Below are 144179 nucleotides of genomic sequence, written 5' to 3'. Positions count from 1 at the left end.
TAAAAATTTGTTTAGAACTACCATTGAGTGTTGAAGTTAAACTTTTAATTGAGGTATTATTAGTTTACGGTTGTGGTCTGTTTTGATTATTTTAGTAGCTGTTTTTTATCATGCTTATATCTTTATTTTCTTTTATTCTGCTTTTATGTTTTGTATATTCTATTGCTTAATTCATATAAACCACTTTGAATTATCTTTGTACTGAAATATGCCATAATAATAAACTTGCCTTGCCTTTATTTAATCTCATATGTAGCCTCACTTATTTTACTTAACTGTTATTATTTTCAGCAGATACTGGAGTTTATTAGCAAGGAACTGTCCTTTTTATAGAAGACAAAACAAATTATATTTTTGACAGGTGGTATCTGTTATTGATTGATTGGTTGACTTATTGATTGATCTCACTGTGGAGAAATGTACATTTGTCACATCAGCTCAAATGGTCAAAGGAGAAGAAGAATGTGCCAGAGGAAGGAAAAGTTGCATTGGATATATACAGTAAATACAGTACGTCCACATATGACAGCTTTTTTTTTTTTTATAGTAGAATTATTATACCGGGTTATTGCACAGGGTGTTTACTAGCGGGGTGGAAAAAAATAGTTTTGGTAATATATCGTGTTTTTTGGCTGCCTGACATAATATCAATTTTTTTTAAAGCAAAGCATTTTTACCTAAAACTGAGGGAAAGTGGGCTACCTCTGCACCCCCACTTGGCAGATAACGCCGTGGAACCCTTTTGCTGTGCGGCGTAGCAATATATGTGTAGTTCAGACACTCACAGTGAAGGACGTGGACTGACTCAAACCCCAAGCAACATGGATACCAAAATATTTGAAAAATCAATATCATCTGATGATTATATACAGAGGTTGCTTTTTTATCTACACAAATAATTTTGATATTAGGAAAAATATGGCAATATATGGTGAGATTGCAATATAGTAATAATATTGCATTGTGACCCAAGTATCGTGACACGTATCATATCGCAACACGCACGCCAATACTCACCCCTAGTGTTTACATGGGTATGTATATAGATGGATATTTATATATATAGTTATTACACTGGGTGTCAAATATAGAGAAACAGGTTATTGCTCAGGGTAGGAAATAGTAATTGCACATAATACATTGCACAAGTTATTGCTGTTGTAGTGTCACATTGTAGAGTCTGGTTGCAGCAGGGATGAATGACCTGCGATAGCGCTTCTTTTTACAGAGTGTAAAAGTCTTTCACTAAGGGAGAAGCTCAGCTCCTCTACAGTCAGGTGCAGGGGTTGGAAGGGGTTGTCCATGATGGATGTAAGCTTGGACAGCACATCTTCTAAGCCACTTCCTCCACTGAGTCCAGCCTAAGACAGAAATTTCTTCTCACAAGTTTTTTCAGTATCTTTCTGTCCCGCTCTGCGCTGCCAGGGGCCCAGCATACAGCAGCATGGAGGAGGGCTTTTGCCACTACAGAGTCATAGGAGGTTTTAATCAGGGGCCTGCTCAATCCAAAGGACCTCAGCCTCCTCAGGAGGTGGAGGTGGCTCTGGCCCTTCTTATACAGGGCGTCAGTATTATGAGTCCAGTCCAGTTTATTATTGATGTGAACACACAGGTATTTAAAACTCTCCACAGTTTCTATGTCCTGCCCCTGGATGTTCACAAGGGAGTGAGGTGGGGGTCTTCTCCTGAAGTTGACCACCATCTCTTTGGTTTTACTGGTGTGAAGACACAGGTGATCCTTCTCACACCAGTCCAGAAAGTTCATGATGACTGATCAATACTCCAGCTCATTCCCCTCAGAAACACAGCCTACAATGGATGAGTCATCGGAAAACTTCTGGAGATGGCAGCAGTCCGTGTTGTACCTCTATCCTGTACATTATTTGTTGTACTCTCCTTACAAATAAAACCAACCTTCTGTTGATAATAAATAAAATCATACAAAGAGCCAATTTTTGAATCATGGATAAAAATAATGGCTTAAAGGAACATGGATGTTATTAGATCTGATTCCATTAATTGATGTAATGTCGCAGGTCTTATTGTGAGAGGCACATAGTATTTGTTATACGTGTGTAATGAATTTTCTGACACACTTTTGTAATTCAGTCTTAACTCACAAATTTAAATCATTGCATATTAACTGAATCTGAAAAACGTGATAGATTGTGTTGATATTACCGTGAAATCCCAAATACTTATTAAAATGAAGAACAAAAGCAGTTTGTGGAATGTTTTACTGGATAAATTAATTGTGAATATTTTAAATGAACAGTGAAACAAGTTCAAAGTCTCAAACTAAAGTAATGAAACCTGTTTTAAAATAGGTTATCGGTGAACTAGATAAATTAAAACAAAAAATTTACATCCAACAAGGTTTGTGTTCCTATATTCTAAATTAAGCATTATTCTGTTGACAGTACTTTCATAACTGTTTGGGCTTTACAACAACACCCCCAAAAAACTTTTAATACTTATGACGAATATGCTGAAGTGCGATAACAACCACAAAAGCGATGGAATAATGCTGGGTTCAACCCAACCTGTGGGACGCACCTGTCATTGTTGTGATTCTACAACTCTCGCGATATTTCCGGATTGCGCAGTGGAGAAGACTATTCACTTCGGCCGCCATCACTGCACACAAGCTAATATATTAGCCGAAACATTCTGTGGAAAGCGACTGACAACAGCGTAAACAACACAGATACCGACGGCATTCCTAGAAGGGGGTGAATTAACGTTAAATTTCCTGTCCTGGCGCAGAAAGCTGACTAGCAGCTGCCTTTCATGTAGTCTTTAAGTCAACTTAGTAACGAAAGTCGCTCAAGTAATCATGTCCAACCTCAAAGGCGGCACCAAGAAGGACACCAAGATGAGGATACGAGCTTTTCCTGTGAGTATTTTTATACGGATATTGGTTCTGAAAGTTGGCGTTTGAATATTGAAGATATCTGTGCTTGTAGCTGTCAGCTAACTAGCATACCCAAGCAAAAAATAGACGTCATTGTCAGGGGTAAACTACAACTGTATAAACGTATCAACTAATTTACCGGAGCTTTTATTGCGTTTTCTAAAAAAAAGCAACAACAACAAAAAAAAAAAAAAAAAAACAGCCGTTATTGCCTTGAAAATATTGCCGTTATTTGTAATGAGCTTTTTTTTTTTTTTTAGCGTATGTAAAGAAACTTCAAATGTAAGCTAGTTGGCAACAGGCCTGTTAGCTGGCATGAACGTTTGCCAAGTTCCTGTCAGACTGTCAACGGGTATCATTACGTAATAATTACTGCTTAGACTTTTTAGGACTCTGTACATATATGCTTTGTTCATGTGAGTCAATTTATTTGAAGCTAGGAGAGTTTTATTAGGACTAAGGCGTGAGTGTTCACGGCTGACCCAAGTTCAGTACTGAGGTGAGGACAAAATGGGATAATCTATGATAATAGATCCGTTGGTATCATTTTTAGAATATCTGTATTTCAAAACAAGCGATTAAGAGCATTAAGATATATTTTACTAATACATAGTTGATATTTGGAGCTTAAAAGACAAAAAACCTGCTCGGATGAGCTTTATTTCTGAGGTAACTTAAATCACCAGACATGTAAATTTCGACGATGTACTCATAAATACAAAGATGAGATCTAAAATTACAAAAGTTGTTTTAAATCTTACCATAACATGTTAAGCAAGCAATGTTAAATGAATGACCCACCTTTTACAGCGATAACAATAAAGATAAGGGTTGCAGATGATGATTTTACTTTTTGTAATCTAGTATTCTTTCAAGTGATATATCAATTATTTTGATGAATAACAGAGTAATTGAATAAAGTAGTGGTACATCTTACATATGTTACTCTACCTTATTAGAGAGCCTAATTAATGAAATAGAAAATAGATAAATAATGACATTCTTTTAATCCACATTTCAATGCTTAAAATGTAATAACATAGCAGGTCTTTAAGGTTGCATTAGTGCAAAAAAAAAGAGTTTTAAAAGCTCAGCCCTTTCTGCTTGACTTGATACCAGAAAAGAGCCAGCTTCATTTGGATGGACAATGGTTGCTTAGAAGATAAATCCTTTCCACTTGCATATTGCATTCTGGAAAAAAAACCATGTTTAGAAGATTTTTCTTCACATCAAAAAAGATTGTTGTTATTCAAATATACACTTGAAGACTACTCTCTTGTATCTGTAGCACAAAACAAATGATAAATAACACAAATTTGCAGAGCAGAGTACTTCTAAAAAGCCAGGTTTGTAGTTAATTGACAGGGGAGTTATGCTCCATAACACCTAACACCTGTTATGGAACAACAACTCAGTTTTACTGTGACACTTTTATTTAGTTTTAATTGTTGCTGGGGAATTAATAGAATTTGCAAAATAATCGCAAAACAGAATGCAATTTTCACGCAATCACAGATGCTCTCAATTTTGGTCAAATTACACTTATTAGGATTAAAACACTTTTTCTCTTTACCCATTTAGGTTATATGCTTAAAGTGACTGTGCTCCGTCAAACGTACAGCAAGATAGAGTTGCAGCTAGCAAGTGGATGCATAAATTTTTTTTAGAATGAAACACTTTTCCACAAAACAGGCAAAGTAAACTCGTTTTATAATGGACTCTGCACATGCAAACTTCAAATTCATGAAAACAATAAAAGCCTGATTGAAACATCGGCATGCTTGTTAGTGTAGAGAAGAATCAAAACAAAATTGACATATATCTGGGAGGGGTTGCAATTTTTATATTTCGCAAAATCGTTCTGTCCTAGCTTAAAGCAGTCCCACACTTATGATGCTTTCTGTCATTTTTCTCAGCATTTCTTTTTGCCCCTTGCCACCTCTTTCAAAATTGATAACTGCATTTATTAATTTTTCAACAGTCTAGGCTACCATTAGCAGACGTGGGGGTGCTTTACAACACAAATAACCACCCAGTCAGAACACTGTTCACTGAATAGTTACGCAGAATTTGATGAAGCCTTGAGGCAGATAATTTGCTTTGAGGAATTTTAGTAATTAAGTTACTTAAATTACTCTAGGAATAGCTTAAAGCTTATAAATATGACACTTAGCTTACAGAAGCAATATCATTAGCTCCTGAAATTAAGCTATTGAAAGCAATTTGCAAGTTCCTTTATTTTTTTAATGACGCTATTAATTTTTACCAGCAGTAGTTGCACATGATTGAAAGAGAGAGAAAGAACACACATCAAAGATCCCGAGATCATGAACTGAATCTATGGCAGATACAATATGGACCATAGTTTCTGTGTATGGGGTGCCGGTACTACTGCTACATTACGTAACACCACTTATTTTTCGAATTTTAATGGAATTTGGATCATGTGTGGGCTTATTAAGCCTATCTTATGTGTTCAAACAGTTGGTTTTTCATCAAATAGTTATTTGATTTATTATTTAAATTTGATTTTAAGAAATGTAATTCTTTAGTTCTAGGCCTTGGTGTGTTGCTTACATGAATACAACTAAAAGAAGGCCTTGTTTCCTTGATATGACTACAGAAGTATTTAAAAAAAGGAAACTGTAATAGCAAATAAAACCCATTTTTTAAGGCAATACTGCAAGTGATTAAAGCACCAAACAGAAGTGACATCTGAAATAATTTGTCTTTCTTTTTGCTTAACTTACAGTTTAAAAGATTTTATCTCCATGCTAAGTTATTAATGGTATTTATGCCCCCCTTTTCACTTCGGTTTAGAGGAATGTACAGCTATCTGCCTGAATAAATTTGGTAGTTGATTTTTGTGATCACAGCATTTTAAAGGTTCACTGTGTACACTGCTATCTCATAACATGTTTACCATTGTTCTGTCATTTGCCTTTTTTTTTTTTTTAAATAAGTAAATTATTCTCTAAAAAGACATTTGTATTTGGAACCTAAAAATCCAGAGTGTGGCTTTGCACACTACCTGAACAAAAATGTTCCCTCTTGTAAATAAAAGCTCAGTGTTTCATAGCTTGAAGTAAACAGATAAGTTCAGCTGCTTTGCTCCTCCTACTGTAGCTGCCTTCCCTGCAAACCTGTTTTTTCTCAGTTGTCTACAGAAACCTCACTTAATAGAAAGAGAAACTGTCAATCTGGAATGAGCTATCAGTTTTGGTAGTCAGGCCGCTATATGTTTTTAGGTGAAAAGGAAAGAGGATAGTTTTGAAAACCAAATTAAAATCAAGGCTAAATGCTTATATTTTTAACATAAAAAGCTGAACTACAACAGTGACCAAGGGAAGTTTATTCATATAGCACTGTACAGTAGCGGTACAATTCAAAGTGCTGTGCATAAGGAGGAAAAGAAATGTGAAGAAAAATAATCATTAAAATAAGATAATTATATATAACAACATTGGTTGAAAAAAATAAAAGAAATGTTACACTTAAAAATAATCTAAGAATGTTTAGAACTCACAGTCAAAGGCCACTCTAAAAAAATATGTTCCTTAAACTTGTCTTAATGCAACTAAGGGTTTCAGCGCTTTTACAGCCTGTTTGTAGTTTATTCCTGGTTAGTAGAGCATAAGAACTAAAAGCTGCTTCTCTATATTTGGTTCTGTGTATATATACACCAACATTAAGTCTGTAAAGTATTTTGGGGCTAAACCATTTAGTAGATTATTGACTAACAGATGTATTTTGAAGTCTATATTCGAATGAACAAGGAGTCAGTGTAGCACCTTTAGAACTGAAGTGATGTGCTCCACTTTGTGTCTTTTAGTGAGGATGCAGGCAGCAGCATTTCAGATTTGCTGCAGCTGTCTGATCTACTTTTTGGGAAGACAAATTAAGACGCCCTGGCACTAATCAATTCAGCTAAAGATGAACTCATGAATTTGTTTTTTAAAGGTCCTGCTGAGACATTAGTAATTAAATCCTGGAAAAGTTTTTTAGGGAATCAAACGCTGACTTTATTACTTTCTTTATGTGCCTGATTGGCTTGAAACCCAGCCTTTGCTTTTACCTTGAAACTCTTCATGTATAAATGAACTGTTTGTCCCATAAAAATCACAGTTTAACTCAGTGGTGTGTCTATCGATAGGCCATAGATCATAATTGGTTGATTTACATGAAAAAGATGGCTGATCACCGTGTTAGATTGTGGAAAAACTCCAGGAAATAAATTACTTTGGCTCTCAAACAGCATGCAGAGGCATTGATAATTCTGTAAAAAGCTGTGTTTTCTAGTTCCTTGGGTAGTGGTGTTGTCAGCTCGCTGTTTGTGCTGAACACAGGGGGATTTTACAGACCATTGATGATCTATCTTTTAGCAACTCCTATATATAACCATCTCACCCTTTTTCAGTCTTTTGAAATGTATAAAAATATAAAACCTCATAATGGTTAACTTGTACAGTTCAGGCATTTTGGTTGACATTTTGTGAGCATTATTCTTTCATTACTTTGTGTCCCACAGATGACGATGGATGAGAAATATGTAAATAACATCTGGGACCTTCTGAAGAATGCCATCCAGGAGATCCAAAGGAAGAACAACAGTGGGCTGAGCTTCGAGGAGCTGTACAGGAATGCCTACACAATGGTGCTCCACAAGCACGGAGAGAAGCTCTATACAGGCCTGAGGGAGGTGGTCACAGAACACCTCATCAATAAAGTAAAGTCATTTCTCTTTTTTTTTTTTTCCAAAACAGCATCAAAGAATTTTAAAAAATTAATTTTTTATCGGCCCCATTGATGTGTATTGATTTAGTTTGTGTTTTCAGGTGCGAGAAGATGTCCTAAACTCCCTAAATAATAACTTTCTGCAAACACTGAACCAAGCCTGGAACGACCATCAAACTGCAATGGTTATGATCAGAGACATCCTGATGTACATGGTAGATATTCTGTTTTTAAATTATTCTTGGACCAAATAATAAGGCTTTGTTTGCTTGTTGGTTTGTTTCTTGAATGGAAAATGGCAGAAGCAATTGTTTTGCAATTGGGTTCCAAGTGATTGATCCTTTGAGATAAGTGCTTAAAAAGTAGACCAGTCAGTATAGAGATCGCAGAGATCTAGTGGGCTCCCTTTGTCTCACATTTCTCTGCTTTCCTGTCCTGCTTTACTCTTGCTCTGTCCGGACTATTATTTAACTCTCTTTTTCCCTGATGTCCTGCTCGGCTAGGTGTAAATCGACGCATATAAAATGTGCATGGTCTTCTAAGATCTGCTAGAACTTGATCAACATGCTGTGCGGATTATTTAGAAATTGTAGGCTCCTTCTGATCTTTCCTCTTGTTTTTCCAATGTGAGAAATTATCAGTTAGGAAAGCGTATCTAAAACGCTAATTGAAATGATACAGTCTAGTATTAATTGACTGAAGCCTGACATGTAGGATACGGATGGAACGGTTTATGAAAACTGTCCGAACCGTTCGGTTCGACTGTCTCGGTTCGATTCGCATGTGTTGCGTTCGGTTCATTCGCTGCTCCTTTTTCTCATAGGCGAAGTGTGTACACTCCAGAGCAGAAGGTGGCGGTACTGCGACCAAAGCCAACCACCAGTAGTAAACAAGAAGAGGAAGAAGCGAAGCAGCGTAGCCGGGTGTAGCAGAAAAAAATCAGTTGTTGTGGAGAATTGTGTGGGTATAGCGAGTGGGAATTGGATGACGCGCCAGCAGCACTTTATAGGTCTGCTGTATGGGACCACTTTGCATTTAAAGTGAACTACGATGACGGCGGAAAGAAAGTTGTGGATAAAAGTGCGCAAGCATTGTGCAACACGTTTTGTTTATGCTAACAGCAACACGACCAACATGTCAGGCTTACAATCAACATATACCGAACTGAACCGAAAACCGTGACCACGAAACCGTGAACCGAACCGAACCGGGAATTTTGTGAACCGTTCCCCCCTAATGTAGGAGCAGTTAACTAACATTTTTGGTTTAGACTTTTTGCTTGATAACAAGTGCAAACTCAGACACAACATTATGGGCAGCATACTTTACCAGGCTGTGAAATTGACTTATTATCACAGATAATGTGTTTATGAATGAGTGTTATAATTTTATAGGTTATCACGATGTGAAAAATCATTGTAGGCATGTTAAATATAGAATTTTTAATTTTATGTGAATGTATTCTTATATAGAGTTAGGAGTTTAGAGTCATGCTGATGCCTGGATTATATTCAATTAATTTAGAAATAATTTTCTTCATACCATTAAAGAATATTCTCAAAAAAAAAAACAAAAAAAAAAAAAACAATAACGCCAGCCCTGGGTATTTACGCTACATTCAGACCTATGGGAGAATTATCCTGCCATAATGCAAGAGCACATAATTTCAATTTGAGAAAAGAATTTCATCTTCTTGCACTCAAAACTTATAATGCTTACTCTCAAAACACGCTCTCTCTCAAATATTTTCTCTTCTCTCTCAAAACTTTGTTTCTTCTCTCAGATTTAATGCTTCTTGCACAGATATTTTCTCCTCTCGCTTGCCTCCTTCTCTTCGCGCACAAACCGCACTCTGCTCAAGTCTTTCTTTTTTTTGCTCTCTCTCAGATTGGATCGGATCATCGCCTAGCAACCTTTTCAGCCAATAGAACGACAGTCTCAGAAAGGGTGCGCTTGTCTAACTCTATTGAGTGTGCCTGTGATAAACCTTACTGACAATAAAATGGCTTTTTGATTTAAAAGCTATCCATTTTCAGACGTGACGTGATGTGAACAGAAAACTCCCGCCTCAGAGTTGCTCGTCAGAAAAAAAAAAGTTTGCTAGTCAGGGCAGATGCTAATTCTGCCTCCAGCAGAAATTAAGTGACTTTTCATTGGTGATTCTTGAATCGCCCTTTATTATTTCCTTTTTTTATTTCCCTGATTGTTGTTGTTTTTCAGCTTCTTATTTTAATAGCTTTTAAATTAAAAAGCCAATTTATTGTCGGTAAGGTTTATCACAGGCACACTCAGTAGAGTTAGACAAGCGCACCCTTTCTGAGGCTGTCGTTCTATTGGCTGGAAAGGTTGCTAGGCGACGATCAGATCCAATCTGAGAGAGAGCAAAAAAAATCTGCAAGCAGAGCCTACGGGTTTGCGAGCGTATCTAAGACTTGAGCAGAGCGCGGTTTGTGCGCGAAGAGAAGAAGGCAAGCGAGAGGAGAAAATATCTGCAAGAAGCATTAAATCTGAGAGAAGAAACAAAGATTTAAGAGAGAAGAGAAAATATTTGAGAGAGAGCATGTTTTGAGTTTGAGCATTATAAGTTTTGAGTGCAAGAAGATGAAATTATTTTCTCAAATTGAAATTATGTGCTCTTGCATTATGGCAGGATAATTCTCCCATACAGACCGCACGCGATAGAAGAGCAGAAGCAGCTAGTTTACATGCAGGGTCTATGGTTGCATCAAGGCGCAGCAGGAGCAGCGATTTGCTGAAACAGCTGAACCAGCACCTCATGAGCCTTTGAGCATCTGAGGTGCAGGACGCGCTGCTCAAGCAGGAAAAATTTAACGTTTGCTGCTCGACGCGCCACCTCAACCAATAAGAAAAGCTAATTTGGGAGCTGGCAGGGAGACAGGCGCAACACTGCTGATACAGATCGCTAGAATCACTCCCCTGTAACAGTTCAACGCCTAAATTAACCTGTAAATTAAATGTCGAAACGTGCCAGCAAAATATGTTTGCTTTTATTGTTACACAAAAAACACCGTCCAGCCACCACAAACGGTAGTGAAAAACCCGAGAGGCGACTGGGCCATGCTTTTGAAAAGGGGGTTTCCAGTGACAGAGCACCGCCGGTGTACGGGGGTTTGAGCGGCTCTGACAGCGAAATTATATTTGAAGGCACTCAAATGAATCTCCTACCAAATATTGCACTCAAACACTCCTTTCTGTTTACACTATTGTATACATTAAGATAACTGATTATCCCGGACTGGGTCGTGGTAGTGCCAGCCTTAGCAGACTCTCAGACTATCTTCTCCAGCTCCTCTAGAGAAAGGCTGATGCTTTCTAGGGCCAGCTGAGAGACCTAGTTCCTCCAACAGATTCTTGGCGCCTCTACCCGTGGGAGGCTGCCAGAACCAAAATTCTGTTCCCCTTGTACAGTGACTAGATGGTCCCTAGTAAATGGCCCCCAACTCTGTATTCCCCCTCATAGAGGACCACGAAGGACACAGTCATATGCCCTCGCCAGGTCCAAAAAATGCATGTTAATCTGTGCATTATGAACCTTCCAACACCCTGCAAGGGGTGTAGCTCTGGTCCACTGTTCCATGGCCGGGTCAAAAACCATATTGCTCCTCCGAAAGCAGAGGTAGACAATCAGCCAGTCTCTCCTTTTCATAGACCTTCCTAGGGATTCTGATCCTCCTATCACTGAAACATACCCTCCACAGCCCATCCTTTTTTGGAGGAGAACCCCTCCTCCAGTCTTCCAGACCAGGGGTACTGTCCCTGACCACATGCTATGTTGAAGAGGCTTGTCATCTATTACAGCTTGACAACATCTGGAGACCTGAGGTAGTTGGGGTGGATCTCATCCATCACCATCGAGTTTTTATTAACAACCTCAGGGCTTCAACCTGTATACTGAACAACTTAGATCCCGAGCACCAAGCTTCTGCTTCCACCAGGGAAGGCATGTCAGCCAGGTCCCCAAAGTATTTCTTTCATGGTGGATGGTTTGCTAGAATGTCATTGAGGTCGTCTGACAGTCTTTCTCCATGGTCTTTCCAAGCTCCTCCCACGCCCAAGTTTTTGCCTCTGCAACTGCCCAGGCAGCAACACACTTGGCCTCATGTTACCTGCTCCCTGCCTCAGGAGTCCCACAAGCCAGCCAGTCTCAAATTGACTCCTTCAGCTTGAAAGCAGGCTTTATGGCCTGTGTCCACCAACATGTGCAGGGATTGACAGCGATAACAGGCAGAGCAGACCTTATGGCCGCAGCACAGGCAGCCACATCGATAATAGAGGCAAAGAACATTGTCCACTTAGACTCCATGTCCTCAGCCTCCCTGGAATCTAGGATACGCTCTCAATGAGTAGGAGTTGAATCTGTCCCTGAATATGAATATGCTCCACCAGATGTTCCCAGCAGACCCTCACTACTAATTGGGTCTGCTTAGTCTGTCTAGTTTCCTCCTTTTCCAGGGAATCCAACTCACCACCAGGCGGTGATCGATGGACAGCCTTGGATGTCGTGCACTGATGGACATCCTTTTGTCTAAACATGGTGTTTATCATGGACAATCCAGAATTCTAGTTGAGAGCTGGGGGTCTGTTCCTCCAATCACTCCTCTCCAGGTGTAACTGTCATTTCCCACTGGAGTGTTGAAGCTATTTAAAATGGATTGAATGATTCCCTTTAAAAATAGACTAAAAACATTTGCCTTAATTATTTTTCAGAAGTAATAAATGTACCTGTATTTCATAATTGTTTGCAACCACAGTTAAGTTGCTTGTGACAGTTTATGCCATAGCCTTTTTATATCTAACAAGTGATTAATGCTTAAAGGTGTTTGTCAAGGAAGTCATTTTCCAAATACCTGACTGCAAAGAGTACAGACCATTAGGTATGCAGAGTAATAACATCCTGCCAACATTTTTCCTTCTAAAACGATCAACGTCTTAAGAACCATCTACTGTAGACTGGTAAATGTCTCATCCCTCATCAGAAACTATAACAGCAAAGTAAGAACAGTGGTGCAAAGAAATGGAATTTATTTGATATCATGTTTAATAGTTTTAAATCACAATTTGGCAAATTTTACTTGTTTAACTTGACAACTTTCAGAATTAGAAATCACAGATAAAAGCACCATTTTCTAAACAACAAGACCTCAAAGCTAAATAGATTATGGGCAACTGGTTTTCTAACATGTTAAAAGATTAATTAAATGTACCTGTAAACCATATTTTAATGTTTTTGGTAATTAGCCCTGAACTGTAGAACATTTTACACATTCGTCATATGTGTATAAAAATATGTTTATACCATGAGTCCTGTTTGAAAATGTTTTGGTTTCACACGTTTATTCTTTTTCTCAGCACAAACAAAAACATAAATGAGTTGAGTGATGAAAACTTATTACAAAAAGATATAAAAGCGTCAAAAGAAATATCACATATCAACATTCTACTCATTCTGAGACGTCTCAACTATTAGAGTAGGAAGACAAACCCTGAATAAACATGGTTTGGGGGAAAAATAGACTTTCCATGAATTAACGTGTTTGACCACTCAACAGTTAGACTGATTGATGGAAAAATCCCTTAAATGTTTCGGAAGATTTAACTCCTAAAGAAAAATACTGAGTTCTTGATAAAGGTCATTCAGTCTGATTAGTGCAGATTAAAGGCCAATTTATGCTTCTGACACATAGCCTCTGCAACTGCCAAATCTGTCTCTGTGCGTGACCACGCCCCCCACGCAGAGGTTCTGCAACCTTTGTTGCGCACCTCAAGAAAATCTTGACTATGCATCGAATGGTCACTAACCCGCGCAGACCTCAAGTGGAAGTGGCAGACAAAAAGCACCTGTGATTGGTCCTTGGTATGCCTTTCCGGCTGTGTGGTCGTCCTTCTCGATTCGGTGCCGGGGTGCGCCATTTTTAATAACCGAGGAACAACTACAATTGACAACTACGACGAAAGGTTAATCTGTCTTTTTGCCAACTCCATTAACAGAACCTGTTCCTCTTTGATGTCTAGCAACTCTAGATCTATCTCCGTGGCTGTGATATCTCGCAGACACGCCATTGTTGTTTTTTCGCAAGATAAATACTCCCGCCGGCGGGGCCCGACTTCTTGTGAGCATCCACCGAAGTTCTTGCGAGTTCTTGAATAGGTTCCCCCTTGCGCTTTGGTTAGGAAACTGCTGCGCGTCCATAGAAATTCCAGACCGACGGTGCAAAAGCATACCAGCAAAACTGGTTTGCGACCAGACCCAAGCGACATTTCATGTGTGCGGTTGTGGAAGTCTAATCTACCCTTAAGCCTGCCCCCCAAGAAAAAGAATATCTTGATAAGAAAATTGATGGATAAAGTGATGAGCCTGTCATGATTTCTGCCTAATAAACAAGTACGTTATGTGAGTCTAATGATTTAGGAATGTTTTTTACAGGACCTTGACCCTTTTAAATCAATCCAGTTGTGTTCAAGGGCTTTAAAATAAGCTTAAAATGGGTAATTAAAATATTTCGGACTTTAAAAAACGTGTATCAACAGCAGCTCTGTTGCTCGTTAAATAAGCAGTGTTGGTTAAATCGGGCCAAATTATTGTCGTCTTTTCAAGAATTAAATCTTTCCCTCCTTCTCTTATAGGATAGGGTTTATGTTCAGCAAAACAACGTGGAGAATGTATACAACCTCGGCCTAATCATATTCAAGGACCAGGTGGTGCGCTACGGCTGCATTCGGGACCACCTGCGGCAAACGCTGTTGGACATGATCGCACGGGAAAGAAAAGGGGAGGTTGTGGACAGGTAAACCCCTGTGTTCCTTCACTGGATGAAGGAGGCAGATAATGTTGATGGTTTACAAAGTCTTGTGTAACTCAAAAAACAGACTCAAGTTTTTCTATTTTATTTTATTCTTGTTTCTTTCCCACTATCACCTGCAGGGGTGCCATAAGAAACGCGTGCCAGATGCTGATGATTTTGGGTCTGGACGGTAGATCTGTATATGAGGAGGACTTTGAAGGCCCCTTTTTAGATATGTCAGCTGAATTCTTCCAGGTAAGTCTGTACTTTATGTCTCAATGCAAGTCTATTTTTCCTATCTGCTGCTAAACAGCTCATTAATCTTTTATCTTCTCAGATGGAGAGCCAAAAGTTCCTGGCAGAGAACAGCGCCAGTGTCTACATAAAGAAGGTGGAGGCTAGAATCAATGAAGAGATTGAGCGAGTTATGCACTGCTTAGATAAGTCAACCGAAGAGCCAATTGTTAAGGTAGTGGAAAGGGAGCTTATTTCCAAACATATGAAAACCATTGTGGAAATGGAGAATTCGGGCTTGGTCCATATGCTCAAGAATAGCAAAACAGAAGGTAAATTAATTTAAAGGCTTCATTTTGATTTAATTCTCATATCGCTCCAAGATTTAAAAAAACAACAAACCTCTTTGTCTTTGTTTATGTATTTATTTATTTTCCCTTATGTTGCTCTCAGACCTGGCCTGCATGTACAAGCTGTTCAGTCGAGTGCCAAATGGCCTGAAAACAATGTGCGAGTGTATGAGCTCCTATTTAAGGGAACAAGGAAAAGCTCTCGTGTCAGAAGAGGGAGAGGGCAAGAACCCAGTTGACTACATCCAGGTATACTGATAGTGTCACAAATCTCAAACGACTATTTAATGACTTCACTTTAACATTTTAAGAGACAGAAGCTGTTTCAGAGATGTCACTTATTCTTTACCTTTTTCTCTAAAGGGTCTGCTAGACTTGAAAACACGATTTGATCATTTTCTCCTCGAGTCCTTCAACAATGACAGACTGTTTAAACAAACCATCGCTGGAGACTTTGAATATTTTCTCAACCTCAACTCCCGCTCCCCTGAGTACCTGTCACTGTTCATAGATGATAAGCTGAAAAAGGGAGTAAAAGGGGTATGTGGCTTTGTAATAAAAACAGTTTTTATTGTTTTCAGACGTGGTTGGTGGAACAATATCTAAATACGCTTGATTTATTTTTAACTAGCTGACAGAACAAGAAGTGGAGTCTATTCTGGACAAGGCAATGGTGTTGTTCAGGTTTATGCAGGAGAAGGACGTCTTTGAAAGATACTACAAGCAGCATCTGGGTCGGCGGCTTCTCAGCAACAAGAGCGTTTCAGACGATTCAGAGAAGAACATGATCTCTAAGCTGAAGGTGAAAGAATCATAAGAGATATACAGGTTCTTTGAAATAAAAACAATTCTAGAGGACTTACACAGATAGGGTTGGAAGATATGGACAAAACTTTTATCACAGTATATTTCTTAATTTCGTCAATAACATATGGTTCAGATTTTGATGCAGACAATTTAAAGCCTGAGAAAAACTACCAAGAAAGTCCACAAAATAACCCAAAACAAACTTCTGAATTTTATCACACAAAGTCCATGAAAGTCCTCAACTATTACATTTTAGAAATTATTGTTTTAATTCATTTTTTTCACAACTATCTTTGGGAGCTACAAGCTAAAGAGATGAAGTGCACATTTAACCAGGTGATCGTCTCTTCTCCTGACATTCCTCAGTCCATGGCCTTTCCCCGCATTTTAGTTTGTAATCCCATCCTTTATTTTCATGCGATTGACTGTCACGTGTATTCACTGTCGTTTTTATTATCTACTAGTATTTTTTCATTTCCAAAGAAAGGGTGTTTGCTATTTATCTGCTCTACACAATGATACATGAGTCTGTAATAAGTATGTATAATTTAACTTTGATGATAACCTAGTTCAGTGGAATGTACCTGTAGCTGTTTTCTTAGGATTAGTGATCTTCTATTTCAAATACATCTCCAACTTTTTATTTATGTATGTTTTGCAGTTTAAGCTATCTGTTCTCCTGGTTTCTCCCTTTCAGACCGAATGTGGCTGTCAGTTCACCTCTAAACTGGAAGGAATGTTTCGAGACATGAGCATCTCAAACACTACCATGGATGAGTTCAGGCAATACATACAGAGCATATCGGTAGGATAATAAAAACGCAGTTTGGTCACATTCCTTAAGTGTTCATTTTACTTTAAAACATTGAGTTATTCTGTGGTTTTGGCTCTTTAATTTAAATAAAAAAGATATATTTTTTTTGTTCTGTGTTGTCTGAAGATGATTGTGAAGGAAACTGAAAGGTTTTATGCATTAATTTCAGGCTTCTTTAAGTGGTGTAGACCTAACAGTAAGAGTCCTGACCACAGGCTACTGGCCAACACAGTCTGCCACACCTAAATGCACCATCCCGCCTGCTCCTAGAGACGCATATGAAGTCTTCAGAAGGTATAACGACCTTTGAAAGATATTACTGTTTATGGTTTGTTTGGACAGCTTCTGAGGAAAATACTGTGTGTCTTTATTGAACAGGTTTTACCTTGCTAAGCACAGTGGAAGGCAGCTCACACTACAACACCACATGGGTGGAGCAGACCTAAATGCAACGTTCTATGGAGCTATTAAAAAGGTACTCTAAATGAATAAGCAGCTAGTTGTATTTTTCAAATATAAAATGGTGGAATTATGAATTATAGATTTAGATTCCTGAGTTTTTATTTCTATTGTGTGTGTCCCTGCTTTCTCTGCAGGAGGATGGTTCTGAGGTGGGTGTCGGTGGAGCACAGGTAACCGGAACTAACACCAGAAAGCACATCCTGCAGGTCTCCACCTTCCAGATGACCATCCTCATGCTCTTCAATAACAGGGAAAAGTGCACTTTTGAGGTGAGAATACCATGCTCCCCCTGTTTTCTAAATGCTTTCTAAATGCCACTAACCACAACAATGTGATCACCTTAAAGCCTGAACAAACTGGAAACTATTTAGTATCAGTCTGATAGAAAATCAGATCTTATGAGGTCATGGCTGACTTTGAAAATGCATCAATAAAGAAAACAAATTCAAATATGACTGAAGGGGAAATTTAAAAATGTATTACAAACGTTAACAGACTTCTTAACCCTGTATACCCTGGTTAGTGTTTGTTTGACATTTTTATCTCATCTCGTTTAGGTCAAATGTTTCCTCAGGGCTTATAGAAACAGGTTTCTCAGCATACATGAGTTGTTGTGTCATAGAAACATATTATTTAGCAGTTATCCAGCAGTTGCCAATGGGTAAACCAACAAAATTAATTTACATTAGCTGTAAAATTTTAAAATACAGAATCTGTTAACCCTTATCTAAATTCTTCACGGTTGTGATGCACCAATGTGCTTTTATTAAAACAAAATATTTGCATTTACGCAGGTTTAGATTGACAAAGTAGTGGTCATATTTAACAATAATGATTTTAAAGACACCAAGCTGCAAAACTTAAAGAATAAACAGATAATATAAAGAATATCTGGATGCAAATGGTGCTCACTGTCGGGGAAATAAGTTCATGGTGATAATTTTAAGGGAAATCATTTGAAAATTTTGCAAGCTCTTTGTTTTTAGGCATCTATGAACACATTAATTGAGTTTATAAATTATAATTTTTCCCTATCCTATTTCAATGTTAGAACTTTTAATTGTATATTTAAGTATGACAAGTCTTAACATACAGGTTTTGGGCTCAGTGCCCACATTTAGATATTTATCTTTACATATGTAAAATATGAAATTACATAAATGAAATTAAGTGTTAATTTCATTGCTTGATTTTACTGGCATAGAAATTTGCCCTGATCAGAATTTAATGCTCCATATTCGTTAAGTAATGTAATTTTTCCTCTGCTCTATAATACTATCTTAAATGTTTGTAGCAACAGTCCCAGAGACGTATAGTTGTTATATCCTGTTACAATATGGATATATGTCTTCTCAATCTAAATATGACTCTCCATGACACGGCGGCTTGTGATATGTGGAGAATTTTAAAACCCAGAATGTATTTTTAGAAAGGAATAGTTTTGAATTCAGTTTATGTAGCTATTATTATTAATGTTTTAAGATTGATGTAGAGGTGTAAATAATAATGGATTTGTTAAGGTCTTCTCAAAGTTTGGTGTCATAACAATATATATTGTAAAATGCTTAGTTATATTTAAAGATGCCAGTTTAGTTTTAATGTAATTGTTGTTCTCTGTTACATATTTGAACATATGTTGCAATGAATAAAAATCATTAGGATTTGGATAACCCAAGGTTGGCATCTCTCAGCCCACAAGCGGCATATTGTGCTCTCCTCTGTATGAATTGAAAAGAAAAAAAAACTTAAGCCAAACTTTACAAAACCTCTGAGCTCAGCTTTCACTGCCTCAACTATTTAAAACCCATTCCACACTCCATGTTATTTTTTCTGTTCTTTTTTTTAAATGTAATTTCCATTAAAATCCTTTACTTACTGCTACTCAGGTAGGCCATTAAAAGGGGTGCTGCTTTATATATAGCAGCTGGCGCCACTCTGCTTACCTTCCATCTAAAATGCTTCTCTAAATTCTCCTTAGGTGTCAGTGTGTGCGTGAATGGTTGTGCGTTTCTGTGTTACCCTACGACAGACTGCCGACCTGTCCAGGTTGTAGCCCGCCTCTCGATTGTGACAGGACTAAGCGGGAGAAAATGTCTGACCCTGTCAAATAAGGGACATTGTTTACATTTTTCTAATTCTAGATCTACTAACACTACTTGTATTAGAAGCCTTTCCATATGCATTGCAGCCACTGTGACAGAAAATCAAAATTGCATCAGAGCTTTTAGAATCTGACACAGGCAGGGAGACCCGGCCTTTTGATGGAGATGGCACACAGCTTACTGCAAGGAACAGTGTTCAGGATTTGCTCTCTAGTTGATCTGTGGGTTGATCTATTTACAACAAATGGCAATCCATTGTGCAATTTTACACTTTCCATCAGGAGCAATAATGGCATTTTCAGGACGTTGACCAATAGAAGCTCTTCGATTAAATCCACCTACAGCCAACATTGACTTCTCGTGAACAAGAAGTTTTTATTGCCCTTTGTTTTTTCTTCATCTGTCTACTTTGATCTGATGATTACCATTTCAGAGGAGCTGCAGCAGGCTGGAAATTTTATGACTCACCTGGTTAGCCATCAGTGTGTCTATTTCCTTATGGGAACCTGTCTCCTTCTCTGTTTTTTAAAAGCTTTAATAATTCACTATGAACTCCTGCTGATATGCATTTAATTAAATGTCTATATTTGAATTTGTTTAGTATTTTTATAGCTTTTCTTTTTACAGGGCGTTTGTATCCTTATAGAAATTCATACATTGTTAAACAAGTTTTTGAATCTGAATTGTATATTTTTTATGATAAAACCTTTTGTCCTGTTTTTATAGGAGATTCAACAGGAGACTGATATACCCGAGAGAGAGCTGGTGCGGGCGCTGCAGTCCTTAGCCTGTGGCAAGCCCACACAGAGAGTTCTAACGAAAGAGCCAAAGTCAAAAGAGATCGAAAATGGCCACGTTTTCACAGTCAATGACCAGTTTACCTCCAAGCTGCACAGAGTCAAAATCCAGACAGGTGAATTCAATTTATTTGTTAACTTTTTTAAATTCAATTTTGACAAACCTTCCACTACCATTAAACTCGGAATATAAACTTCTTTTTTTAAGATAAAAGCTTGTCTTTTATTTATAAATAAAAAACCAATGGGATTAGTATGTTTCATGTTTGTTTGTGTTAACAAGTTTTTTTTGTCTATGATTCAATTTACAGTTGCTGCTAAACAAGGGGAGTCAGATCCTGAAAGAAAAGAGACACGGCAGAAAGTCGATGATGACAGAAAGCATGAGATCGAGGCAGCCATTGTCCGCATCATGAAATCCAGGAAGAAGATGCAGCACAATGTCCTGGTAGCAGAGGTAAACGGAGAGCTTAGAAATTCTCCTTTTAAGCTTTTCATTTAAATTAAATCAAAAACAATGTTATTTCTCCATTTGAGCACTTGGATTTTCCTGGATCCATTTTATTGAGCACATTGATGACAATGAGGGAGAGGAGTCCCCATTGATGGGACTGTTACTGTGGCTAAAAACAGTCTTTTGCTCTCAAAGCAACCCAAATTCAAGTTAATCTCACTAGTTCTGTTCTGACTCATCTCATACAGTTCCTGCTTCTATCTTAGTCATTCTCATATAACTTCCCACTGCGTAAAACCTATTCAGTTCATAGACAATCTCATTGAAAATAACATTTTTAAGAACATTTTTTATTTCTGTCTTCAGGTGACCCAGCAGCTTCGAGCAAGGTTCCTCCCCAGTCCTGTGGTAATCAAAAAGCGCATTGAAGGACTGATAGAAAGAGAATACTTGGCACGGACGCCAGAGGATCGTAAAGTGTACACCTATGTGGCATAGAGAGGAAACCTGAGGAGAAGGGATTGGAACGTTTTCCGTGGACTGTTGTTGCGTATGGACTGTAAGCTTCTTTTACAGAGAATGACTGGAAACCTGATTCATTGACTCCTGCAAAAAAAAAGCAGTAAGCTCCTCTTGTACATGGGATGTAAAAACTTGGGATAGAGAAAAAAAAGAAATCAGATGTTCTAGATTTCTTTTCAAATCGGGCCCGGTCTTCCTATTCCCAGTGAGTTTTTACATGGAGGGATCCAGCTTCAAGATTTTCACTGTTTTACCCTGGTAGAGTTCAAAACTTGTAATGAATCCCGTGGGAAAATGTGAATGCACCACATTATTTTTTTTTTTGTTTTGTTTTGTTTCAGTACTGTATGAAACTAATAAAATTATTCAAACAAAAAAATGTGGACTGTTACAAAATAAATTAATACTGTTGCTTTGTCATAGAATTACATTGCTTATCTTCTATATTTGAATTTCTGGAATTAAGATTCTCCGTCTTGGTCTTGAATTCACAAGATGTAATTTAAGTATTTTGCAAGTATTCAATATTAATTTTTCTCATGTTGTAAAGCTTGTATTTCGATGCCAGAAGTGACGCATAAGAGAATATTCAATTATATGTAAAGGGTTTAATGAGGCAGCCTAATTTACATCTTCATTCAGTGTCAAACAGTGTGGCATTCACTGTCTGATCTCCCTCCACAAGGTACCTTTTTAAAAAAAAAAAACAGCTCATTAGTTTTAATTCCACCAATAAAGGTACTACTAACTGATGCTCCAATAAAATCCCAAAACAAATTATTCCAGGTTGAAATATATCCATTTTCAATATTTGTAATCAAACAGCTATTCTCTCAAAACAGCCTAATTCATTTATACAAAAGGTGGAAGATTTCTTGATTTTTTTTTTTATTATATGAATGTTGCCATCCAATCAAAATGCAGGAAATACTCAAGTTTTACTATTTTGATTTGCTAGTGCTTCCATAAGCATCTGGATTTTTTTTTTGCAGTTTTGTTCTAAGAAACGTAGGCTATAGGACATGATTTAGTTGATCTTACCATTTTGTAATATCAACTTTGTCAAAAAAAGGGAGTGAAATAGGCTGATGGTATAAGGGTTTGCAAAACCATTGTTTTCCATTCTTAAATGTGTTTGGGAATATATGCCAGGGGTTTTAAAATCCCTGTAACTCCTGGATTCTTGGGCCTTATTGCTTTAGTATTCAACTCCATAAGACCTGTTATGCTTTTTAGCCAAAATGTTTTGTCAAAAACATTTCATTGGGAAATGATCACATTCCATCAGAAAACATTTTATATTAGTGCTTTCCTGATTTAACATGGAGGCTGATGGAGGAAGGAGTCCAGACTTGACTTTATTTCAGGGGAAAAAACAAAAGCATTATTTTACTGCACTTTTTTTTTTTAATGAATGGAAATTGTAAACTATTTAAAACAGATGTTGATCTTTCAAGCTTAGACAATTATACTTATATTCATTTGTCAATGACAAATTGTGTAACAGAAGTTAGACAAACTGAGGTATGGAAATATCCACACGGTCTCTCAGACCTTCCCCATGTAACCGAACAGCTCTGGCCAGGGTCTCCAGCTGAGTTATGAAGCTACGGATCTCTTCATCAGAACTGTGAGTCCAAGCCAGGGGGAGGTGCACTGGAACAGGCTTACGGTCTGAAACAAAAACAAATGGTAAGGAGACCTGACAACCAACAATGTCTAACCTCATCAAAGATGGCTGACTGCATCACTTCACTGATCTCACCTTGGAAAAACTGCCCACTGCGTTTTCTAGCAGCAGCTCTGGACAGGGCTAACCACACCACTGTGTCAGCACCTTGGTCCACACTGCGTAATCTGTTCCCCATCATCTGATGGAACTGAGGCATTGATGTAGAAACGGCTGCAAACAACAAACAATGCACTAAATAGAAATATATTAGATTAAAATGAATTATGTGTGTTTGGATGTATGTTTAGTCATTAAGAAGGAAAGTACTGCTAAAATATCTTGGAGGATTAGTAGGGAATATGGAATATGACAGGTACTGTAGAAAACCATGCATCTAAAAAAAAATTAATACTTTTTATTTTTGCATCCACTGTGTTCACTATGGATGTTCCACAAATTATGGATTTTAATTACATAAACAGACTTGATGGATCACACATCCTATGCAATATGGTGAGAACTAAAAAAAAGTACACAAATAGAGAAGGAACTACTCTCTAAGATATTTGTTTGAATTTGGAGACAGTACCTGGTGTATCAACCCAGCCAGGATGCATGGCAGAAAAATGAATGACAGGGTTGGTTTTAGCCCAGTGCTCCGTGAGCACCACCTGCTGTCTCTATAAAGAAACAGCATGTTTTAATCTTAAGTAAAACGCCCATATTACAGTATCATCATTATATCATACCAATCTATTCTTGGAGTAAAAAGCCTTCTGCTAAGGAAAATACAGTGCCTGACAAAAATACTTTAAAGGTTTTTCACCTTTTTCGTACCAGCTGGGAGGGCTGTGGTAACAGAAGAGGCTGCAGCTCAACTTTTGAGAAAACAACTGTTTGCACTGTATTGCACAAATATGGCTCTTATGTCAGAGTCTCCCCCCTTACAAGTTATGTCACCCTGACTTTGCATTGATTTCCATTCATTTCAACAGTCATCTCGTCCCTAACGGAACCTAAAAGTGCCCACAACTAAACATAATTCTGGGGAACTAGCTGCACACACACATACATATTTGATAAAACTATGTTGAAGACAAAAATCTGGAAGACAACCAGAATGTCTAAAAAGTGTGACTTTGTGACCTACATGTGAAAGATAAATATGTAACAGAGAGATAACAATAGTATTGGGGTTCCTAGATTTATTCTGCAGATGCAGGACATCTGCTTAGATTTGATAGAATAAGTGATGGAGCTAAATATAGATAAATAGTGGCAGGAAATATTTTCGAGGTAACAAAGGGCTGGTGATGTAACTCAAATATCACAGTGCTTGCTTATATCAAAGGACATTTTGAAATCATGGACACAACCCATAAAATATGACTGAGTTTGAGCTGATTTGAAAATAAGAAAGTAAAGCAAATAAGGAAAGTAAATTGGAAACAGATTTAAACCTTTCAACATCACAGTTCTGTGCTACTCTGTGTTGGTCTATCAAATAAAAAAAAAACAATAAAATAGAGGACTTTGGTTATAAACGTTGTGAATACTTCCTTTCTTATATATAAATATTCTCCTTGTCTTACCTTGTTCTGTGCATAGACCATGACACCATCAAAGTAGCCTTTTTCTGACTGCAAATCATCAGTTCTGAGTTTCTGGACCAGCATGCCCCCTGAGGACACAGTGATCTAAGCAGCGAGGCAGTAAACAGCAACAGCAGTGTGGTTAGACAACAGCCACTAAAGCACAGACAAAAGTGGCATTATGCTGTCCACATGATCCAGATTAAGACTCTGTTTGTGAAAATGTATGCATGAAGTCGTACCACTCTTGGATCCCGGCTCTTCTGCAGAAGTGGTATAAGAGCCTGAGTGAGGATGTACACCGCTAAAGTAATGGAAGTGAATGCATTTAGAATACTGCTGTGCTGCAGGAGGACATTCTATCTGTTTGAATCCATGCTCACCCATAGTGTTGATGGCAAAGTTCATTTCCAAGCCCTCTGCATTCAGCTCTCTCTTGTGCGTCATACATCCTGCATTGTTTATCTATCACATTATTTCAAAGCACCCACATCAGAAATATGAAGCTAAGCTTTCTATCTAGAGTCAACAAAAAGATAGTGAGTAACTGATGCCTACCAAGACATTCAGTGATGGATGCTCTTTCTTGAAGGTCTCAGCAAATTCCAACACTTTCCGAGTCTGAGCCATGTCAACCACATGGATATATACCTCCTACAGCAACATAAGGGAGTTAATTGCTCTTGATAACTTGATTGACAATTTGAAATAAAGGGAGGTTCAAGTCTAAGTCACCCACCGCGTTCCCAGACTCAAAAACAATCTGTGACTTGGCTTCTTCTGCCCTGTCTTTGTTCCTGCACACCATGTGGACTGTCCCCCCTGAAAAAAAAACAAAAAACATTGTTTATTTTGTGACTTTTGTTATTACGTCATTATAGAGAGAACGCTTCTTTAGCTTAAAACCTTTCTTGGCTATAGCCATGGTGGTTGCTTTGCCGATACCACTATTGGCTCCAGTGATCATATAAGATCGCCCAACAACAGACACTTCCAGGTCTTTAGCCTCAAAGTCTTTTGACGCAGCAACATATCCCTTCCTACAACAAAGAAGATGTTTGATTAATGTAAGAGAAAGGTTAATGATTTAATGTTGTCATCTGTAGAAGAGCATATTTTAAAAAAAAGAACCATCAAAGTACTTTATTGGCAAATTCTGAAGAAAAAAACTGCACAGTATGGTTGGCAATTAAGAGAAAGCAGTTATTAAAACAACAGTATTAAGTATAGAAGGTAATAAACTAGGAACAAATAATAATAATAATAAAAAATCTCAGAAGCTATATGTAAGAAAGGTTTTTTTTCAAATTCATTCGCCTGAAGAAATCTCACATAAAGTAGAAGACTGTTCTGGAGGTTTGGTCTCGCTTGCAAAGATTTCGGATACTATTATATGAGATGGGGGCTAAAATAGAGTCCTGAGGCAAATCAAGAAAGAAGAGACACAGCTAAGAATTCACATTCATCATTATTAGAAAAAAATTCTGTAAGACAGATTTCTTTTTGTTTTAAGTTATTTTTGGTTGTTGTTGTCACACTGAATTTTAGATTCCCAAAAACATTTTGTTTCCGGACAAAAATCACCTGAGTAAATTCTAAACACTGCTGCAGATAACACTATTGGCTCCACCTGTCACTGTGTGACAGTTGTTGTTGGAGCAAACAAGTATCTACAAGTGTTTGCTATAAATTGCAAAAACTGTTTTAATCGCATCTGATAAATTGTCGCCCGCTGGTCTCTGTACAATTTTCATAATTCGCCCACATTCCAAGGTTTTTTAGAATAAATGGTTTGTTTGAGGTCAAGCTACAGAATCTTGATTGGATTCTGTAGGATTCTTGTGTCTTTAAGCCATTCAATGGTGAATTGATTGGTGTGTTTCAGATCATCACCCAGCAGCATATCACCTGAGTGATATGGAACTTAAAGAAAAACTCGTGGCGCGAGTTTATCTTTTGGGATTTTTTGGCCAAGAGCAGAATTTATGATTCTATTAGCTACGACAAGTTTTCCAGTTCCTAAAGCAGCCCTGGACCGACACAGTATTATCACCATGTTTTATTAAAACATATCATAATAGTCTTTTTTTGTTTTATCGATCCACTGATATTTCACCTCATCTTAGCTCAAAAAATGTTAATTGAAAAATCCTATTTTTCCAAAATTGTATTTTTTTTTAATTCAGCAAATATATTTTTTGTTTCCCTTAGAAATGACCTTTGATCCATTTTACAGACTGAAAGAACTCAATTATGTTGTCCTGTTTCCTTGAATTAATTTGAAAAGAATCCTAATGTATTGCTTTATCAGATCTTGAAGCCTACTTCATGTTGTCAAATAGGTTCAGTTTAGGTGACTTATAGATTCTGTAGGTTTGCTTGTAATCAGACTAATGTGAAGCAAGTGAAAATAAGTTCGGCTTTACTGCACACATTTTAATCACATGTGATTAATAAGGCCAAAGATGGTTGAAATAGTTTTTTGCTCCCCTTGATAAATTAAACCATAATATCCATAAATGCATTTTGTATTTATTTTAGTGATCTTTGTCTGATATTAATACTTATTTAATAATCAGAAATATGTCAGAGTACCAAAGAAAACAAAAATGAATCTACAAGGAGGTAAACACATTTTCAAAGTGCTACAAATCTATAGACAGGACCAAATTCAATAACCAAGAATGACAAAAGAAATCTTTTAATTTCACTCCATCAAAATCAGTTCTGAAAACACTAAAACTACAGACTACAGATCAAAACTGGGCACCAGAAATTTTTATTAAACTTTTTTGCGCTATAGTTTAGGAGTTCACATCAAATAAAATTCCACGACTGTCAAGCTACAGCAACAGTTATGCATAAACAACCCTCTCAGTGACTGACAGCTTTAACTCTTTTAGCTCATATAGAGATGTGTCATCCTCAGCACATGTGAGCTGTCAATAGAACTATTGTAATTGTACATAAAGGCCAGTTTGTGTTGTGATTTGTGCCAGACAGTGATCAGACCTTTAACAACCTTTATTACAGTTACAACATAAATACATGTAATACATCTGAGTCATTTTTATGTTTACAATCAGTAGGCCTAATAATCCAGTGTTTTAATAATTAACAAACATATTTTTTTCTTGCATTTTCCCTGACCTGAGATCAGCATCAAAGTGATGTTGAAGCCACTGACCTTGTGTACTGTTGGATCCCATTCAAAAACCAGACGCTGTTTCGATACAGAGACATGATGTGAAGTGGACAACAATCCCCAGAGGAATGGCCCTATCCCCCCTATGATCCTCACTATCACTAAAATAGGTTGGCATCACATGAGAAAGACTCAGGAGCAATATGCTGCTCCCTACCGATCAATAGTCGGAATAACACTGAAACGCTCCCTCAGACAGACATGTAGTTAAACTTTTATTAGTTTATTCATTAACAGGAGCTGATCCCTTACAGTGACCAATCAGATGCCGCAGAGCTGCTGTGACGAAGCTGTCCCCTTGAGGCCAGGGGGCGGAGCTAGACTAACCCTTTTTTTTTTCTAACTGGCTGCACTTTGCGGAGGGCAGATATGAACTCATTCGGACCGTGTGACCCTTGTGAGGGTTAAAGTGTCTATTTTCTTCTGTTTTTTTCGTTGTTTTTTTTTTTGTCTTTTCGGAGCGTCAAAATGGTAAGTATTTTTAATGGTGGCTGCCATTAGCCGTAAAGAGCCTTCTGGCTGCTCACCTGTATCACCTGGCAGCAGGTGGCTGACACTGGAGCTCACTTCCTGGAACGAGCTGTTGCTTATTTTAGTCAGGTTTCAAACAAACAAACAAACAAAAAAACAGTAATGGAAGTAATTTGTTTTCATTGGGACTATTTTATGGGTTTACGTCTAGTTTTAAAAACAGTTGAAAGTGCGCTGTTGGTCTCTATTTTCTGCTGGTTCAATCCGTAAAACAGGTTTCGTCACTTTGCTCCAGGTGTCCTGCCCTTATGGCAGTTTAATGCTTTACATATTAATTTCCCTGTTCAGGTCTGCAGATAGCCACAAAGATACTTCTTTTGTATGCTTGGTGTTGAAGTGTTTGGCTCTAGGTTTAGAAAAGTGGTAATATTATTACTTATTGTTACAGTAAGGAAATCTGCTGCCTGAATAAATACTGGAAATACTGGTATGTCCTCTTATTCAGGTCCTTTGGTAATTGGTCATTGTTCAGTTTTCTGTTTAATGTATGAGATGTTTTTGGTGGGTTAAAAAAACAAACAGAATCGAGATTGTTTGTTTGAGGCTCTAAGATTTTTTATCCACCGGAAGATGATTAGGGCCACTGAAAAAACAAAAAAGTTAACTTATTTTAAAATTTTATTTCAGTATAATTTGAGAAAAAAGTCAGAATTTTGAGATTAAAATAAGAATTCTGAGAAAAGAAGTCAGAATTCTGCCTTTTTATCTCAGAATTCTGACTTGAGAGACAAGAGAGCTAGTGTAGTCTCTAAAACAGACATGACTACAGCTTGATGCTAACATGTTTGTTGGCTGTCAGAATTCTGAGAAAAAAAGTCAGAATTCTGAGATATACTTTATCTCAGAATTCTGACTTTTTTTCTCAGATTTCTGACTACACAGAATTCTGACATTAAAGTCAGAATTCTGACCTTTTTCCCATATCAAACTGAAACAATATTTAAAAATCAGTTAACTTTTTAATTTTTTAGTGGCCCTCTTCCATAGATATCTTTTAAAAATTGTCCACTTTAAATGGTTTGCTTGTTTTGTTTTCAACAACATTAATATCAATCCATTACCTAATAATGCATCAACTAAATTAATAGTATGTGCTTTGATTTACTCTCAAATGATTGACTTTTTGCTAATCAATTAATCTGTCTTTTGTATTTTGATAAATAATTTAATAGCAAAACGTTCCTCAGAAAGAGTTTTTTTTTTTTTTTTATAGAATTCAGACCAGGTGAAAGTAAACCTTTTCCATTAGAGGAGTTCTGGGTAGAGCATATTCACAGACCAAAATTATGATTTTATTTTAAAGGCTAAATATTTTTACAATGTTTGCTCCAAGTCGGTTGCTCTGTCAGCTAAAGGCATGTTTTAGAATCTCTGTACTTCAGTTAACGATTAATCCTTTATTGTATTAGTTGATGATTATTTCAAAAATGAAATATGCTTGATCTGATTTTTTTCCCCACCCTAATAGTTTTATTAATTTGACTGCTCATTTACTCAACTTTTTTATTTCTTAAAATATTTTTCTGTTGCTATAGACTAATGCCTTTATGGCATCCCACAAAAATTAAGTAAAAAAAAAAATGAGTCTTCCGATTTTAAAGTGTAAAATTTGTTTTTCTTTATTTATTAAATATTTTTTTCTAAGGAATTGAGAAGTTTTTTCAAAGTCAAAACTGATGATCTTGAAGTGGAAAAACATTGAGTGCCCTTCACAAGTGAAAAAAAAAGCAAAACAAATTCTACTGCGTGTCGTCTCTATAGATACCGATCATACATTGTGTTTGTTCTGCTGGGAATCCCAGCAGCCCTCTAATCCCCCATTTATCATAGTCTCACTTGAAGTACACCCATACCTTAGGCCTGTTCAACCTTTAAAAATGTTTTAAAAAATAACCTTTTAAGAACCATGTTATTATAGTTTCATCATCCTTACAACATCATTTTAAAAGTGTTTCTCAGACAATGACAGGTGCTGAACGTAGCTGACATGAGGGAGAGACCATGCGAGAGTCGCTAACTACAGCCAGGGAGCCCCTCTAAACAACAGCTGATCTTCTGTTGAAAAATTCAATAATTATAATTTGAAATTTGCTAAAATTATTTGTGGATTCTTAATATTAGAATCGCCTAAGCTTAAAAGGAAGGGCTATTTAACCGGTTACCCTGAAAACCACAAATGGAGCGGGAAAAAAAAAGATTATATAGTGATTAAAGAACCAGTACAAACACAAGCAACAGAATTAATTTGTAGATCAGCTAGTAACATCAAATTATGACGATCAATACATTCCTTTGAATAGTTGTGCTTTTATTCATTTTATTTAAATCTTGAAAACTTTAATTTGATATTTTGTTTATTTTTTTATGTTTATGTTCTGACATTTCCATTTGGTGTGGTAGTTGACCGTCCTTTGGAGGTCACCCATAGCAGCAGCTTATTTTGCTAATGTCTTGGGCTTTTCTGTTTAATGACTAAAGTGATTATAGATTAAATGTTTTCTAACAAAAACATGCTTTTATTTCGGTGGGTGAATGTCAACATGTCCAAATATGAAAGCCTGGTTTCTAACTGAACAAGGCTTAAGCAAATTTCTCTTTGTAGAAAGTTTGTCTCAAAGCTGTGCCAGGATGGGTAGTCAGCTATACAAATTTATAGGGAAATGGCTTAATCCATCAGAGATTGCGAGAAAAAGAAAACAATTATTTATTGCTGACCAAACTCTGTCGGCCGCATCGAGGACCAAGGCCTTCATACATGGGTCTTGTTCACTAACCACTGCGCCATCAAAGCACACCCCAAAACTAAACTATGTTTATGATGTTTTGTGTATAAAGCAGCATGTTTCATTTGAGCAACATGTTGAAGAGTCCTGACTTAAAGATGACTCAGAATCTGTGGGAGAGGCTAAAGATAAGGGTGACTTCTAGGAGGAGACTTAAAGTTAATCATCAAATAATATGTTAAACCTGTACAAAGTTGGTAACTGATTATACGAAGGGTTTAATAGCTACAGGCAGGGTGCCCTGGTTCCCCAGTACCCCCACTTCCTGCTTCCATGAGGAAGTGGGGGTACTTCAAAAATTGAGTTCAAAATTTTGGTTGTGTGACAACTCATATTTATATATATTAAAATATCCTAACAGATCCAATAACAAGGTCAGGGTCATGTCTTTCTGTGGTTCTGAATTACACCTTGGCCTTCAATCAGCTGCATTTTAGTAAATAGGAGATCTAACAAGAACTAGGACATGTTTTGATCTGTTCAAGGGATCAATGCAAGTTAACTGAAATGTTTACACTGCCTTAAGAGATTGGTAAAATCTTATGTGAAGTATTTAACAACAAAAACGCTAATCAAATAGAATTAAATAAAACCCGTTCTCTCTTATTTGTAAGGTATCAGTATCTGAATTGGAACAATCCAAATCAGTCAATGCCTACTGCGGGTTAGAGAATACAGTTTGTGACAATGTATCAAAATCAGCCACTGCTGTTTATAATTAACAGTCATGTAACTACATTAGAAAGGGATATAAATTGAAATTTATTGATCTCACAATGGAGAAATTAACTCTCTGCATTTAACCCATCCCCTCTGGGGAGCAGTGAGCTGCTACTGCACCCAGTAAGCAGTGTGTGGGTTATGGGTCTTGCTCAGAGAGCCAGAGTAGAGGCTTTGGGGATCAAGCCGGGTAACTTTCTCAGAGCACAAGCGCACTGCTCTCTAACTACTAGGTCAACACTCCCCTACAATTATTATTAACAATTTGCTTCACGTAGTCATTCAGACATAACTAATTTTTTTCTGCTGATCGGGTCTGTGTTTTTAGATGCGCTTCCTGCTGCTTTTCAGTCGCCAAGGGCGTCTGCGTCTACAGAAATGGTTCACAGCTATGTCAGAACGTGAGAGGAAGAAGATTATAAGGGAGATGACCACCATGGTCCTGGCGAGGCCAGCACGTACCTGCAACTTCCTTCAGTGGAAAGACCTGAAGATTGTTTACAAGAGGCGAGTCATTCTCATACATGTCTGCTGAAGTAGCTTAAACTAATGAATATGGATCATTTCATCATATCCCTTAAATAGTTACAGTAAATTGTGCAATATTTGCCTCATCATCGGCACATGTTCTTTGTTCTCTTATTAGGTATGCAAGCTTGTATTTCTGTCTGGGCGTAGATGACGGAGAGAATGAGCTGTTGGCCCTGGAGGTTATTCACCGCTATGTCGAGCTGCTGGACAAATACTTTGGCAATGTATTTCACTCTACTTTTATTTTTCCATTTCCAAGTTTCCATTAAGGAGGATATACAGTGTCAGCTACATTTAAAAGCATTCCTTAATTTGTTTTTCCAGTAGAATATTTCACAAGGTTGGAGTCTGCAGAGAGGACAATGCTAAAAATAAACCTTTACTCCTCATGTTTTATAGGTGTATGATCATTGATATACATTCAGTGAAAAGTATTACACATTTATGTTTTTATTGTGACTACCAGACAGGATTAGTTTACTTTCAGATGTTTAAGTCTGAAGGTGGATGGAATGAAGGACCTTTGGAAACAGCGCTGCACTGTGGATGCCACAGTTGCTAAAGGAGCTTCTCAGAGCTCCCTTAGTGTCATGGGGGGGATGAAAGATGTTGTCTATAATGAATGTCGGCTATGCTTTACATATCCTATTCTCAACCACCCTTAGCTCCGGAGGCTGGTCCAGGCCAGAGTTACTTTACCTAAGCAACCTGTTCAGTTTCTCTCTGTCCAGCTTGGTGTCATACATCAAACAGGCCTACAGCGTAATGACTACAGATTCCACCACAGTTTGATAAGCTGTAACAGTGTCCTCATCAGACGGAGATCACTGAGACCCTTCTTATGCAGGGTCAGTGTACATGGAGCATTGCAGGTTTTTGCTCCTCCACAGTCTCAACGTCCAAATCATGGTTGTTCACTGGGGATGTTGGGGTCTGTTACCATTTTCTTTGATGGTTTAATGTATAACTGGCAACTTCACACCAGATGTAATCTCAGTCATTTTCCTCTGATAAATAGTCTACAATGGCTGTATCATCACTTCTAGACATTGCAGTTTTCTGTTTTGTTTGAGATGTAGAAGGTGAAAATGGGAGAGGAGAGAACTGTTCCTTGAGGGGCTCATGTGTTGCATACCATGACATTAAACACACTATGTCTTGAAGGCTTACATAAATTTGATCATTTCTCACCCCTTCAGCATGATATCAAATTTGGAAGCGGCATGGGATCAAGGCATGGATTCCTCTTAAAGCTGTAGGACAGGTACCTTGCAAGCAAGATGAATCGTTGAGATTTTATAAAATTGACTTTCTCTTGAAAATTCAGCTTTCCAGAAGCCAACAGACGCATTAGCCTCGATGCAGAAATGTTTTGGATCAATGAAATGTGGTCACGTGTATAACAACTCGTCGACCAGATGCGGAAGGCTGAATCTAAACAAAGATGGCTGCTCCGATTTTAGCAGGAATACCCTCTATTTCATTTTGAAAAAAGGACATAATTTCTGCCATTATTGTTGGGAATGATGTTAGCACTCTCCTCCTGACTGAATTTGGTAAGAGTGTTATTTATCGGTTAACTCCGCTAGTTGTGAAACAAATCAAGAATGTGATTCATCACAACTACTGCGGTGAGGCATGTGCCACCTAATTTATTGAATCAGCTCGAAGATTTTACTGAATGTCCCTCCATTATGTGAATACTTTCTACAGACGGCTTTCCAAGTGGTTACCGTTTAGAATTCAAATTTAACTATTTTATTGAATTTCGTTTATTTGTATAGGGCCAATTCTCAACATGTCATCTAAAAGAACTTGACAGAGTCAGATTGGTTCAAAGTTTTCTATCTAAAGAAAACCATTGACTCGACAACAATTTCTCACACCAAACATGCTTGTAGTGACAGTGGAGAGGAAAACTCTCGTATAACAGAAAGAAACCTCCAGCAGAACCAGGCTCATTGTGAGCGGCCATGTGCCGAGTCGACTGCGGTTCAAGCAGACAGAAGCAAAGATGCTAAAGGTAACTGTCAGCCAGCTCCACTGTTGGCCCCATCTAGGAAACATAGTCAGGCAGATGAGCTCCGAGCCAGCTCCCATGTCAGAGGATGAAAGGGAGCATATACAGTGAGTCATAGTAATGGAAACAGAACTACAGTGAAAACAGGTCAAGCTCCAACATCAAAAACAAAGGTGTTGACGGTAGCACAGAGGTGTTGGCAGCAGCACAACTGATATTTCTCTCCAGGATGGTGTCACAGCCAAGCAGGAACAGACCAAGTGAAGCTACTATGATGAGATAAGGCAGATATAGCATAGCGTTAGAAGTTGAACTAACAAATACTTCAGAATGGGAGAATAGAGATAGAATGATGAAATAGGGGCCCCTATGTCCTCCAGCAGTCTAAGCCTATAGCAGCATAACTGTAGAAATAGTTCAGGACAACATGAGCAACTTTAACTATAAGCTTTGTCAAAAAGAAAAGTTTTAGTCTAGCCTTAAAAGTAGACAATATGTCTACCTTGCTGACTAAAACTGGTAGTTGGTTCCACAGGAAAGAAGCCTGATATCTAAAACTACACGTATCAATCTGGCTTATGCCAGGTTACAAGGACCGTATTCATCTTCCGACTAAAGTTAAAGACCCCTGTTCTAGATGTATCCTTTTCACATTTTATTTAAAATAGGGGATCATTGCTAAGCCTCAGCAGAACCCGATTCCCTGCTGAAGAGGTGATTCTATATGTTTTATGAGGTTTTTTTTTGTTGTTGGAGCAGGGGAGTGTCTTGAAAATTCAGGAAAGTGGATGCAAAAAATAATGTGGCTGACACTGTATCAGTTATCAGAATCACTCCATGTGTTATGCACAGTAGGCTATCTGGTTTGATAACCACAGTAACGGCATCATTTGCTCTTTTAGGTGTGCGAGTTGGACATTATCTTTAACTTTGAGAAAGCCTATTTTATCCTGGATGAGTTTTTAATGGGGGGAGAGATACAGGAAACGTCTAAACAGATTGTGAACCGCGCCATTGAATCCTCAGACATGTTACAAGAGGTAAGATGGATGAGAACCCACACAGACACACACCCTACAATAACACATTCATACCAAAACTTTTTTTATTTTTGATGCTATGTGAGCATGTAACATCTGTTGCATGCCTCAGTGTTTTTAAGGCATTAGATAAACATTTTTAGAAATTCATCCAATGTTGTTGTGTGTGTGTTTGAGTGTGTGCTTTTTTTAAGTTGTGGTTGTGGGGTATCCAAATATACAAAATTGGGTGATTTCTCTCAGCAACACTTCCTCTAAATTCTACTTGAGAGTATAAGTTGAGTGAATGTAGTGCAGTTAGTTTTTTGGTATTGAGTTCAATTAATCGTGGTGCAGCTTAGTCCCTAATGTGTCTTTGCCTGCGTCATAGCTTACAGATTTGTGGATGTTAGAGGTTCCTCCTGTTTAATGGATTTCTGCTTGTGCTACTCTCTGTCCTACCCCTCCTTTCCACTTGGCATATCTGCCTCTTCCTGTACCATTGCGAGCGAGGGGCAGATTTTGCTGGAATGTGGAGTGAACTTTAGTGTTTGCCTAATGCTTCCCGCTCCCACCCCTTTCTCTGCACTCATGGCTCTGTGTGATACGGTTATAGCGTAACTGGGTGTGTTCTCCTGTACTTTTGAGTAGGGCTGACTAACACTTCTGATCTAGAGTTGGATTATGTTCAGTCGAACCTCCCTATATTCATTTTGACTATTATCACTTCAGGATGACCACAGTGAGTGGTATGAGGTGGAGCTGTTTGGATGACCTTGAATATGGACAGACAGGTTAGATGCTCTGCTTGTGCTAGTTAACCTGCTGTGTGTTGGCACTATAATGCAGGTGATGTGTGGGTGTGTGCCTGTGAATATTAATTACATGTATTATTTTGTATGTTTGTTATTCTAAAAAAAAAAAGGCTGATATTCTCTTGTCATTTTTGTTTTGCTTTTTTTTAGACTATGGAGGAATACATGAGCAAACCTGCATTTTAACTCAAGGAAAAGGAAGATATTAACATGGTGGAGGACTCCACAGACTGCATGTACTGTAAATGGGTCATGAAGTTTCTAGAAATTAGTTTGCTTTAATTTTTCTTCTTCTAAATTTAACTTTTTAATGGTCAGGAGTGTGTCTGTTATTTATATTGAAATTAATTGATATTGCATTAGAGGATGATGGGGTTTGGTTCTATTTCCTTTTTCTTTTTATAATCATTTGTTTTTCATTGGTACTAAAATGACTTGTTATGCATACTGTAAGACAGTTACCATCTAAAGAAACTGTTATTAAAAACTTGATACTTATATCTTCAAATTACACAACATTATTTTTTCTCAACTGTTAAATACCTAGTTATCACATATTTCTTGCTATTTTTAATCTATAATCCTTACAATGTTTAAGATTATTGGCTGGTGTGTTGATCAGCTGTTTTTGTCCGTTTTTACAGTGCACATTTTATGAATAAAATGTATATTTTGATATAAAAAAATGTTTTTCTTCATGTGATCTCTTAATACTCTTGTTTGTTTTTGTCTGTTTATCAATAAGGCAACACAACTCACCAAGAAGAAAAATAATACATCTGATGCTTTATTCATCTGTGATCGATCACACGTTGTTGAACATGTACAAAATGGTTTAAAAATGAGCATAAGTAGCACAACCACTATTAGGCCAACAACACAGAGCTTTGCAGTATGACAGGGTTAGAAGGCAGGCGACAGTCTGATATTTAGACTTAGAATTACTCCATAACATGAAATCTAACCCTGAATATGTCTAGAGTCACAAAACGCGCCCTCAGCCCTGACCGTAATTACTCTAGAGTAAACCATGACTTTTTCAAGGCCCATTCAGATTCATACCTAATAATTTACACATATATTCACATATGTTAAATAGTTCTACATAGATGAAAATAAGCCTTTTTTTTTATACCTTTACTCTGTTGGTTAAAGTAGAGGGCATTTGCAAACACCATAAATGTAAACAAACTTAACATCACACAGGTTTATTTAATCTGATCTGATTGTAGTTGTTCTTTAGGCTTACTGAGAGCTCACATCTTCCTGATGAGATGTTGACCTCATTGGATGCACCTTTAAGTTTATGGTGTCAATAGAATATCTCTAGGATGTCTTTGCAGCAAGTAGGGACAGTCATTAATAAAATTATATTTTACTTCTAGTTGCTATATATTTATATATATATAATTTTCATTAGAGTGATTATTAATAACAGCTAAAATTCATATAATAAAAATGTGTAAACTAGATCACGTCCACCAAACGTTATTTCTGAGACAGTAGAAATACTAAATATTCATAATAACTGGTCTTGCAGGTTTACATCCCGGCAGCTTTTTTCTCGCGGCGCTTTTCCTCCTCCTCTCTTTCGTTGGTTTCCGGAGCGGAGGTTTGGGCCGTGGCCTCCTCCTCCTTTCCGCGCACCTCCGCCTCCTCCTCCTCCTCTGTTGGCTCCTCCGTTTCCCGCTTGGCCACCGGCCGTGCCTCGGTCTCCGCTTGCTCCATGTAGTCCTTCATGGCTCGCTCGTACAGCTCGTAGGGAAACTGTCCCTGCAGCTGCGCCTGGGTGTCCCGCTTGGTGATGGTGTTCGGGTATTCTGTGAGAATCTTGGCCGCGAGGTAGGTGGTCACCTCGTCTTCTACGTCTCCGTCGTCATCGTCATCATCGGCCTGGCGCTTCAGCGGCATCTTGTTGAGCTCCGACAGGAACAGGTTCTCCCTGCGTCCGGAGGGTGGCGGGATTTTAACCGGCACCGCGACAGGGCTGGACGCCGCTGAGACCCTGTCTGAGGATGAGGGGGTCTTCATTGGTCTTTGCACAACTGGGTACTCGTTGCTGATGGTCTCCACCCCGATGATGTCCAGAAAGTCCTCTCTGTCCATGTCCTCGGGGGCGGGCTTGCTCTTCAGCGGCAGCCTGCGGCTGAAGTACCTGATCTTGGGGGTCTGTCCGGCAGTGTAGCGGTTTAAGGTCTGCGGGTCACGGTGGAGCTTCCTGAGCTCCTCTGTGAGCAGCATGTCGATTAGATCCTGTGGAGGAACGTGGAGCTTGAGGGAAAGCTCCAGCAGCTCCTTCACTGTCCGGGGATCTAAGATGGAGGGGCGGATCAGCCTCTTCCTCTGATCGCCGGTCTGATCCCTCTTCTGGGTCTGATCGCTCATCTCCAGGACCTTCAACAGGTAGTAATCTACCAGTTTAGTGTCATCATCAGCATCCTCCTGGTTTTGGTTGGCTCTGCGCTGCATCTCCTCCTGCTCCGATTCCTCATTCTCGTTCAGCGTCCTGTCCATCTCTTCGTGGCTCCTGTTCACCATCTCCTCGGTCTCCTCTCTCTCTTCCATGGGGACCCACTCCTCTCCTCCAGCTACATCCTGGCTAAACCCGTCTTCTCCCTCATCATCGTCATCCCCGAAAACGCCTCTTTTCTGCCCGGGGACTGCCACCATCCTCCCCAGCTCATCGAAGATGGATCTCAGGTTGGCCAGGCTCTGAGGGGTGTACTGCTCGTCTAGGTCTTCTGTTGCGCGCTTGGCTGCGTCTGTGTTCTCCTCGTCTTCAAACATCAGCGGATACTTCTTGTGGGGTCTGGGGAAATTACCATAGTCTGCCGGCGCGCTCTCTGGCGCTTCAGTGTCTTTGGTGCGGTGTCTGTGCGCTCGGCGGTCGCTCCTAGGATCTTTCCCGGCTTGATCCTGGAGAGTCTTCAGCATCGCCTTCATCAGCTGTCCAGCGGATATGTCCGGGCCCTGCATGCCAGGGTTAGACTGACGGTCCCCGGGAACTTCATCCTGGTGCGAGGCGAGCTGAAGCAGAATCTTGAATTTTTCTACTTCATCGTAATCCACGGGCTCAGGTCGGCCCCCGTTTCTCTGCTTCAGGTTCTCGATATACTCCAGGGCTTTGATCATATCGGAGCTGGGGGAAAAGGCACCCGGCTGGCCCTCGCTCTCACCGCCCCGGAGCCTGTAGTGGCGGGGGAGGGACGCCGCCTGCACGGCGTATCCATGAAGAAGGAAGGCGAGCAGCACCACGGCTCCGCCGGTGGGCAACTTGTGGTAGAAATGCAGCATTATAGGCAAATTTATTACCTGTAAAGCGAGTTCAGAACAGGTTTAGGAGTCAAATAGTCAGGGATGCAGTATTTTACCAAACAAAATAAGCGTAATTAGAAACAAAGCCGGTGTGTTTTGATCAAGCGTTTGTATTCACAGGGAGGTTCTCTCCTCAAATTGAATGTGATGCTGAGTGCGTTACATTTCCATCACTGGATGAGTCACTCCCTGCGTTGTTACGGGCAACCTCAGCATTACGTTTACATCTGTTACTACCCTATATATTCTAATCGAAAACGCTTTTAAAACGTTTTAAAAGCATATAGGACTGAGAAAAAAAAAACGTGTTTTAAACAGTCATTTTTAATGAATTTTAATCTATTGACTGACCTGACTGGAAAAGCGCAAACAAAGAACTATCGAGCGTCACATCTACGGAAAGTATGTTTAAATAGAAATAAAATATAATCATAAAAAAGATGAAACACGTAAACAAAGTTTTGTTACCTTTGGTAATAAAGCTCAGACAGCAGCGAGGGTGTATAGCATCTCCTCAGGAACGGTGCTGATTCGCTTCTGTTTTCAGCACTTGGACAGCTCCTCCTGTTATATGAGGCACCACCTGACCAGCACGTCATCAAACAACACACGTAAAAGCTGCTCCTAAAAAGTCTTTATAAATGATTCAGGTTTATGATATGGCATACTAACGAGTCTGCTGTATTAAAAATAGAGCCCGTGTGCTGTTTGCAGCCCTGCGCCTTTCTGTAGATGCTGTAGTTCATTGGAAATATATTTAATTATCAGGAGTATAGTGCATTGCTTTGTCTTGTTCTAAAAAGGATACTATTTGTGTAAGTATTTGAACTTCGTGGTATTTAAAAACTATAATCATACAAATTCAGCTTTTACTCACTAGAAATAGAACTGTGGTCATTGAATGTTTACTTTAATCTTAACTTTAGTATTAATCTTATTTAACTGAATTATATGCTGTTTTCTGCATACACTGTGTTTGGAATCCTTGCTGTTTTTCACATTGAATTATTTCCTTATATCACCATTTTGTTAGAACAGAGTATTTTTACATGGTTAGTTTTACTGTTATGGTAACATTTATTTTAGTTTAATTTGAATCTCAGGCTATCGTCGAGGCATTTTAAGAGTTAACTTCTCCAACGATGACTCACATGCTCAAGCACCGCTGAGCTGCTGTCGCAGTTCAGCAGCCCTTCATCCCCCTCCTCTCTGCGCTGATGGTGATAAACACCCTCCTGTCTGCTGGGGGGCAAAAACCCGACATTCCGCAGGTCTGCAAGATAAAGGGGCCACAGCATGCCAGCTGCCAAATAAAGGTCAGGGATGGGCGGTGACATGGCTTATGGAGAGATCAGAAGCTATAATCAACATCTCTTTGGTTTCATATATTCTAGTCAATATCTGTGAAGATGACTAAAACAAAGCATTACCATCCTCGCTGTCTGTAGATTCAGTTGCCAACACAATATTGTAGTGCAACACTAAAGGGGTTTACAATAATAACAACAATAACACTACAAAAAAATAAAAATAAAAGTTTGGGTTGACAAGTAAAACATTGTGCTTGATTTCTTAATCGAACTTCCTTTTGCAATTAAAGATTATTTTTTCATAATGTTTTGATTTGCAGTGCATTTGCATTTCCTCGGAAGTGGCTGACGTCATTCCTGAATGGATTGTTGATTGCAAGATAGAAAGCCAATGGGATTGCTATTTATTGTGGTGCTGATATTTATAATGCTATACGCTAACAATGTATTTCACTTTGATGCATTCTAACGGTTAAGACACATAAATTGAAGCTGTACATTAACATGTGAGTAGCAGCTTTAAAACCTGCTATGTATTTCCCCACAAAGGCGTTAAGACTAAACCTCTGACACCACTATGAGATGTGTTTTATCATCAGCTGCCTTTTCTTAATTTTCATTTATGTGGATTCAAAATGTCTCAATCTGCAGTTCTAGATATGAATAATTCTAATTTTGAGATTTTATGATCCAATGATACCAAAATGTAATCAATGCTTGGCAAAAAACATTTAATCATTGAAGCAATGGGATTCTATTTAAAATAGATAAAAAAAAAGTTTAGGAAGTAAAGTTGATGATGTTTCTAGTCTTAATGGGATTCAAGCCATTAAGTGGCCTAATTAGTAGTTTATTTATACCTGCAACTTTAACTATTTGGTATGTGAGGCAGCAGCTTTTTGTCAGAAATCAGATAACAGGGGCTGTAGTTTTTGCAATTCCATCAAAGAACATTTAATTGTAGAGCTAAGTCCAAATGAAACACATCACCAGTTGCCAGGCAGAAAACCAGTGTGCTTTGTTTGTTGTTGAAAGCTGTAAAAATACAGCTGTTAACATTATATATCTCTATTTTATTCAATTGAACACTAAAAAACATTTTTACAAACAGATATTTTGCAGCCAACTCAAGGATGATGTCAATTCCAGATCCAACATGTGACTAATCAGGCAAAGCAAATGAGGCATAAGAACTTCAACTTTCAAAACTTTAATTCCAAATTCAGAAGGTGTTTGTGTATTTCCCTGTCCACTCTAACTCTATGTTCGTCTGGAGAAGTGAATTCTGTAAGTTAACGACTTCATGCAATCTACTGGGTTTCCCTTAGATTCCCTGAACCTTTTAACCAATCTGTATAATTTGATCTAAGGAAGTTTACACTATTGAACATACTGTAAACTTCTTGAGATGACTTGTTGTAGATTAGCGGCATATAAATAAATGGATTTGATTTGATCCAGATTCAGAGTACAAATAAAACATACCATTATCCCTCCTAGAAGCCTAGAAAAATAAGGTAAAGAAACTCCAGATCTAAATACTGAAGGTTCTAAACTGATTCACACTATCAGTTTACTCCAATACTATACAATACTATACATGCACACATGTACTCCACCATTTAAGCAATACTGTCTAGTTTCACAATCCTTTCTGTCTTTTCCTTTTCCAAGTAAAAGCAAAAAGTTCTTTCTTCCACTTCCTCCTCAGGGGCAAACACAAAGCGTGACATTTTAACTAAGGTTATGTCAACAATGCTGGAGGAGCTTTTTTTTAATTGAAATTGCTTTTACCTGTCTGCCCTCTTGGGCTGAAGACCTATAGAAAGAGCTTCCTGACATTCAGAGGCACAATAATCTATCTCACCAGTGCTTTTTGTTACACTGTGGGAGAGTCTTTATTGGCGAGTTATCAAGTAATTGGTAGAGAAAAAACAGATAATGACAGGTGTGGTGTTTATTTATTAGCCATTTACTACTCCTCCCTCCGATTAATAATGGGATTTTCTCCATCTCCACTCAGAAACAACCTTCATACAACACTCAGTAATCACAGTCAGCTAAGGCCTGTAACTGATCATTAACAAGACATTCTGGTGGGTTTATTAAGAAAAAGATTATTGTCATTGTCTCTCATCAATATTACTGAACAAGAAGGTCTCTCCTACACACAGACACTGAATGCAAATAGCTTACAGCTCATTTACAGATCAGGACAGTGACTAATGAAGATGTCTTGGAGTGACTGTGATTGATGTTTTCCACACATTGGAAGCTGTGACAACAATAAAAGAGTGGAATATTCCATCAGCTGGAGCCTGTCATTAGCTGGGTTCTCCATTTACAGCTAACAGCGTACAGAGTGTAATAACACACAAGGAGATTGAATTAGGGTGTGCATATGTGATTGTTTTAAAACTCCAAATAACAGTAATTTCCCATGTTGTTATTGGAGTATGCATATTTTTTTTTCTTTTTTTTTTCTCGACTTCTGCCGTTACTTGGGCTTCTGATCAGTCATGAGAGTTGGCAAGCTGTTATACATCTGCTGATGCTGTTAGACACTATTCAGATTGGTGTGTTTATTTGATACGCTCCCCCCATAGAGAAAAGATTTCTCTGAAATCACATGTTGGTAGGCTCCTGGTGGTGGAAGATTCGCTTTATGAGTCTTTGAAACACTCTCTGGAGCCTGAGATGGGCTGTCTGTGGGCATCGTTGCAGACCACTCACTTCGCTCATGAAAAGACCAAAAAAGATTTTCAGTAATTGGTGCTAATGAATCCTTTTTGTCTCAGTCCCTGTCTTTGTGTCTTTCTCCCTCTTTATATAAAAATGGGACTAATTAAATAAGGTGTTCACTCACTCCCTTATTGATTTTGTGTCTTTCATCACCTCACTTTGATGCTCTGGTTTTCATGCTGAAACTAAATGACAAAAATATATGCTACAGCCTCTACATATATGGGTACCTCTAGTAAACTAAATAAATATTTTAACTATATGTTTAAAGGATTTTCTTGTGCGTACAACCTGATTCAAATCAATCCACATTTAAAAAAGATTAGTATCTGGGATTTGTGACCCAGGACTTTCCAGACAGACATTGATGGATTTACTGGTATGTTTTGGGTCCTTGTCATGTGGCTGATTCTAGTTCTCCAGCTTTCCTTTTTTCTAGATATGTACTATTTTATCAAGTACTCCGATACGCAGTATAATTCATGGTGGATTCTATAACCAGGTCCTTCTGCAGCAAAACATTCTGATTACAGACACATCGATCTCTGAGCTTTATTGATGAGTTTATTTTACTAAAACACTGCATTTGGTTTCTGCGTTACTTGTCATCGGTTCTGGTGTCCAAATTATTCAATTTTAGGCTAAACTTTTCGAAGAACATGATGCCAGAAGTCCAGGTCTTCCTTTTTTCTCATAAATTCAACTTTCTCTTTGTTTACTTGTTTTAATGCAAATGTTTCCTGTGTGCACCCGCCTCGAGAACTAAACTTGTGTCGTATCTTTCTGAATGTAGAGGTACAGACTTTCATATCAATGCTTGAAAAAGTCTAAATACTATTGTGTAGATCTCATAATAGCATTTCAGATTTTCTGGCGACTATGTTTAGCATCATGCAGTCTACTCATGGTATGTTTTGGCCATTGTTTTAGATCTCCTCCTAGGAAGATTATTTATTCATGTTTTTTTCTTTTTATAGTTGAATGGCTAGTTTCAAAAAGTTGCCAAAATTTTCTTTCCAAAGACTTCACATACCTATCTTGATCTCATCATGGTTTCCACTTGCACTTTGACAAACAAAAACATCGAGTGCCCGAGGTTTAAACACAGCAAACTTTAAAAAATATATGATATGCTACATTGGAAAATAATCCAAATCTAGATAAGTTTATTTTTTCTTAAAACAAGTGCGTTAGTTCTTGAATTGAGAAGGTAAGTGACACTTTGCCAACGGAACAAGACAGTTTACATCTAAAATAAGAAAAAAAGACAGTTGCATTGTCTTATTTTAAGTACATATTATGTATTTATCTTATTTTAAGAGTAAAAAAATACTAATTCCATTGGCAAATCATTATTTACCTACTCAAATTACCGGTAAGGGTAAATAGACTTAATTTCAGAAATGGTGGCATATTTCTAGATTGGTTTTGCAGTTTAACATCAGAATTTTGTATCATAAAATGGAAATAATGAGAATGTGAGAACATTTTTCCTAACATTAAACATTTTTTTTTTAAGAATGCATTTTACATGTCGATTTAAAAGAAAATTTTAAGTATTTTAATTGCCAAAATTACTTAAATCTATCAAGATTGTTACATTTATCTGAATTTTTTTCCTTTCTTACATCATGTTCATATAATTGTAGATCTACTTAAACCACTGCTCAATATACCAAACAATATCCGGCTGGAGCCTAAAAAGAATAGGCTACTGCTCTGTTTACTTAAATTGTCAATCTTTTTTTATGGGGTAGAAAATAATCTCAAGACATGCGTCAAACCAGACGCTTATAAAATCCAAACACTCATAAAACTGAGCCATTTGTTCCTCTGTGTGGCTTTAAAGCTTCAAAATCAGTTGAAGGACCAATGAGTCACACAGAAGCTGTAGTTGAGGAGTTGAACACACTTCAGTTTTCCATCACAACATTTCACCTTGAACATTGTGGATGCAAATATAATAACATTGTAATGAAAAGACAAAAAAAAAAGAGTAAATCACTATATAAAACATGGTAAAAATGGCCACCCACCCCTCTCACCTCCTCTTCGACCCGAGAGAGCATGAAGCTTGGCACACCCGTTGTCAAGGCTTCCTTCCAGCCAATGTCTCCATGGTGACGCTGTCTCAGAGCTTTTCATCTGCCTCCAGCTTCATCTCCTTCCTACAGGTTGGTGTCCTTGTCTCCTTCATTAGAGCCTTCACTTTTTTTTAAACCAGCCACTCTCCCCAGGGCTTGCGTTCATTCTTTTTTTTCTTTCTTTAACCAGGTTGTAACCATCCAGCCCCTCCCTCTCAGTGTTCCAATTAAAGCAGTGGATGCATGGTCCATGTCTGCAGGAGGCAAGTGCTTCAGGTGTTAAGATGGAAGTGATTAGAAACACTGTTGTGTTACTTGAGCCATTAGCACAATGGAGTAGATAGAAAGAAAATCTCCTCTCTCAGATGCACACGGTAGAGGGAATAACAATGCTGACATTGTCCATGTAAGAATGCAGCCGGATTTCAGCATGATGGATTAAATATCTCTTAAAGAGATTCAGTCAGCAGACTCAGTTGCTGAGCATTTATTACTTTTTATTATGAGTAATCAGCTTCTCTCCTCTGATGTTTAGAATAATCAAACCACAATATTGTTTTTTAATAATATTCAAAGGTACATTTATTCTGCTGCTCTGTAGATCCAGGAGCTGTGAAACTAATTATAAACATCTTGTTTAGTCAGTGAAGGACTGGGACTGATTTCACACAAGTATTTTGCCAGATGTTTCCCATCCTGTGTTTGCAACCTCCAGGAATTGTGTCAAGTTTTTGGATACTTGATCTCACCTGGTGTTGATTCAAAAAGTAATTACACATTGGATGGTGTGCAGGATTTCTACCATGCTGTTATTATAGCACTTCCCATTTTCTCTGCTTCTTGAGAGGCGACAGCTTTTGGACATGCGTGGGACTGGATTCTTCTTATCTACTGTTTTGCCCACAACATCTATTCCCTCGATAACTGTTCACAGTTTTCACTGTTATATTTGGGTGTGTAAAATTATGCAATTTTGAAGTAAAACAAAAAGCATTTTCCTGGAATCATTATTTTACCTGGTTAATATTGTCAGCATCTTGAGTCAAAGATATCCAGTAACAATAGTCCATTTAGTGTTTCAATTAGCTTCTCTTTAAATCTTACTTGCCATAGGCACATATTTTGGTTGGTCTAGTTTTTGAAAAATTCCCAGGCCTTATAGTGGACGCAGTGAATGTGGAAGAGAATTGTCTGATTCGGGGGCACAGATATTCTGACTAATTTATAAGAAGATGGGCAGGGTTACGTGTTTTCAAGGCTGAATTATTGTAATTCTTCACTATCATGGAGGCCAAACTACGCAGTAAAAAGCCTTCAGCTGATCAAAATTCTGCAGCCAGGGTTCTGGTGAAGGTTGAAAAGAGTATTGATAATTCTCCTACTGTTTTTCCTAGTCCATGAATTTATTACTGCAAGGCTGAGCATTGTTGCTACATCGTGCCTGACACTCTGTTTAGCTGTGACACCATCCTGGAGGGAGGCATCAGCTGGACTGCTCCCATTATACATCAGTTTCAACTACAGATGACAGAGATGGGCCTGTTTCTCTGTGTTTAATTCTGTTTCACTCCTAGTCATAGCTGTGGGCTCAGCTTTTACTGTGACTAATTGTATGTGCTCCCTTTTCTTTCCGGCTGTTTGATTCCTAGACAGAGCCACCTATGGAGCTAGATTACGACGACCTAACATAGAAAAACACTTATAGAACAGTGGTTCTATGTTATTTTCATGTGTATGCTTTTTTCTTCTTAAACCCCTAGCAGACCGTTCACACTGGGTCTGGTGTCTTTCTGTTTATAAGTGGTTCTGTTCTTCACTGTTGCTGTATTAATGCTCGCCGTGATAGATTATGCAATGCAATGCAGGCTACTGTGTTGCTAAATGCTCTTCTAGATGAGTGAGTTCTGTAAAGTTAATGACTTAATGTAATCAGCTGAGTTTTCTTCGAGAAGCTTTGAACAATCTGTCTGTATGATATGATTAAACTTTCTGTAGAGTGCCTTAAGATGACAAGTATGGTGAACTGATGCCATATAAATTAAATGAATTAGGAGGAAACCTTGTTAGATGCCAAAAAAATTAGACTGGGTGTAACAACAAATTATTTACAGTGGGTTTCTTTAAATCAAAGTGTATTTATGCCTTAAAGGGGCTCTGTCAAGGTCCTTAAAAAAAATTATAATAAATGAATATGTGGCAAGACTTGAGACTCAGCGATGCACTCCATTTGAAAAGAAATTGGGCAAAAGATTGAACTCTCTTTATGGACAAAACTGACAGAACCATACATACATGACTTGTAGCTGCAACCATAGTGAAAGGTAGTCCTTTAAACTATATACATGAGGTTAGAATGCACATTCATGCCGCACTTTCCAAAATTTTTATTTAATTTGTTAGAATTTCCAGCCAACTATAAACAAACTGTGGTTATCTTTACGTTGATGTGAACTTAAAGTCACTGCCTCAATACCTTCCCCTGAATGCAATGTTTATTTGTTTGTATCCCAGGATTTTCTTTTGTTTTGTTGGGAGCTGGAGAAATTCCACCTTTCTCCAGCAGAGTCCGCCATGGATCCTCCTGAGTGAGCCTTCTGCACAGCTGCAGCCCATCAGATCATCAGAGGATCCACTACTTAAGTTGTCTTCAGACCTTGCCTCAACGCCGCAGTGTTGATCCAGTTGGTCAGCGCCTAAGCCTAGACTCTCTGAGTATCTTTGTGACTTTTGAATCCAGCCTGGATTTTAACCCTTGTCTCTGTCTTCCAGGAAACCAGTTTCTCCCCTGTGGAGCTCAGGAAGAGCTAACCTGCCGAGCCTACCCTCAGAGCCAAACCTGAAGAACCACAGTGAACTTCCATGCAGCTCAGGACTAAGAGCTGGAAAACCCAAAGCCAAGGTCTGCTCAGTAATAGAAGTAAGACGCTGAAGCAGCTTGCGGACTCTGCTGATCAACTCCTCTCCAGATCCAACAGTAGCCCTCTCAAAGCTGTCTGCAAGAACCCTCAAGGTACAATCAGTAACTATCAAAGAATCAAACTCCAAGGTGCAACGCTAATTGAACTGTCTCTCACGCAGACTCCGGTGAACCAGTTTCCAGGCCCGAACCTGAACCAATCATATCAGTGTGGTTGTGCAAAATAAACTTGTTAAACTTTTACTCCTGTGTCCGTCTAGTGGTGTTCTGCATATTTGGGTCACTCTCCGTGCACCCATCATGACAGAACACTGCGGCCAAACTCAAGGCCCAGCAGATCACCTCACCCGTCGATTGGAGGAACAGGCGGCCCAACTCCATGGACACGCCTTGGCTCTACGTGAGTTAAATACTCACATTGAAAGGCAAAATCAAGTTATCCAAAGCTATGCTAACTACATGAACGGCGCTAATGCCGCACCGGCTCCACAACCATTTCCGGGTCCGGTTCCCCCTCCGAGATCACCAGCTGTGACGTCATCCGAGTTCCGCCAAAGTCTTCCAGAGAGATTTTCTGGTAATATGAAAGACTGCAAAGGATTTTTGTTTCAATGTCGTTTAATTTTTCAGAACTCTCCAGGCAGTTTTTCCTCGGATTATAAAAAGACAACTTTCATTCTTTCTCAGTTAACAGGAAGAGCCTTGGAGTGAGCTCAGGCAAGATTTGCCTCCGATGAAAGTCTCAATTGCTATTATTCTGATTTCATTTCTGAATTCACCCAAGTATTCAATCAGGAAACAGATCAGACTATTGACTCTCGAGCTCTTTTCAACCTAAAACAGGGAAATTCTTCTGTTGCAGAATTCTCCATCAACTTCCGGGTTAAAGCGGCAGCTTCCGGATGGAACCAAAGCGCTCTGAAGGGAGCCTATTTTATGGCATTAAATGAGCACATTAAGGATGAGCTCGCAACTCTCGACGAACCAGCTACCCTCGAGGAATTAATTCGTTTGACGATCAGATTGGATAATAGAATCCGTGCTAGAAACAGTTCCAAATCAAGAAGTCAGGGAACACTTTCCTCTGCCTCACATAACGTGACTGTTTGTTCTTCCCCCACAGAACAATTGTCCATACAGAGACCTAAGACCCAGTCTCTCCCTCTGCCTATTCAGGCTTCTCATTCTGGTGAAAGAGATGTCGAACCCATGCAGGTGGGACACACCAGGCTCACCCCAGAGGAAAGACAAAGACGATTTTTGAGTAAATTATGCATCTACTGTGGTGAGAGTGGACATTTCATCGCTTCCTGCCCGGCTAAATCAAAAGCCTGGGCCCGCCAGAGGATCTGAGGAGTCTGGCGGGCCAAACTGACTCTAAGAAATCTCCTCGACTGATGCTACCTGCCACTTTGTTTTGTGCTAATCAAAGCCTCTCTTTCTCTGCATTCATCGATTCAGGCTTTGAACGAAACTTAATTGATTCAAACCTCGTCCAACAACTACAGATAGAAACTATTCCTCTGACCCAACCTCTTTGTGTATCTGCCATTGATGGGAAAAGACTCCACCAAGTTACCCATCAAACTCAACCCCTCAAGCTACTTCTTTCAGGTAACCACCGAGAGACAATAACATTTTTTGTTTTTCCCTCCGCATGCTCTCCCCTAGTGCTTGGTTTCGAATTGTTGGAGAAACATAATCCACATATTAACTGGACTGATCGTCACCTGGAGTCATGGTCTACTTCATGCCATGAGACATGCCTCCGTTCGGCTGCCCCCTTGGTGGGGTCTCCTAGAGGTGGGGGGGAGATGGACTCTCCTGACCTTTCTTCTGTTCCTTCCGAGTACCATGACTTGGCTCCTGTCTTCAGTAAGGTCAGTGCTACGTCCCTACCTCCACACAGACCATATGACTGTGCTATTGAGCTATTACCTGGAGCACCGCTACCTAGCAGCAGATTATATAACATTTCCAAACCTGAACGAGAAACCATGGAGAAGTACATTAACAAGTCCCTAGCTGCTGGAATAATTCGCCCATCTTCCTCTCCGTTGGGCGCTGGGTTCTTCTTTGTTGGCAAGAAGGACGGTTCCCTGAGACCATGTATCGATTACAGAGGTTTGAACCAAATTACAATCAAAAATAAGTACCCACTTCCTCTACTTGCCTCAGCATTCGAACCTGTTCAAGGGGCAACTGTTTTCACTAAACTGGATTTGAGGAATGCATATCATCTTCTTAGGATCCGAGATGGAGATGAGTGGAAAACAGCCTTCAAAACCCCCTTGGGTCAATTCGAATACTTAGTTATGCCTTTTGGTTTAACTAACGCCCCAGCCTGTTTTCAAGCCCTCGTGAACGATGTTCTCAGAGACTTTTTAAATGTGTTCGTGTTCGTCTATATTGACGACATACTCATTTACTTGAAGAACCTTTCTGAACATAAAAGACACGTCCGCCTTGTGTTACAGAGACTACTGGAGAACAAGCTGTTCGTAAAAGCAGAGAAGTGCGATTTTCATCAGTCTTCAGTCTCCTTTTTGGGGTTTGTGCTCGAGGGCGGCCAGGTTAAACCATCTGAGGACAAAATAAAAGCTGTGTTAGAATGGCCAGTTCCAGAGAACCGCAAACAGCTACAGAGATTCCTGGGCTTTGCAAACTTTTATTGTCGGTTCATCAGGAACTATAGCCAGACAGCTCTTCCCTTAACCTCTCTGACCTCTGTCAAACGCACATTTCAATGGACACCTGAGGCACAAACTGCATTTGAGAAATTTAAGTCTTTATTTTCCAGAGCACCAGTGTTAATACAGCCTGACCCATCTAAACAATTTATCCTCGAAGTGGACGCTTCAGATTCTGGTGTTGGAGCAGTCCTATCTCAGAGACTTGACACTGATCAAAAGATCCATCCATGTGCCTTTTTCTCTCGTAGACTTTCATCCGCAGAGCAGAACTACGATGTGGGAGACCGTGGGCTGTTGGCCATCAAATTGGCGCTGGAAGAATGGAGACATTGGCTGGAGGGAGCTGAGCACCCGGTTCTAGTATGGACGGATCACAAGAACCTGGCTTACATCCAGTCAGCCAAACAAGCCAATCCCCGTCAATCCAGGTGGTCCATTTTCTTCTCACGGTTCAATCTCATTATCTCCTACAGACCCGGATCCAAGAATGTCAAACCCGATTCTCTCTCTCGTCTTTACTCCGTCGATCAACCTGAGACGCCTGAACCAGTCCTTCCTGCTTCCTGTACAGTAGGAGTGGTTACCTGGGAAATCACTGACCTAATCAACTCCGCCCTGGCTACAGAACCCGATCCAGGTAACGGTCCAGCTAACCGAACCTATGTGCCATCTTCTGTCAGATCCCGTCTCATCCAATGGATGCATGCTGCCAAGTTTTCCGCCCATCCGGGGGTCAGTAGAACCGTCGCCTTGATTTCAAGACGCTTCTGGTGGCCAACCCTTCACAGAGACGTCAAGGAGTATGTGTTGGCTTGCTCCACATGTGCCAGAAATAAAGCCACACATCAGCCTCCTTCTGGCCTGCTACAGCCATTTCCGGTTCCCTCGCGTCCATGGTCCCATATAGCAATTGACTTCGTCACCAGCCTCCCTGTTTCTCAAGGTATGTCCACAATCTTCACCATTGTTGACCATTTTTCGAAATCCTGTCATCTCATCCCTCTAAGGAAACTTCCCACGGCCTTCCAGACAGCCCAACTCTTAGTGAAACACGTCTTCCGCTTACATGGCATTCCCCAGGAGATCCTTTCGGATCGGGGCCCCCAGTTCATATCCCAAGTTTGGAAAGCATTCTGTTCCGCACTCAGCTGTAAATCCTCTCTGACATCCGGCTATCATCCTCAGTCCAACGGACAAACAGAGAGGATGAACCAGCAGCTGGAATCGACCCTTCGTTGCCTCACCTCCAACAATCCCATCGACTGGAGCCAATATCTAACCTGGATCGAATATGCAAACAACTCCCTCAAATCTGCTTCCACCGGACAATCACCCTTTCAGGTCAGTCTCGGTTACCAACCTCCACTTTTTCCCGCAGACGAGAGAACCTCAACCGATCATCAGAGACTACCAAACGCTTCGCGGATTCCAGGAGACGTCCCGCCCCCGAGTACTCAGAAGGCCAAGAGGTATGGCTGTCCACTCGAGACATTCCCCTCAAGGGAATGTCTCGAAAACTGTCACCCAAGTTCATAGGTCCATACAAGATTTCCCGGGTCATCAATCCATCTGCCGTCCGTCTTCAACTGCCTCAGTCTCTCCGCATCCATCCAACCTTCCATGTCTCCCAAGTGAAGCCTGTCATCTCGAGTTCTCTGTGCCCACCTTCCGACTCCCCACCACCCGCCCTGAAAGTTGACGGTCATCCCGCCTTCACTGTCCGTCGCATCGTGGACTCCCGTCGACGAGGTCGCGGTTGGCAGTACCTCGTCGACTGGGAGGGCTACGGACCGGAGGATCGCCAGTGGGTTCCCGGCTCGTACATTCTCGATCCTGCCTTGATCGAGGAATACGAGCGTTCCTGCCCTTCGACCTCTTCCGGACCGCCAAGGGGCGGTCGTTGAGGGGGGGGTACTGTTGGGAGCTGGAGAAATTCCACCTTTCTCCAGCAGAGTCCGCCGTGGATCCTCCTGAGTGAGCCTTCTGCACAGCTGCAGCCCATCAGATCATCAGAGGATCCACTACTTAAGCTGTCTTCAGACCTTGCCTCAACGCCGCAGTGTTGATCCAGTTGGTCAGCGCCTAAGCCTAGACTCTCTGAGTATCTTTGTGACTTTTGAATCCAGCCTGGATTCTAACCCTTGTCTCTGTCTTCCAGGAAACCAGTTTCTCCCCTGTGGAGCTCAGGAAGAGCTAACCTGCCGAGCCTACCCTCAGAGCCAAACCTGAAGAACCACAGTGAACTTCCATGCAGCTCAGGACTAAGAGCTGGAAAACCCAAAGCCAAGGTCTGCTCAGTAATAGAAGTAAGACGCTGAAGCAGCTTGCGGACTCTGCTGATCAACTCCTCTCCAGATCCAACAGTAGCCCTCTCAAAGCTGTCTGCAAGAACCCTCAAGGTACAATCAGTAACTATCAAAGAATCAAACTCCAAGGTGCAACGCTAATTGAACTGTCTCTCATGCAGACTCCGGTGAACCAGTTTCCAGGCCCGAACCTGAACCAATCATATCAGTGTGGTTGTGCAAAATAAACTTGTTAAACTTTTACTCCTGTGTCCGTCTAGTGGTGTTCTGCATATTTGGGTCACTCTCCGTGCACCCATCATGACATGTTTTAGTTTTTCTCTGAGTGTCTGAATTACGTTTCTAAAGCATTATTTGACAATCTGTCGATTGCTGTAAAAACTGGCATCTTTTTTCACTTTCTCAGTTTTTTACTTGCATACTTCTGCTTTACCTCAGAGCTATACATTCACTTAGCTTAAGAAGCCAAAAGTATTTCCTTTTATTTATTTCTCATTGTCATTGGAATTTAAATAAGGTTTTGGAGGTATTTGAGAAGAAGCAGAGCTTTAAACATAGTTTTAGGAAAACTTGTATGTATATAGAAGATATGTAGCAGAAGCTCAGTAAATTCCACATGGGTTTTGACCCAGTTACCTTCACTGCATCTTAAACGTAAAAAGGACCAAAGAAAAATGTTAAATAATTGAATGAAATAATGAAATGACAAACACATGTATTTTAATAAATTTCTATCTTTTTATTTTATCTCTATGATAAATAATGATAAAGAAACCTTGTTAGATTAGTGTAATGACATTCCCCTGCCTCTGAAGGAGAGCATGCCAGAAAGAGTTTTAAAACAATTAGTCGGCTAAACCATTAGTTCCTAAGCCCAGACTCGCCGCTGCTTTTGCATCTTGTATTATTGGGTTGTTTCTATGGGAATAAATGTTAGTTTTTTTTTCTTTTCATTTTTTTGCTTAGGTAATTTATATTTGTCCAGCCAGTAACAAGCAGAATAAATGCAGCATGTAATATGAATAAGATCATACTGATGATAAAAGTTCATCCCAGACACAAATCATTTCAGGAGCTTTTTTTTTGTTATGTTACGATTTTCCTCATCAACAACTCTTGTGAATCGTCTGAATCTTCCCTCACCGGTTGAAGTGATGCTTTGTTCTGATGCACATGTGTGTATGCGTACATATGAATGTTTTTCTATCAGTCTCTATGGTAGAGGGATGCAGCTTGACGCACTGGCTGACGTCACCAGAAGCCAGGGCAGGGCGTGTTTATTGATGAAGTCGACGAAGAGAGCTGACAGAGAAATATATAAACCCTAAAGATCCAGAAACAAACAAATAAAAAATAAGCAATACTGTGAAGACTAAAGAAAACAGCACAACCTTGGACCAACTAATAAAGCATATATTTACAGCAAAAACAGTTGAATGAAGTCCTTTTGCCTAACTAATTGCTTGTAGGTTTCTGAAAATGCACAGTGTCTAGGCAACAGCAATGAGTTTTAAGCTCATTAGAGAGTGACACCTTTTTTCTTTCCTCCTCCTCAGACTGCGTGTTCTCATTGAGAGGCTGAACAGAGGCGTGCCCCCCCCCCCCCCCCCCCTTCACTCTGAATGAGTCAATATGTATGGATGCTAATATACCAGAGACAGATTTTTTTCATCCTTCAGCCAAAAGCCAACATCCTGTACTTACCACAGCACATTTACAGGATGCTGTCTCTTCTCTGAGCAAAAACATCATTTGAATTAATTGGAGATTTTTGAATAGATGTTCTATTTTTGTCCTCACCTCATTTTCATCATAGTTAATCCTCTCATTTCTCCATCAGTTGCTTTACTCACTCACTTCTCACCTGCTTTGTCCCTCCAAACACTTTTCTTTCACTGTCACTTTTATCACTTTGGCATCTCCCTCTTCTGCTCTTTGTCTGTGTTGTTAAACTGCCTCCAAAAAAGCAGTGACCCCTCTCTTCTCCACCCCCATGCCTACCCTCCCTTTCTCTTCCTCCCTCCTCTTCTCTCCTCCTGACTGATGCTATAAATACCCGGCATCGGTGAGTCATCGCCCCGACGTATCAGTTGCCTATTCCTCTGTGCCTTGCCACCCTCAGCCTCCTCTCCCCACCCTCCCCAGATCTCTTAGCTCAAGCTCATTACCAGACCTCACACGCTTAACCATCTCTAATTTGGCCTTTGCATCATGACAAATCCATGCTGAGTGAAGAAGAGACCAGTGCCTGGCATGGTGCAGCCAAAGGTCGGACTGACACATTACTGACACACACACACCCATGTTGTGTCACATTATCCTTATGGGTTTTTTCCACTGAATTTCCATTAATTTCCCACACAATTCAATAGCCTAACCATTACAAAAACATGCCTAACCCTAAGCTTAGCCTCCACCCCAAGAAGAGAACTTCTCCTCATAGGGACCATTGGTTCCCATAACATTTCTGCATGGGAAATTATCCCTAACAGGTAACAAAAATATGGCCACACACAAACACAAAGCAAAATTAGCAGGAGAGCTGAAAGTGAAAAAAAAAGCGTAAAATTTACTGTTTGTAGTTGAAAATGTGTGCAGCTTGGATTTTTAGTAGATTGCATGTTAACAATTTGATGGCATGACAATAATGCACCTTGATTTTCAGTGCAAAAACAAATCGGTTATAGATAACTTCTAAAAATGTCTTGATATATGCAAAAATAATCAAACAAACAAAATGTTATTGCACTAACAATGCATTGGTTTAGGTATTTCTTTACAAAGTATTACAGTATGGTTCAGCCCAGGGTAGTAGCTCATTGGGGGTTTACAAGCATTAAAAATGAAAGCAAGTGTCTATTTCTTTATTTACATAAAGAAATAGATCCAATTCTTTATGTGCTAGTGGCGTCGCATTAAGCTGGAATAATTTAAGATGACAACATCTATAATTATCTTTAGTCATCTCTCAGATTGTCATAGATTCCTTGACTCTTTATATATAACCACTTAAATGAGAGTTACATGTAAGTTAGGACTTTAATTTCTCACTGAGTTTTCTATTTCTAGGTTTGTTTCCGAACTTGGAAAATATTATTCTGTTGAGACATTTTATCAACAATTTATCTCTTGCTCTAAATCTAAACTTTTTAAAGTTTCGGTACCAAAGATTTCAATCTTAGCTTTATTCCTTCCAGAAACCCTTTGTGGCTCTGAGGATCAATTAGAAATCATCACTCCTCCACCAACGTGCCTCAGAGTTGTGCTGATGTTCTTGATTTGGTTTTTATAGAAGGAAAATGTCATGCCCTGTGTTCACAGACAAAGCTTCCTGATTTTCAGAAAACAGTTTTCAGAAGTTTGTTGACACCTCTTTGTATACAACACATAGCTGGCCATGGTGGTATGAGCTGTCATCCTAAAAACAACTAATATTGATGGTGAGCATTATGAATTTGCATGGTAAATAGTCATACACATAGTTGTGGAGGAAGCATTTTAGAAGGTGTTTAGTTGGCAGTTAAGAAATATCTGAAAACTGCTTTTCAGACTGAGCTCATCTAGAAAAGAACATTGTGGGTATTAAAACATGTTCCAGTTTTACCACTGAATGATAGAGGGTTGGACTGGCTATGATAAAACCTATTATATACTTTTATTCTCTTGTATATCTTTATTTTCACATCTCAGCTCCATCCTTGCTTTATAGTCCTTTTTCAGTCTGAAATGCAATTATTCTCAGTTCTTCTCCACGAACCACCCACCACCTCTCCGGAGTTATGAAGAAGCCCAGCGTCAGCCCTGCTCATCCTTGGGTAAACGCCAATATGTCTCTGGCTAACCCAAGAGTGCGTGTGCAGAGCATAGAGATAAAAGTTTTTTTTCCCGCACTTCTGAGTCATAAGCAGACAGGAAGAGAGAGCCAAGCAAAGCAGTAGGAGGAGGAAAAAAGTGATTGAACAGCATGCTAGTGGAAAAGGAAGATAAAAACAATACATAAATAGAACCACATTCTTTATTCATACAATATGGAGGACAACCTTCCTGCTTCTCTGTGTTGTTGTTATTGTGACTGAGCCATGTCTTCTCTGTGTTTACGTGCATCACTATCAGTGGACTAATGAAGGGAGCATTATGCCTATGACTCACTCACTCACTCCTCCCAGAGGAACGGATGGAGGGATGGAACGGCAGAGAAGGATGGGAAGGACTGCTTGACTGTGTGCACTATAGACTGGCTTTTTATTTCAAATGAAAGACAGAGCCAAAACATTTTTTATTTCAAATTCATTTTAGACTAATTGAAAACCAGAGAGCATTTTAAATCAAATACTGTATAATATATTGTAATAAAATAACATTTATAATATTCAGTAATTCATTTAAAAGGGGGATGCTAAGAGATTATAGAGATTATAGTGTCCTTACACGGTGGGAAATGCTTGTGCATAGTGCGAGTTTTTCTCTATGGCAGCAGAAGCAGCAGTGAGAGGTCTCAAGAGACATCCAGCCTCTGCGATAAAAACACAGCTTCAGCTGTCAAAACTTCATTCCAGGGTGCCCTGCATCAGGCACGTGCAGAGGGGGGGGGGCTAAGGGGGCTTGAGCACCTGCCCCTTTTGCTCCATGATCCCAATGTGCCCTTTTGGTCCCCTTTTTTTTTTTTTTTTTTGACACATGTACTGAAATTATTATAATTTTTTTTTTTTTTGGCAAGAAAAACAAAACAATAAGCCCTCCGGTCACATTGTTACCTTTGACCTTTTGCCGGTGACGACGCACTTGCCTCTCAGTCAGATAAGGCGGCTAACTGCGGAGCTAAAGGTAGCGAACATTCCACATTACACTGTGGCCGCTGCTCATTTGGCCCTAAGCAAGATCAACCATGATCGGACGGATGGCTATGTCTTCAGTCTGCACCGCCTCTCCAATGTCAACCTGAATAGACATGTAAGTGAAACCAAATGAGTCCCATGGATGATGCAGTATTGTTTGATCTAAAACACTGTTTACTCTGTGCTTTTAGTCTTTTACATTGAAAATTATGTTTTTTAATTCACAAAAAACTGTTCTGTAATGATTACAGAACAGTTTTTTTTGTGAATTAAAAAACATAATTTTTGGTGAAAATACTGGCTTGCTACTTGTCAGACAACGGAAAACTTTGAACGTTGTATAATTTCTCTACTTTAGCAAAGAGTAGCGGTTTAAACGGAGGAAAGTAGTTCTTTCTCTGAAGAACTACTGAGCGGGAGGAGACAGCCAGGTGAGGAAAAGCTGTTCTTATCTATCGATTCAGTATTTTTATCATACAGACATTAGGCTGTTGTTCTTGTGCTATGAGCTAGCTGCTAGCTAATGACTTTGCTAGCAAAGCAAGATAACTAAAAAGCTTCCCTGTGTCGTTAATGATAGTAGGACATTCTTCAGTATTACTTATGCAATAGGGGCACATCGCCCGTCAAAAACCTATCATCTCCATAATGGATATATGTCTGATTTTCTAATTTCCTTTGCTGCATGATGTACATTTCATTTATTCTAGCGTTAGGTAAATGTATCTTGAAGGAGAACTCATCCAGAACTACCATGATAGATATATGATAGATATAATGTATGAAGCTGGTGAAAACAAAACTGCGCAGCTTATGCAAGGAGGATCGGTTGTCAGACCTTCTTGTTGGCAATCGAGAAGGATGTGCCAATCATTCACAGTGAGGTTATTAACATTTTTAAAGACATGGCTAACAGAAAACTGCTGCTGTGAACAAAAGAGAACAAAAATAGCAAAAATGCTTAAAAGTTGGAAATTTGTTTTTAAACAGTAAAATCAACATGACGGAAAATAGGTTTTTGGATCATAATCTTGGATTTAGTTTGGGGGAAAAAGAAAGGCATGAGACTGAAATAAATAAGACATTGACCTTCACTCAACACAGAAAAGATGAGACAATGAGGAAAAAAAGAAAAGAGAAACTGACAAGAAAAAACGAAGAGGAAAGATTGAAGAAAATGTATATAGGTACTTACAAAATACACTAAGACACAAACAGAGTAGGCTTTTCTCATGGTGACATGCATTAATAAAATGTTTGCTTTTGTTCTTTTTTTTCTGCAGTTCCACGTTAAAGTTTGATGCAGCAGCTCTGCTTTTCTGAATATACCGTCTCCATCTCCACTGTCAGTACAGCAAACCAGGCAGACATTCTTTTTTATAGATTACAGTACACTAAAAGGTTGCATTGTGCCCTTGTATGCATTTTTAACAGTTTAATTCTGTAAAGACAAAATATGTCTGGTGGTCCAGCTCTGATTTACATCTTTGGCTAAATTGCAAGTTTGAATATTGTAATACTTTCCTATAAGAAAATAGACCTGCAGAAAGAAATTACTAATAAAATATTTTACATATGCATAGTTCTATGTTCTATGTAGAGATTTCCCTTAGCTTTGATTGTATGTCTCACAATTTTGTAATTTATCATTGTTCATTAAACTCTGAAAGCTATGTGACTTTGTTAATATTCTGTCCTAAAATGCGATAAGATGTGCCCTTTTTTTTTTTGAGCACCTGCCCCTTTAGTGGTCTTTGCACGGCCCTGCCCTGCATAAAAGAGCTGTTTGCCCTAATAAGGAAATTATCATCTTGTGTAACCTATTCACACTGCTCCACAGATTTATAGAAATCAGAAATAGAAATAATTTTCCAGGCCAGGAAAAAAGTTTCAAGCAGGGGGTTGGTGGTTCAAGTATTGTGGGGTCCTGTTCCCGAGTGACGGAAGAATGGAGCAGGGGAGCAATAGATGGATCAGTGCGACTGCTGCCATAATGCAAAAGCTGCACCGGTCTGTAGTGGTGAAGAGAGAGCTAAGCAAAAAGGCAAAACTCTCAGTTGGTTTACGTTCTTACCCTCACCTATGGTCCTGAAATTCGGATCACGACAAAAAGAATGAGATCCCAGATACTGAAATGAGTTCCATCCACAGTGTGGCTGGGCACTCCCTTAGAGATAGGATGAGGAGCTCAGTCATTCAGGAGGGGCTTGGAGTAGAGCCACTGCTTCTCCACATCGAAAGGAGTCAGGAGTCATCTTTTTCGGATGCTCCCTGGTCACCAAACCTAGGGAAGTGTTCCTGGTATGTCTCACTGGGAGGAGGCCGAGAAGACGACCCAGAACTTGTCGGAGGGACTGTCTCTCGGCTGGCGTGGGAGCTCCTCGGGCTTCCCCCGGCAGAGCAAGAGGAGGTGTCTACGGAGAGGGACCGGGTCCCAGATAAAGCATATGACAGTGAGTACAAATAAGAGGCACCAAAGTAAAACACTGCAGAACTGTTACTCTTATAACTAGGTGAGCGTTATTTAGCAGCAGATTGTCTTGAAGTGAATGAGACAACATTGGAGGAGTCTTGGTTGGGCCAAGAAGAAACCCTGCCAGGATGTTGCTTACTTACTTATTGTCCTGTGTTTTACTTGGTAACGAGGGTCCTGATGTCTGAGGAAGAGTGGAGGTACAGGATCCAATGTACTTTAGGTCAAGTGTGAAATTTTCATAGTGATGAGTTAAAAAGATGCTTTTTGCATTGTTCAACAGGACCATACTGTCAAAGGTACCAAGGTAAATTCAGTGGCAATGCTGTTAGTATGCTTGAGTGGCCAGCAAACTGAGTATACCTGAACCCCATAAATAATCTGGCAAATTGTGAAGAGAAAAGTAAATACCAGGTGGTCATTAAGATGCAATTAATTTATAATCTAATAAACTACAAGTAATTTATTAAATATCTTATCAGGTCTCAGGAAACTGGACAATCTGGGTACCTTAGCTGATCCATAGATATTAAAATAACAATAAGATAAATATGCTAGAGATAAGTCTGTTTTATCACACAATTCTAACAGATACAAATTTCTTTAGCAAGTGAAGTGGCAGCACAGGTCTGACATTATATATATAAATAACATGTCAATTAAGGAGATCTTTTGTTTACTAGGTCTAAGTGAAGGTTTGACTCCTGAAACTGCTTTCTCGATGTGTTGGGAAGCTGACAGCCAACCAGGTTCACACAGACAGCGGCACTTGGCCTATGTTGCCATAGAAACTATGGTTTCAGGGTGAATCCGATCAAGCCGTTTATCCCTCAGAGGTTCAACACACCCTTAAAAAAGAGAACACGACAACAACAGACAGATCAACAATACAAACTTGTTTATTTCCATTACATAACTGCCAAGTCCAGATCACAAATAAATAAGAAAGGATACACTTGCAGTAGCTCAGCTTCATCACACAAAAACAAACAGAAAAAAGGAGAAAAAAAAAAAAAAGGACCCTCAAAACTGGTCAATAACAAAGATCATTAAATACATTAAGAGGAGCCTTTACATGTGTACAGTTATTGGAAGTATTTAATGCAGTTTGGATATCGAAGTTCCCCCCGTCCCTCCGAACCTTTTCAACAAAACAAGTAAAAAAAACCAAAAACATTTGTGTTTTGGGGCGCCTGCTCCCCCTGCCTTGTTGGTGATGGTATGTTTAGAGTGTGTGGTATCAACAATAATCAGGGAGTGCTTCACATTCGACAGAAACGCTAAAGAAATCGCATGTTTTCAGACAGAAGGCAACAAGCCGACTCCTTCCAGGCAAACAGCAGATTAAGGGACTGACTTTCCACTGAAATGTCAGGGGGAAATAAATTTGTTTTTAAAAAGAAAGAAAGTAGGCGAGAGGTCCTGCTTGGTTAGAACAACACGATCATACCTCTACAAGCTATAAGAGGTGGAGTTAACCTACCTGACTGTACCTTTAGAGATGCAGTAAGCATTAAGTACCAGAAAGCCAAGCTTGCATTAAGAAAATCTGTCCTCTTTACATTATAGCACTGACCAAACATTCTCATCTTCAGTAATAAACAAAAACTTAAAGAAAAGAGTCCAATCTTCTTTAAACTCTACTGTATTCAAGCTGTATTTTACATGAAGTCAACTAAAATGGCAGGTTACAGGATCCTTTTTATGTACATTACACATAGTTATACTAACAGGCCAGTCTAGTTATACAGAAATCTCAGTTTGAGTTTATCCTATGTACTCTAGCCTTTAGTCTGTTCATAAAGCATTTCTTCTTCAGTGGCTTGAATGGAGTGCTATGTTTTTCTCATTCAGGTACTTTGCATCTTCCATCATGCAGTTTAAATGAACATTTTCAGTATAGGCTATATCACAACTCTCCTATCAGTGTCTCTCTATCGTCCCCTTAAGCTGACTTCTCCTTAAAAGAGCTTTAGTGACGAATAAACCACAACAAAAAAAGCTTTTGGCTGTGCCTTGCCTCCTTCTTACACTTTAAAACTATGTATAAATATTGCACATTAATTTTTGTATTTCGTATATTTAAAAACAAAAATCATATTAGGTTGATCTATGGTTAATAAGATTAAAATACAACTGTGCCAAAAGGTTACTCGTAACTCTACTATAAATCATTGTACAGTAAGCAAAATTCCCTTGCAGGTTATCCATATGATGCATTAATTGTTCACTGGAGTGACACAGGGCAGAAGTGGCAGGTCATTGAGAAGCATATCCCAATGCATGCAAAGTCTCAAAGGATAGAAATGCTGCATTTGAAGGGAGCAGGGGCAAGGGAGTCAAGTAAGTAAACATGTACTCCAATCAGCAAACTTTGGGATGCAGACAGATAAATAGAGGGGATAATGACCGTAAAAAAGAAAACATACAATGAGCATCAACAGATAGAAAACACAACTTAAGGATAGAAAACAAAATGGTTAAAAACCATCCAATTAATACAAGTAACAAGAACAAAACAGATTTTTCAATGTCTTAATGTTAAATCTCTCATGGCTTTGCAACACTTATTCATCTCACACGTGGATCCTGATGCTGTCAAACCAAACATTAACGAAACATTGCAACACATGTAAGAAAAATCATATATTAACGACAATAAAAATCCCTGCAAATATTCCAACCTTAACGTCACTCAGAGTCTATGTAGGAACGCACATCCCTGCCATATATCTGCGCTGCAAGTTAGCAAACCGAGCTGCAGAGGTGGAATGTTCCAGACATTGTGGAGAGGAGAAGAGAAGCAACAGAGACAGATGTACAAAAGTCTAGCATGACATTCTTTTCACTTTGAGCCATGCAACGGTCCGACTTCCTGTGGTAGTCATAGCGACTCGGTAGGGTCTGAGCTTTGGTGGAACCTCTCTAAGGTCCCTTTCAGCCTTTTGTCTCAACTGATAGATGTGGAGCTGATTCCAGTCTTTCCTGTCTCTTTTGATCAAAGCTGGTTACAGTGAAGCTGAGGAGGCAAACAAGTCTGTATGTTTGTAGTTAGGTGTGTGTGTTTGTGTGTTATCCATGTATTTCCGCATGAGACATTTCCCAAGGGGGCTTTTTAAGCGCTATGTGAGTGTTTAGTGTGTAATGCATCTCTGTTATTTCCCGCCATACATCCTCTCAATGTCTTCTTGGTAGTGTTTCTTTAGCTCTTTGCGTTTCAATTTGAACGCATCGGTAACTAGGCCCGTCTCCGGTGTCCACGGCTCAGCGCTCAGCCGGATTTTTTTGGGAATCTCAAACCTCTCCAGTTTGCCTAAGTGAAAGAGAGCAGAATGACAAATCAGCCTCACAGATACGGTACGGGACTAAATATTTCAAGCAAAAACACAATATACAAAAGTAGCAGCTTGACAGGGACAGATATTGGTTATTTATCATGGATTCTACACATTTTTTAAGTCAAGCAACTGAGTTTTCAAGAATTTCAACAATATGTGATGAAAGGAAGAACGCTAACAAAGCATGTTGAACAAACGGATAGTTTCGCAGACAGCTTCATGGATGGATGGACGGATTTACAAACAGGAATTGTTAGATCCATGGATGGAAGAGTTCTACCTGAGATGGCAGCCTCATTAATGATACGGAGCACCTCCCGCTCCATCCGAGGGTTGTTGCAGAGCTCCTCCCACGTGCCTTTTATTTGCACCTGTTCTGCCAATCCCATTAACTGTTTGTGATTTGGAACCACAAAGCTGATCACATACGACTCTTCACTAAAAGAACAGAAAAAAAAAACAGTTTTTGTTTTTTTGGTACAATTATTGGCAGAGAGCAAGGTCAATAAGCAAGAGGAAACTGGATAATACCTGTTGGCGTAGGCACAGATATTATCTATAAGGGGGCAGTTCTTCAAAACAGCCTCAACTTTTCCCAGAGAGACATATTCACCTGCCTGGAGTTTCACCAAGTCTTTTTTACGGTCTGCAAAAAATTAAAAGAAAATGGTTTAATGGGAGATGGAACTTTAATACTGTTTGAAAAAGCAGAGCATGTTTGCAGGTCTACCAATGATCTTCAGGCAGCCGTCTGGATGAAATTCTCCTATGTCTCCTGTGCAGAACCATCGCTGTCCTTTCGAATCCACAAAAAAGTCCTCGTGGTTCTTGCCCTCATTTTTGTAGTATCCCATTGTCACATTGGGCCCACCAATCAAAATCTCCCCCCTTGGGTTGGGCTTGTCAGTGCTGTGGTAACCGCCTGCAGAAACACACACCTTGTTAGTAATATTTTACCACACGTCTGGTCACTAACCAGGTCACTAACCTTCTTCCCAGTCCTTTAAGGTGATCTCTGAGCAAACCAGTGGCGCACCAACCCGTCCTGTACTGTAATCCCAGGCTAGAAAATAAATCAAAAGCACCTCTATTTTAATCTGAAATTCACAAGACACAAGTGGTGCTTATTGATCAAAATCAATCTTCTCCTACCCCCACTGATGGTGCCAGCTCCACAGGTCTCCGTCAGGCCGTAGCCCTGTCCCACAGGGCAGCACATACAGACATTCATGAAGCGCTGCGTTGCAGCCGACAGCGGGGCTCCTCCAGAGAGCAGGACCCTAGTGTTACCTCCCAACAGAGACCGAACTCTGTGGAAAACGAATCTAAAGGGGAGCAGAGAAAGAGAGAAAACCGATGAGTACAAGAGCAAAGAGTTATTGGGACAATATTTCTGGAATCCCTGAAATATTATAATGCCTTGAACTATTCAATAAAAACAAAAAAAAGTCAATTAAATCTATTTGGAATTGTAGGTGATAACAAAAAGTAGCAGTTTTCTAAGTAATAAAAAAAAAAGAAGAAAATCTGAAAAGTGAGGCACAAATTTGTGTTCCTCTGTCGAAGTCGGTACGTTTTTGAACCAGGCACCACTTCCATTAAAAATGCAAATCTCTATTTCTTGTCATTCCTGACAAAAGTTAAGTCAGATTGTAAGAAAAGTCTGTAAACAGTGAAGTTGAACATGTGACTGAAGAATCTGCAGCTGTAGCTCTTTAATAGCTTTACATAAACATCTTCATTACCCGTAAAACATTTGCTGAAACATTAAAGAACGTACACCACTGGAAAGCTGATGATTTAATTATCTAACATTCACTGCAGACTGAACAGCTTAATGCTATAATAATATTGTGTACACTGATATAGCCAACTGGATACATTTGCTGTATGTTGTGCAGCCCTAGCTCTGCTACAGTCTGTTGTTAATAATTGTTCTGTTTTCTTATTACCTTCCTTCATCTTTGGGTGATGTGGTCATGATACCATCAGCTCTCATTTAATAATAAAACGCAGACACGGGCGTCCACTGTCACTTTCTCTTATTTTGTTTTATTCAATAAAGCTTTATTGAAAACATCTAGCAAGAGTTTCATCCATTATTACGTCCATAAATAGTCGCTTTTTGAAAAACATGTTACGTATTCCTTCCTTTTCATAATCACACACCAGTTTGTGATGATCTATCATATTAAATACCAATAAAATAAATAGTAATTTGTGGTTGCAGATTAATAAAATGTGTTCCAAGATAATAAATGTTAAAAATTAAGTTTAAACCAAGTCACACACTAGACAATAGGTCTTACTACGGCTTCATTTTACCAAGGATTAGTGAGGGGAGAATTTTCTTTAAAAGTTATGATTAGCTATTAGGAACTAAAGGTTACTGCTTGCGTAACTTTGAAAAAAGAATGAAATGTCGGCTCAGTAAGCGTCTCGTGTGTCTTTGGGTGGGTGTAATGCGGATTACCTGTCACAGAGAGGAGTGCTGTAGCCTTTGGATATCTGCTCTATTTTGTAGTTATAAGCCAACACAAAGAGCATCTTCTGAAATTTGCTCATCTCGTCTACTTTTGTCATGACATTTTTGTAAATTCGATCCATGATCTCCTGCACATAATGAGAGAAGACGACAGCTCAGTTGTGACTGAACACCCAGTGTTTAATCTGTTTATAGAAGCTTTACAACAGACTACGGGACTTACTGGTACAGAGGCCATGAGAGTGGGTTTAAGCACACTGGTATCCCCTTTACTGCCCTTCTTGATCTTGGAGGACTGAGAAAATGAAACAACTCTTTATTGAACAGATCACAGTCTGTCACCTATCACGGTCCCAGAGATAGCAGAGCATTAAATCAAATGAATCCTACAGTGTTCTTGCATGTGGGAACTCATTTTCTCATATTACAGCAGTAGAGACAGGATGACATAAAAATCTGTTTGTCTGCTCATACACTGACCTGGTCTGCCAGAGTCTGAGGAGAGGAATATCCAATGCGACAGCCATGGGAGATGCAAACCAGCTCTGCACTGAGCTCTAACACATGAGCCAATGGTAGGTAGCCAATGTAGGTGTCTGTCTCACTGCCAGAATAAAAAAAAAACACACAAATTACCTACCTACTGGAAAAAAATCAAACTCTAGATATGTCATTTTTTTCTTAAAATAAGCGCATATCTTTTTGGATTAAGGAGGTAAAAGAAAAATTTTGCCAATGGAACAAGACAATTTACAGTTAAAATAAGAAAACACAATTGCATTGTCTTATTTCAAGTGCATATTATCTAATTATCTTATTTTAAGAGTAAAAAAACTAATTTCATTGAAAAACTCTCATTAACCCACTCAAATTAAGGCTATAGACTTAGTACAACAAATAGCTACGATATGTAAAAAAAAATGCATTGAAGATCATTGTAATGATCAGAAGGACAGATTTTGAATGTGAAAATCAGAGAGGAAGTGTCAAAGACTAAGTAGTGAAACTGAGAACTGCTTACTTGAGGTTTGGGATCCGCTCGGCCATGCCTGCAATGCCAGCTATGAGGTTGCCATGGGAGATCATCACACCCTTGGGGATGCCTGTGGAGCCGCTGGTGTACATGATGACAGCGATGTCCGAGGGCTCCGGCTGTCTGCGGTCCACTAAAAGCGCACAACAGAGCAGGATGGCGGGAGGGGAAATACACCACAAATCAACAGTTTTACAAATGAAATCTATCATATGCAGTGTTTTTTTTGTGTGTGTTTGTTTTAAATCAATTGTTTTGATATTCATTGGATGTCTAAAGCGAAAACATTATATTTGTCACCCATTCAAATAATGGACAAGAATAGAAACCTACTGATTTCTGTTCAATTTCCCAAAACCTGGGGAAAAAAAGTGGATAGCCTCAATTGTTTAAATGTGCTACTGTCATCAAAGGCAATGTTTGGTAAGAGGTGATTTAATGACTCCTCCATGCACTGCACATCATTCTAATTATACATCAGCAAGCTGGCCTTGTATTAAGCCTACATATCTCTATCCTAAATTAAAAACCGTTTTAATCAGCACGCATGATCACTCACTGTTTACAGGTTTGGATCCCAGCTCCTTCACAGCCTCCATGCTGTAGACAGTGATCCCTCTGGGCATATCTGACCAACTTTTGGGTTTAACGTCCACAACGATGATATACTGCAGCCGGGGCACATCACACAGAATGGCCTGGGAAGAGAAGTTTCATTAAGATGAAATTTGGTTACATTGTTTGATAATATATAAGGGGGAAAATGTACCTTAAGGCGGCTCTGAAGTAGGTCCTTGCTTGTGATGATGTGGGTGACCTCTGTCTCATTCAGGCCATGAGCTATGGCTTTGGGCCCCAATGTGGCATACAGTGTCACAACTGTGAAATTCATTGACATTCAGTCTGGTTAATTTTCCTGTGGCCTCACTAAACATCGTCGTCTCTCTCTGAGTCACTTACGTTGGAAATTGTGCATGAAGCAGGCCTGCGCCGCTATGACCCACTCAGCTCTAGTCTCACAGAAAATGGCGATGTTATGGTGAGGCTTCTGATTAAGAGCTGCCAGACCACTACCAAAGCACTTCGCTGCATGGTAGGCTTCCTCATACGTCACCCAGTTATAGTTCCCGAGAATGACCTGCAGAAAACATGCAAATTAGATGCAGCAATAATAATCACACGGAAAACAGAAACTCGCTGCAGAACATTAAAGCATCTGTTTGAAGCTTTATAGCAATTATTTATGAGAAGAAACAATAACAACATCAGCTAGTGTTTAAAGTTATTATATAGATGTAGAATTTAAGGATTTTAAACAAGAAAATCCATCCTGGAAAAATGCCATGTTAATAATAAGCTGATAGGGCAGACATTGTTACTCATGTTGTAATTTAGTGCCATCTACAGGGCATTTCTGGTTAATTACTAGTTTACTCGCCACAGCTTAAACATCAGTACCGCTTTATTGACTGTTTTTGCACTACTCACATTTCTGTCCTCATAGTTCTGTTGTTTTATATTTTTACCCCATATTTTATTTTATTATTATTTTATTTTATACCCCCCAAAAAAAACAAACAAATACACATCATGACTGGTGCTGTTAAATAAAAGCCTTTCACACACATAAATGTGTCTACAACAATGTTCCATTAGGGTCCGTTTTGCTTTCTACTCTTCAAGTTTTTTTTCCTTTTCATTTAGCTCTAAAAAGTGGAAAAGTCAAAATTGTGTCCAAGTTGAAACACTCATTGCTTCGTATATTGATGATTTTTATGAAGAGATTAAAGGATATTTCATCTCCCAAAAGCATTTCTTGCTTACATTAAGTGTCTGTATCACATGCTTATTTTGAACCAGGGATGAAGGACAATCCTAACAGACTCATCAGTGGATCTTCTGACACCTGTTGGCCAGTAGCTATATTGATGTGAGCACAAACCTTCCAGAATGTTTGAATGGACTCACGGTCCCATAAACAATAAAACCTAGAGCCAATAGGAGCTTTGCAGTTTACACAATTTTCTGATATTCCTCACTTGAATTTACTATAGATGCAAGGAGATATAGAGACATAAGGCAGAATACGATCTTGCATTTATTTAAATTTGTTACAGATATCTTCCGTATTTGATCATCCATCTCAGATTAGAGGATTTCCTGAGATGTCCTAAACCATTTCTATTGTTTATAAAAAAAATAAAAAACCTAAATAGTAATAGTGTTATCATTTGTATTTTGATTGTTTTTATGTTTGGTATTTAATTCAAACACATCAATGTACAAATATACACATGAACTTCACACAGGTACAGTGGGCGTGTATTTATTACATGGTGGGGACAATTTTCCATAGATCTAATGTCTGGTCCCCATGGTAACTAATGTTGTTTTAGGCTGAGCTGTTATGGACTAATGTGTGAATTGAGTTTAGGTTAGGATTAGGGTTAGATATAAACCCGTAATGGGCAGGGTAAGCGTCACGGTTAGGCTGTAGAAATGGGTTAGAAATGAATAGAAGTCAATTGAAAGTCCCCACAAGAATGAAGAACCAGACGTGTGTGTGAGTGAACAACCCCTTTACACTGCAAATAAAAAATGCAAGCATTTTTGGGAAAGGTTTAGTATATATAAATTCCTAAAAAAAAAAAAAAAAAAAAAAAATGCATCTGTGAATAATTGTCTTTGACCCCATCAATTATATCTACCCACAGCAGCCATGGTTAAAGCAGCAGGTCAGAGTCTCACCTTTTTAAACACTTTGCCATTCGGCTGCGGTTCATCCTCCTCACTCAGCACCTCCCTAGTACCCAGACAGTCCCTGTTTGGGAACCTTCTCGCTGCATACTCGAACATTTTGTCCAGTGTGTCGACTCCCGGCTGCACCAGTGCTACCAGCTTCTCCTGGCTGTTGATGGCCCTGTAAGGTCCTGCTGGGTGTCCGCTGATGGAGCGGGCCTTTATTCGCCGGGCTCGCTCCAAATTAGTTCCGGCTCCAGAGAAGAAGTACCAGGGTAGGAAGGTTATGACCGAATAGACCCAGACGACAGAGCGGAAAACCTGCAGGAGCAGAGGGTTGATATCTTCCTTCAACTTCATCTTGGGGATGAAGTCAGTGCTGGACACTAGTCCAACCCTTCTGACCAATGGCGAACTGAGCTGGTTGGTATGGAGGATCCAGAAGGTTGGTGTTTCATGCAGTACGACAGCCTGCCAAGCAAAGAATACATACAAAATTTAATCAATTTTTAAATTTTTGTTTTATTGATCAAAATCAATCTATGTTGGAAAGCAATAGACATGAGTATTTATATCTCAGTTAGTAAGTTCTTGTTTGAATGAACACCCAGATTTTCCTATTCATAGGCAGCATCTTGGTCACAGCTTTTTATTCCAGTCAAATGTCTGGCAGTCCTTCATTCGACAGCCGAAGTATGCAGCTGCAACTCCCATAATCAATATTTGAAAATGGCACCAAGGAGTATTTCAATTAACAATTAAATTTTTCAAAAAGAAACAATCAAGGTTAACTACAATAAGTCAAGATCTTAGAGATACTTTCCTTTCATATACTCTAGAATATGAAACATGCAGTGACTCCCTCCATCACAGCCTATCTGAGTGTGGTAAATAACACATAATATGCTGGTTAATACACTAGGTTTTTCAGCTAAACTTAAAAAACAGACTGTCTTCCTTTGAGCTAAGCTATCTCTAGCGTATGCTTAAGGGGCCTGATGGCGGTAGAAAAGGCAGCAGTGACTCATTCTGTAACATGCAGGGAGAGGAACCAAGGTCAGGACAGAGGGTCTGCTCATGTGACAGTGCAGTGAAGAAATACCACAGGCTAAAGAGATGAGCCGCTGTTGACCACAGGCTCTGAAATTAATTTAGGAACAATAAAACCAAACTGGTTACTAAACAGCAGTGACCTCACCTGCACATGAACATCACAGCTGGTGCAAAATTTAACATTGAAGAAGCCAAACTTTTTGTCTCATCAGAAGAGATGAGATGTCAAAAAGGTGAGTTAAATATTAAAAAATGTATTTGTATATGATTTCTATCAATTTCTTTCTTGTTGTTCTTTAAATTACATAAAACTGTTCTTTTTGTCATACCATTTATCCATATCTATATTGTGTTCAGAGAATAGTTTTGCTTTAGTGCACATTAAAACGTATATGTCGGTTAAAGTCCAGCCCACAACGGCAGCTGAATTCCTTATTTTCACACAAGCAGACATTGCCTTACGAGATAAACACGTTTCACTAGTTCCCCAAGATCCTAAATGGTGCCACTAACTGACTAATTTTAACTGATTGGGAAAATCTAACAGTGTGTAGCTGCATGCACAGCCCAGGCCATAAAATATCCCACGTTGAGCAATACAGGTTCAGCCCGTTGCATGTTGACTTAGGGTTGGAAAAAAACAAAAAAGTTGCCCCACCCTTTTCCTTGTTACCTTTATATCAACAAGGTGAAAAACGTTTTCTCACATAAAAGCAGTTACTTTAAGAAAGACGGTTAGAGTGACTCACCAGGTATTCTGCTTTAGATACACTTAAGAACACTTCATTCCACAAGTCTACCTAGTGTAAGCCAAAGTCACACCCAACAACATATGAATGAAGTTTTGCAATAAAAGTGAATATGCGGCACCAATCAATTTAGTACAGAGAGAAAGCATGTATCCAACACATGGATTCCTCTTAGATAATGAGAGAATAGAAAACGCAAGGTTAGTAATAAATGTCAGGATGAAAATATTGATCGCAACAAACAATTTTCTAACTCTTCTCTACCTTTTCCATCATCAAAATGACCCCATTCTTCCTGAGCTTTAGCATCTCGATTTTAAGCAAAACGGCAATCAAATAGCTAGGCCTGAAACAATTAACCAATTGTTGAAATAATAATCAACTAATCTAGTAATAATCAACTAATCTAGTATTCAATTGTTAACTGGATATATAAACATTTAAGATAAAAAAAAGCTTTTTTGTCAGTCAAAAAGCTATATCCAGATCTATTTTCAAGAGGAAAAGTTTTGGTTTCCCCTGGTTTATCTGATCATAAATGGAATAATCAAAAAATAATCTACAAATTAATCGATTTGCAGAATAATCGATAGTTGCAGCCCTATTCTAAGCAAAGCTTTGCAACTGCAACATTGTAGATAGTGAGATTTTAAGGACACCTGTGCTTTAGACTATTGTCCTGCTATGATTTATTTATGCATCTTCTTGATAGTTCAAGTTACCCAATCCCGGTAAACATTTTATCAGTGAATTCATGTATTTATCTTACATTTCAACTGATTTTCAAAGGCTTTTATAAGTGTAATACATAAAAAGGTGTCAATAAATTAGGGCATATTTAAAAATAGAAAAAAGGGTAGGTCCAAGTGAACAAATAGAGACGCAGCAATGAATCAGACAGAGATCCGAATTGTCCAGCTCTTCTAAATCAGAATCCCCTCTTGTTCAGATCTTAAGACTTTATGTAAATAAATCAGCTATATACTATGTTCATAAGAAATGAATGCATAAAAGTGAATAATAGTGCCTTTTCTCAATTTTCTGTCAGATTAAAAGCTATAACATTTATCACAATATTTGCTTCTCTTTCAGGAGTTTATGCACTTAAGAGAAAAAAGACCCCTGAAACAGCAAGTCGCATCTTTAAGTTGACTATAAACCTGCATCGAGCCAAAAAATACCTGATAGTTGGATATTTAGCAAGTACACATATTTTTAAATAATATTAGTTAAATTGAGTCATCTCATCAAGTCATCATGTTAAGACTGGACTCAATTGATGAGATGAATGGAGTCTGGTGTGCCATTGCTTGGTTGGAAAGAAAACCAGCAGCCACATGGCCCTTTCTGGAACCAGTTTGAGATCCCTGCTTTACATTGTCATTTCAGCCCCATCAACAAAAAGAAAGATGGTCGTTATAAGCCTGACTAACACTTTGTGATAAAAGGACAATAATCTCTACTAAAACCTGTTACTTAGATAATATGAAACTGAATTCAATTCCCACATCATTATTGCTCGTGCAAATCTACATGGCCACTCGCCAGATCAAATGATCAAATACAGTATTTGACGTTATAATATATATATATATATATATATATATATATATATATATATATATATATATATATATATGTTTTTCCCTAGTGATATCACGGATGAGAGCATAAATATGATGAGAAAATGTTTATATTTTAAAGTTTCCAACATAATTCCTTATTTTAATGGCTTTCCTAATTAAAAACACACGGCCTTTCATTAATTGATGTGGTTATTAACGTGTATTATCTGTCATACTCTGTGTTGACACTGATTATATCCGAGTCATTAGCTTTATAAACGTCGCTGTCTTCGATAAATACGATTGCATCACAACATTTCGAAAACGGCGTAATATATTTCAATTCATACATGGTTAGTTTTACTTAGCAGGTCTTTAAATGTCCTTATGGTTAGCAATATATCAGCAAGATTAGCAGTTAGCAGAACGCGAGATAAGCTACTATTTAGCTTCTGTGCTACATGTTGGAGCGGCTGCAGTGCCCGCCGCTGGTGAACGGACACCGGTTTGCCCATACATACATGAATTTTAGATTTGAAAATAGCCAAACATTAGGTCGTAAACCAATTTTAACGTATAATACATGATAGGTCCTACGCTCGTGATTAGCAAGGGAAGCATCAATCGTCTTCCCTTCACCTTACATCTGCAGAGCGCTTATAGTGAAACATCCTCACCTCTTTTCTTAACCGCTATGCCAGAGCCGCTGCGGGACCTTCTCTGTTATATTTATCCTCGTAACGAGAGCTCCAAAAAAGAATATGTACATTAACTATTTACACTGGGGTTTTTTGGGAAATAAATAACAACAGCAAGTGTGTCTTGCAATCCTTATTAAAAAGGGAAATCTGTGAATTACCGGGCCACAGCGATCAGCCCGGAAGCTCTGACATCTACGTCACAGTGTTTCTTGAATGGTGATTGGCGCATTGGAGGTGGCGCGTGCTTGGGGTAGCGGCAACGTAACAGGGGTTACTCGCGGTCATTAGTTTGCAATTCCCTGGGAGCTGGGATTCGCCGTTCTTTTCCAGAATTACAAATATTTTAATTGGTTTAGCTCTCAAACCGTTTTTTTTCTTTTCTTACAAAATCAGTTAGTAAGTCAAATCTGCAGAAGAGGATTAGGGCCACTACAAAAAAAAAAAAAAAAAAAAAGATTAACAGATTTTAAAATTTTATTTCAGTTTAATATGGGAAAAAGTCTGAATTCTGAGAAAAAAGTCCAAATTCTGAGATTAAAGTCACAATTCTGACTTTTTTCCCATATTAAACTGAAAAATTAAAAAATCTGTTAATTTATTTATTTATTTTTTTTCAGTGGCCCTAATCTACGGAGCCCCCTGGGTGTCAGGGGGCTCAGTAAAAAAAAAAAGTAAAAAAGCCAGTGGAGATCCAGAACCTTCAGAGTTTAATGCAAGTTCAATCTCTAAAGCATGCTCATTAAAGCACTGCACTGCACTAAGTATATATGTATATATATATATATATATATATATATATATATATATATATATATATATATATATATATATATATATATATATATATATATATATATATTGACTAAACTTACCTTGTTGGTGCGACCCATGCATCGAATGCAAAGCAGGGCAGACAGTTTATTGATTCTAGTGCACGGATCAATAAACCGAGAGCACAGTTTCTCAATCCGCGGACACGGATCAATAAACCGAGAGCACAGTTTCTCAATCCGCGGGCACGGGTTAATAAACCGAGAGCACAGTTTCTCAATCCGCGGGCACGGGTTAATAAACCGAGAGCACAGTTTCTCAATCCGCGGGCACGGGTTAATAAACCGAGAGCACAGTTTCTCAATCTGCGGGCACCGATTAATAAACCGAGAGCACTGTTTCTTAATCTGCGTGCACGGATTGGAAAACCGTGTGCTCAGTTTATAAATCCATGCCCACGGATTTCCACCGGCTTTTTATTTTTATTTTTTAACCCTGACACCCAGGAGGCTCCGTAAAATCCTCTTTCTTACAAATCCAATCAATGCATGTGTATACAAATAAACAAATCAATAAATTGGTTTGGTATCAGCACTAATCAATAAACGTTACAGTTAATCAATAAGTAAGATAAAGAAACAAGATAAAGCACAATTTCCCTAAAGATTAGGGCTGCACGGGGGCGCAGTTTGTAGCACTGTTACCTTGCTGCAAGAATGTTCAGGGTTAGATTACTGAATGGAACTTGGATGTTTTATTTGTGCATGTGTGGGTTATCTCTGGTACTATGTCGTCCTTCCTTAACCAAGCTTAATTGTGGTATGAATTTTTAGGCCAATGACTGAAACACAGTGATTCCTGTGCCACATTCAAATAAATCAACAGCAGTCTGGAAAGATGGAATGAAATTGAAAAATTTCCTAGGTTTAAACACAATATTCTATGTAATGTGCTGTACATCTATAATGCTTGATCAAATCTAAAGATCACAAATTGCTTTACAGTTGCTTGGTCTGAGGTTTTGCTGTGGAGTCAACAACAAGGTCCTCCAGGAGGAGGATGTCTTGCAAGTCAATGATTTGATGCAATCAGCTAGGCTTTCTGCAGAACTTTGTCCCAATCTCACTGTATGATGGAATTGTCTCTGTTAAAGGTATAAAAGAGGATTTTCTTTTTCCAGGTGGATCATCAAAACAAGTGGTCCTCCTAATTGTCAATCATTCTAGTGAAACTTCTATGTAAGGCTGTCCCACACGCTTATGCATATTTTCACTTAGAGTGGTGAGTCTGATATAGTGGAGAAATAGCAAATCTTGAACGTTCAGTTAATAAAACTATTACCGGTACCTTTATCTAGGCCTTCAACTTGTATGTTAGAGCCAGTTCTAACCAAGTTATTTAAGGAAGTATTCCCTCTGATTTCCCCCTCCATTTTAAAAATGATTCAGTTATTAAAGAAATAGTTCCCAAACCAGTGTGTGACCACTTACACTATAATGAACTTTTTGAAGAGCTTTAATCTGGCTTTAGAGCTCATCATAGCAGTGAAACGAGCTCTGGTGAAAGTCACTAATAATGTTATTCTCATGGCCTCAGATAGTGGACTTGTATCTGTTCTCGTCCTGTTGGATCTCAGTGGTGCATTTGATAAAGCTGATCATATTATTGTTTTAAAATGACTTGGAGGAATCAAAGAAACAGCACTATGCTAGTTTATATCTTATTTGTCTGACAAATTTCAGTTTGTTCATATCAGTGATAAATCTTTCCAATGCTCCAGGGTTGCCTGTGGAGTACCATAGGGATCAGTGCTTGGACCAATTCTTTTTACTATTTTGCTCCCAATTGAACAATTAGGCAGGAAGGGGTTAATTTACACTGTTATGCTGATGATACTCAGCTATATTTGTCTATAAATACAGATGAAGCTAACCCATTATATAGACGACAGGCATGTCTTGAAGATATAAAAACCCGAATGACTCTTAACTTTTTGCCCCTGAATGCAGACAAAACAGAAGTTATGTCTTTGGACCAGAGTCTTTGGGCTGGATCTATCAAAGGTTTGCGTGTATAAAAACGTGAGCTATTTCACTGCGCACGCTAAAAAATGTACAAACTGATCTATCAACAGCGTGCTAAAAGGATTTGGTCTTTAAAACATGCTAAATAGCGCCTCTTATCCATTTAGTACTTTTTCTGCAATGAATATGCAATATGGGGCGTTTACACGCAAAAGTGCGTCTTGTGGGAGGAGAACATGTAAATATATTAATTTAGCACTCGCAAAGTGATTTATCTAACCTAAAAACAATTTTGCTAACGGTATCTGACTCTATATTTAACATGTTTCAAAAGAAGGTGCAAATGGTCTGTATGCGTAATTGCGCACACATGGCAGCGGTTATTGTCGCAAGAAGGAGACATCGAAATGAAGCAAGGAGACGCAGAGAACGCATTTTTTCACTCCGTGTGAATATTTTTGGAATGAAGGAGGAAACGATCATCAAAACATATCGTTTATCCAGCATTGCCATTTTGAAGCTGTTGGGGGAACTCCGAATGGATTTGGAGCCATCCACAAGGAGGACCCACGCAATACCGGATATCACAAAACTCCTTGCAACATTGCACTTTTTTGCATCTGGATCATTCCAGCGTACGGTTGCAGCGAGAGCTGGGATCTCCCAATCTCAGACGTGCTGTCCGACTGGGTCGGGGTTCTCCCCCTGCGCCTGTGGAGCAACATGCCAATGCAGCGGGGATGCGTAATCTCATCCACAGTCACTTCTTGTGAGCCATTTGGTATGTGCATTTTTCTACAGGCCACCTTTCCTGAAAGCGCGCACATGCGCGCTCACGACGCTACGGAAGCCGGCAGACCAAACCAGCGCATTCAGCTCGGCAAAGAACTCATGCTCTTCCTCAACACTGAAGTCCTCAGACATTTTTCTTTCGTTGTTTCTTTCTTTGCACAGGTAAACAGCACATTTCTTCTTCTACACTTGCATTATTGGCAGAGCAGACGCTGAATGCGCACTTTCATCTGGTTTGGTCTGCTGGCTTCCGTAGCGTCGTGTGCGCGCTTTCAGGAAATCCTATACACTACTGTTTATGCTCTAAAAACATTCTAAATGACTTCGTTTCGAGTAAATTCTGGATGCTACCCACTCAGGACACTTGGAATACATTGGACGAGCAGTATGGAGGAATATTGACACGTTTTTTGTGGACTTTTATGGACCTTTCTGTCTCGGTCACCATAGACCTCCATTATTTGAATGTCAGCAGACAGCAAGAAGCCTCCCAGATCTCCAGATGCATTTGAGATATCAAAAAAGTACTCCAGAGTGTTGTTCAGCATGGGGGTGAGTAGAAAATGAAGGCTAATCATGTTTTGGGTGTACTATTCCTTTAAATAGGGTGTCTCCAACAGTTTTGCGCCTGCCACCAGTTACGCAATCACTCTTGTTAAATCACCCACAAACCATGGTTCAGCCCCTTGCGCAAAATTCCAGTTTGCGAGCGCAAATTACTGCATGCAAAATTGGATCTTGATAAATCCGGCCCTTTGAAAAAGAAGCTGACTAGTCAGTCCCTTTATTTGGATGGGATTAAATTGATCTAGGATAATAAAGTAAAAACCATCGGTGTTATTTTTTTATCAGTACTTGCCACTTAAATCCAACATCAAAAAAGTTTCTAGAATTTCCTTTTTTCAAATCCAGAATATTGCAAAAAGTTAGAAATATCCTGTTCAGCGGTGATGCTGAGAAACAAGAGTAGTCGGTGCGTTTGTTACTTCAAAGCTGGACTATTTTAATTCTTTACTATCAGGAAGTCCACAAACTGTAGTTATAAACCTTCAGCTGATCCAAAATGCTCCAGCCAGAGTTCAGATGAAAATTAAAACGTGAGATCATATCTCTCCTATCCTGGCTTCTCTTCATTGGCTTCCTGTTAAATCCAGAATAGAATTTAAAATCCTCCTTCTCACATATAAAGCCTTAAAGGAATAGTACACCCAAAACATGATTAGCCTTCATTTTCTACTCACCCCCATGCTGAACAACACTGTGGAGTACTTTTTTGATATCTCAAATGCATCTGGAGATCTGGGAGGCTTCTTGCTGTCTGCTGACATTCAAATAATGGAGGTCTACGGTGCCCGAGACAGAAAGGTCCATAAAAGTCCACAAAAGCGTGTCAATATTCCTCCATACTGCTCGTCCAATGTATTCCAAGTGTCCTGACTGGGTAGCATCCAGAATTTACTCGAAACAAAGTCATTTAGAATGTTTTTAGAGCATAAACAGTAGTGTATAGGATTTCCTGAAAGCGCGCGCCAGCGCGTTCACGACGCTACGGAAGCCGGCAGACCAAACCAGATGAAAGTGCGCATTCAGTGTCTGCTCTGCCGATAATGCAAGCGTAGAAGAAGAAATGTGCTGTTTACCTGTGCAAAGAAAGAAACAACGAAAGAAAAATGTCTGAGGACTTCAGTGTTGAGGAAGAGCAGGAGTTCTTTGCCGAGCTGAATGCGCACTTTCGTCTGGTTTGGTCTGCCGCGGTTTCCGTAGACTCGTGAACGCGCTTTTAGGAAATACTATACACTACTGTTTATGCTCTAAAAACATTCTAAATGACTTCGTTTCGAGTAAATTCTGGATTAAAATTAAAATTTAACTTATTTGTTTTACGTTCTGCACAGTGGTACCACAATTAACACTGTAGTCTTAAAATAACAAAGCGCTCAGCTTGACTCTGAGTCTGGAGTCTTTCTTCTATGGGGTGTTATGTTCACCCTTTGCATGCCTTTTTTTCTCCATAGTTTGAAAACATGACTAATAGGTTAATTAAGATCTGAAATTACCCTTATCAGTACATGCATGAATATTTTGTCGTCCTGTGAGCCTTGCTGTCCTTTGATAAACTGGTAACCTTTCTAGGGTGTACGCTGTTTCTTACCTGATGTTGTAGGAGACAGACACCAGTATCAATCCTACAAAATATATATATATATATATATATATATATATATATATATATATATATATATATAAATCTTGCATAAAATATATGAAACCACACTGTATAAGAATATGCCATAATTTTACAACTCAACTGTTCAATGACTGATATTTGTTTCCTTAGATCTACAGACACTATGTGGTTTTTCTCCCTCCTGTCTTGTGCAGTCATCACAAATAGCAGTTTGGATACCTGTTTCTAAAATTTCAAAAACACACCATCAACGTTTGTATATTAGGATCTCTCCTGTGGCAGACCATGCATCAGCTGGGTGCACATGATACACTGGAGCTGTGGGCATAATCCTTAGTGCTTTTTTAACAGTGAGTCATTTCTGAATAGCCAATGTCCATGTCCAACATTTATAGCATTGAGATAATATTGCGCATCCCTGACAAAGATATAAAAAAGGAAACTCAGCTATTGTAAGAAATCAGAAGATTGTTCAGCACTGTGGCAGTTTAGGGGGGTTCACTGCTCTGCAACCCAGTTATTGCACCCTTATTTTTTTGTTTTGTTTTCCACTTGAACTCATATGTATCACATTGAAAGTGGAGCACAGTTTAAAATGGTTTACGTTTGTCTATTTGATGCAAGCATTTGTACAGCTTACACAAACCCACTATATATAATTGAATCATGGGACTTAATGGGATTTAATAACAGTTTTTAAATACTGTATTCATTAGTTGTATGAATAATGCCATAGATAATCAACGCAGCATGAACTGCATTTGCTGCTGGGCAATATGAATTAAAAAAAGATACTGTCTGGCTTATCTTTTACTGGTCCATAAAAGCTAATACTAAAATGAGGTGATTATTCAGTTGTAGCTGTTTCAACAAGCTATTTGAACAGCAAAAGTACATTACAATGAGTTTATTTAGGTGGATTAAAAAAGAAGACAAATGGTATGGCAAAGACTTTTCTGTGGTGCTGACAACCTGTCAGGGAACATTAAAAATCTTTTTCTAAGACAATTTTGATAGGGAAAAAAAATCAGTTCGATTCACATTTTATCATTTAGGTTATGTCCTTACAATTGTAGCATGAGTTAAAAAAAGAAATATAGTTTATTTTTAAGATTGTTTGGAATCTTACTTATTTTTTAAAAGGTGTGTAGTGCAATCATGTTTTTACACACAAGAGGGAGCCAGTTTGCATGCTTCTCGTTATTTATCGTGCTGTTTTCTTCAACTTGACATAGGAAACGGCTCAAACCGCATTCACCCATAATACAAAGACTGTCGACACAGACAGAATGTCTTCTCTGACATTTTTGGGGCAATGTGATTGATTTGAAGTGGAAAGATAAGCTGCATTTGACACTTTTGACCTCGAACATTACGCTCACCTCACTTGTCCCTAGAGGTTTTGCATGCTTTTTAAGCCATATGTCTTTGCAGGCCCATTTTGGCAACTGCACATAGACACATGCTCTTGAACACATGTGCATACTAGAGCATGTGATCACATGACGAGTCAAAGCCTGAATAGAGAGGTGATTATTGCTTTCCTCGGGCAATGTCTTTGAGGTTCTGATGAGTTGCAAACAAACAGAGGGCAGATGTTACAAGTATAAGGAACACTTTCATCTCCTTTGTGAAATATGTGTGTCCAATCTGATAATGACATAGACACACTTTGCACATACTTAAGGAAAGTTGCAGGAAGAGGAGGAAATGTATCCCACTACTGTCTCTGATTCTTGACAATAAAACTGTGCCCAGAGGATAATGGGTGCTCCCCTGGGACTCATCTTCAACATGAAAGAAAGTTTTATTCATTCATTGACAAACCCTTCCTAAAGTTGGTGAGGTAGCATGCTCAGACTGGACAACCAATCCATATCCTCTGGTTTCTTTCCTGTTGAGTTTCATAAATTACTTGTATTACGTCTGTAATTCACCCTTCCTCCTCTTTGCATTTATCATTGAACAGGTAAACAAATATCTTTTGAACCCCTGGCTGAAGCCACTTAATGTCCAATTGGACTTAAAGAGAGACAAAAAAGGGGTGCCAGGGGGGTTCTGCAGGGATTAGGGAACAAAAGGATCCTTCTCTGTCATCAAAGAGGATCTACTCTGCGCTCATCCCCTTTTCTGTGGAGACAGCTTTTTATTTTTGGGAGTGGAAGTGATGGCTGCAGGGAGGAGGACGGCTGGGGAGATACCAGCAGAGTTTGATGGTAGGAGATGCAGATTTCAAAGTAATCTTTAACTTTAAGCCCTACAGTCCCCATGACATGAGGCCCTTTGCTCTAGACACAGCGTTGCCTATATTGCTCCCAGTAGAAGTCTGACACCCCTCCTTCCTTTTTTTTTCTCTCACAAGCTTTTGTCATGGTGGCATTTAAGCAGCATTATTCACTGACCAAAAGAAGGAATTCTTTTGAGGGACCTAAGAGGGATGGATTTTAACTACAGAGACTACTGTCTCCTCTTAGAACAACACTGGGTGGATATAAGTGCCTACTGTGTGACTGGGGTTCGACACAATGGAGACATCAGCTAGATCATAAGTCTTTAAGGCCAGTCAATACCCAAAGTTACTATTGTTGTTCACCTTTTTAGAAGATGTGGAATTATGGTAATAATTATATACAAAAATAACAATGAAATGCAAATTTTTAACCTTGAACAAACTTAAAAGTAATCAGATGATTTAGAACCCTGCAGGAGGTCATTTTCACTCCAGTTGTTACATCACTCAGTAATACTATGTATTTAGGCCCTGTACCCCATAGTTATTTCTTTTTCTATTAAAGGAGGATGTCCCCTCAGGGTTACTGATCTGGGATTCCCTGCTGACCTGCTTCACTGCAGGGAGTCACCGTAATCACACAGAGGTGGCTTTGAGGTAAACAGGTTTATGTTGGGAGTATAATAGGTGATTGTTGAAAATAAATGTGCCCTTGCAAATAAGAAATCAACTTCATTAGCAAGGTAAAGAAAGACTGCCGTATTTAAAACACCAAATGGATATTCAAACATACGGTAGTATTTCCAACTTACTTTTAAACAATAAATGGAGTTTGGGATTTTTTACATTTTAATCTGTCAGGGTATAGACATCAGAGTTCCAGAACAAATAAGAAAATAATTATTGATCCTTTAAATACTTAATAATGAATTTTTTTTATGTCCAAACTAGTCATGCTAAAGGCTCTGTATGAAACAGACTTAACCAATATTTAGGGAATTCAATCTATTCAGGAGGCAAGACTTTAATTCACCTGGCAATAAGATTCTGACAATAAGTTTCTGACAATAAGATTCTAGTAATGAATAAGTCTAGTCAAATCAAGTTTGTCATGGTATGAAAGATTAAGAAAACCATTGTCATTGCAACTAGCCTTCCACTTCTTTGCAATATCTCATACTTAGTAAGTGTTGAAAACACAAAGAAAATTTTTAACACAAAACAAAACAAAAAAACTTAGAATGCCTGGCCATTTCAAGTTTTTCAGGTGTATCCAGCCTTCTCACAGTTAAGCTTCTATAAATTTCTTTAACTTGCATTATGCACAGGTTGGTCAAATTTTGCATATGCATTTTGTTTTTGGCCTGTTCAGATTTTAGTTCAGGGCTGCATGGTGATGCAGTGGTTAGCACTGTTGCCTTGCTGCAATAAGGTTCTGGGTTTAATCCCCAGCCCAGGGTCTTTTTTGCAGGAGCTTGCATGTTCTCCCTTTGCATCTTTGGGTTCTTTCCTGGTACTCCGGCTTCCTCCCACAGTCCAAAAACACAACTGTTAGAATGATTGGCATTCCTAAATTGTCCTTATGTCTGTGAGCATGTGTGTGCATGGTTGTATGTCATTGTGTCTCTGTTCTGCCCTGTGACAGACCGGAGTGTACCGCTTCACAGACTGCAGGAGATAGGCACCAGACCCACCTCGACCCTGATGGAATAAGTGGGAGAAGATGGATGCAGAACTTTGTTCACTTTAAGCTTTTTAAATGAGTTAGATTTTTTATTTTTTTATTTTAGACTTAACTTTTTCCTTTTGAAAGCCAGATCGTCTTGTCAAATAATATTTTTACTAAAAAGGTAACGTAGTGTGAACTTAAATATCTTGTTTATTTTCTGATTGCATATATTCTTTGTTAAATCCAATGTGTATAGTGGTACTTATGTGGTATCATCTTTGGCATTTATCAGGAAGAACTGAAGTCACTGGGTTTTATAGCCCAACCCAAAAGTTTCTTAGGTGCAACATTTCTATCCTCTAGGCTGCAAATAATTGCTTGAATTTCCACTTCCCCAGTTTGTTCCTGGCTGTTAACTAATTTTCATTTGGGATTTACTCATCAAAGTGCTGTTTTTAATTTAAAACCACAAACAGGCAAAGGTGAATCGTAACACTTAGTTAACTTTATAACAAACATGTACTTTCAGTTGTAGTTTTAATATGCTTTACTTTTATGTGTGTTTAAGAAATATCATTAGTTTACTGACTTAACCGAATAAGGAACAAGCATGCGTTACACACAAAAATGGACCAGGGACTTGCATTTTAGAGTTTATGATTTTTTTCTGTTTGTTTTTGTTTAATCTCCAACATATTTACATTTAATTCTGTAAGCACTTTCTTAAGTTTTATTTGGAAAATTAATATTTGCTGAACTGTCTCTCCTCCCTGAGTTTTTATTTTACTATTAGATTTTTGCTTTTAGCAATTATCATACCTTAGTCTTTCAAACATCAGGATTATCAGGTAAGTAAAATTTCAGTCCGTCTGATTAATTCTTTATAAGTTTATTAAATAAGTTGCTATACTTGCCCTGCGACACAGTGGCGACATGTCCAGGTTATACCCCGCCTTTCGCTCATAGACTGCCATATATAGGCACCCGCCCCACCAAATGGATGGATGAATCACATGTTGTATTCTGAATAGCTTTCTTGCCAAAAACTTTTTTTTCTCTTACTTGAGAAGGCAACCTCTCTTATTTATGGAAGGCAACCTTTTTGTACTTTACTCATGTAAAAATATATCAAGGTAGGTCTACTCTTACTTAAGTACAATTTTTGAGGGCTCTACTCACCTGTGCAGGCTGGGTAATTTCAGCTAAAGATTGTCTTAAAAACTGTGAGACACAGAATATATATGCCTAATTTCACACAGTGTAATTTAAAAACATCCGGAACGCCTTTCAAGAGATCAAATGGTTGGATGATTTTATGATTTATTTTTAACATGGTAAGAATGGAAAAATTGTGCTTTTTAAATTACATAAAACTAAAATGTTTTCCTTATGAAATTGTTTGACTGCCCGGATTAAATGTGTTTGTCACTAGAAGCTGGTGCTGGCTATTGTTAATTGCCAAACTTGAATCAAATAACTGATATTTTTTCAGTATGAAAAATGTAAACATGTTACTCATCTTTAGAGACTGAATCTTGACATCACTGTGGTAGTGAAGATGAAAATTTTTTTCACTTGCTCTGTTTGGTCTTTTTTCATTAGTAAAAAAAACCCCAACGTGTACAGTGTAATAGCTTGTCTGAGTGTCCGTACAATAGACAGTTTTTTTTTTTTTTTTTATCTGAGGAGTTCTTTCTAATATGAAGATTAGCTAAATAAAAAGCACCAGTCTCCACATCACCAACTCTGCAGGGATACAATAGCTTGAAAAATCTATGGCTTGGTGAGAATTAACTGAAATATGACTTATTCAATTATCCAGGAACTATTTGACAGCCTTAAATTAGACATTAGGAAGTTTTTGTTGTTGTTGCTGGCTATACTTTTTTCATACCTCATCCGAAATAATTAGGTTATCCTCAGCTCTTTTCTATATTTATGCTGCTATAAATTTAGGCTGCTTGAGGACATAGGGACTACTTTTCATCATTCTGCTTTATTTTATCTTTCTATTCTCCCATTCTGCAGTATTTGTTATTTCAACCCATGTTTGTCTGCTTCTTTCTCCTTAAACCCCCAGTCGGCCTTGGCAGATGGCTGCTCACACCAAGCCTGGTTGTGCTGGACGTCTCTTCCAGTTAAAAGGGATTTTTTTCCTCTCTACTGTTGCAGCATGCATGCTTGGTATGAGGAATCGCTATGGAGTCAACTACAAAATGCAAGCGAATATCGTCACCACATCCTGATTCAGGAGCAGCATGTCTTGCAAGTTATTGACTTAAAGCAAAAAGCTGGTTTTCCTTATATAGAAAAATTTGAACCAATCTGATTGTATGATGGGATTGAACTGTCTCTGTAAAGTACCTCAAGATGATCTGTGTTGTTGATTGTCTCTATATAAATAAAGTATGAAGATGGATGGATGGATGGAAAAAACACACCCGTCATCTCACCTCTTTGCTATTTTGTAACTTTGTACCTATATTTGCTTTTGTTGTAATTCATCACCCAACTTCGCCGTTATAAATTGCAGGCACCTTCTGTAGGATAATGAACTCCTTCTGTGAATCAGGTTACATTTAACAATCTTGACTATTACATTTTATATCAATGTTTATATCAATGGTAACTGCTTGGTGCAAAACTTTGTTACAATATACTGCGAATAAGTAGGAAGACATCAGAGTTACTTTGGCATCATCTGAGGTAGATATGTAAGATAGTTCATGAGTTAAATTCCAAAAAATTATTAAGAACCAAAATAAATTCAATAGCATCTGAAACCTTTTCAGGGAAAAAAATTTGATCAGAGAATATAAATTGTGCAGGTATTGGCATTTTTAAGAGTTTATCTCAAGAATTTATCAAAATTCCCCATTATAATGAAACTTTACTATATATCTGATGAACAACAAGCAAAGTATAGGAAGGAATGTACTATAGGTGCAAAAACAAACAAACTAAAAACAAAAACAGGAGGAGGGGAAAATTGACTGAGGGCTAAATGACACAATTTCTCATGGGCATTATTATTCTAACATGAAAGCTGCCTTGGGTGGACTCTTCCTTCAACACTAAAGTTACAGGGGATTTACTTTGTTTGAACACGTTTCTAGGCATACTCCACAAACAAAAGGAATTAGATCATTGTGGAATCCTTTAGTTTGGGTTTTAACTTTCTGTATTGTGAAGTTTTCATATTTGTCTCAGATTAGGATTGACTTAATGGAAGATTCACTCTTCAATAAAATTTTGAATTGTAGATGATCAAATTCAGTCTACAAAATAATAGAATTATCCTTTTAATTGGTTCCGAATCTGAACATTTTAAAGACCTCCTGCAGCATTACTTATCTGTGGCATGTAGCAACGTCTTCCTACATCTGCACATATTATAACGGCTCTTCTTTGATGGCAGGACATTTTTTCCGGATGTACCTGATAAATGACCTTTTTTGAGTATTCATGCCAGCCACTGAAGGTAGACAAAGCTGCAAAAGCACAAACTGGTTTGTTTAAAGGTACAGATTATCAAAAGAATGGAGAAAAATTGCAATATGAAGATTTAAAATTTAAATAAGAATTAGAAACCTTCGGATCCTCAGCATTGTAAAGAAAAATGAAACAAATGCATCATCATTGACAATAACTGTATTTTTTCATACAAGACAATATTCTATTAGTGCTCAGGATTCCTGCATAGGGTAACAAGAAGAATTTCACACAAAAACAGGATAAGCCAGCCTCAAATATCTCATTGTATAATTCCAGATATGCATCTGATGATCACATTAGATACGAGGGAACTGAAATACTGGCATCTGTTTCTGTCCCATATTTCAGCATGCACATCAGCCAAGTGAGCATTAAGGCGAGCAGAGCAAGGACGCTGGCCACCAACAGGCAAACAGGGCCGACGGGCGACGCTATGTGGTTGAAGTTGTGTACAAAAATGAGTCCCAGAAATAAAAGCACCACCATAGAGAGGACGGAGAAGATGGCGCACACACAACCCGTGGTAAACGCGATGTTTTTGCAAGTCTCGCAGCTTTTCTCGGTGCCAGAGGATTCGGACGGGCCAGACCGTCCTTCCCTGCTTGATGAGCTCGGATCCCGCTGGGTTTGCGGCGGAAGAGCCTCGATCAGCGCGTTGTTGTTCGGAAGGTTCTGAACTTTATATTCCAGAAGCGGAGTCCGGTGGCGACACAGCGGGCAGCCGATTCTCCATCCCTGACCCTCTCGGGAGTGAAGCGTTTCGAGGCACTCCTGGCAGAAGCTGTGGGAGCAGCTCAGCTGTTTGGGAGTGTGGCGCTCCAAGTCGAAGCGGTTGTAGCAGATTTTGCACTCGTATTCTTCTTCTTCGTTAAACTGAGCAAAACCAGAACCGCGACGTTCCTGGACGTTCTCCGCCATGTTTACCCATATTACACCGATCACACATACATTCAAATCAAATCGCACTATCACATCATCAGAAACGCTATTATATTTCATGTGCGTTTATTTGTCCGTATTTTGCGCCGGGGGGGCTGACCAGGTCTCAGACCAGCTCGATCCGGTTCTCAGACTTGTGTAACAGTCCCCTAGAGCGAAACTCGAGATCGGGTTTACTATAAAGTTATCATGAAGCATCAAGCCAAAGAGCAAGAACAACAAAAGACAAAAAAGAAGGAGGTAAAAAACAATCAAATCAGTGGATGTGTTCAGATTGATGTTCTGATTCGTTCCCTGTCACCTGGCTGGTGTCACAGCGAACATCATGTGTCCGATATGCCCTATTAAAGCGTGTAATTAAAACTGGGCACCTGCTCTGAGATGAAAGAGCCCCATCGGAGGTGTCACTTTGAATTTCAGCACCACAGTCAGGTGACAGCGCCCGACAGGACGGTCTGCTGTGGCGTCTTCAACAGCGGTGTCTGGCCAACATTTCCAACAAACCTGAAATACAGTGTTTATTTATAAATAGCTTACAAAGTTAAGATATATATCTGAAGAGGAAGGGAAATATAGCCTACACGTTTCTCCCTTTTATAACATAAACGTCCTCCATTTTTTTTTGACATTGCTTTCAGATGTCTGTAGTACCTTGCATATAAAAGTGAATATATCAAACTTCTTTTTGTGTTCCTTCATTAATGTTTTCTGACAATAATAAGAAGCCCTCACAGAACAGCAACGTTTAGAGTGGACACGAATTACTAATAAGAGTAAAAGCTTTTTTTTTTTTTTTTTTTTTAACAGTCATTTTGTTTTTAACTCATTATGATGTATTATAGAAAGAGGGGAAATTGCTTTGTATTGCTCTATCACATACAATCTTATCAGATATATGAAAAAGTAAAAGTGGAACAGGATGGATATTTTCCGAGGTACTAAAAGTCCGTCTATCTCAATGTCTAATAAATCGATTGGATGACATATTTATGTGTCATGGATGCAAGGATGAATTGCATATCTGCCAACTTTCTGTGCTGGTTTAAAAAGCAAAGTAAAACAAAAAATAAAAAACCAAAACAACAAAAACACAGACAAAAAACAATGTTAAAAACAATGAATTGTTGAGGAGCTTTACATAGCCACGAGTTTCAAAAATGATTCTATAAAGTAATTCCCAACATAGATCAGAATCCATTTTAACCTCATTATACAGTGTACATGCACAAAATGCACATATTACTTTAAGGTTATATTATTCTTGCTAGCTTTAGTCAGAATAGTTTGTACTCAATTGCTTTCAAAATAAAGTAGTTATGTGTCTTTTTAGCACATTCAGTTTGATTGCATACAAAAGTATTTATCAGAAATAGTTATAGGCTACTTTAGAATAGGATATTACTCTAACCAAAACATCCTTTATCTTTTTTAATATAAAACACAGACAGATGTGTTCCCCACTTTACCTTTAGCTAAATGCAAATACATAAATATACAAAAATAAAACAGGTAACGTGTTTCAATCTGAATTTCATAAACTCTAATTCTGCTATCTTTAAACAAAAGCTCAAATGCGCCCTCTTGTGGATAAATGCAGACATGCATATAAAGTCATAGGTGCTGTACTTGTTGGATGGTTTTCTGCTTTATCTTCCTAAAACTGACATGGAATTAGATGTCACTTGCAAAGATATTGAATAAGTGAGGTGGAAGGGCCTGGTTGTGTCAGTGGTGAGAAATAATTGCGATTAAACATTTGTCTAAAAGTCTATTTTAATGTTCAGAGGCCTCATGTGCCCTGGCATCTTTGACTTGAGTTTATGCCGATATTATTCTCACTTCATGAGAGCATCTTCTCAGGCATAAGTGATATAATTATAAAAAATATAAAAACATAAAATACAAATTATGAATGTGTGTGAAAATTCACCAAAACAGTAAATAAACCACAATTTTAAAAAATCTATGAATTTCACCAAAACACTCCAGGGGTTTCTAACAGTTACACATTTCTTCATAACACTATTAAAAAGGTTGGAGCATTTTCCAGATCATTTACACCCATAGTTGTGTTACAGTAATAATTTAAGGAAATAATGTAAGGACACTTATTCATAACTGTGAGAATACTTCATTGTGAAATACTTCAAATACAGAAGGCTAAATAATGCTTATATATATATATATATATATATATATATATATATATATATATATATATATATATATATATATATATATATATATATATATATATATATATATATATATATATATATAAAATACTCTTCCTTAGCTTTATGAAAACTGCCTTTTATTTTGGTTCTAAATGTGCCTTATAGTTGTTAATATTCAAACAAAATCTGAAGGACAAAACAATGTGAGATTTCAAAGGAGGGAAACTTTTGTAAACTCAAATGAATACAAATCCTTTCATATTTTTTTTTTAATCCTTTGTTTTTAAACACTATGTCCTGTTGCTATATCCTTTATTGGTAATCAAAATATGGACCTTCGAAGATAGAAAAAAAAGGTGCCTTGGATTAGCAATGCAAATGTACCAAGTTTGGTTTTCTTTAATGAGTGGGCAGGAAACTCAGCTTGCTGTGTTATCACAACATCAGGTAACATGACTTTTCCCCCTCTAAAACACAGACAGGAGTTAAGTAATTTCAGGCAGATAAGAATCTTACTGAAGGTGTGACTGCATGTTTGTCACGAGACCATGAACCATTAGCTTTGCGGTTTTCAGTTTGCATTTGTAGAACTGTTAATTTAACCCTGCATGCCCTTTGGCTTGAGCTTTAAACAAATGCTTTGGTTGTCTGTTTTGTTTTTTCTTTCTCACCTGAGTTCACCTTTGTTATAGGTTCAACCTGAAGCCCCTTTGATATGTTTTGGGGCCAGTTATATTTGATAAGATCAAACACATGAGCATGCCTTTTGATAGTGCCTTGTAACAGTAACCACAGTGAAAGAATAGGTGTTCCTATTCCAAACCTGTGACCTTCCTGAGATGTTAATCTTAAATGACAACTTGGTTGTTCCTCTATGTATATTTTTGACCATTACACTAAGCCTAATATGCATTTATAGCTACGCAAACTTAATTAGGACAGCAGTTTTCTGTTGCTGCTAAAATGCAGGTATGTGAAGACTGATGCAAAAAAAAAAAACTTTTATTAGCTGTTCTTTACTAATTTATGTTTCTGATGTAAAACTGCTGTAACTCCTCAAATTAAAAGGCCCTAATCAATAAATAGGAAATATATATATTTTTTTCTATTTAGGCATATTCATTTCCAATCTCTATAAAAAGAAACAGAAAAATAACAGAAAATTCAGTATGAATTTTATAATAATATGTCTTTATACTTTGTGGATTCCAGGGCCTCCTACAAACTAAATACAGTTAAAACAGTTCCATCCAGCATGTCTATTTCAATCTTACTAACACGTATGGTATTTAAACTATCACCAAAAATATGTATCTAAAAAAATGTAAATATGTCAATATGTACAGTAGATTAAAAATACCAAATGCTCACAGCGATTATCTGAACTCTATAATATTATATATGATAGCAGAATGCAAATGTTTCTAAAGATGCATTATCAAAGGTATAATGGAGGATTTTCATGAATTTTCTACTTAAAAAAAATAAAAAATGCAATTGCACAACCCTGTACCCGCTCTCTAGAGGGAACGCCTATTAAACGCGTACGAGAGCATGAACGATCCCATTTCTACTCTTGCACACTCTGTTTAAAAGTTGCTGTTTGTATCGCTCATACAAGCTTACTTTCCTAAAAAGAGAGTTACAATTTTTCCACTATGTCAGACTCACAATTCGGTAAGTGAAAATGGGGACGAGCACGTAGGATGGCCTTACATAAACATATCACCAGAATGATTGACAATTAGGAAGACCACTTATTTTGATGATCCACCCTGAAAAAGAACATCCTCCACCAAACCAGCACAGCAGTGGCTTGATTATCCGAGGGCTTATAAAAGTTAGGCTAATGCTGCTTTTATAGCCATCTGTCATTTTCACAAACTAAGATCTCTAAATAAAGGCAAACATACAGTAGAAGCTAAATGAACGTTACTTATGCACTTATACATCCAAATAAATTTCTTTTTAAACAATATGTTTAAAGCTTTAAACTAAAAGTAACTTGCTTTGCAGTTGTGGACATTGTTATGTGTCTTTTTTCATTTATTGAGTTAAAAAAAAAAAATCAAATATGGCTGATTTTGTATTAGATTGGCCCTCAAATATTGTTATTTTTTAATGTTTGAATTTATAAATATGAAAAATTTTTGTTTCCATTTTTCACTTTTTGTTTAACAATTTTTTTTGAAAGAAGTTCAAACTTACAGCCCTTTATTTTTGGGTTGTAAATCTAAGATGAAAAACTGTAGGAATCTCAGGATTTTCTTTTTTACCTGCAACCTCAGTTAGCAGGATAAAGGGAGGAAAAGACAAGTGTAAAGCTGAATGTTAGAGAACATCAACAAAGGGTGCCAACTTTCCTACCAATACAAAGGTAAACATCAATTCGTTAAACCATCCTGAGAGTTTAACTCAATCACATAGGATTAAGATTGATATTTTCAGCAGCAAACACAATGGGTGTAAAACAAGATATTTATATGTGTAAATGTGCATTATGTTGATTGTTCAGATGGAGGAGTTACATTTCAGAGAATCATGAAATTAGAGAGATGTTTTAGATAGAAATCTGGAGGACTTTAACCGTAAATATTTAAATTGTTCATTTTTTTCATTTATGTGTGAAAATCAGAAACATGTTGCCATAGCAACAATGAAATTGTTTATCAGACACAAGTTTGTGGTTGAGCTTAAGGTAACAGTTCATAAGAAACAACTTAGAAATTAGGGATCTAGAGAGATGGTTTAAAGAGAAAAGGCCAGGTTTCTCTGTATGTTCCAACAATGTGAAAAAAACAAAGTTTGACCTCATGTCAGGAGACCGTAGTACAATTTAATGACAGCTAAGTTACCAATCATTGTACCACTGGTGTTTCTGGCAAAAAGAAAAATGTTCCTCTCCTGTTGAAGGGTTTTCCCCTAACAGTGAGGTCAACCTTCATTTCGATGAGAGAACATACAAGAGTCCAGCCAACAGTTCTAAACTTTTTCCTATGGCTGACTCACAAATATAGGCTTACTTTTAATTTAATGAAAACATGGAAAAAATATAGTGATTTATTGATGTGACTGATTTAGAAATACAGCCTCCTGGTCTCTTTGTATATTGTTGTATTTGCTGCAAGATGCTGTTTCTTTTCAGGATCTTTTTTTTTTTTGGGTGGGGGGGGGCTTGTGTCTGATGCAGCTTGTCCACCAGCTCTGCACATTTCTGACCCAGCTCGGCCCTTTAATTGATTTGACACGGTAGATCCAATATCCTTTTCATGATAGTCAAACTTTACTGTGATAACTCACTATGGCCCCTATTCTTGCTTTTATAGATGTATAATGTTTCTACATTTTTTGGGGTCCACGCCATTTTTTTACTGCCCACTATCTTGGGAGTAAAATGAGAGAGAATATGGATTAAAATCTGAGTTTAAAATTTTAGTGCCACACAAACAGCATGATACTTAGTTCTTACTTATTTAAATTCACATCTTCATGCTTCTTCTGGCTTAGCTTGTTTATTTGGATCTTTTGAGTGGAAATGTTGTTTTGACAAGCATGGTATTTTAAATCTCTGCATAACTTTGTCCCACAGAAAGTATTTAAGTCAAATTTTGGAATGCGACTTGCAGTGAATGCAAAGCATGACAATTTTTTCCTTGAGGGACAAAGAGAAGGCGAAAAAAACGTGTCGGTCTATTAAACACGCCTAATTATTGCAATTATCACATCTCTACGAGCTTCAGGAAAAAAGTCAAGTGATCCCTCATGTGGGCCAGGGTGTCAGCAACGCGACATTTTGCACGGATGTGTTCCACGGCCGTGTGGGCCAACCACGGCCCCGCAGCAGCGCCCTTTGTTAAATCAGCGCGACCGCTGTGAGAGACCACGCGGAGCTTTTCTGACGTGGGCCGAAACTCGTGGAAGAGAACGGATCCTCTTCTCCACGCTTATCCGCGTCTTGTATTTCTGCAGTCAGCTATTGTACAAGATCTGGTTTGTGCTCATCAGGTGGTTTTCTTTGCACAACAAATAATGGCAATTTACGCTGCTTTCAAAGTTCAGTTTTACTTTTCAAAAGTTATATATATATATATAAAGCATGGCATATATTAACATTTGCTCTATTTTCTTGTCAAAATTAGGAGTTACACATTTAAGTTTGAGTCAGAGAATAAACCATCTAACTATTGATGACAGGCATAAATGAAAATGTTTTAAAATCTGCTGATCTGCAACATTTTAAGTAAATCAAGTTAGCTGGAAAACATAGTAGTTGCTTTAGACCCTTATTGGTGTAGAAGTTTTTTACCTTTAATTTTAAAACGTTTAAACCATTCCAGTGAAAATAGTCTTAGCCTACTGCTTCACTGGTGAATGTTGTGAGAAGTTGATATTCTGCAGCAACATGTTGAAAATGTTGACCGACACAGGAGGTTGAATTCAGATGAATTCTGTCTATATGACGAGAAAGTATCTTGACTTTGAAATATCACTAACAAGGTGATAGAAATAGCATAAAATAAATTAACAATATTTAGTATAAATATTATTAAAAAATATATCTTCATTGTAAAGATCTTATCATTATATATATAAAAAACAACAAACAAAAAAATTCTAGTTTAATGCATAGGTTCGGTTTCTTTTGATTTTAATTCTTCTCCCCAAAAATAACAATAAAAAAGTCATTTTTCTCAAAGTCAAATATTCATAACCAATATTACACCACAGATACTACATGCATCAAGATAGTTTAGAAAAACTATTAGACATTGTTTTATTTCATTTGTTTGATAGCTCATATAATAAATAGCCTAAATGCACAAAGTTTATCAAATGTTGTGAGACAGAATGTGTTTGAACGTTTGCAGCTTATTGAGTTGAACACAAATATATCCCATTGAATGAAAACAACAGCTGAATTACATTTTTGATATTTTAAATTATATTTAATGAGATATGCGAGATTATAGGTTCGTGTTGGATATCAAGCATAGAGCAAATGACAGCAGGGTTGACAAAGTTAACTTACAAAGACTGCTCAAAAAAAATACTGCAACCGCTTTTGGCATTTACTTAATCGTAATTAGTTACTGTAACACAATACTTTTATGTACTACCCTGCTAACATGAAACTATTGTGTTAAAGTAACTAAATATGATTAAGTAAATGCCAAAAAAAGTTGCATTATTTTTTTCAGTGTTGTTTCATGAGGGAGTTTCCCCAACTTTGCAGAATATTTCCACCATAAACTCATCCTGGGGTCAGTGATGTGGTGGATTCTCTTCTATTAATCCTAAATTGCTCCAGGCTCACTGATTTACATTTATTTACTATATCAAAAACGTTTACAGTTATGAAAACTTTAAAGCAAACACTCTCATGACAAGTTGACCTCGTGAGGTCAATACAAGCGCAACTTCAGCTCCTTCTGTCCAATCACTGAGCTCCCCCTTCTTCCTAATGTCCGGCTCCTCAACCAATCAGCGCAGCCAGCTGAGAGTCAGAGGGGAAAGCGTTCACAGATAAAAATCTTTGACCAGCATCCATCCTCTCAAAGCATCTTTCGTATCCTCCGAGGACCTTCCTAAAACCCGGAGTATCTGTTCTGAGCTCTAGTCCGGCTGCTGGGATAACTTTACGCAAACATCTCTGCGGCCTGGATAACATTTTCTTCTCCATCTGTGGCAACCTGTTACTCAGGAATTCTGACGGCTGTAAAGGGTAGCTCACATAAAAAAAAAAACAGACAAGAGTTTATTTCTTTCTGGATTAAAAGTATCAATCAGAGGCAACTTTACTCCTAGTGACAGAAATTGGAGGAAATATGACGGCGCTGGCAGGAGGCTTGCCGAGAATGATGAGACCGACTCCTCACCAGAACTACAGCCGGGGAGGATACTCGCTGGAAGGTAGGAAGTCAACACCAGTTGCTAATGGAGATAACAAAAAATTGAGAAAAAAAAAAAACACACACACAAAACCCCCCCCCAAAAAACAAAAAACTTAGTAGGTTTTGTTTTTATTTGATTTCTTGAAATCAATAATAATAATAAAAAAATGTTTGTGAAACAAAAAAACAAAACAAATAAATAACAGCATTGTATAACTCAAGGGAATAAATTAAATATTTAGAATGATAAATGATATTATATATATTGTTTCAGATATTTTTATATTACATTTTCTGTTACGCAAATTAATAAATCAGAAATGAAGAATGCATCATAGTAAAAACCATCTTTTAAACTTAAATGTAGGCTATACAGTTGTTTTTTAAAATGTAATGGCAGAGTAGCCTATTTTATGATATTATCTTTTGGTATTAGTCATGCGTTGTTTGGGAAAATACAGTATCCGGCTGAATAAAAGCGCTCCCTGTTCAGTTTCCACTCCATTAGGGCAGGGTCGGGTCAACCAGCTCGGAGGAGTCTTCATAAACGGCAGACCTCTTCCTAACCACATTCGCCATAAAATCGTGGAGATGGCGCACCACGGTGTCCGGCCTTGCGTCATCTCCCGGCAGCTGCGGGTGTCTCACGGCTGCGTCTCCAAAATCCTCTGTCGGTACCAGGAGACGGGCTCCATCAGGCCGGGGGCCATCGGAGGCAGCAAACCAAAGGTAAGGGGCTCTAAATCCACATGCTGGGTTTTCTGTGCATATAGGTTAAAGTAACAACCTTTCTATAGAAAGAAGAAGGTTTGTCGGAAAAATCCGAAACTTTTTTTTTATCATTTCCTCTTTCTTATTTTTTTATTTTTTTGCAAGTTTAATATTTTACTTCATCTGTATTTAAAAAAAAAAAAAACCTGTTATGTTGCTACTTATTATAATATAAATGATTTTCAATCATGTTGTAAGTAAGTAATTGTATATAAATAAGATTTTTCAGAATTCTGTTACCCACTCCACCCCCTTTCCTTCTTCTTTATAATAATTTTTTTAAGAAATTTATCAACATACTGTACCATTTATCTATTATTTAATATGTTAATACACTGTTACACATATATTTGCAAAGTATCTGTGAACCTTTCATTTATTTAATTTTCTCCCCTCTTTAAAATAAAAATATTGGTCCAAATCCAGTTGAAGTTCTACCTACTTCTGTTTTTATGCAATGTGCATAGAAAAAAGCAGGACAAGTGTCCTGTTGTCTGTCATTTAAGAATTTTAAAAACTATACAAATAGAGAATAGAGTCATGGATGATTAGAATGCCTGTATATTTTCTACATTAAGAGACTTTGTGCCTTCTTCCAAGACTCATATATATTTTTTTATGTAACATGACTTTTCCTGTTTTTCTCTTTAAAGCAAAGTGCTTCTCCAGAAGTGGACAAGAAGATTGAGGAGTATAAAAGAGAAAATCCTGGCATGTTCAGCTGGGAAATTAGAGACAAACTACTGAAGGATGGAATATGCGACAGGAACAATGTTCCCTCAGGTAAATCTAAATTAATATCATAAATAAGTTAGTTTTGATAACAATAACAATGTTCAAATTCTTTGAATGCTTATATAGCTGTTTGGGAGTATTTTGGCCTGTATGGATAACATCTATAGCTCTATGAAGACCTAAGTTATCCTATTCTTTACTGTTTCTCAGTGAGCGCCATCAGCCGTGTAATGCGCTCCAAGTTTGGGGGAGTTGGTGAGGATGAGGAGGAGGAGGATGAGATGGTGAAGAGGACGCTGGAGGAGAGCGAACCCCGGACGAAACACAGCATCGATGGTATCCTGGGAGACAGATGTAAGTCATCTAAAATAATGAAAAAGTAGAAAAAAAAAAAGTAGAAGATCAGATTTCCATAACAGTATTTTATTAGCGTTATGGTGCAGTAGGTTCCCCATTCAAAACAACAAAAGCAACCCAAAAGAACAAAAAGTCAACCTTCAAAATAATATCATTAATTTAGCTATCCATTGAAATCTATTATTTAAAGTTTTAAACAGTTGCTTACGTTATGTTAAGGCGAAAAGAAAAAAAAATCAAAATCAAAACAACAAAAAACAAAATAAAACAGTGGTTGTGCAGACAAGCTTTAAAGAAATCCCTTCTCTGCCTTTCAATCATGAGAACAGTTTTTTTTTTTTTTTCACTGCACTATTCGGAAACTTGAGGATGAACTTCATCGAACAAAGCGCAGAGAGTCTATTGAGGCTCACACCTCAGTCAGACATGCACAAAAAGCCAAAGTCCAGCAAGTAGGGCGTTGTCATACAAAAAGATGCCGGAGCTTTTATTTTTAAATAATGAGGTGAGAAAAGAAAGAAAGGAAGAAAAAAACTACAATGACAAAAAGGGGGTGAGAGAAGACATCATGAACTCGCAATGAGCGATGAATTATTCAGGGAGCTCCTGCGCCCTAATTGCACAAAGAAATGCCAATTTAGGGCCTTCTCTCACTGTTAGAACACTTTTCTTCTTTTAAAAGAAGCAAGGACTTTAAGACAAACACCTGTTGATTTATAACCTGTTGGGGACGCAGCTCAAAGGGAAACAGGGACATAAAACATGCAGTTTAGTTAATAATTAATAGCCTGATAGATGTTGTTATTGCCTGGATATGTGCACTTTTAATTGTAAGTTTTTTTAAAGTCATACAAGAAAAGGCAGTTGGGCTCAAACTCTAAATTTTGGTATTTTTGCAGCCTTTTTTGTCTAGAGTAGAAACCTTGACGCCTTCAGTGATCGAGCACAGGGAAACTGTTCTCCTCACTAGATTAAATCCAAACCCTTTATTTCTCTTCACTTTCATCTCAGACTGAAGTCCGCCCCCTTTTCCTTTTGGCCCAAGGCGACCACATTTAATACGGGGTCTGTGTTGGGACACTTCCCACCCTCTTTATATAGCCCATAGCCATGGCGGGACAAATCCACTGACTTGGTAAAATGAGGTGTTGATTTTCTTGAATAAAAATAGAGTAATCAAAGTTATCATTTCTGTAGCTTTAACATCTGGAGAATGTACTTTGTTAAAAAAGTTTTATTTTACTTTTTTTAAATGAAACATATAATTGCTTATTGGGGCATCCTATATTCAAGCATCCCCTAATCCAGATCAGCTCTATTTCATTTCATTCTTGTGTCTCTTTGTGGAAAGCAGTAGTTGTTTTTCTCTTTTATAGCACTTCATTAGAATGTGAAAAGAGTGGTTTGGGGACTGAGGGAGGGTCTTCTGGCCAAATATTGATTAAGTAGGTGTTTGTAGAGGCCATTGTTGTGGCAGGGAGAGGCCTGTTGCTCTCTGCCCCTCTCTCCTCTACCACTATTGTTGGCTTTCCATTAAGTTCTAAGATCAAAGCTGACTCATTTAGATTTATTTGTCTGGGAAAATGAGAGCTAAGGTTTGTGGGATAAAGTACACAGTGGCATCAGTATGTTGCTGGGATGTTGTTGGAAAAGCCATTTTTCGCGCAATGTGAGCATTTTTACTCATATAGTAAAGAATTTTTTTTTTTTTATTAGAGTTAAAGGGATTATCATCTGTCATTTTAATTAATTAAATGCATTTGTTTTCACAATATCTCAGTTTTATTTCTTAATCATGCATCAGTGTCAAAATTGTTGTTTTTCTATTAAGGTGCTTGATTTAATTGATGGCATCCTCCATCTATTAGTGTTAGCACATTAGCCTTTAGCCTCATTTAACTAATTAAAGTAACCAAAGTCATAAAAGACAGCCACTCTTGCAGGATCTTTTATGACAGGACGGAATGGGGTGGGGGGGGTTGAAGACAGAAAGAAGAAGGAGGGGGGAAAAGAAAGCTCAGAAATACAAACAGTCAAAGGGATAACTTTTCTTTAAAAGGGAGTCCTGCCGAGCCAGAGTGAATGAGCCCAGTTCTTTCAAATGTGCCATGGTGAACGCAGTCAACATGTAATAATTGGTCTCATTGAGGTGCATTCCAACAATCTGCTGCCATTCTCCTGCCTCCATTGTGCAGAGGCAGGCAAATAGCCAAAGGGACAGGAGGAATCAAGTGCTGACAAAACATGAAAGATTTAGCTGCTTTTGTCACAGGAGCTGAGTAGGACTTTGTTTGTGTAAATAAACTGGGGCTAGATAGGCTCCCTGGGATCTTGGCATGGGTTTAGGATGAGGGATATTATGTGAAAGTGAGAAGGACTGAAGAGTTAATGTCTGCACTGTAGCATATGTGGAGTTTTGAAGCTATTATAATGAGTGCGTAGCCCTAGGTTCAAAAAACAGCAGGGGAGAAAATGTGACACCAGAACCTTTCCACATCTACTATCTTTTAGCAGGAAAGGACAGATTGTTTAATGCAGTGTAGTAATATCCTTCAAGTGTAACTGATATTTTTTTAGATTGTGTGACTTAATGCCCAAACACAGCCAGAGGAATGTCTGCTCTGATCACATTTCCTTTATTTAGGGCTTTATTCCTTTTTTCACATGGTAATAGTGTTTATATTGCTTGTTTATTGTGCCAATCTGCCATTTATAAAACAAATCATAACTTAAATATTCAGATAGATAGGTTGCACAAGAACCTGAAAGTGGAGATAAAATGTTCAAAATCTTTTTAAAATATTTGAAGTGTAGTCGGTATTGGCATTAGCCCACCTTTATGGAACCAGTTAATGCTTTGTGGAACCTAAATGAAGTAGGAATTTGCTGCTAGAATTTAATATTGCTACTTTACATCCAGTCTAACTAAGTTTTGAGTATTTCACAACCACAATAATAACAGATATATGTTTAAAAAAAACTATATTCTGTATGTGCAGAATTTGCACATATCTAAAATTATTGCCAATTACAAATTCTTGTGTGGTATGTCTGCAGATTATGCCCATGTTGATTTTTTTTTTCTTTTTTTGCCATCTTGCAAAATACCCCAAACTTAAAATGGGTGTAAATTTGTAGCAAATTTTAAGTCTTGCAGAAAATTCATATGATTTTACATTTTCATATGAGTTTGCATTTTCCTTTAATTTTTGGGCGGAATTTGGCTTAATGCATCCTTCAGTGAATTTTGGTCAGCTTTCCTGTCACTGTTCAGAATGGGTGCTTTGCACAGCATGATGCTGCCAACACAGTCTGTGGCTGTGGGGTTTGAGTAATTGGAGGGATATGTTGTGCTAGTTTTCCTCTGTATATCAAATAAGCTCTAATCCCCCCCAAAAAATGGGATTAGAGAAAATTAACCATATCGTTTTTACCCAGACTTTTAAAAAAAGGCCAGATGTGTGAGGTGTATGACTTAGCTGACTTGTCAACAGATTCTCCTCACCTGACCTGTGGATCTCTGCAGCCCCTCAAGATATAGTCTTTCTTGATCTTCATGCTATGGTGTGGTCTAGGGTTTTTTCCCTCTAATATTTTGTAACAAACCTATGAGGTCTGACAGAACTGCTATGAGGTAAAATATAAACTTGGACTCACACAGACTCTATTGCTAATTAGACCAATTGCTTACTGAATTTTATTTCCGTGTGTTAGAATAAAGGAGGTTAAATGCACTGCTTTTTCATTTTTGTTTGTAGAAAAAAATGAAAAAGAAATTTTTTTTTCTTTTTACCACTTTGCTGCTATGCACTGGTTTTAAATGTTGCAGAAGTACATTCAAATTTCGGTATGGGATATGCCAACATGAGAAATAGAAATTTAAAGGGAATGAATACCTTTAAAATGTTCTGAAGGTGGATAGTTGGCCTCCTAAATATAAGCAGTCAAAACGTTTCTCCTTTTTGTAGAATAATTCTCAAGACTCTCTTTCTTCAGAAAGAAAGAAAAAATCCACACTGGCTTATCTGCAACTGAATACAGACTCTATGCTTCATTAAAGCCTCTTTCTCTGCTGGCACCCACAATGTGATCCACCCAATATTAATTCAAAGGACAATTAATGAATGCAGGCCAACTTTGAAGTAATGGGCCGGGGTCCTGCCCCAAGCCAGCCCCTTGGCGCTGATGTACTCCTTGTATTCTCCCTGACTAACCCCAGAGACATTGCAAAGTGACTGAAAAGAGAAGTACCAAGCAATAGAAGGTCAAGAAGAGGAGCCCCAACAGAAAAAAGAGCTTTCTATTTCCTCCAAGTATTAGCCAAGCAAAACTCTGTGATGGGGAGGATAAAGGGGCGTGAAGAGAAAGGGGTCGGGGGCATGGGGACTTTGCAAAGAGGGACACAATGAGATGGTTAATTGAGTAAAGCCAGACAGCGTTGTCAGTCACTTAACTTTGTTTAGGCTAAGTTTTTGTGGAGTTCTTTCGTCTTCCACATTGCACATTATGGACATGCCAGCAGAACTCTGTTACTGACTGATTGATGGCTTTTTAAAAATTAAATTTGTTGCTCTAGAACCTCTCATTTGTAACACTGAATATAAAATACACAGAAAATAACATTACATTGAATTTATGGGGTTGACAGTAAAAGTGAGCAATCCAGTGAAGATACATATATTTTCTGTTTAGCATTACTTACGTTTTCTTGAGTTCCATCAGTGAGGCTGTTTCCACTGCAGTTCCATGCAGTCGCTGTGAAAAGGTCAAGGGCCAGATTGGGGTCACTTGACTGTTACAACTATTAGGCCCCAGGAACTGGAGGTTAGGATAATGTTTGCAAAAGATGTCAACTCAAAAACTTGTGTAAGGATTTCAAAGCAATGCTCCTGCACTTCTTTGGAGTTAAATATCTTCTTAGATTTGTGTTTACCAAGCAGTGTTTTTTTAAAATGTGATGCTTGATCTGGTTGTCATCATTGCTGGTTTGTCTCTGTTTGACTGGAACATGCAACAGCCTAGCTATTTTTGCTTACAGCCCAGTGTGAGCTCTGCAAGTTGCTTTGTCTGCACACAGAGGGTGGAAATGCCACCGTGAAACCATCCCACACTGTGCATAAATAATAGGCCTGCAGGGCCATTCGCCGCTTCTTGTCACTGTTGCTGTGATGGACAGAGATACATCTTTCAGCTACATATCGCCAGCTCCTTCTTTGTCCGTTAAGTGCCAACCTCCTGTGCTCTTTCGCTTAATTTTGTTTTGTGTCCATCACATCATCATCCTACTCTCTTTTTATTTCTATAACCCCCCCTCCACTCCCTTTCCCAGGCAGCTGCAGGTTTCTAGGGGCTCTTTAGCAAGTCAAGTGAGCAGCCCACTCACTCCCATTTTTTCCCTTAAACTGTTAACCCCAGCTGAGTCCATAAGCTGTCAGTTTACTATTCTTCCCCCCTTCGTGTGCATCTGCTCGCTTTGGCTCTATGCGACACGCAGCTATTTTATTCAGTGGCCCACTCGCACCAAACTCCCTGGCCTGAAAGGGCTAGATCTACTTCCCTGGGCAAATAGCGAGTTCATTTGTCTCTTATGCCCTTTGTTTTGTGTTGCAAACACATGTCACCAGCTCAATTACCTTCTCTATTAAAAGCCCCAGGAGGATGGGCCAGCCAGCCCCTACTAAGACAAGGCCATAAACTGGCCCATATGTTTTGGTTTATCTGTCCATATGAGATTCTTCATTTCTTATCCTTTGTCACACTTTTCATCTCTTTTATTTACCATTCCAAACCGCGGGTGTGGACTTCTCTGCACATGTGAGCAAAGAGTAGGTTTTATGTAGCTTTAGCTGTCTTCTTATATTAACCTCTCCTGAAAAGTGAGAGAGAATGGAAGAAGGGTGGATGTCCGCCAAGATGAGCCTGTGCAGTAAACAAGATCAACCTTTATTCTCACGCCAGAAATTCTTAATGCTTTTATTATTTTATGGGGTTAGCATTTATATTTTAGACTGCATTTTACCTCTTGCTGATTCATGTGTATTGTTTAGAGATAAAGTCTGTAAAGGTATTTTTAAAAGATAATTAGTCTCTAATTACTATATTATCAGGTTTTATTCTGAGTCACACTAAAACTTATTTAAATAGGACAAAATAAATTTACTGACACAAGTCATTCACGACATCTTAAAATATGCTTGATCTGGCAACATAGAGCATTTGCCTGCTGTAGCTCTTGTTAACCTGCTGAGTTAAAATTACATTAACATACAAATGCCCATCATCTGTTAAATGGCAAGATAGCAATTAAAACATTTCCTTTTCTGAAAATTTAAAACACAACATCGGGAACAGTCAGCAGTGACTTAGTCCATAATAAACTTAAATGCTGTTGCTTCCAAAACAGTTTTTATACAGTTACACAGAGAGGGTTGCAAAAAAAAATATCTCAGTATGTGTAATAAGATGTTAAACTAATTGAAAAATAAAATAAATAATAAATAAATAATAAATAAAATATACTTAATAAAGAAAATATAATATTTAATTAAAAATACATAATTTGAAAAAAATGATTAAGTTCAGCTAAAATCCGTATTGAATGAATCCGATTTTAGTAATAGTTATAAAGAAATTGTACTAAAGCACTTTTGTTAGCAACTATTATAAATTTATTACATAAAAAAAATCAATTAAAACAACAAATGTGAAAAAAATGAATGTCAAATTTAAAAAGCAATACATAAGCAACAAAAAATAAACAGTCACAAATAAAAGGCCTTATAATAAAAGAAAGTTTCAAACAAGTTTTAGTTCTGCTGCTAAGATAATAAAAAACTCGTATCTACCCCCTGGTTTTAAAAGATGCTCCATGGTAAAGAATCAGAACACAGCTTTATGACTAAACAGAATGTGATATTAAGAATTTAATGTCAGAGCTTGAAGTTGCTAAGGAAAATTCTGCCTCTTAGGGACTATGTTAAATTTTCATTTTTGTCCTGATCAAGCTGTTATTGAATTTTGGGTTGCTCTAGTGTTTATGTGTAAACATAAAAATATCCTATATTTACACTTAATTTTGAACACTTGGTAACAATGAACTTGGTAAAATGTTATATTCTTTAGTTCTTTGGGTTACAGTAGTCCAACTATGAACTGCTGTGTTAGATAACAAAGGAACTCGTCCTGTATGGGATTTACAGACATGAATAGAGCATTCTCTGTCACCTGTTGCTTTATCTACTGCAAACCATTTGGTTTGGGTTTTAAAGTGATGCCACAGTTACTTCCCTTTTAATGCCTAGTATCATCTCCTGTCATTGCTGTGCTGAATGTGTGGGAACAAGCCTGCGCCTGCATTGGCGTGGCTTTAATTCATTCCAAGGCAGTGTTAGAACAGTGTTTTAAAGAGTTGGAGATGTGGATGTATGGAGATGGGTGAATCCAGGAAAGAGACAAGTGATGTGAATAGCTGAGGTGAAAAGACAGGTCCCATTTTTTTTTAACAATCGCTGCCTCCCCCTCATTCACCATAGCTGTGCACCCTCCACCTCCCACCCCCACCATCTCCTTCAGGTGCCTTCAGCTTTCCTTCTCCTCTCCATGTCAACCCTTTTGACTTCCCATCCCCCAGCTTTGTGCCCCTCAGGCCATGGAATGAGGGGATATAGGGGTGCTCCCCTGCTGTGCCCCTCCACAGCCCCAGTGGCCCTTCTCTGGACCCTTTGTGCCCCCTTTTTTCTCCTCCTACTCCTCATTCCCCTACTCCAGCCCCCAACTTACTCCCCCCCCTCAGCTCCCCTGCTGGGCAGGTGACAGGCCCCTGAATGAGGGCCCGGGCGTCCCTGATGGCTCCTACAGATGGAGCGTGGTAATCGGTCCAATAGAGCCCTGCCACAGGCTTTTCCCCACTGTGATACAAAGGCTCAGCCACATCACTCCCCAAAAATAAAGGAAAAAAGGGGGTAAAGAAAAAGACAGAAGAAAAAGACAAAGAGCAAGTGGAGGATGACAAAAGCATCACTGTCATTTGCCATTAAGATTCCAAGATGGAGTGTTTTCTCTAAAATTACAAATAATAAAAACAGGATAAGAAAAAGAGGAAATGGCAAAAAAAGAGAGGGAAAACAACAAAAAAATTTAAAAAAGAGTTGGGGTGGGGGGAGTGATCCTATTGTTAACAGATCAAATTGATAACTGTTGCCTTCAGGTTTTGAAAGCTTTCGTTTTCTCAACAGAACAGAATTGTATTTTTGTTAAATTAAATACTAAAATTTGTTTTATTAAGCAAAATAATACAGTTCATTTCAGGAGGATCCTCAGTTAGTCTGTTAGGATGGTGCCTCACACTGGTTTAAATCTAATAATAAGCTTGTCTCAGAGTCAAGATCTTTTTTTTGTTTGCCAGCGGGTTTTTGAGTAGCAGCATTCCCAGAGGCCAAATCCATGTATAATGCCTGGTCAGACACACACTGGCAACCACTGCAAACATTTCCTGCCTTCCTTGCAGAGGCTCCAGAGGCAAAGCGAGATCACTGCCCCCTCCCTTTACTCCCCAAACCCCCAAATGTCTGACCTGGCACTTTTTTAATTAAAGCCTATAAATCTAGAGGATTACAAAGACTGAGGTATCTGAGACAGAACAGCCTTTCTCTTGCTTACACCTGCCTTTTCGCTTTTGAGATTTTTTTTTCACTATCTGTTCATTGTATGAAAAAAGATGCATGGACCTTCCTGATTTGGTCTGGGCTTGATTTAGGTGTAAATTTCAGTTCCATCTCTTTCTAAACGCATTGTGAAAAGCTAATATTCCAGAAGCAGCAGATGGTGATGGGCTGTAACAGGTCGTCATTTAATTTAGTCTTTAACAACTGTGTAATAGCACAAATGTAGAGATACACTGTTCTCTCAATAGTTTCTACTGTTTATTGATTTCTCTTTTCTGCTGAGTTGCATGGCCAAATCTCTTTTCTGTTAGTTCCTCCTATCCTGAGAAAGCAGATTAAGAAGCACCTGCAATGGGCTCCCTTTCCTTTGCTTCTGAAAATCAGTCTAACACACAGCATGGCTGATGCTGGGAGAGACATGGTGTCCCAGGCGATAGATGCCCCAGAGCGATCTTGTCCTCTTTAATCCATGTTCAAGCAGGCTTTTGCTTTTGATCCCCTGGGAACCACTGAGGAGTTTAAGAAATCAGGAGAACACAATCTACATGGCTCTATGTAAAGTGCTGTGCAGCAGCTGATAAGCTTTTTTAAACTACTAAGTCTAAATAGAAACTATCTTATGTCTTATGTTAATCTATTAAACATCAGTTCTGAGGGATGAATCCTTTTAAAACCAGGTATCTGATTTTTATAACGAATTTAAGGATGAAAAACTTTCTTTGTATCATTGCGATGACTGAATAATAGGAATTATCTTAACCAATTCACCAGCTCTAAAATTAGATCAATTAGAGTGTTTAAGTATATGTTTAAAACTGGTTCTGATTCTGTTCCACTGAGCAACTCAGCAGCTTCTGGAAAAAACTGTTGGTGGACTTATAAAAAAATATCTAGCTACATTGTGCTACATTGTGCTCTTTCACAATGAAAAAAACATATTCCTTTTTTTTTGACATATTTTTTTAGAGACAATCAATTAGCATAAACTAGTCTTGTGGAATTAATGCTATACCAGGATTAATTCATTTTTGAATTGAAGAGTTCTAAAATGCATATATTTCATTCAATCAAAAGACAGTTTAGAACGGATCCTTTCATTGAGTTGGTTGCAGTCTATATCTGCAACACACATTATGGTCTGCCTTATGTTTGATTGTGCAGATACAGGCTGCAATGCCTAATCCTGTGTGTGCAGTCTCTCCAAATCATAAACTAATGTTTTCTTTTTCCGTTTCTAGCTAGCCACTCGGACGAGGCTTCCGATGTGGATTCTGAGCCAGGCCTACCTCTAAAGAGGAAGCAGCGCCGCAGTCGCACAACCTTCACGGCTGAGCAGCTGGAGGAGTTGGAGAGAGCATTTGAACGTACGCATTACCCAGACATCTACACGCGAGAGGAGCTGGCTCAGAGGGCCAAACTGACAGAAGCTCGAGTTCAGGTTAGAAACATGAGCACACATGCAAGTCTTAATCCTAACAGCATTGGAATCTGTTAGTCTGAGATATCTGGGTGTTAAGTTGTCTTAGGATGTTGCTACACATTCTTCACATCCATTAGACATGTGTTCTATCCCCAAAACACCCCAGGACCCCTCCTAACACTTCCCCTGTCACTGAACATAGTTACACTCACAGTAGCAACTATATACAATGACAGTTTTCTATTTATGTCAACATTTTGCGAAAAGGGGGCTATGTTAAGATGTGCAAATAGATGCTTGATTTAGATAGGCTCTGGATGTAGCCTTTAAGAGTCATAACAGCCCTCTGGTGTTATATTAACTCTGTGTTTTTAAGTAGCACACAACGAGGTGGTTTCACCGCTCACCATAGATCTTAAGCATAGTTCCCTATAAAGAGATAAGACTTTGCATCGAAATATTATAGATGACTCAAATCAAATCACACTTACAGTGCTTGCTTAATTGTCTCTTCACAGATTTCCACATTTTGACTGATTCCAAAAGTTGAAAAGAAGTGTAATGTAATTTTATAACATAGACCAATGCACACTAATACACTATTATGAAGTAGAAAGAATGTAATAATCTTCCCGTCATCTTTTTTTCTTTATCGGGTGATAAAAAAGCAAAAAATCTGACCTTCTTCTTGGCATGCTTCCACAATGGCTAGATTTTTAGAGGAAATGACAAATAAATGGATCCCTGTAACTCTCGCAGAGTTGTTTTATACGTCTTCGTTTTTCATCTGGTTTATGATTTTCTTTTCCAGCTATACTCCTGTTCTGGAGGGTGGGTTAAGTAATAGTTCATTTCTAAACCTTCGGATATGGTTTTATAGCCTAAGCCTGGCTTAAACTTAGCTGTAAATTCATTCCCGGTCCAGCTTCTATGTTCCTTGGTCTTTGTGATGTTTGAGATGTTCCCTCTTACAAACATCTGAGGTTTACACCGATCAGTTCTTTAACATAGAGATTTTATTTTTTCCCTTTTTTTTCTCCAGCTTTTTGTCCTTACATGCAATAAACTCTCTGTATTTAACCCATGTTCGATTCTATTTTGCTTTTAGGTGTGGTTCAGCAACAGAAGAGCTCGGTGGAGGAAACAAGCAGGAGCCAATCAGTTAATGGCTTTTAACCACCTTATACCAGGCGGTTTTCCGCCATCAGCCATGCCAGGCCTCCAGCCTTATCAGCTGTCAGAAAGCCCTTACCCTCCAACCTCTATAGCTCAAGGTGGGTATGAGTAAACAAAAACTTGCTTCAATTAACAAACTCTTGTGACTTATAACAGAGCCAATAGACATAATAAAATTTAAACTGCATAACAAATTTCTTTTTTATTCTCTGCAGCTTCTGAACAGCCGAGTACGGTCCATCGGCCTCAGCCTCTACCGCCCACCTCCGTCCATCAGAGTGCACTCAGCTCATCTGGAGCTTCCCAAGATGGAGGCTCAGGATATTGCCTTTCTTCTGGAAGACACAACTTCTCAGGATATTCAGACAGCTTTGTGTCACCAACAGGACATGCTAACACCGTTAACCCGAGCATCAGCAACACCATCTCACCACAGGTCAGTTCTATTGAATTAAATCAAACAAACACAATCAAATCAAATCATGTTATTTTTAGGCAAAGTGTGCATCATAAAGCAATTCATTTGTTTAGGATAGTTCAGCAGATAATTATAAACTACACATACTTGTCGTCTTCCGTTTCATCCGATACTGGGTTGCAGTGGCAGCAGTCTCAGTAGAGACTCCCAGACTTCACTCTCCGCAGACACCTCCTCTTGCTCCGCTGGGGGAAGCCTGAGGTGCTCTCAGGCCAACGAAGAGACGTAGTCCCTCCAGCTTGTCCTGAGTCGTCCTCTAGACCTCCTCTCAGTGGGACATGCATGGAACACCTCCTGAGGGAGGCATCCAGGGTGCATCTGAAAAAGATGCCTGAGCTACCTCAGCTGACTCCATTCGATGCGGTGGATAAGCGGCTCTCCCGGGTGACCGAGCTCCTAACTCTATCTCTAAAGGAACCTGAGGAGAAATGCACTTTCAGTGCCTGTGTTCAGGATCTTGTTCTTTTGGTCATGATTACATGAACATAGTTTAGGGTAGGAATGTAGACCGACTGGTAAATCGAGAACTTTGCCTTTTTGCTCAGCTCTCTCTTTAACAAAACAGACCATTGCAGCATCTGCATTATAGCAGCAACTGCATTAACCCATCTATCGATTTCACGCTCCATTCTCCCCTTACACGTAAAAAGGAATCTAAGATACTTGAACTCCTCCATTTGAGGTAGGGACATTCCTCCAATTTGAGGGAAACAAGCCACCGTTTTCTGGTCGAGGAACCATGGCCTTTGATTTGGAGAGGCTGATTCTCATCCTGCGACATCACACTCTGCTGCAAATAATCCCAGTGTATTCTATAGGTCTTGGCAATTGTAAACAAATTCATAAATAAACCACAAAAAGATAAAAAACATACAACTTAGAGAATAACTCCCAGACTATAGGCATTAATATTAACACTGGTGTTAATAATTTTAACGGTTGTGGTTTGTCTTAGGATTCACTACCAGCTGTTCAATGCCTTGTACCTGCAGCAGCTGTTAAAAAGATCTCAAACAGAGGTTAGGGAAACTACAATCATCTTGACTCCCCCTCTCAATCCTGTGCAGTTCCTCCTTGTCTGCTATGGTGTAACTTGAGTACTAAGCTGAGATGGTGTCATCCATTCATTCTATCTTCTCTAACAGATTATCCTTTTGTTTCTAGATCTTTGGTATTCCTTATGGCTTGCGATTTACACAGTTCCCCTAAATAATATGATGTTTTAAACAGGCAGCTATGAACCCATTACCAATATGAGCTGTCTAGCATGATATAGGATTACGTCACAATCATGCAAAGTAGAAGTGTCAAATGATATTTTGATCAATAGAATCTGATGTAGATTATAGGATGTTGAAGATGGTGCAAAGCAACTGGGCTCGTTTTCTAAGCGCACAAATAATTTGAAACACCTGCATGTGAACTGTGACCCAGAGCTCACCCTTGAGAGCTCGTTTGGTTCCATAACCCCACCTACATGTTTTGAAAGCACACAGGGACAGTGATAAGTGCATTCACATGTATACATTTCAACAGATCAGGCTCTTTGCATTCTTTAAACTTGCATAGTGATATTCACAGACCACCGTGTACCAGTAAACTAATGGCCTCATAAGGTCTACCAGATGGTTAAATAATAACACGCACAAACACATATTTCTTCATTAGACCTGCGTTAGGAGGTGTTACTGTCATGAGATTAATGAAACCTTGTCAGAATGAGGAACTCTGTAGCTGTTAATTTTTTGTTTATTCCGACAGATAGTTTGATGAGTCTAAAATGTGGTAAACGTCCATCACTGGAGAGACAGAGAGGGCGCGGAAATAAGGAAGGATGTATGGATGTCAGACGATGACACAAATCAAAACTGAAAAGACAATTATGGTCGATTACACAGTCATCAGTGTCCATCCCTGGCACCCTACAAACCCAGGAGATAGACTAACAGGCGTAAAACGAGCTTTTAGCTGCCACAAAGGGTGGCCAGCCCTCATACTTGGCATGCTTGCAAATAATTCCCATGAGAGATGATCTCCAATGCCTGTCAAGCACTGATAAGAAAAAAAAAGTCCAAAAAAACGACAACCCAAAATTAAAAAACTGTGTCAGGCAGGTTTGTTGCTTTCTTTATTGTTGGCTGAGGATATAATGATAGTTTAAGGAGCATAATTTGAAGACCTTTTGTGAAGCAAAATGTTTAATTGACTACTCTGAATTGTAAATTGCATTTATATTTTTCTTTCAATAACTAAAAACGTACTGGTTTTAATGAATGAATAATAAAAGACATACCGTACATTTCAAATTCTGGTAAACTGGCAACCTTAAAAACGGATTAAATGTACTTCAGATTAATTTACTCTGCAGATGCCCGGTTGATCTGCAAGACGGAAGCCTCCTCCTGTAACTGTCTTTGGTAACAGTTCAAATACCAAGAGGGTCAAAGAGCTACTTCAGCTCCAATAAAGAGGCCAAAGGTGTTCTGGCCCTGTGCATGGTTTCAGCATTAACCTTTGCAGGCTGCTTGTACAGAATGGAAATCTCATCTGTCAAATTGTGCTACTCTCCTTTAAGGTTTTTCTCTGTCTGGGAATGTAATCACTAAATGTTCCAGTGTCCTAATTGATTGGAATGAAGTAATCTAGCCACTCATAACAAAGTATGTAATTTATGCAAATGATTCACTTTGTTGGCTAATTTGTTTTAATTCGTGTATTCATTGCAGCTGTTTGAATATGTATTGCAGATCAGTTTTCCTCTATTCCGTATGATGATTTAATTAATTTTCAGATTTTAACTTAATAAGAGAGAGGAAATTGGAAATAAATTCATTGACATTGAAAGTAAATGACCTCTCTGCACTTTTCTGCACTCAGAAAAAGTTTACTGCTTTGTCTTTTGTGAAATTGCTACAGCTTTATGGATTTTCGGCACAATCCTTGTAGAAATTACACCCCTTCAGTTATCTGAACTCCAGATTTGTTTCTTAACTCTGGTCTATTCTACCTATTATCCTGTATACATGAGAGGATTCCGTTAACTCCAGATATGGTCACATCACAGCACCGCAAGTCCTACTTTAGATGAGGTTTGCTTTAGATCCGCGATATTTTCATCTGAGCAGATAGCTCTGCACAGAGAGCAAGTAGACAGACCGATGCCTTTTTCCATGGCTGGCGTCGTAGCTCTGATCGGGTGCATACCTAAGCAATCCTTTCTCACCAAAGAAGCAAGCAGCCAGGATTTGCACCCCCCTCAGACCTAATCCCCGTAACAACCTCAAAACAGACAGACCATCGTGGAACTGCTGCTGTTTCAGTTGCTTTAAGACAGAGCTTGTAGTCCTGAGCATGCAGTTCAGACACACCCTGGACACATGCATGTTCATACTAGTAAACTATTAGTGCTTCATGTTATAGTTGAACAGACATAGTTGATGTGACCTGATTTTAAAATACTACTTTCAAGTATCATTAGTTAAAAAGGTTATTATGTATAGAAATCACATAGTTGAAGTTTATATATCTGATATTTCCTACTATATTTTGTTAAATCTTTGTATATGACATACCTCATGTTATTTGTAGCGGTTACTTTAAATGAATATGTTAAACACAAATTCAGTATTTTATATTAAATGTACATTTTCTGATCAGAAAGGAAGTTGGAAAAGCTTTTGCTTTTCCATCAGTCTTCTTCATTTGTTCAGCAAAAAGCTACTTGGGTTTTGGTCTTGGCTTTTTCTCTGCTTTCTTTAACATGGCTTGCATTTTCCGAAGACTTTTTCAGAACTTCTCACGCAAACCCCTTTGCAGCTGTTCACAATGGATCACTGATACCCCAGCAGCCCTGACATCAGAACACAAAATATGAAAAAAAGACAGGCCTTACTCACATTTGCACATACACACACCCGCTGTTTTAGGCACGACTTTACATAAAGATAGATAGCTGCACACAAACACACCTTATGCTTGCTTCCCTGTGTGCCCTTTGTTCTCCTTTATGAGGACATGGGGATTTTGGAGAAAGACACAATATGTAATGTGATACAAGCAGTTGAAGCAAAAGAAAAGCAGTTTTGCTTACTGTAAATTCAGGTTACAAGTTATTACCACCATTCATTTTATTCAATCTCTATTGTAGCACTGTAGTGTTTTTTGACAGGATTAGAAAAAAATGACAGCTAATTAATACACAGAAACATAAGTATTCATTCCTTTTCAACTTTGTACCATTTCATTATGTTACAGCAGCATCTTAGCAGCAAAATTCACATGTTAGCTTTGGTGGATTTAAATGTTTTATTATTTTATAGTTGTGTGATACTTTTTTTATTCATATGATGGATTAAACAGTCTTCTGTTAGATGTTAAATTATTTGGTATATTAATTAGTAACTTAACACTGAAATGAATTTCTAAACAATTTAATATCTGAACTGTCTGCTGAAATGTTGGCATAAAGAAACAAACAGAAAGAACATCTGAGGGCCTCACAAAATATATTTATATTGAAATAAAATAATACACTATTTTATGCGCTGGTCTATAAGCTAAAAGCCCTAAAATATGTTGAAGTTTGGGGTTGAGATATGAAAAAAGGTCACAAAGTTTAAACATATACATTATTTTTTTTATCTTTAGCTCTAAAATCGTGGCAGACATGTCTGGTTATCCAGGAAGCTGTTCCCTGTTAGGATAAAAAAGAGAGCTACCATTCCAACAGTGACCAAAAGAACAACTTTTATGTATAATGGGAACTATAGCTGCCAATTGCAGCATTGTTTATCCATAACGGCAGAAATCGAACAACTTTCAGATATAATTTCTTCTTTTCTAATGATTTACACCTTCTGTGTCTCCTTTTAGGTGATGGGCTTACTGAACCCGAGCGGAGTGCCTCATCAGTCCCAGAGTGACTTTGCCCTCTCCCCTCTCACAGGAGGCCTTGAGCCCAGTGGAGCCATGGCTGCTAGCTGTCATGGCTCTCAGCGCTTGGAGGCCCTTCCAAGCCTGAGCAGCATGCCCCCCCTACCAAGCACACAGTCTTACTGCCCACCTTCCTACACCTCCCCAGCCTATGCCGTCGACCACCACCCTAGCTACCAGTATGGACAGTACAGTCAAAGCAAGGTAGCGTATCTGTTTTTACTTACACATTCATTTGTGCTGATTGTTTTTAAAAGGATACATCTTTCTCCAATGCCATCCTCTGGTTATTGATTTAGCCGAAACTTCAGGACCTGCATTTAATTGCAAAGACCCGTCTGATTAGGGAACGTCTCAAATCTCTGTTCTGCACTGGAATTACATTGGGGTTTAGAGATCACTAGTGGCCGGGATACTTCAGTTTATATTATCATCATTATGGTGGCCCGGGCCTCTATCTCAGCACACATTTTTACTAGCTGTTCTTCCATGACCCTGTGTGATGAGCTTGCCCATCAAACCCACAGTGTAGCTCACCTAGCCATGTAATGACCCCTGTGTAACAATGATAGCTGCCCAAATAAAAGGAGCCACATTCTCAAAGTATGTTTGACAGGAGGGAGGGGGGATTTTGTGGGTTGGAGGGCTGATCTGAGGTACAGCACCACATGTTAAGTCGGCCCATCAGTGGCAACATCTTGATGTCATTAATTTAGGCAGGGACCTGGGAGAAAACCACATGTTTTGGAGGTGGTGATGGGGGGGGACTTCTGCTAAAATGTATACGTGTATGTACGTGAACACAGGTTTGTGCGTATGAAACCATGGCGAGTAGCCTCTTTAACAGGGGGGCGATTATTGCCTTTGGCAGCCTAGGATTAGAACCATGTGTCTCTGTGGAGGTCATATTTGGAACTGTTATTGATCAGTAAGGCAGTGGCAGAAATCCAGGCTAAAACTTGATCAACTCCACAACCTTTGGGATTCTGTTTATGGTGTTTTTATCTTGGAAAAAAAAAGATTGTCTGCTTTAAAGTAACAACCATTCAGACTATAATTTTTGTCTTCAGATTTTTTATGGCTTGCAGTATGTTGCAGAAAAGGTTTAATCTCCTGTTTTCTGTCCTTTCTAGGTGCCTTTCATTATATGAAGCCCCGACATGGACTAAGAAATATCAATACTATGACATTCCTACCTGGAGAACACCGCCTTCCATTGCCCTTGCCAACTTTTACAGCCCTGTGGAGAGCAAGACCAGTACTAGGGGAGGTGGACTTACCTGGTTTAGGACTGAAGGTGCAAAATCCCCCCCCACCCCCCACCCCCCCACCCTCACGCCCATGATGCCATCCTCCAAGGACCAAGCAAGGACAGTTTATCATGCTTTGATGCAGGTGGAAAAAAAAACAACAACTTTGTGTTCATGACTTATAATTTGAATTTAAAAATAAGACTGGGATGTATTTTGAACGTTTCCACCACAAGGGGCCTCTGTGGTACTTTGTGTTTGAATGTGGGACAGGAGGGTGATGCTTCGCTCCGCTGAGACTCATCTAAGAATGCCTTCATAAACATGTCTTACTGTATATAGACTTAGATAAAACATGTGGCTGCGATTGGAAATCCAGCAAGAAGTTGTGTTGGTGCAACCCAAAGAAAGTGCAATACATCCATACCTCATGAGCTGTACATGAGCACAGATTGAGGGTTTCCTCTTATATCCTCAATGGACTGCTCTCTCATTTTAGTGGTATTAAAATTTGGGTGTGTGCATTTATCAGTCAGGGGAATATATCAAGCAATTGATAGTAGTGAATGTAGTCATACAGGAATTGCCAAAAAATATAAACACCAGATTTTCAACCAGTGAATAGTGTATTCATCTTGAAAGTTAATTCTTGTTTTTTTTGTATGTTTATTTAGTTGTTACCAGTACCTTTCTAATTTTAGTTCCAATCCTTATTTATTAAATGTTGCTTGTGTTTTTTTGTTTTTTTTTTGTTTTTACAGAAACTTTTCTAAAGTTCTCCACTGTGCTCAAGTCTTACAGACAGTTCATTATTCCCCTTATGATTTTTTTTTTTTTTTTTTTTTTACAAAGCTGGGATTTTTTGTTGTAACAAGTTTTGTGTAAAGTATAGCACTATTACTATTTATAATAAACAACATACAAAATAAAAATGTTTGCACATTGAATTACTTCTATATGTTGGTGCGGTATAAATTAAAAAAATAGCTTAATTTTAAATTCAATAACCAACTGACAACAATTTAACAGTTCAAAAAAGGTAAAATATAAGTTAAATGTCTCAATCGTTCCCTTTGTATGATTATTGTCTTTGTCGAGTTGCTATTCTGAAAGAAAGCATCATGGCCCAGAGGGTTCTATTCAACCTTAAGAAAAGAAATTATCTTTAACATTTTATCAGAATAAATGTGATATGTGTTCTATTATTTCACTACACAAATATAGAAAGAAAAATCATACTTTGTCTCTGCTCCATTTTGTAAAATTTGATTTTGAAGGCTTCAGCGAGAGCAAATAATTTAATAAATGACAGAAAACATTCTTCTGGAATTGAAAACCTTATTTTGGTTCATTTAGATTCTACATAGTTAAACTTTATTGTACCTGAGACTCATGAATGCTATATATAATTGTCCAAAATATAATTTAAAGGTATTTAAAAGCAAGCTTTGCATTTAGGGTGTGTGCATAACTGCAAAAAGGCTGTTCCAACAATTTGTTTCATGTTATTTCCTGCAATATATAATTTCTTATTTAGAAGTAAAGGAAAAATGTCATATTGAAATCTAAGGAAAAAAGTAAAAAAAAAAAAAAAAAAAAAGCCAAAAGAAAAATAAAAAAAACAGCTGTGTTTATTGAATGTGAATAAGTTGTGATAAATACTGCAAGTGTGCATGTAAAGAAATATAGACCAAGGATAAAACAGTTAATCAAAAATGTTAAATTTTGTTAGGAAATTAGTAAGATAAAATTATGTACACAAATCTTATGAAAAATGTATTAGGTCACATGCATTTTTATCGGTCATCAGTTTACCCTTTTATTAACAGTGCATGTAAATATACTGCCGATTGGAAGAACCTGCTTGTTAATCATGGGTTTACTCATATTCCAGAAAGTTAAGCAACTTGTATAAGTCAATTGATTGCACAACTATGGGTAAACCTTACCTGAAATATAATTATTGGGATATACTGTATTGCTATGTGTATAAGTATGATAAAAAAAAAAAAAAAAATATTATGCAAAGTTTCCTTATAACCCAATGCTTAGAACATTTAATACTTTACTTTAGCTGTTTTTTTTTTTATTATTATTTTGATTTAGTTCTGTCAAAAATCAAAAAACAACTACTGCGATAGAATTGAAAGAATTGTGTATCCTGGTGTTGGAATAACAGTGAATATATGTCACCTAAAATAGTTACGGGGTAATCTAAATATTTTCAAAGTAAAATATAGTTGTTAAATTGTTGTTATAGTAGATGATAATTGTGGGTATTGCTTATTTGCGTTAAGAAATTTTGAAAAACTGAGACTGAAAGGAAGTGTAATTAAATTATATTTGAGATTTTAAAACAATTGCTTGAAATAAATATTGCTTGAAATTAAATATATATATATATATATATATATATATATATATATATATATATATATATATATATATATATATATATATATATATAAAAAATAAAAGTATAATTCCATGAATAAAGTTTTATAATGTGTCACAATCATCATGCTAAAAAACAAACTAAATAAAGTCATAATTAAATAATCTTTTTAAGTCAGAGGGACTTCTGTAAGAGTTTTTCTAGGTGTCTTGGAGTCTAGTGATTTTCTGCTTCACATATGATCTCCTGTAGCACTAAATCATAAATATATCCTCTTTCATAAACACTCCTTTCGGACAAATTCCTGCTCCCCGGTGGCTCCTTCACACCCCATAATGACTAAAGCAGAGCGGCTGTAAATTATATAAGCCCGGCAGTCCTCAAACACACTGGGACATCAGTCACTGACATGGCTGCACAGAGCTCAGACGGCTTTGGGCTCTAACTGCCAAACAGAGATGAAAAACACTGCTCACCCAGTGGGTAGAGTGCCCAGAAGGTTAAACAAATCACAAGCGCATTTTTATCATTCCCCACTGTGTTTTTTTCTCTCACTTTCCGTCAGAGCTTTAGAAATAAGGTAAGCAGCTGTCGGTGTCATTCCCTGCACAGTCCTAAAAGGAGCATTTATGGATGTTTTGGTGTTAACAGCGTGTTTTAATGTATTTTCATTTCTTTCTTTTTTTTCATTTTAGCTTGCTGATTTGCATTTGTTTGGGATTGGTTTGCTAGTTGAGCAAGATGAGTTTAAGGTAAGATTACATTTCACTATATTTTTCACACTGAGAAAGTTTTTTTTTTCTCTTTTACAAGTGCTTTTTGACTTGTAAGAGTAAAAAAAGCCAAAGCGGTTGCTTTGAACAAAGTGTCAGTTGAGCAGCTACACACTGGAGACAACTTAACCTCTGACCCCAACACTCTTTGAAATGAGTAGACTACTTGACCGGAGCTGACAACAATCCAAATGTCTCTGAGGCTTCCAACCCCCAAATTAAAAGTGAAAGGAAGAGGGACAAAGAAGATGGGCTGAAAAAATATAAACTTTTTCGACAAGAATAATAATAAAGCAGAGTTGTTCAGCATCAAAATATTTGATAAGAAGCAACCAGATGATAATAGTATCAGTCTAACCAACCAAATATATTTGTATGTGTGCTTCTATCATATTCTGCACATAGCAGGACAGAATAAAGGGTGTACTATCTCTGAAATTCCACCTTATCTAACCACTTGAAGAGTTGCTGCCTCACAGCATGCCTTTCCTACATTTAGGAGTGCCTCCCTCCTGTGAACCCCTTCCATTTGCTGACCATTTTCAGTTGCCTATCTTCAGTTTCCTACATATTTTTCAGTGTTATTGAGCTTTATCTGATATTTTCTTTTACTTTGAACATGAAGAGCATGAACCGGACCCTCCTACTTGCTCTCCTCAGCCGGTGCAGGCAAATTCTCAAGGACACAAGTCTCGACATCCGTGATACTGAAAAGAACGGGACTTTTTTTCACACCACAGTAAGTCCCATTGCTAAAAATATTTCGGCGTTCTCCTCCTCCAGAGAGACTTATGACAATGCTTACTTCTATATACTTTTTGTGATGCTGTTTTACTCCTTCCTCGCCATGACACTTTTTAAGTGCTTCATAAGTAGCAATGAAGAGAAAAAAGATCCCTATGAAGAGTTCATAGAAACACGGCACCCATCAACACAAACATTCAACGAAGGCCACATGTCCGAGAATTTTTACTTTGAAGAGGAGAGCAGCCTGGCTTTTTAAGGAAAATTTGAGGAGGGGTATTGGTGCATTTGGGGAATGTTTTGACAGTCACCAAGCCAGAAAAACGTCAGGCAAGACCTAAAAGGGATTTTTTTACTCTCACTAACTTCATTTTCCCTGTTCCCCCACCTACTCCCTCCTTTCGCCAACTGACAATCAGAAACGTACCACAAGTATGGCCAGTCTGGAGGCATAAGGGGAGACGTGTGCCTCTGATCATCTGAAAGGAGGACGGAAACATGTAGAAGTGTGGGTCAATGGCAGGCCGGAATCTCCTCCTGTGAGGCCCAATCAGGATCAATAACATTGGGGCCCTAAACATGCACACTCTGCAGGGAAAAAAAGGTTATGAAGACTCCATGAATATGTTTTTATGTGTGGTGTCTGTGCTTTAAAAAAAAAAAAAAAAAGAGGGTAAAAAGTGTCAATTTAACCTGCTATTTTGCTTAAATCTGAGCACTTATGTTACATTTGTGAGAAACAAAAACTTATTGAACTTAAATATTTTATCAGATCACAGACCTTAAATATTCTATTAGGATAAAAATCTTAATAATGTTGTGTACACATTTAATTCCACCAACTACAAGACCTTTATATGCCTGCTTTGTAGATTTAAAGGTTCTTTTTCAGATCATGTATAGTTTAGACAGGAAGCAGGGCACCTGTAAATGGATTTAAGGCCTTTGACTGGATTATCCTAAGATAGATTTATGTGCTAATCTTAACAATTACATGCATCTCTGGCAGTGTTCCTCATTTACCCACTGTGCCACAATAAAAGTATTTCTATTCTATTCTATTCTATTCTATTCTAATCTATTCTATTCTATTTAGGCTTGCTGTCTGAATGGAGCATGAGCAACACATTCTGGTGTTATTTTGACCAGAGCATCTTCTTTAATATAGTGTCCTCTGTATTATTTTTGTGCTTATTACTTTAAAATATAAAAATGTGTTTTTCCATCCAACCTGTGGACCTCTGCTCATTCAGGGTAGCCATGGAGCTCTTTGCTGGTTTCTCTGGCGGAATAACTAGCCAAGTCTTGTTACGTTTGCAGCTGTGCGATACTCTTTTCTTTTTTAGAAGATGCATTGAACTCTGTTCTCCAAAATAGATTCTGTTGCCTTTCTCCAAATTACTTTAAATTACACAGATATTACTTCTTCTAAGTAAATGAATTCTGGAATTGAACTGATACCCAGGAGTTTATTTAGGGGTTTCTGATTAAGATGAGCACAATAAATGGGTGCTGCACTTTTTTATTGTATGTTAATGAAAACCAAGTGCTTACTCCCTTTAGGTTTAAAGTAGCACAATACTTTGTGTAGGTCTATCCGATCAATTCTGAAATTTCTGGCTATAAAATGAGAAACGAGATTCTTTTTTTTTCACTTTTGCAAGGTAATGCAAAACAAAGACACGTTCTTCAAAAATACCAAATTAATGTTTAAAAAAGGCAAAAAAAAAAAAAAAAAAAGGAACATAGAGATACAGCAATATTTTATCTTAACCTGACAATAAATGTTGATCTTTCTTTTTTTTTCCAAGGAACAAAATAGGATCTTAGAACTGCATTGGTTCTAATTAAAAGGTAGAGCTCTGTAGTAGTCAGGACTGAGTAACATTCTTTTGCAATTACATTGTAACTGATCTGTAGTTGGTCGATGCAAAGTTACAGATCGCTTCAACCCCCCAGTGACCCCTTCAGAGGTAACTTTACAAAGCTGTAGCGAAATGTGAACCCAGAACTCCCTCTCCTGAATTAACTTCAATTGAGTGGAGGGTTGTTGTTGGGAGGATTTCTCCAGAAAACACACGCTTCTTATTTGTGCACTAAATTACAAAAGTTACCAAGTCACAGAGAGAGTGGATGCTTCAGATTAGTGACCGGCTGGACACATAGTGCTCTAGTCCCTCTGCCAAATATTTTGGTGTGATTTGCACAATTGAATCTCGCGGTGGGGGGGTAACCTGGATGGACAATAATGCTCTAATTTGAACTATCCGCTCATGCCGGTCCCTGAGGCTGTCCGGGGCTGTTTTTACTTCACCCTTCATAATTAAATTTAATCATTATCCTCCTGCTGTGAAGTGCAGGGCTGTGCATGTGTTTGCACAGGCAACCCCCTTCCAGCTCAATGCAAAAATCAACCCTCAACGGAGCAAATATTTATTGATATATCAAATAAGAAAATAAAAAAAAAACAATTCTGTAAATGATGAATTGTTCAACACAGAACTTCTAAAAATAAGAGAGCTGCAAAGGCTCTTCAATCACACCTTCAGTTGTTAAAGCATTTAATGCCAAGTATGTATGACCTGACTGCAAAGCATTTACGATAGAAATACAGTCGTGCAAATGGTAATGAGTGTTGAACATTTTTGGAATGATCTTATTTATTCCACTTATAATGAAACATCCACCATCTGAGCTTGCTTTAAAATAGAGGATTTATGCAAGGTATGACTACAAATCAATCTTTTTATATTTTCATGAAAATGTTTTGTATATCACAGGTTTTAAGCGTAGTTAAAGAATGTTATTTTAATTAACCAATACGTCCATTATGTACAGCAAGAAACTAAAGATATGCTGAGGAACTGCTTATCCAATAGCTTAAACACGAAGAAGTTTTATCAGCAGGTAATGATCTTAGATTTTAACACTATTAAAACCAGACTAAAAGGCTCAAGCTACATATCTTAAAGGCTCTGGCCAAGGCTTAACAACAGACTTGCTGTCTACTGTATCTGTGGTCGTTAGATTGTAAGTGAGGTTCAGATTGCATAAGGGTAGATCCAAATTGATAATATGTCACCAGCGTATAACAAGTCACAGATGATAATGCACTAAAAATACAGTAAGTAAAACAATCCTTATATCAGACCCACAGCTTTATTATCAGCCATTGTTTTCAGCCTTTATTGTACACCGTGAGAGACCTGAAACTAAGCAAGAAACTTATAAAAGGATCAATGTTTGAAAAATGTGGAAAACTAAAAAAAAATTGTCACGAATAAATGTTATTATTAACTTCCCTTTTTGAAGCTTCCTGATTTTGTGGCCCGGCTTTTTTAGAAAGGCTGTTCCACACCACAAATGATGGAGAAATCAATCAAAAAATGTAACTAAACGGTGTTACAATGAGCTATATTATATTAAAACATTGGTTATGGCACTACAGATGCCTTTGATAAAACATCAAAGGAAGGTTATCTTTAACCAGACCAGCTTTAATTTAATATACAGTTAAGATGATTTATGTAAGTTATTATTAAATCAATTTTTATTATTTTATTTTTTTTTAAACAGGCCTTCACAGGCTTCAAGTTTAATTGAAGAACACTATTTTAATCTCCCAGTGTGGTCATTATTTACAGCAGGAAACTAAAGATATGCTGCCATCTGCTGGTAAAAACAAAACATTACTAAATTTGTTTACGCTGTCACACAGAACGCAGGTCTGGTGATTTCCTTCTGTCTTACTCCCTTTTAATTATCATTAAAAAAATAAATCTTTTGGACTTTAGGGGTTTGGCCCATGTATACGCCAAATGCTTTCCTTTGCCTGGGGTGCATCATACATGGTGAATATGCTGCTTGCAGGTACATTCTCCTCAAGTTTTAAATGAAATAGCTTATTACTGGTTGGGGCTCACAGCTGCTCCTGATCTAATAGCGGCCTTAAGTGAAATGTTATTTGGAGGCCGCCCTTTATGTGTAAAGATGCTGCTTGATGGCCCTGCTGATGTGCTGACACATTTCAGCATTGATCCTATTATGGTAAGAAACACAGACAAGAAAACCATACAAGCAGATTCAAATATGTTTATGTTTCCCTAGTAAACTAAATCATAAAATGAATGTAAATACTTGCCTAAAAAATAGATGGAAAATTAATCACTTACTTCAAATCAATTATCATATTAATTATATTAATAATAGTTAATGATTAAGTATTGATTTTGAAGATTGATGCAAAATGCAAGTACTAAAACAACTATGACTACTTCTACTAATAATAAAAAACAAGAAGGAAAATAGTGATTCCCTAAAAATTCAAAAAATATCCATTGGACTTGGTTTCCAAGATTTGAAGACGTTTCGCCACCTCTCCTGGAAGCTTTCTCAAAAAGTGAGAAAGCTTCCTGGAGAGGTGGCGAAACCAAGGGCGCAGATAGCGTGTACGTCAGGGGTGTTCTGACGTACACAGATTAGAATGACCCTCAATCCGTCCCCCCCACTTTTATAAAAAAAAAAAAAAAAAACATACGGCGAAACTCACAGAAAATCAAAAAGCTTTTTCTAATTTACTGCTTTGCAACAACAACATAAAACAGTCAGATCATAGACGGGCAATCGTTTTGTTTAACTGCAGGCTGCCTGCGTCGTAGAAATTCTAATCTAAAAGTTATCCTGTCTCTGGCATTTACATCTCGAGCCTGGTTTCCATGGTTACTCAGACAGTAAGTAGTGGTGGGATAGTTCCCAATTCCGGAGTCCGGACATCAACATGAGGCCAGCCAAACCGAAAAAACAGAAAACAATTGCATCCTTTTTTCGAAAAGCACCAACTGTAAGTAAACTGTACGGTGGCTGGGAAGTGCAAATCAACAATACAAAATCTGAAACACTTTTAAAAATCTTGAAACAACTTTACATTTGAGAAAACAAAATTACAACAAACGAAATACTTTTACAAATCATAAAACAAATTTACATTTCAGAAAACAAAATTACAACAAACGAAACACTTTTACAAATCATAAAACAAATTTACATTTCAGAAAACAAAATTACAACAAACGAAATACTTTTACAAATCATAAAACAAATTTACATTTCAGAAAACAAAATTACAACAAACGAAACACTTTTACAAATCATAAAACAAATTTACATTTCAGAAAACACTTTTACAACTGACAAAATCTGACGGAAAGGGAGGGACTGTCTTCGAAGCTTACCCGGAAGTGATAACCGGAGAGTTCATGCAGGATGGAAGCTAATCGAGTTGCGTTTTGCCCGTTCTGCGGCACTCATATGAGCAGTTTAACGCGGTTTTATTTTTCCTGTGGTCGGTCCTTGGAGTTTTTAAATGGTACAGAACAGACGGTAGAACCAGATATGCTGCAGCTGTGCATATATTATTTTATTGAGTGTCACTCGTATGTTGTAATCGTAGACATGATGTCATGTTTACATGGTGTACACATCAGCTTGAGGTCTCTGAAAAGCAAACTGAATGATGCCGGTGTCGTGCCAAGGTAGTTATCCCTGCGAAAATTTGTATCCCCTCGTCGGGAGCGCGTATGGAGTAGGAAGAACAACCCGAGTTAACTCCGCTTCAATTCCAACGTGCAGAACTTGAAATTTGAAAGGTTTTACGTGTATGAAAGTTGAGCTTTACTGTTTTATTCTTTACTTCACATGTTATAGCAGAATATCGCCAGTGATATTGATCTAAAACTAATAATAAAACACAAACGTTTGCTTGAAAGCTGGTCGCTGACAGCAGTGTTTACTCCTCCCTCTGAAAGCAAACAGATCCTTGTTCTTTTCCATACGTGCCTTAAAAAAATCTCTCATTGTTACAGTGTCCAAATGTTCTCATCCCATTGAAAACTGTTGTAAACCATATACTTGTAATAAAAATGAAATAGAAAATGGAGTGCACGTGTAATCATTAAAGACTATATGCAAAAGGAAATAATTTTTTCCTAGTTGAAATTTAGTACTTAAATATTTGTGTTTTATGTTAACTTACAATTTATCTATGTTGTACTATCCTTAATAAACAGTTTGTGTTCTAACATCAGCCGTTTTATTTCATCCCATATTGCCAGAATTGAAATAAAACCTGCTGTAATCTGTTCCCCCTGTCTATAACAGACAAAAAAGGTCCCAGTTTTTCCAATTTTTGCTTATAAGCATCTTTTATGATGACAATTCATTCCTGAAACTTTAGAGGTGATGGACTTTTATTTCTTAAAGTTATAAGGGGGGAACAGATTATAGCAGGCCACCTGCTATAATCTGTTCCCCTGTCTAAATCAGGCAAAAAAGGTCCCAGTTTTTCCATTTTTTGCTTATAAGCATCTTTTATAATGACAACGAACCCCTGAAACTTTGGAGGTGATAGACCTTTATTTCTTAAAGTTATAAGGGGGGAACAAATTATAGCAGGCCAGGGTGGAAACTGGCTGATAGCTGGGCACACACATTAGAATTTCTGGTTAATCCCCTTCTAATGTAAAATATGAAATATTACTGGATAAGGAGATTTCTAGTATAATATATCACACATCTCAATTTTAGAGAAATTGGAAACAGTTGCTCTTTATTTCCCAAAGATCGGGGAGGAGGAGAGGCGAGAATGAATGTTTCAGTTGACTGAAATAATCTGTTCCCCTCCATAACATGGGAAGAAGTAAATGTACCTGCAGGTCTTTAACTGTGCTTATTCCTTGCACCATCAACAACAAATCCTGTGGATTTGGTCATATTTACTATTTATTTGCAAAAATCAAAGGGGGGACCGGATTATTTCAGTATTTTACATTAGAAGGGGATTAACCAGAAATTCTAATGTGTGTTCCCTGCTATCAGCCAGTTTCCATCCTCTTATATCAGCAATGAAAAATAGAAAACACACTACGTGTTGGAAATCTGTTTGGTGACTGCCGTTTTTTTTCTGTCAGGCTGAAGGGACAAAAGTTGGAGAAATGCCGATTCTCTTGGCGTTTAAAAAAAACAACACAAAACAGCTTAAGAAGACCTCGTTAATGTATTTATTTTACAAATTTGTAAAAAGAGTAAACGATTAAACTGTATGTTACAAAGTTGACATGATTATATGAGCTGTTTTCACTGATAAATGATCAGGAGCGCCTTGAAAATGGTCAGATCCGCCTCTCTGGCTGCAATGAGCGCTCCCGAAACAGGGGGAACAGATTTTCACAGGGAAACAGAATCTCGCACAAGACCGGCATCATTCAGTTTGCTTTTCAGAGACCTGAAGCTGATGTGTACACCATGTAAACATGGCATTATGTCTACGATTACAACGTACGAGTGACACTCAATAAAATAATATATGCACAGCTGCAGCATATCTGGTTCTACCGTCTGTTCTGTACCATTTAAAAACTCCAAGGACCGACCACAGGAAAAACAAAACCGCGTTAAACTGCTCATATGAGTGCCGCAGAACGGGCAAAACGCAACTCGATTAGCTTCCATCCTGCATGAACTCTCCGGTTATCACTTCCGGGTAAGCTTCGAAGACAGTCCCTCCCTTTCCGTCAGATTTTGTCAGTTGTAAAAGTGTTTTCTGAAATGTAAATTTGTTTTATGATTTGTAAAAGTGTTTCGTTTGTTGTAATTTTGTTTTCTGAAATGTAAATTTGTTTTATGATTTGTAAAAGTATTTCGTTTGTTGTAATTTTGTTTTCTGAAATGTAAATTTGTTTTATGATTTGTAAAAGTGTTTCGTTTGTTGTAATTTTGTTTTCTGAAATGTAAATTTGTTTTATGATTTGTAAAAGTGTTTCGTTTGTTGTAATTTTGTTTTCTGAAATGTAAATTTGTTTTATGATTTGTAAAAGTGTTTCGTTTGTTGTAATTTTGTTTTATGAAATGTAAATTTGTTTCATGATTTGTAAAAGTGTTTCGTTTGTTGTAATTTTGTTTTCTGAAATGTAAATTTGTTTTATGATTTGTAAAAGTGTTTCGTTTGTTGTAATTTTGTTTTCTGAAATGTAAATTTGTTTTATGATTTGTAAAACTGTTTCGTTTGTTGTAAATTTGTTATCTCAAATGTAAAGTTGTTTTATGATTTGTAAAAGTGTTTCGTTTGTTGTAAATTTGTTTTCTCAAATGTAAAGTTGTTTCAAGATTTTTAAAAGTGTTTCAGATTTTGTATTGTTGATTTGCACTTCCCAGCCACCGTAAAACTGTTCATCACCTTGCATTTTTTTGGTTGTCTGTTCGATGTCGCCGTGGAAAAAAGAGTGGAGACGGTCAGTGAGAATAGCGTGAAGAGAGGTGCCAATGTCATAAGACGGGAGGCAGGGGGAATCGACTGGCATTTATTTATTTATAATTAAATCGACTGTTCCGACTTTTCCTGGAATTGTTGGGGGTCTTTCAGAAATGTGTAGGCTACAGTAGGCTACTTGAATCCGTATTTATGCCAAGCCAAATGGTTTAGGTTGTTACAGGTTGAATCATGAGAAAAACGAACTTCAAAACTAGACAAATTCCACTACACAGGGGCGGATTTAGGAAATTTGGGGCCCTAGGCAAAGACAGGCATGGGGCCGTCTGAATTGAGAAGACAACATATAGAACAGACCCATTATACAGATACAGAAATTTTAATAGAATAGAAATTTGAGGATTTAATGTATATATATATATATATATATATATATATATATATATATATATATATATATATATATATATATATATATAAGATTATAAAAATGTTTTTGTCTGTCAATATTCTCCACCCAGAACTCCTCAAGTGGAAATATTTTAGTTTCACCTGGTTTATTTAGACATCACCTGAAGCACTGAAGGGCCAGCTGCTTCACCTACAAGCTGCTCAGCTTTTATATTACTGGATATCTGTGTTTCCTATAATCATATAATGTATAAGTGCGTTTTTTAATAGTAAAGGATTAAATGTAACACAACCTTTCATCATCATCCTATATTGCTACTGTCTGACTGTTTAAATAGCTCCTTATATCTATTTAATTTTTTTGTGACATCATCTACAAACACAACACTGAGAATGAGCCTAAGTGTATTAAAATATAAAATCACTTTTAACAATTATAAAAGACAATATAACACTATCTTATCTGTAATTTGATAATATCCAAAATAAACAGCCTGATTCAAGCATTTTTACCAGACATTAATGTTTGTACTAATTTACTTATAGACTGTGTGGAAATCTATGCAAGATAAAATCAATGTTTATATTCTTCCTCTGTTTGTTCTTGCCTTATCCTATTTCTAGAAGTATAAATAGTCAATTAAATTACTATTATTATGTGGAACCCTAATTATGCTTTTTAAACGAAAAATAACAGATGTTTAGATGCCATTTCTTGTTGTTATACTTTATAAGAAAAATAACACCTGCTAATAATTATGCCTGAACTTCCTCAAAGAGTCATCAAAAAATGAAAACAGTAATAGCAACTAAATATTGATAAAAAGGAAACCCTCACATTTTCTTTTTTAGGTGGCTGTGGCTAAGAATCAGAAATGTTGATGGCTTAATGCCTTTATTTGCCCATTTTTCCAGCAGTCTTCAGAACTCCTGGCTGACTCAGAATATTTCGTTTTATAAAAGAAAAAAAAAGTTTTTTGTTTTTTAGTGTACATGATATTAATTTCTTTCTTTTTTTTTTTTTTTATTGGGACTAGTTTTGTAGCCTAATATTTATTGTAGTAACCGCAGCATTCTAGTGTGAATAAATTTTCAATGTTGTGCTCCAAGCACAGGCGGACTAGAAAACAGCCAATCAGAGAGAGAGAAGGCGGAACCTAAGGCAGAACAACCAATGAGAGTAGAGTTAAACAGCGCAGCACAGTTCCATGTAGGGGTGTGCAAAATAATCGTGATGATGATGCATCGTGATTCTAATTTTCGTGATCTACTGCATCGATTCTTGATGCCAAGAATCGATTATTAATTTTAAAAAATGAATAAATAAAATTGCATGAATGGTTGGCGAACATCAGCCAAAAACAAGTGCAATACCACTTCCAGTCCAGTAGATGTCGCTGCAAATGTGTTGACGCACGCTGCCTTGTGTCACAAGCATTTCCGGCCGTGGGATACTGCGCCGAGTCATTCAAAAACAAAACATGGAGGAGAAAATATTGAAATGCATCGCAATAATTCAAGTATCGTGATGCATCGTGATAGAATCGCATCGTGGCCTGTGAATCGTGATTCGAATCGAATCGTGACTTCTTTGGCAATACCCACCCCTAGTTCCATGCGCTGCTACGTGAAAGGGACAGGAGAGAGCAGGCAGAGGAGTTGCGAGAGGAAAAGAAGCCTCTGCTGCTATAACTACTGCTGTAAATTATAAACATGTTGTTCACATCCAATTTTTGGTCGGGACAATTAGGTCGGTTCAAAACTTTGGTAGGGACATGTCCCTATGGTCCCTATGCAAACCTACGCCCATGTCTCTGATACAAATGGAGCTTGGTTATTTAAAACTTTATATGTGTTAAGGAGGATTTTAAATTATATTCTGGATATAACAGGAAGCAAATGAAGAGAAGAGCAGGAGAGATATATCTCTTAATTTTCATCAGAACTCTGGCTGCTCCATTTTGGATCAGCTGAATGTTTTTAACTATAGTTTATGGACTTACTGATAGTAAAGAATTACAATAGTCCAGCATTGAATGTTTCTCAGTATCATCTCTGATATTTCCAACTTATTTTTTTCTAATCTTTACAATCTGAATCTATAATACATTACTTCAACTAATAGTACTATTATTTGCACCAACACTGATGGCCTGTTAGTACTACTACTGCTACTTTTACTAAAATTCACAAAAAATACTATTACTATATTTTATATTTTGTTATAATTATCATTGTTTTTGCATTACCATGCATATACTACAAGCCTAAGAAAATATCATTAAATATCATACAGACCAATTTTAAAATATACATTAAAGTTTAGTTTCCTCTGTCAACAAATGAATCAGTTACGTTCATTTCACTTTTTAACTTTTTAACCACTTTTTCACCAGAGGTGAATGCATAAGGGATTGAAACAGCAATCAATAATTGTTAATCAGTAAAATTCTCCAGTCCAGACAGACTGCAAATATAGATTCCCCATCTAATGATTGATAACTTACTTGTTAGTATCACAAAGTTTTATCTTAAGAACATGCCCATCTTTAAGGGAAGCATGAGTTTCCTCGTGTTTTTTTCTCTCTTGCTCGTGCCAGCTTCATGATGTCGCTTGGAAAGGTCACACATTGATATCTCATCTTCTGTAGCTCTGATAGAAAGAGCCTGCCTGCAGTGCAGCCACCATCTGGTTGGTCAGATGTCAAGTGCTGCACTGTCAGATTACAGGTGATCTCGTTTCTCTCCGCTTCACGGTGGAGCGCATCCCCCCGTTGGTGGATGAGGCCTGACGAACAGCACGTGTTCTGCATTTGGGGAGTGGCAGCCATGTTGGGGTTTGTTTAATATGTTTGACAAATTCAACCCTGAGTGGGTGTATGCATGTACATACAACCTGACTTTGGAGAAAATAAGAAATGCTTCAAAAAATAATTCTCGCTTATTATTATGGTATTTATCTAATAAAAATCTTTTCAACAATCAATTAAACAACCACAATTGTTCAATAGTTTATTGTAGTATATTTTCCGTCTGGATTTACAGAAACAGGATAAGTATCAGTTTTTGGAAAAGAAAAAAGATAGCCCCTAAAAGGTTACATTAAAATCTGCCTCCAGTAAAAGATAAATGTATACAAAAGGCTAAGAGAACTTCTGATGGCTAACTTTATACTGGTCTGTTCCTGTGAGCTTAGTTGAATTTGATTTTTTTGATCGTCATGCAGTTTTCACAGCTCTGCTGGAGAAGGATGCTAGATAAATACTGTGGGAGAGGAAAAACTAGTTTATTATAAGAAATGTTTAGTTTTGGCAATGACTGACAATGTGAGATGCAACTTAAAGAGGGTTTTATACTTACGTTAGATAAGGCTTCAGAAATCCTGTCTTTGTTTTCTCTATCACGGGCTAATAGAGAGACTTTTAGGTGAAGTGTCACAGGCTGAAAATCTGAAACAAACATGAGAACCAACCTTTAAGCTTTGACTTTTCATCTCCATAGATTCCCTGCTCTTCTACACACTTTGGTTGATCAGGCAGATTTTTGTTATTTATACAAAAAGAAACTGGCAAAGACATGTCAAACAGATAACTCATACCAGAGATATTTTTGACATTCATAAACATCCGCAACAATTTACTGACACTATACTTATATTAATACCAGTTTAACCAGTCAGGGACCAACCTGGAGATGTGGAAGTTGATGTATTAAACCTATTAGACGTTACAGTTCCATTTACTGTGGTTGCAGTCGGAGGTGGAGAAGTAGTACTGCTGTTTGTTGAATTGAGGACTGTAGATGAAAATATGAAATATTAACTGTGTGTTATCAACATTTTTAGCTGTTCCAAACACTTCTATGGCCACAGATACAAAATCTCAGCTACTAATCATTCAGACTGCTTCTAAGAGTTTTGTTAAGAATGAATCCATCTCAGAAGCTCATTAAATAACAATGTGGTATAACAACTATAGTACTTGACAGACACATATGAGATGAATTGGTGGTGAATGCAAGAAAGACTTCTTTATTCAGTATCATTATCTGACCTCACAAATGCGCTTCTGGTACAATGTTCCAAACGCCCAATAAATGCACTACTTAACCTTGTTGAAATCATATTAAATCGAGTTAGCTGTGCCACAAACCCATTTTGGCAAAAATTAAGAGACCGTGAAGTATTCTAAAAATGGCATAAGTGACTACAGTTTAAAGTTTATTTAACTGTAGTCAGCCAATCTGTTAAAAAAAGCCTCAGGAAACTGCAAGGCATACATGTAATCACCTATACATTTAAGTTGACATGTTAAACTAAAAGCTGATGACAGAAATACACAGAAATACTGATAAAAAAAAAAGACATGAAAAAATATCCTTGTAGAGTCTAACAAAGACTTCTGGAGCGATACCTATTAGAAAGACATAACAAAAAGGGAAATATTTATCCAAAATGTCCAGCATTATCTTCAGCAAAACGGAACCCACTATACAATCCTATATAAAACTTATCAATAGTAAATCAAAGATTTCAGTTTAAGACTACTTGCATTGTAACAAGGAATTGTGTTTTTATTTACCTGATGGGAATTGTGGGACAGAAGGCTAACATGTTTTTGTTCATCAATGGCAGACAAGATTCTAATCTAAATCTACTCTCAGGGGGCTATATCATTGAAACGTTTTTGAGCATCTATTCTAAAATATTCCAAATACCAGAATATTTTCTGGCACATGACACCTACAAAGTCAAAAAGAATGTACTTCTCTTTCATCAAGAACATAAATGATGGTCAATATATGTTGTTTTTATGTTTACACTTACATTGTGCACAGGTTAAACCAAAGTCGGAACAGCAATCTCGAGCGATCATGCAGTACTCATCACAGAAACACCCCACTCTAAAGCAGCTGTTATTGTGACCTGGGCAGCAGAGCACTGGTAGAGCTGAACACCCTGGACCAACTACACATAGGAATATTTAAAAATGCAAAACAAATTACATTAGCTTAGTGTTTTATCAGTTATATTTCCAAAGACAAACTCCTACTCTAATTGAAATGGACATAAATAAACTGAAGACCTATTTACTTAAAACTGTTTTATTAGAGTCATAAAATTAATGAGATTGATTAAAATAGACATGTTGCAGTAAGGTCATGGAAACAGTAACCGTGGTTGTGTTATTAAAATTACCTGTTGCATTGGCACTTGTAATATTCATTTGAGCTAGGAAATAGCAAAGCACAAGTTAGTCAAATGAAATTTGCAGAAGTAAATGCAGTATGTTATAGACGACATTAAAATGATCATTAAGTGCAGTGTATGTTAAAGTGAGGTTTAGGCTGCACACATAAGCAAAGTGAAAACATAACTTATCAACATGAACCTAGACAATGCCTAAAAGCTTATAGACAGACATCGAGAGGCAAATATTTTTAACCAACCCAGTATTTGGCTGATTCTTCCATAACACTGTGGTGGTCGGTAAGGAGAATGGAGAGGATTTATCTTTAGCAAAACTGAAGATAAATCCTAAGAAGATAAACTGGAGGTTATGGAGAGGTCCACTTAGAGCTCAGGTACTTTGTCACATCATCATAGTCAGTCAGTAAGTGTTTTATCTTATCATAGACATGGGACACTTTTAAAGTACCTGGCAAAGATGTGGATCTGGTTCATTTTCTTAATCCTGTAATAACCTGCTGCTGCTACAGGGAACCTGTGTGAAGCTGGTTCCGCTATTTTTACCAAGTTTTATGTGGGGTAGGTTATGAGAGAGTGTTGCAGGCAATACAAGTGTCTTGCCCAAGGACACATCGATACTGAAAGCCTGTGCCGGGGCTTGAACCAACAACCCTCTGGTTGCAGGGCAAGCTCCTCCATTCAACGCACTGTTGCACCATCTTAAGAGGTTTGTGGATGGCTTTTAAAAAAGTCCTTTTTATTTGCTCCTTAGAAGGACTGGTAAATCTTTTATCATTCATCGCAGTCCTGTAGCTCCAGAGCTTCTGATGTTATACTATTTTCTGTGATCCATCAAATATTGTGACACCAAAGGGTGCCGTTTGTTAATTCTTCTTGCCATTCTGTTTCTACTTCTAACTTTAATGTACCCATACCCAGGGGTGAAAGTGAACTGGAACAGATGGGTAGTTGGTACCAATAAAATATTCAGGTGTGGTACGCAGTGCTGGGAAGAGCTGCAGCCTGCAGGAATATACCACCATCTTCAGGGCTGTGTAATTTTAAGTGCACGGACTCTTCTTTGCTGGCAGCGTTCGTGCATGACTTTGTGCACACTTAGTTTCATCGCTCTTGGATTCTGCTACAGTGATGCACTCACATTGCCTCTTGCTCTCTCCAAGTGCTCAGCTGTCTCTGCAACTTCTATGTAACTAGACAACAAGCCTTGAAAAATAATATGACTTATCAGTCAATCACACTGTGATAGGAATTACCTGTTGTGCTTGCATTTCCAACTGTTGTTTGAACTAAAGAAATACAAAGAAGAAAAAAGTTGAAAGGGGTACTGTTGAAATAGGATGAAGTAACAATTGGTCTTTAGAGGTTTCTATTTGGCTCTAAAGAAAATCCCATTTTAATTTAGCCAACTCTATGTTACTAACTTCAGCATTTCCTGTAAAGTGTTTCATACATTTCTGTTGAAATGCTTAATTTATCACCATTGCCTTTTCTAACCCTCAACTTGATTTGTGGACTAATTTACTTTGCAATGATTTGATAACTTAGGATGTTAAATGAACCATATACTGTAATAAAGTCAATGGTCACAACAGAAATATTTGAACTGTGAAAAACCTTGATGCACTCGCTTCACTGGTTATACAGCTAACCTAAAATACACCTCTCCGAACGCAGAAGAAAAAAAGAAAGCCAGCACATAAACAAAAAGGAAGTTATCACAGTTGGACATAGCATTTGGTATAGAACAGTACATTTGTGAATCGTGGACATTTTGGCTTTTGTGCAGATTGATAGTTAGAGAATCTTAAGGACATTTATTTATTTTTATCTCAGCAGACAAACAATGATTGGTGGAAAATAATCATGTCACGTAACAGTTAATTTCCCTGTGATGGGAATTATTTATTTTATTTCCCTGTGTTGTTTGAGTAAAAGAAAGCTAGTTGAGTTAAACAAAGCATGATAAAAGGTTATCATTGTTAAATCAAGAAAATAATAGCCCAGGCAAACTTTTTGAAATCATTCATTTTGGCTAAAGCTACAAAACCAAAGCTTTGAGCGGTTACTTAATCAAGTGGCATTAGCCACTGGCAAACGTATTAGACGAAGTTCCCTTTTGTTCTTGTATATCACCGCACAAACCCTCATATCTGATTGCCCACCCTACTGTAGGTGCCCCCTAGATGAATGACATGTTGAAGCTCCAAGTTACTCTTAACAGTTGTGATATATAATATATCTACACAGAAGGTTAGAAATCCAGCAAACTGAAGGAAGAACTTTACAGTTCATAGTAAGATAGAAGCATTATCAGAATCTGATTAAAAGATGGTAGAAAAGTTGAAATGGTGAAAGACAAGGAAGAGGGGCCAATAGGATAAAAACTAACTAAACATCAAGCCTTGGAAAATCATGTGACTTATCAGTTAATCACACTGTAATGGGAATTACCTGTTGGGCTGATATTTCCATTTGTTGTGCTGGTATTTCCATCTGTTTGAGCTAAAGAAATACAAAGAAGGAAAAAGAAGAAAAAAGTACTGTTGAACTAGGATTAGGTAACAATCAGTCTTTAGTGGTCCGTATTTGCCTTAAAAATAAACCCATTTTATTTAGTCGTTATACGAACTGTTAAATCTTTCTCCATTCAGACACTTTGTGTGCAAGAGCAGGTCAATATTGGACACCTGTATTTTAAAAAGTCTTTCTACACATGGGCCAACTCTATGTTACTAACTTCTGCTTTTCCACAAAGTATTTCATGCATTTCTGTTTATATGTTTAATTTATCAACCTTGCAATTCCTCTCCTTAACTTCATTTGCGGACTAATTTACTATGCATGATTGTATAACGTAGGATGTTAAATAACCATATACTGTAATTAAGTCAATGGTCACAACAGAAATATTTTAACTGGGAAGAACCTTGATACACTCGCTTCACTGGTTATATAGCTAACCTAAAATACATCTTTTGAAACGCAGAAGAACAACAGAAAGCCTGCTCATAAACAAAAAGGAAGTTATCATAGAAAAACCCTGGCTTAGTTTGGGTTTGAATCCTGGAGATTTTGCTTTCTTGCAGCACCACATAAACTTACTATGTGGTTTTCTTATCTCTTGTCCAAGAGTATAACACCAAACATGTTTATCTATAGAATAGGTCAAATTAATTATTTAAAAACTGATTAGGGAAAACCGTACCGCAACATTTCAAAAAAAGGATGCATTTGCACAATAAGATCTTGCTTCTTAGTCAATAAATGGTATTCCTGTTTTGTAATAAAATAATAAATTGTGTATTCTGATGTTTAGAACTACAAAATCACAAAATATTGAAACTAATTTGGCCCCCTTATCAGGATGTAGTAGTGAACCTGAAGACAAATCTCGAAAAACATATAGAGATGGTTGAAAGCTTGAAAAGGGTAAGGATATTGATCTCTGATCATTTAAAGAGACCAACAACGAGTCTTGATATAGTTTTATTTGTTATATTACCAAACACAAACAACTATTCTAATTAAAACAGAGATTGCTAAACTGAACAACATGGGATGGAGTATTTACTAATAACCTGTTTATAAGGGTCATAAAGTTAATGAGATTGATTGAAATAGACATATTGCAGTAAAGTAATGGAAACAGTAACTGTGGTTGTGTTATTAAAATAACCTGTTCCATTGGCACTTGTAATATTCATTGTAGCTAGGAAATAGCAAAGCACAAGTTAGTTTACTGAAATTTGAAAAACTACAATAAAAAAGTAGGATTTAATAGCTGACATTGCTTATTAAAAATGAAAGCAGAAATGAACATGAACCTAGATAATGCCTAAATGCTTAAAGACATCAAGAGGCAGAAAAAAGGCAGCTATTAACCACAGCAGTATTTGAATAATTCTTCCATAACACTGTGCTGGTGGGTAGGGAAAATGGAGAGGTTAAGGAGGTTCTTAAGAGGTCCACTTAGAGCCCAGGTACTTTGTTATATGATCTAGAGTCGGCATGTTTGATCTCATCATAGACATGGGTTACTTTTACAGTTCCTGGCAAGGATGAGGATCTGGTTCATTTTCTTAATCCTGTAATAACCTGCTGCTGCAGCAGTGAACCTACGTGAAGCTGCTTCACTGCCGCTACTGATACATCGTTTTATGTTAGGTGGGGTATCACAGAGTGTTAGAGCCACAGAGGAAAAAAATCTTGGGGAAGGAGCTTTTCCCCTCTTCCTCACCAAGTCAATAAAATGGTAAAGTCAAACTGTAACAGAAGTTGAAATAGAAGAATGAAAACATCAGTAGATATGTTTACACCGACATCATCTTGACAATTTGATGTTTTGTATCCTTTTTAAGCCGTCATCCTCTAAAATTGAGCTTTTTATTTACTGTATTATTTACATTTTAACTTAACCTTCGTCATTTAAACTTTACTGACTTGGTGGGAAAGGGGGGAAAAATCCTCTTCTATTTTCCTTTCTTCACTGTGGCTCTGATAGTCTTTAGCAGTTTTCAGCCACAACTCAGACCATACACCACTACATCTCTGTCCTTCTACATGCCAGTGAGCTCACTCTGCAAATAGCTAAGGGAGGTTCTTAGCATAAAAACAAATCAACAAAACAGCAGGCCTGTAGTTGTTTTTTGTGAAACTTGCCTGTTATTGAACTAAGGACTAACAAAGAAGCTAATAGGATTTTCAAAACAATTGGTTTCAACAACAGTTTGGTATGGTCTCTATGTCCTTGGAGCTTGTGAAGACCTGTTATTTTCCTGCTTCTCCTATCTTCTACAGGGGTTTTCAGTCAATACCCAAACTTAAAGAGGAGTGTCATATTGAGCCTCTAAATCCACTCAGAGAAAATAGTGGTGTAACATACAATAAAGTATGTTTCTGTGCATTTAGGTATTGGTTCGTAGTTAAGAAAAAAGGTTATTACAGTTTTATAATAGACTTATAAATTACCAAATATTTGATGTGTTGTGATAGTTTAAACTACATCACAAATGATATAAAAAATGTTCCCCCTTTATTAGGATGTTCAATTGTACCTATAGACCAAATTTGAGATGGATAGAAAGAAAAGTTTGGGGACATATATTTCTCATCATTTCTGAACACCAAGAAGTGAAGGAAAATTATGCAATTTATTAGTTAATCACACTGTGATGGGAATTACCTGTTGGACTGGTATTTCCATCTGTTGTGCTGGCATTTCCATTTGTGGTTTGAGCTAAAGAAATAGAAGGAACAGGAAAGTAGAAAAAGTACTGATGAAATAGGATGAAGTAATAATCTGTATTTAGAGGTTTGTATTAATTTAGCCATTAGAAGAACTGTTAAATCTTTCTCCATTCAGACACTTTGTGTGCAAGAGCAGATCAATATTGGACACCTGTATTTTGATAAGTCTTTCAATACTGGGGTCAACTCTATGTTAGTAACTTCTGCTTTTCCACAAAGTATTTCATGCATTTCTGTTTATATGTTTAATTGAACTCCATTGCAATTCCTCTCCTTAACTTCATTTGTGGACTAATATACTTTGCATGATTTGATAACTTAGGATGTTAAATGAACCATATAGTGTAATAAAGTCAATGGTCACAACAGAAATATTTGAACTGGGAAAAATCTCGAAACACTCGCTTGACTAGTTATACAGCTATCCTAAAATACACTTCTCGGAACGCAGAAGAAAAACAGAAAGCCTGCACATAAACAAGAAGCAAGTTATCATAGGAAAACCCTGGCTAAGTTTGGGTTTGAATCCTGGAGATTTTGCTTTCTTGGCTTTTAAAAACCCATTTTAATTTAGCCGTTAGTAGAACTTAATATATTTTAACTCCCTTAAATAGATGTAGTATTTTATCAGAACAGAAACTTGAGAAATAGATAGGTATTGATAGGTAGAGAATCTTAAGGATTTTTATTTCTTTTTATCTCAGAAGACAAACAATGAGTGGTGGAAAAAATCATTTCACGTAACAGTTAATTTCACTGTGATGGGAATTATTTCTTTTATTTCTCTGTGTTGTTTGAACAAAAGAAATACAAAGCACAATAAAAGGTTATCATTGTTAAATCTATAAAATAATAGCCCAGGCAAACTTTTTAAGTTAATTCATTTTGGCTAAAGCTACAAAACCAAAGCTTTGAGCAGTTACTTAATGAAGTGGCATTAGGTTATTGGCAAAAGTAGTAGAGGAAGTTTCCTTTTGTTCTTGTATATCACAGCACAAACCCTCATATCTGATTGCCCACCCTACTGTAGGTGCCCCCTAGATGAATGACATGTTGAAGCTCCAAGTTACTCTTAACAGTTGTGATATATAATATATCTACACAGAAGGTTAGAAATCCAGCAAACTGAAGGAAGAACTTTACAGTTCATAGTAAGATAGAAGCATTATCAGAATCTGATTAAAACATGGTAGAAAAGTTGAAATGGTGAAAGACAAGGAAGAGGGGCCAATAGGATGAAAACTAACTAAACATCAAGCATCGGAAAATAATGTCACTTATCAGTTAATCACACTGTAATGGGAATTACCTGTTGGGCTGATATTTCCATTTGTTGTGCTGGTATTTCCATCTGTTTGAGCTAAAGAAATACAAAGAAGGAAAAAGAAGAAAAAAGTACTGTTGAACTAGGATTAGGTAACAATCGGTCTTTAGTGGTTCGTATTTGCCTTAAAAATAAACCCATTTTATTTAGTCGTTGGACGAAATGTTAAATCTTTCTCCATTCAGACACTTTGTGTGCAAGAGCAGGTCAATATTGGACACCTGTATTTTAACAAGTCTTTCTATACAGGGGCCAACTCTATGTTACTAACTTCTCCTTTTCCACAAAGTATTTCATGCATTTCTGTTTATATGGTTAATTTATCACCATTGCAATTCATCACCCTCAACTTCATTTGTGGACTAAGTTACTCTGCATGATTGTATAACGTAGGATGTTAAATAACCATATACTGTAATTAAGTCAATGGTCACAACAGAAATATTTCAACTGGGAAGAACCTTGATACACTTGCTTCACTGGTTATACAGCTAACCTAAAATGCATCTTTTGGAACGCAGAAGAACAACAGAAAGCCTGGACATAAACAAAAAGGACGTTATCATAGAAAAACCCTGGCTTAGTTTGGGTTTGAATCCTGGAGATTTTGCTTTCTTGCAGCACCACATAAACTTACTACGGTATGTGGTTTTCTTATCTCTTGTCCAAGAGTATAACACCAAACATGTTTATCTATAGAATAGGTCAAATTAATTATTTAAAAACTGATTAGGGAAAACCGTACCGCAACATTTCAAAAAAGGATGCATTTGCGCAATAAGATCTTGCTTCTTAGTCAATAAATGGTATTCCTGTTTTGTAATAAAATAATAAATTGTGTATTCTGATGTTTAGAACTACAAAATCGCAAAATATTGAAACTAATTTGGCCCCCTTATCAGGATGTAGTAGTGAACCTGAAGACAAATCTCGAAAAACAGATAGAGATGGTGGAAAGCTTGAAAACGGTAAGGATATTGATCTCTGATCATTTAATGAGACCAACAACGAGTCTTGATATAGTTTTATTTGTTATATTACCAAACACAAACAACTATTCTAATTAAAACAGAGATTGCTAAACTGAACAACATGGGATGGAGTATTTACTAATAACCTGTTTATAAGGGTCATAAAGTTAATGAGATTGATTGAAATAGACATATTGCAGTAAAGTAATGGAAACAGTAACTGTGGTTGTGTTATTAAAATTACCTGTTCCATTGGCACTTGTAATATTCATTGTAGCTAGGAAATAGCAAAGCACAAGTTAGTTTACTGAAATTTGAAAAACTAAAATAAAAAAGTAGGATTTAATAGCTGACATTGCATATTAAAAATTAAGCAGAAATGAACATGAACCTGGATAATGCCTAAAAGCTTATAGACATCAAGAGGCAGAAAAAAGACAGCTATTAACCACAGCAGTATTTGAATAATTCTTCCATAACACTGTGCTGGTGGTTAGGGAAAATGGAGAGGTTAAGGAGGTTCTTAAGAGGTCCACTTAGAGCCCAGGTACTTTGTTATATGATCTAGAGTCGGCATGTTTGATCTCATCATAGACATGGGTTACTTTTACAGTTCCTGGCAAGGATGAGGATCTGATTCATTTTCTTAATCCTGTAATAACCTGCTGCTGCAGCAGTGAACCTACGTGAAGCTGCTTCACTGCCGCTACTGATACATCGTTTTATGTTAGGTGGGGTATCACAGAGTGTTAGAGCCACAGAGGAAAAAAATCTTGGGGAAGGAGCTTTTTCCCCCTCTTCCTCACCAAGTCAATAAAATGGTAAAGTCAAACTGTAACAGAAGTTGAAATAGAAGAATGAAAACATCAGTAGATATGTTTACACCGACATCATCTTGACAATTTGATGTTTTGTATCCTTTTTAAGCCGTCATCCTCTAAAATTGAGCTTTTTATTTACTGTATTATTTACATTTTAACTTTACCTTCGTCATTTAAACTTTACTGACTTTGTGGGAAAGGGGGAAAACTTCCTCATCTATTTTCCTTTCTTCACTGTGGCTCTGATAGTCTTTAGCAGTTTTCAGCCACAACTCAGACCATACACCACTACATCTCTGTCCTTCTACATGCCAGTGAGCTCACTCTGCAAATAGCTAAGGGAGGTTCTTAGCATAAAACCAAATCAACAAAACAGCAGGACTGTAGTTGTTTTTGCGAAACTTGCCTGTTATTAAACTAAGGACTAACAAAGAAGTGAATAGGATTTTCAAAAGAATTGGTTTCAACAACAGTTTGGTATGGTTTCTATGTCCTTGGAGCTTGTGAAGACCTGTTATTGTCCTGCTTCTCCTATCTTCTACAGGGGTTTCCAGTCAATACCCGAACTTTAGGGGAGTGGCATATTGAGCCTCTAAATCCACTGGTGTAACATACAATGCAGAGTGGTGTAACATACAATAAAGTATGTTTCTGTGCATTTAGGTATTGCTTCTTAGTTAAGAAAAAGGGTTATTACAGTTTTATAATAGACTTATAAATTACCAAATATTTGATGTATTGTGATAGTTTAAACTACATTACAAATGGTATAAAAAATGTTCCCCCTTTATTAGGATGTTCAATTGTACCTATGGACAAAATTTGAGATGGACAGAAAGAAAAGTTTGGGGACATATATTTCTCATCAGTTCTGAACACCAAGAAGTGAAGGAAAATTATGCAATTTATTAGTTAATCACACTGTGATGGGAATTACCTGTTGGACTGGTATTTCCATCCGTTGTGCTGGCATTTCCATTTGTGGTTTGAGCTAAAGAAATAGAAGGAACAGGAAAGTAGAAAAAGTACTGATGAAATAGGATGAAGTAATAATCGGTATTTAGAGGTTTGTATTAATTTAGCCATTAGAAGAACTGTTAAATCTTTCTCCATTTGGACACTTTGTGTGCAAGAGCAGAACAATATTGGACACCTGTATTTTGATAAGTCTTTCTATACAGGGGCCAACTCTATGTCACTAACTTCTGCTTTTCCACAAAGTATTTCATGCATTTCTGTTTATATGTTTAATTGAACTCTATTGCAATTCCTCACCCTAACTTCATTTGTGGACTAATATACTTTGCATGATTTGATCATTTAGGATGTTAAATGAACCATATAGTGTAATAAAGTCAATGGTCACAACAGAAATATTCGAACTGGGAAGAACCTTGATACACTCGCTTCACTGGTTATATAGCTAACCTAAAATACATTCCTTATATATTATATATATTTCCCTGTGTTGTTTGAGTTAAAGAAATACAAAGCATGATAAAAGGTTATCATTGTTTAGTTAATAGCCCAGGCAAACTTTTTGAATTCAGTCATTTTGGCTAAAGCTAAAAAAATCAAAGCTTTGAGCAATTGCTTAATAAAGTGGCATTAGGGTATTGGTAAAAGCAGTAGAGTTAGTTGCCTTTTGTTATTGTATATCACCGGACAAACCCTCAAACCTGATTGTCCACCCTACTGTAGGTGCCCCCTAGATGAATGACATCTTGAAACACCAAGCTACCCATTTATCCTTCAGCAAACTGAAGGAAGAACTTTACAGTACATAGTAAGATAGAAGTATTATCAGAATTTGAGGAAAACAGTGTAGAAACGTTGAAAAGGTG

The 144179-nt window shown here is 37.8% G+C and overlaps 8 protein-coding genes and 1 long non-coding RNA gene across 10 annotated transcripts; 4 read left to right on the top strand and 5 right to left on the bottom strand.

Annotated features, from left to right (window-relative positions):
- Positions 1-2601: 2601 nt before the first annotated feature.
- On the top strand, positions 2602-21372 carry LOC119778770 (cullin-3-like). The gene is made up of 16 exons (XM_038278143.1): positions 2602-2896; positions 7443-7640; positions 7750-7863; positions 14294-14454; positions 14592-14706; positions 14789-15017; positions 15139-15284; positions 15399-15575; positions 15667-15837; positions 16540-16647; positions 16826-16950; positions 17035-17131; positions 17253-17387; positions 19947-20133; positions 20329-20474; positions 20838-21372. Exons 1-16 carry the CDS (start codon positions 2837-2839, stop codon positions 20967-20969), a joined length of 2301 nt encoding a protein of 766 aa, XP_038134071.1. The 5' UTR covers positions 2602-2836; the 3' UTR covers positions 20970-21372.
- Positions 21373-22272: 900 nt separating this feature from the next.
- LOC119778746 (dehydrogenase/reductase SDR family member 12-like) lies at positions 22273-27645 on the bottom strand. The gene is made up of 10 exons (XM_038278115.1): positions 27445-27645; positions 25164-25297; positions 24997-25079; positions 24816-24911; positions 24641-24722; positions 24500-24561; positions 24258-24362; positions 23255-23345; positions 22759-22896; positions 22273-22667 (listed from the first exon to the last, which is right to left on the bottom strand). Exons 1-10 carry the CDS (start codon positions 27498-27500, stop codon positions 22504-22506), a joined length of 1011 nt encoding a protein of 336 aa, XP_038134043.1. The 5' UTR covers positions 27501-27645; the 3' UTR covers positions 22273-22503.
- A 134-nt stretch (positions 27646-27779) lies between these two features.
- Positions 27780-36579, top strand: ap1s3b (adaptor related protein complex 1 subunit sigma 3b). 2 transcript variants are annotated; one of them, XM_038278124.1, is made up of 6 exons: positions 27780-27933; positions 31825-32003; positions 32143-32251; positions 34950-35087; positions 35799-35860; positions 36032-36579. In XM_038278124.1, the coding sequence occupies exons 1-5, from the start codon at positions 27931-27933 to the stop codon at positions 35838-35840; spliced, it is 471 nt and encodes a 156-aa protein (XP_038134052.1). In that variant the 5' UTR covers positions 27780-27930; the 3' UTR covers positions 35841-35860; positions 36032-36579. The 2 variants fall into 2 exon arrangements, with proteins under 2 accessions (XP_038134052.1, XP_038134063.1); XM_038278135.1 differs by lacking the exon at positions 35799-35860 and having other exon boundaries at positions 36032-36069.
- Positions 36580-36647: 68 nt separating this feature from the next.
- On the bottom strand, positions 36648-39790 carry scg2b (secretogranin II b). The gene is made up of 2 exons (XM_038278093.1): positions 39665-39790; positions 36648-39193 (listed from the first exon to the last, which is right to left on the bottom strand). The coding sequence occupies exon 2, from the start codon at positions 39173-39175 to the stop codon at positions 37424-37426; it is 1752 nt and encodes a 583-aa protein (XP_038134021.1). The 5' UTR covers positions 39176-39193; positions 39665-39790; the 3' UTR covers positions 36648-37423.
- A 21649-nt stretch (positions 39791-61439) lies between these two features.
- acsl3b (acyl-CoA synthetase long chain family member 3b) lies at positions 61440-74421 on the bottom strand. The gene is made up of 15 exons (XM_038278083.1): positions 74196-74421; positions 70161-70622; positions 68373-68550; positions 68182-68291; positions 67972-68110; positions 67401-67545; positions 66860-66983; positions 66603-66674; positions 66368-66507; positions 65047-65219; positions 64883-64957; positions 64625-64816; positions 64426-64540; positions 64175-64332; positions 61440-63869 (listed from the first exon to the last, which is right to left on the bottom strand). Exons 2-15 carry the CDS (start codon positions 70509-70511, stop codon positions 63712-63714), a joined length of 2130 nt encoding a protein of 709 aa, XP_038134011.1. The 5' UTR covers positions 70512-70622; positions 74196-74421; the 3' UTR covers positions 61440-63711.
- Positions 74422-87526: 13105 nt separating this feature from the next.
- Positions 87527-88597, bottom strand: LOC119778719 (E3 ubiquitin-protein ligase RNF186-like). The gene has a single exon (XM_038278071.1). The coding sequence runs from the start codon at positions 88385-88387 to the stop codon at positions 87680-87682; it is 708 nt and encodes a 235-aa protein (XP_038133999.1). The 5' UTR covers positions 88388-88597; the 3' UTR covers positions 87527-87679.
- A 7451-nt stretch (positions 88598-96048) lies between these two features.
- pax3a (paired box 3a) lies at positions 96049-116208 on the top strand. The gene is made up of 9 exons (XM_038278062.1): positions 96049-96414; positions 96889-97124; positions 97820-97949; positions 98112-98255; positions 108160-108359; positions 109450-109615; positions 109733-109953; positions 114868-115131; positions 116061-116208. Exons 1-9 carry the CDS (start codon positions 96330-96332, stop codon positions 116076-116078), a joined length of 1464 nt encoding a protein of 487 aa, XP_038133990.1. The 5' UTR covers positions 96049-96329; the 3' UTR covers positions 116079-116208.
- A 2539-nt stretch (positions 116209-118747) lies between these two features.
- Positions 118748-121119, top strand: LOC119778692. Its single transcript, XR_005280108.1, has 3 exons — positions 118748-119152; positions 119268-119324; positions 119971-121119. It is a non-coding gene; the product is annotated as an uncharacterized LOC119778692 (long non-coding RNA).
- A 10630-nt stretch (positions 121120-131749) lies between these two features.
- LOC119778699 (mucin-5AC) lies at positions 131750-143398 on the bottom strand. Its single transcript, XM_038278051.1, has 12 exons — positions 143273-143398; positions 141759-141791; positions 140529-140579; positions 139155-139208; positions 137649-137681; positions 136424-136474; positions 135226-135258; positions 133961-133993; positions 133589-133729; positions 132451-132558; positions 132124-132212; positions 131750-132027 (listed from the first exon to the last, which is right to left on the bottom strand). The coding sequence occupies exons 2-12, from the start codon at positions 141784-141786 to the stop codon at positions 131956-131958; spliced, it is 693 nt and encodes a 230-aa protein (XP_038133979.1). The 5' UTR covers positions 141787-141791; positions 143273-143398; the 3' UTR covers positions 131750-131955.
- Positions 143399-144179: the final 781 nt, after the last annotated feature.

This window comes from Cyprinodon tularosa, unplaced genomic scaffold (genome assembly GCF_016077235.1).
Source record: "Cyprinodon tularosa strain WSP-4 unplaced genomic scaffold, ASM1607723v1 ctg1012, whole genome shotgun sequence".
Taxonomy (NCBI): domain Eukaryota; kingdom Metazoa; phylum Chordata; class Actinopteri; order Cyprinodontiformes; family Cyprinodontidae; genus Cyprinodon; species Cyprinodon tularosa.
This window is presented reverse-complemented; position numbering and strand designations above follow the sequence as displayed.

Bases quoted from the DNA above. Each gene is read 5' to 3' on its own strand.
- ap1s3b (XM_038278124.1), top strand. The intron at 32,004-32,142 runs GCGAGTCATTCT...TTCTCTTATTAG, and splicing joins CTGAAGATTGTTTACAAGAG to GTATGCAAGCTTGTATTTCT. The intron at 32,252-34,949 runs GTATTTCACTCT...TTGCTCTTTTAG, and splicing joins TGGACAAATACTTTGGCAAT to GTGTGCGAGTTGGACATTAT.
- pax3a (XM_038278062.1), top strand. From the start codon at position 96,330: ATGACGGCGCTGGCAGGAGGCTTGCCGAGAATGATGAGACCGACTCCT. The intron at 97,125-97,819 runs GTAAGGGGCTCT...TTCTCTTTAAAG, and splicing joins TCGGAGGCAGCAAACCAAAG to CAAAGTGCTTCTCCAGAAGT. The intron at 97,950-98,111 runs GTAAATCTAAAT...ACTGTTTCTCAG, and splicing joins CAGGAACAATGTTCCCTCAG to TGAGCGCCATCAGCCGTGTA.
- LOC119778719 (XM_038278071.1), bottom strand. From the start codon at position 88,387: ATGAAATATAATAGCGTTTCTGATGATGTGATAGTGCGATTTGATTTG.
- LOC119778699 (XM_038278051.1), bottom strand. From the start codon at position 141,786: ATGAATATTACAAGTGCCAATGGAACAG. The intron at 132,559-133,588 runs GTAAGTGTAAAC...TTTCATCTACAG, and splicing joins TGGTTTAACCTGTGCACAAT to TCCTCAATTCAACAAACAGC. The intron at 132,028-132,123 runs GTAAGTATAAAA...CCTCTCCCACAG, and splicing joins TTTCTGAAGCCTTATCTAAC to TATTTATCTAGCATCCTTCT.
- LOC119778746 (XM_038278115.1), bottom strand. From the start codon at position 27,500: ATGTCTCTGTATCGAAACAGCGTCTGGTTTTTGAATGGGATCCAACAG. The intron at 24,912-24,996 runs GTGGGTGACTTA...ATGTTGCTGTAG, and splicing joins TTTTTGAGTCTGGGAACGCG to GAGGTATATATCCATGTGGT. The intron at 22,668-22,758 runs GTGAGATCAGTG...TTTTTGTTTCAG, and splicing joins CAGTGGGCAGTTTTTCCAAG to ACCGTAAGCCTGTTCCAGTG.
- LOC119778770 (XM_038278143.1), top strand. From the start codon at position 2,837: ATGTCCAACCTCAAAGGCGGCACCAAGAAGGACACCAAGATGAGGATA. The intron at 7,641-7,749 runs GTAAAGTCATTT...TTGTGTTTTCAG, and splicing joins CAGAACACCTCATCAATAAA to GTGCGAGAAGATGTCCTAAA. The intron at 20,475-20,837 runs GTAAACGGAGAG...TTCTGTCTTCAG, and splicing joins ACAATGTCCTGGTAGCAGAG to GTGACCCAGCAGCTTCGAGC.
- scg2b (XM_038278093.1), bottom strand. From the start codon at position 39,175: ATGCTGCATTTCTACCACAAGTTGCCCACCGGCGGAGCCGTGGTGCTG.
- acsl3b (XM_038278083.1), bottom strand. From the start codon at position 70,511: ATGAAGTTGAAGGAAGATATCAACCCTCTGCTCCTGCAGGTTTTCCGC. The intron at 68,111-68,181 runs GTACATTTTCCC...TTCTCTTCCCAG, and splicing joins TACTTCAGAGCCGCCTTAAG to GCCATTCTGTGTGATGTGCC. The intron at 64,541-64,624 runs GTAGACCTGCAA...AATTTTTTGCAG, and splicing joins CGGCTGCCTGAAGATCATTG to ACCGTAAAAAAGACTTGGTG.